Here is a 144,179-nt window from a genome sequence, read left to right on the forward strand (position 1 = left end):
ATTATTTACTACATGAAGGAAATCTGCCAAGCCGAACACTGCTGACCTTCTCTCCAGGGGCCTGATACCTGTTTGTGAAACAAACTTTCAGGTGTCTTCTCTCCCTGATAATGGTTCACTCTGGAGTCTGAGTTTTAGAACTCCACAGGCAAACGTTCAGGTAAGGTCTGATAACCAATCACAGAGCAGACTTTCAGGAAACAAAATTATCAGAAAGAAAAAGAAAAAAAAAACGGAGTAGAACAGCAGTAGGGCTGGCTCAAGCTGGGTACTTGCAAGGAGGTCTAACCCAACCACAGAAAACCATAGACTTTTATATCTCTACAGACCATTCATAGCATGATTCAGTCCAATAACAATATTTCACTTTGGGGTCTTCTTGCTTCTCGTTGGATCCTTTTCATTGATCTCATATATGCTTTTGTTTTGTTCAGCTGTAGATATTGTTTATAGTCCATAGCCTTGCAGGTGCTGTTTTGTCTGAATAAATCCTTTTCTTCTCAGCAAAGTGCAGGACAAGCTCCATTGCCCCATTTTGCAGATGTCTGTAGTGTCTTTGCATGAGCCTTGAAATACTTATTTTTCCCCAGTCAAATTTATTCTTCCCAGCAAAGTGTGAACTAGACCTTACCTTTCAAGTGCCCAGTGTAGCTTCTAGTTGCTTTTGGTACATATGACTATTATAGCTTGAGATTTCAGCAAATCCAGCTTACTAAGTAACATGAAGCAGAGAGTATATTAAAAATCACACAACTTTACCCTTCTAGATGATTAATTATATTTAGTATATATTTACTTAAGCTAAATGATTGATATGAAATGTAAACTGTTCTCCTCGACCGATCTGTGAATAGTAAAACCATCACTATACAGCCAGCTTGTTTAGCAGAGAGCTCACAGTAGCTCACCCAGGCTGTCGTGTTTGTGGAATAAAGTGGTTGACTCGTAGTCAAATTGCATACAGTGGGAAAGGTCTGCATGAGACTCCTTACATGCCCAAGTTATCAGTTTTCAGTTGCTGTTCTGCTTCCTTGTGGGTTTCCTAAAAGGAGTTCTTGGCATGGCTGCAGCTCAGGCCTTCACCTCCTCTGGAGCCTGGACCAAAATGCTCTGGTTTGGCTGGGGAGGGGGCAAGGGGGGATTGTCAAGTGCATCTGCCACACACCCTTTTCTCTAAATTGGAGAGGTATGGATTTGATGGGTGGACTGTTTGGTGGCTGAGGAACTGTCTGGATGATCACACCTAGAGAGTAGTGGTCAATGGCACAATGTCTGTTTGGGCACCAGTGACAAGTGGTGTCCCTCAGGGGTCTGTACTGGGACCAGTACTGTTTAGCATCTTCATCAATAACATAGACAATGGAATCTGTGCACCCTCAGCAAGCTCATGGATAACACCAAGTTGAGGGACAGAATGCCATCCAGACGGACCTGGACTAGTTGGAGAAGTGGGCCCATGTGAACATCATGAGGTTCAACAAGGCCAAGTGCAAGGTCCTGCCCCTGGGTCAGGGTAGTCACCGATATCAACACAAGGGGGTTGAAGGCTGAGCATGAAGGGATTGCGAGCAGCCCTGCGGAGGAGGACTTGGAAATACTGGGGGATGGAAGATTGGACATGAGCCAACAATGTGTGCTTGCAGCCCTGAAGACCAGATATCTCTTGGGTTGCACCAAAAGGAGCATGGCCAGCAGGTCAAGGGAGGTGATTCTGCCCCTCTGCTCCACTCTGGTGAGACCTCACCTGGAGTCCTGTGTCCAGCTCTGGAGCCCTCAGTGCAGGACAGACATGGACCTGTTGGAGAGGGGCCAGAGGAGCCACCAAGATGATCAGATGTTGGAACAGCTCTGCTGGGAGGACAGGCTGTGAGAGTTGGGGTTGTTCAGCCTGAAGAAGAGAAGGCTCCACAGAGACTTTATGGTAGCCTTATAGTACTGAAGAGGGGCCGATAAGAAATACGGGGACAGACATTTTTGTGGGGCCCTTTGCAACAGGACAAGAGGTAATGGTTTTAAACTAAAGGAGGGGAGATGCAGGCTAGACATGAGGAATAAAATTTTTTACAATGAGAGCAGTAAATCTCTGGAACGGGCTGCCCAGAATGGTAGTAAATGCCCCATCCCTGGAGACATCCCAGGCCAAACTGGACGGGGCTCTGAGCAACCTGATCTGGGTGAAGATGTCCTTGCTCATTGCTGGGAGGTTGGACTAGACGAGCTTTGAAGGTCACTTCCAACCCAAACTATTCCATGATTCTATGTTTTACAAAAATCAATGTCACAGTATGCGAGGGCTCACTAGAGTGTTACTATTTCTTTGCAGAGGGAGAGAGAAAAAAAATACCACCATCTTTGGTGGGGAGTCAGTCTTTTGAAGTGTAGAACAGCATGTGTCTTTCCAGCCTCTTCTGCATTTGCACTGTTCTTGCGGAGGTAGAAAAAAACAAAACTAGACCTATGAAGGATAAAACTAGATGTCTGAGAAAAGCTCTGAAGAGGCATGGTGAATGCAATGGAATGCAAATATAAGAAATATCTGTAAGCAAGATAAACACTTTTTTAAGAGGCACAGCCTAATTTCACTACTGTGTCTGGCTCTACAACAAAATCAGCAGGGCAAAACTGGACTCAAAGGGTTCTGAGACTAGAGGCTTTTGAAACGCATGCTCGTATTGGTCTCAATCACATGTAGAAAAGGAAAAATACGCGTAACACAATGACTTAACCTGATATCTATGTTATACTTCAAAATATCACCTTTTCCTTATCACTAGCCTCAATTCTACTACCCTTCCCTAGTCAGGAAAACGCAGAAATGCATGTTTAATTTCAGTGATGTGCTTAGATGCTTTGCTGGAATGCTATAGAACCTGAAGTCCCCAGCTGAAGCTGATCTTTGCAGGGACTACTGTGACATCCCGACATGGAGAAGCTGTCAGGGTTTTTCCTGCCAGCTTTTGCGGAGCTAGAAATTTGCTTCAGCAGCCCATAGGAATTGCTGAGTGTGTGAGGGATCAAACTAATCTCTTTAATAGAAAACAGGAGGTGAAATGTGGCTCTCTGATCATTTGGGTCCCAAGCTCTTCTAGAAGTGCAGCCTTCGGCTGTATCATCTCTGCTTTCCCCATGGCAAAGCATTAGAACTGTAAACATGTTGGGAATATTATGTTGCTGGACCTTGCAAATGATTCCCTGCCTGCTCTCTGGAGAAGGAATACCTGTTATAGAATCACAGAATCATAGAGTCATCTTGGCTGGAAGACACCCTGACGGTCATTGTGTCCAACCATTAACCTAATGCTGGCAATAAACCATGTCTCTATGCAATTCATCTTCATGTCTTCTAATCACCACCAGGGATGATGACTCCACGACTGCCCTGGGCAGCCTGTTCCAATATCTGACAACCCTTTCTGTGAAGAAATTTTTCCTAATGTCCAGCCTAAACCTCCCATGCCACAACTTGAGACCATTTCATCTTGTGTTATCACTAGCTACTTGGGAAAAGAGACTTATAAAAGAGGGTGAGCTTAAAGCTTTCACAAGACACAGTGAAGTGTCAGGAACTGCAATATATACTTTATTTAAGGATGTATTTGTACCAGGTTAGTTTTATTAACAAACTTAAGAAAGACAGGGTAGAGGTAAGAGTCCCTAGAGGACAACCATGTGTTATTTAAGTCTCACTCCTTCTTTCTGCATCAGTAACTTGCACTGACTTCCCAAAAGAGAATAAAGACCAGAAAATGGGTAGTCTTCAGCCTGTGCTTTTCCCCTAATTAAATAATATCTAAAGAGTACAGAGGCACTATATGATTTGTTTAAGAAATATGTGATCTCCTAATGTCTGTTATGTGTTTCTGAAACTTGTTTCCACTACAGGACACCACCTCCGTATATGTAACTTATAGAGCATCCCACTTCATCAGCAGGCAAAAACTTGGGAAGAGATATACCCTGAGCCTACTCTATCATTTACATATACCAGGTCAAGTTCTTCACAATGCTTTTTTTATTATTTATTTTTTTTATTAAAGATAGCATATAATTTTCCAGCTCAGTTTCTGTTACAGGTGCACAAGAAGCTCTCATCTAAAAAGACAAGATCTTCTCGCATTATTCAGTACAAAAAAGAAGTGCCCTCCCTGCCCAGTGCATAAAGCACTGAAGCTCCTGAAGGCACCATCCCGAGAAGCACAAGGCCTCGTAATCCTTGCTCAGCAGGTCCCACATGTGGACAAGTGTTCGCCATGATGTAAGAGGAGGGTCACAGCCTTTGAGACATGGCATGGCTCAAACAACGGGGACAATGTCTTTTGTGCAGAGGAAGTACATTTCCCGGAGGGGAACATGTATTGTGTTTCATGCCATGGAAGATGGAAGCTGTTACAAAACCTTGGCTGTAAAGTTGTTCATGTTTGCAGCTCTGGACACCCTCCATTCCTCAGCTCCGTAGCCGCTGGCCAAGGGAGGCTTGCTAATAAACAATTAAACAATATTGTTAGGGAGAAATTTTCCAGGAGTTATGTAAAACATTGTGGTCATCTGAAAACAAAACAAGGCCCGATCCCTGGCAGGAGATGTTCAGGACATTGGAGGATAGAGCCTGGGCTGAGCCAAAATAAATCCTGAGAAGCAACAATAAGTCAGCAACCTCCATGCTAAACAAGAATTTCCTTCAGTTTATCCACTTATCTAGTGTTACTCCTTTGGTATCCAGATCTTGAAAAAAAGTTTTCTCAGAGACTAGAGTTCAAAAAAGATTCTTCAAATGTAATAGACACCTCTTCACCGCTCACAGTGCTTAGGACCACACACTACTGCAAGTTGTGGGCACACCTCCAAAGAGGAAAGTTTTGGCAATGCTGTCAATTGCAAATTTTAAGGCTTTGCTGTTATTACCTTAAGAAAATACTAATAAATGCCTTATCTGCAAGCTGCAGAGTGTGGTTGCCCCAAGCCAGTACTTTAGGAGAACCCCCTTTGCTGCTCCATATCAAACCCCAGCAACACAAGAGCAAAGATAGTCTGTCCATAAACATGTCTGCAAAGGTATGATTTGGGTCAGGGAGATTCTTCTGTATGACTGAAGAACCACAGAGTTGCCACTGACTCATGAGAGTGCAATGAAACCAGTTTGAAAGAACAGATGGTTTTGAAAACCTGACTGCTTTGTGCTGTGCAGGCTACAGGGGATCTGAGTGAGTTGAGTGAGCAGGGATTATAGAATCACAGAATCACAGGATGTTAGGGATTGAAAGGGACCTCAAAAGATCATCTAGTCCGATTTCCCTGCCAGAGCAGGAACACCTAGATGAGGTTACACAGGAAGGTGTCCAGGTGGGTTTTGAATGTCTCCAGAGTAGGAGACTCTACAACCCCCCTGTGCAGCCTGTTCCAGGCTCTGGAACCCTCACTGAGAAGAAGTTTCTTCTCATATTTAAGTGGAACCTCCTGTGTTCCAGTTTGTACCCATTGCCCCTTGTCCTATCATTGGTTATCACCGAGAAGAGCCTGGCTCCATCCTCATGACACTCACCCTTTATATATTTGTAAACATTAATAAGGTCACCCCTCAGTCTCCTCTTCTCCAAGATAAAGAGACCCAGCTCCCTCAGCCTTTCCTCATGAGGGAGATGCTGCACTCCCTTCATCATCTTGTTGCCCTGTGCTGGACTCTCCAGCAGTTCCCTGTCCTTCTGGAACTGAGAGGCCCAGAACTGGACACAATATTCCAGATGTGGTCTCCCCAGGGCAGAGTAGAGGGAAAGGAGAACCTCTCTGACCTACTAACCACTCCCTTCTAATACAGCCCAGGATGCCATTGGCCTTCTTGGCCATAAGGGCACAGTGCTGGCTCATGGTCACCCTGCTGTCCACCAGGACCCCCATTTCCCCTACACTGCTCTCTAACATGTTGTTCCCCAACTTATACTGGAACCTGGGGTTGTTTTTGCCCAGATTCAAGACTCTACACTTTCCCTTGTTATATTTCATTAAATTTTTCCCCGCCCAGCTCCCCAGCCTGTCCAGGTCTCTGGATGGCAGCACAGCCTTCTGGTGTGTCAGTCACTTCTCCCAGCTTGGTGTCATCAGCAAACTTGCTGACAGTGCACTCTACTCCCTCATCCAAGTTGTTGATGAATATATTGAACAGTACTGTTCCCAGTACTGACCCCTGAGGCACTTCACTAGATACAGGCCTCCAACTGGACTCTGCCCCACTGACCACAACTCTCTGGCTTCTTTCCTTCAGCCAGTTCACAGTCCACCTCACTACTCAGTTGTCCAGACCACACTCCCTCAGTTTAGCTGTGAGGATGCTGTGGGAGGCTGCGTCAAATGTTTTACTGAAGTCAAGACAGATCACATCCACTGCTCTGCCATCATCTATCCACCTGGTTATGTCCTCATAAAAGTCAATGAGGTTGGTTAAGCACGACGTCCCTCTGGTGAAGCCATGCTGACTGCCCCAATGACTCTCTTATTCTTGATATACCTTGAGATGATGCCAAGAATAAGTTGTTCCGTCACCTTTCAAAGGATGGAGGTGAGGCTGCCAGGTCCTCCTTCTTGCCCTTTTTGAAAACTAGATTACTTGGGGTAGAGCACAGAGCAGGTGAGAAGGTAACACAGAGTAACCTCCCCATCTGGTTTCAAACACAAAGCTCCCAATTCATTTGATTTCAGATTACAAATTCAGCAAATTCTGGTGTTTGAAGTCTTAAAAGTTGGCATCTCATATATCCTTGCGATAAATTCTAGCATTTGTTCAAGTCCATACACGGGCTCTGCAACTTCCTGCAGCTGATAGGAAGATGTTGGAAAAATACTAGAATAACTGGAGGAGGGACAACCAGCCGGCAAAAGTACCCTCTAGTATTTCTAACTATTAATGGCTTTTAATGCAATGTCATGGCTTGTGGATGTTTGAATCTAGAACTAATGCTGAGCTTTGATACCACAGCAACGCATTAAATCCTGGGTCTTCCAAAAATATCGTAACAAGCATGGTCTTTGTTGCTCAGAGGCTACGTTCCCACATCAAACCTCTGACACTTAATCACAGATGCAGTTGCACACTGCAGGGTTTAAATGCTTAGTTCCACACCACAGATTTTTAATGTCTCCAAGTATTCCCTCACTTGGTTCTTTAACATCTCATGGTATGTTTATAAAGTTACACAATGATTCATTATACACACAGAGCCATGTCAGAGCAGACAGCAATATAAAATCACAAAATGCTGAAGAACGAGACTGCCAAAGATAAAAAAAAAAAAAAAAAGTTGACTTAACTACTCCGGGACAGAACAACAAAAGCACAGGAGTGCACATTTATTTTCCTGTCAGAGGATTAAGTGAATCAGATATAATAGTAAGCTCACGTCAAACTTTAATATGCTAAATGATTTTAAAAGAATCAAAGCCAACTTAAATTTCTGGGTTCGTGTTGAACAATTGTGTTAAAATGAAACAAAATATAAAAAGCAGCATGTATGAAAGAAATTGATATGGCTGCTGCAGAAAAACTTGGAGAGCTGAAACTTTGATCTTTCCAGAAATGTACAGAAATGACAATGCTTGACCCCTGGTGTGCGGGGGATTTCTGGCTTCATGCAAGCTAGGAATACAACTGAAAGCTACTCTTTTTGATTGTTTCATTTCATTTCATTTCATTTCATTTCATTTCATTTCATTTCATTTCATTTCATTTCATTTCACTTCACCAGTTTCTAGTTTAGCTGTATGCAAACCTAGAAAATTAAGGAAAAACAAAACCCCAAACCTGACTGTTTTTGATCCTGAAGGTAGTGCAGATCCGGAGAAGCTGCAAATATTGGTGCAGGGCAAGAAGAATCCTTGTTTCAACAAAAGGGACTGGTGCAGACCTCACTTTAAGGGCATTGGGCCCAATCCGGTTGCCTCGTATAAAGAGTCTTATCTTTGCCAAGTGCCAACAGGCAAATCCATGACAGGATGCTGAGATGGATCAAAAATAACAGGATACATTGTTGGTGAAAATGGAAAATGGTTTAAAGTCTGTGCACATGTGCAAACTAATATCTGCCTTTTCCCCTTCTCCATCTCTTGCCTAAGGCCAACATAACACAATGATCCATCTAACAAATGGATCCCTGCTCTGTCTTTCAGTGGCAAAAAGCACACACATCCATTATCCAGAAGGTCTGTCTTAAATGGTAGGGAGTCAGCAAAGCCAGCCAGGGACTGTTTTCGAAGACTGTGTTACAAAATAGTAAGATGAATGTATTAAGCAGCTTGGGAAACTTCACTATTGGCAAACTCCACACAGGAACTTACCACATGTTTTCCAAGCAAAAAAAACAACCCCAAAACAAACAACAAAAAAAAGACACCCACATATCTCCCCCACAATAGCCAGCAGCTTTATTGCTGCCTGGCTGCATTGCACCAAGCCTGCGTGGGAATGAGCCACAGGCATCATTCTGCAGCATCACTTTGCACTGCGCTTTCTGTGTGCAATGCAAAAATGAAATGAGGAAGGGAAAGTGAAATCCAGAGATAAAATCAAGAAGAGGCAAGATATATGAAATTAAGGGAACAGAAAGATGCTGGAAGGCCAAATGGCAAGGTTGTGGTGTTCCACCGGGTTCTGCAACATGGCAAATGGCTCAGAATCTCTGTTATTTTATTACAAGCAGATCACATGCAATGGCTGGATCATCCATCCTGGGCAGCCCAGTGCTTCTGACTCCTTGGCCTTGTCTGGAAAAGAGCTTTTTTTCTCCTCTTCACATTTCCTCTTGTTGCTTTTGCTGGTGTAGTTCAATTTCTGACAGCAAGAGAAAACATGTTAGCACATGGCATTTTACCATGGTGCCAGCTAGATCTCTACTCAAAAGATTGAGAAAGTGGTTTGTTGGCCAAATCCCAGCTTTCACAAGACATAAGTCACATCAGGCTGCATCATTTGCCTGCTGATTTGGATGCATTTGGATGGAGCAGCATATATGGGGAAGGAAGTAAGAGGAGAGAAGGCACTAACACTTCCAAGTTCTCCAAGCCCTGAAAAGCTTTACTGAGAAAAATCCAACTGGAAATAAAAAAGGCCATCAAAACTCAATATTAAAGTCAGAGGCCTCATGTATCCCCATGGTTTCCAGGTGCTGGTGCATTACAAAGCTGTGAAGACTGAAGCGTGACGTGTGCCTAGTTTGGGCTGGGGGGAGTGGGCAGGGGCAGTGTGAAGCCCGCATGCCAGAGCCTTGTTTTTCCAGGTCAGGAAGCACAGACTGCCCAGCTGCGGATCGCGAGTGACACGTAGTGGAGGGGTCTGTGAGCAGAGAGGGGATGAAAGGCAGGGTGAAGCTGGAAAAGAATACATCATGTCTCATGCTGAGTTTGACAAAAAAGATACTATGCAACTGCAAGACTGCTCCTCAGCAATGCCCACACCCAGTGCTCCTGGGCTTCCAGGAAAGGGACTGTAAACAAATAAAGAAGAGGAAATATAAGAGGAAAAAAACCCCAACACTTTCAGCAGGAGGAATTTTTAGCTGAGAAAAAGCAACATAACAAAGCAGGAGCTCCTTGCTTCAGCCTACAGTTAAACAGAAGACAAGTTGGAGGAAAATAAACCTTCCCTTTTGTGCTCTCCAAAGAGCCCCAAGCACACCTCTCCTCCCAAACCTCAGCCCCTGTGCCAGACTTTGCTATTAACTCCTCCCTTGCTGCAGTGGGTCTCTGAAGGTCCTCCCTGGCCAGCTGCATTCTTGTTGCTCTGGCGTGATAATTCAAGATGGTTAGTCCTTAAAAAGTTGTAGTGCACCCAGCTGTGTGTAGACAAAGATGGAAGCTAGTTTACCTCCAAACATCTCTTTATGAGCTTTCCACAGAGTGTTTTCTAATAATCTGAACTGATGTGCAGAAAATCTGATTTCCTAATTCCGTGCTGGGGTTTTTCCTAGCTTTATGAGCCAAGCTATTAAAACTACCTCATTGCTTTCTTTTATGCTTTTTCCTTCTGCAAAGATGGACAGGCTGCTCTTACTTTACTGCAGAGGAGTAACGGCATGGCAGGGTAGTTAGAGAGCAGATGCATTTTCCAGGGGCAGGGCAGGTGGTTTTGTCATCTGGAGAAGCGTGTATCTACTTCTGCCTCCGTGCCTGGCAGGCACAATGCCTCACCCATCCTGGCTCTGTGTTCTGCATTGCAACTGGCTGAAAACATCTCCTACTTGCTATCTCTCCATGAGTACGCAGCCAATTTTATCATTCATGGAAAAAAAGAAAATCCTCTTTTAGAATAACACAGGCTGTGAGATAGATTTTGCCTTCCTTGGTCAGTATAAATTGTACTTCCCTTGGAGAACAGGTCCTTTGAAACCAGTGGATCGTGCCTTGAGCTCCAAGTAAGCGATTTGTTGCTGCAAAACAGGGAGTTGAAGGTTCAGAAATTAAATATAGGTCATAGTTTTCACTGAGGCTTATATACAAGTAACTTACAAAAGGTTATTAATGAGTCACATCAATAGATCACAGTAGTGACTGACAACGTTTAAGGAGTCCAGAGGGCAATGAGTTTCCTCTAGCCATAAATTACTCCAGAATTACTAGAAATCCACCATGACACACATTAGGCATGAAACACTTAAAATCTTGCATTAACCTTTTCCAGCAGACTTCTCATACGAGTTACAACTGAAGCTGTTCTGCAGTGCATGGTGCCCTTTCTATCTGGATAGATGTTCGAAGTGTCCTGCAAAATGGACCTATGCCACTAGGATGATACAGAATAAGATGACTGGCCTCTCCTACCTTCTCCAGGGTAGTACCTCAGATTTGAGAAACTGAAGAGTGACTTTGATGAGACTGTGAAGAATTATAGGAATTTGTAGGAATTTGGGTTGCAGCCCTGCAGTGGTTTTTCACTAAAACTAATGGTAGTTATTACTAAACCTGCTAATGATTTCCTCAAGTTCTAATTTCAAGGCATGTGGCTGAAAGGAGTGATTTGGTATGGGGTCATTCTATTTTTTCCCCTTCTTTAGAGTCACTTTGGGAGCAATTTTTCATCCTTGTATATGGTTATATTGCTGCAATGTGATAAAATTCCCATACCAGTTGTTCTCTCAGTTGTTGTTTTTTTTTTTTTTTTTCTAGATAAAGGGCCCCGGTGACTAGCCAAAAATTCCTCCTAGAATAGTTGCCAGCTCAAAGAGTTTTGATTCATTAATCAGACTGCTGATAGGAAGCGGGCTGGGAATAGACTTGAATGAGTTTTATGGAGAAACCTCTAAACTTTTGATATTATTTGAACAGTCCCTGTGTGTACACAGTGACCTTTCTGCTGCCTGTGATGGCAGGAGTGACTCCACATCTTCAACAGGGACGAGCCGGGACTCCTCACCCAGGTGACACTTACCTGCTCATTCACTCCCACTAAAACCAGTACAACTGGCTGCCACTAACAACCAGGTCAAACAAGGCTGATAAACAGGGAGATACTTATATTACTATTTACACAGCTATTCTTCTGCTCCTGCTTCTCAGTTACTGGCATGCAGCTACAGAAGAGGAAAATGTATGAAACAGAAAAGGAAGAATTCTGATGTGCACAAACAAAATGAACAGAGCATTGTGAAAAAAGGGGAAAAAAATGGCCAGTAAATATATATCTATCATGTATCTTCTCAAACTCATGCTAACTGCTCCCCACAGTCCTGACTTTGTTTTTTCCAGCAAGATTGTTTCAAGTTGTGGAATTCAGAGCGCATCAGAAAACATCTTGCCTGAATCATATATTCACTGATCCAATAGACATTTTCATAATTGAATCAGTGTCCTTGGAGGAGTGATTGTATATTTGTCCAAAAGCATTTTAAAGGGCTTAGCAACAGACTGAGACAGAACTTCACATGCGACACTCCACACCACCAAGTATGTAGCTCATGAGTTTGGCATGCTAGCTCTCTGAGAGCAGACTTCTTCCCTTGATTTAACACGCAAGGATAAGCAGACCAGAGCCTTTGAGATATTTCTTTCTGTAGGGTGGGCTCATTTAGGAAAAAAAAAAAAAAAATTTTGCTGTGATCATTACACATGTGCAAAACTCCAAACATTCATTGCTTCCTGGTGGAAAATATCCTCAAAACATATCCCTTGACCCAAATTCAACAGGTCTAAATTTGCTGTGAAATTTTTCATGGTGCCCAGGGGCTCTCTGTGACGTTAGGACCTTATGCTGCTGGTGCTGCAGAAGCATGCAGGAAAGAGGATATTTTTCCCCCACAGCTATGACAATATGCAACAAATGGGGGAAACAAGAGGGAAGGGGGAGAGAGGAAAGAGCAAGATAGCAATACAGGGAGTTTTTCATGTAGACAAGTGCACCTAACTTGTTGTGAACAGCTATCGGAAGTCAATCTTCTGCAGGTGGCTTTCTTCCTAGATTGTGAAAGCTGCTTCTGCTCCTCTCCTGGATCTTGGATGCAAAGAGATGCTGAGAGTGGATATTCCTGTGGAATTTTAGTTGGGACATCCAGAGCAACAGTTAAGAGCTTCTTTCGCAAGACTGAGATGTGAGTTCAAATGAGTAGAAGTTCTGAAAGATATGAATATTGGATATTGTTTCATCTTCAGATCCTGCTCTTGCAGATGGTGGAATTCAGAAACAGAATAAATGTGCTGATGGAAAGAAACCTGGAGGAGCACTGGTCAAAGTGGGTAATGCAACGGGGAGCAGAACTGACTGGTAGAGCATACGCGAGTGAGGAAGCACGTGGGAGATGAAAACCATAGTCAAAGAAAGATGAGGAGAAGGTGAGGTGGAAAGGGAAGAGCTCTGTTATGTGGCAACAGAGCTGAAGCAATCAGCATCTGCAGCTGGTGGAAAATGAGGAATTCTCTGTTTTTGAAGAGGAATCTGCAATGTTCAAGCTACCTTTCAGCTGCCTTGAGTTTTTTTCCAGGCAGTTAGATTTTTCCAGATCACCTCTAGACTTTTATGACAGAAAAGGTCACTTACTAACACCCCTTCTTGCAAGAATCCATCCCACAATAATTTCCAATAACCCGTTGGCCATTGCATTGTTGAAATATGGATTTTCCAGCTGCAGGAGGAGAGTTGTTAATGTGCACAGTCCTAAATCCCAGGATAGCTTTTTACAGCACCACTCACGTGCCTATAGTGCTTTTCACAGTTTCCTCAGAAGCACATGTTTTGAATCCCTTTAAAATAATTTAGAAGATAGACTAGTTGATTAATCTGCTTTTTCTAGACACAGAGCTAAGATATGCACTGTTAATGGATTTCCAGATTCCTCTTTCACCACAGAGAGATGACATCTGTGGATGAATTGATCCTCCTGCACTGAAACACAAGATTTGGTCTGTTCCTCCCAGGGTCTGCAGTCCCAGGGGGCTGGCATTCAGGCACATTGCTTTGTACCCCTTTGGGGTGCAAGGACTTCTCAGTGGAACACAGTGACATTTTCTCCTTGCTGCATCGATGTTTCTTGTTTCCTCTCAGGTGGCTCAGGACAGATGCCTGCCTGTCTTTCCTCCTCTTTGGTCTGCTGGTAGCTCAGGTTTCAGCTGGAATTACAAACATTTCCTGACCACTGGTGTTTGGGTTGTGTCAGCACAGGAGTTAAAAGGTTTTTCCATCTCATAGTAGCTGATGAATGATCCTTTTAAAGAGGAAAGGAAAGGAAAGGAAAGGAAAGGAAAGGAAAGGAAAGGAAAGGAAAGGAAAGGAAAGGAAAGGAAAGGAAAGGAAAGGAAAGGAAAGGAAAGGAAAGGAAAGGAAAGGAAAGGAAAGGAAAGGAAAGGAAAGGAAAGGAAAGGAAAGGAAAGGAAAGGAAAGGAAAGGAAAGGAAAGGAAAGGAAAGGAAGAAAGGAAGAAAGGAAGAAAGGAAGAAAGAAAGAAAGAAAGAAAGAAAGAAAGAAAGAAAGAAAGAAAGAAAGAAAGAAAGAAAGAAAGAAAGAAAGAAAGAAAGGAAAGGAAAGGAAAGTCCAGCCCATGTCCTCACGGGGCCTCTCTTTGAGCAGAGGAATCAGCCCCCAAGGACACAACATTCAACCAACCGTACCACATCTCCTGCACTTCCACCCACAGGGGAACCAGGAGAACTGTGAACAGTGGCTGAAACACCTCCTAGAAATGCTACCTCTGGGTCACTCATGCTGATGTATGAGTCTCCCAGCTCTCCAAGGACTACTGGTTTTAACTGCCTTTTAGCCAGCAAAAGCTCTTTTTCCAACCAAACCTTGAGAAGTGGCATTCTGAAAAGGATTGCCATGTCAGAAAATATTAGAAAATACAGTGAATGAGACAATAAAACCCCAACCCAATTCTTCATGAAAAGTCAAATTGATCGCACAATAAGTACTGGCTGCTTTTTTCTTCCATTTTTCATATTTTTTTTTTAGTTTTCTCTAGCCTTTGCAAAATAATGTGCTCTTCACATGATCTCCTACAGGCAATGATCACATAATATTTTTCAAACTGGCTATGTGTGTGGATTTAACGTGAGTTATCATATCAGCTGACACTAACAACAAGATGTCTCCACACATCATTTGAGCTCAAGGAGTTCTGTCAAAACTTGGTACATCACCAAAGAATCAGCACTGACAGACCAGCAGGACAGGATTTGCCCAAAGATCAGCAAGATTTAGAAGTGATACATACCAAGTAGAGCAGCACAAGAGAGATGTGCAAGAAGTAGGAAGATGAATGATGGTATTCAGCAAACTGTGGAGGTATTAATTTTTGACATTGATTGGACCCCTCACGCGTGAAGGTGGTTCTGCCTATTTGCTCGTTTTCCAGTGGAATACTGGCTCTGGGCAGAATATTGAGGGAATGTGAGCTCCTCATTGCCAAACCAAGAGAGAATGGATAGCAATGGTAATTTAGTTGCTGTTTGGGTTTACATCGGTGAAATCCCGGCACTTGTGACTACCACTGAAGCCTACAGTCACAGCATGTCACTGGCTATAGCTACCCAGGGCATGGAAAATGGGAGTTTGAGAACTGTCCAGTGCGAGGTTAACTCTTTCTGAAGCCACTACAAATTTTAGCATCAGTTTCAAAGACGGGGTAATGCCAAGTGCTATGGAAAAAGACACCTCTGGAACCACAAAGAAGTTGTTTTAAACAGCCATGTGAGAGAGGCAACTACCTGGGTCCAAACAGTGTGTGCACTGGGTTGGAATACCCAAGGTGATAGTTCTAAAACCACTTTGTGATGACACCAGTCCCTGGATCAGACAGACTGAAAAACCCTCTGTGCAGGCACTGCTTGTAGTTTCCATCTCCTCTTTGCAGCCCCTGTGCTTCCTTTTTCCAACAATTTCTTCCTTCCTGTTCTTAACACCTCTCCATACTATGAATGTCATCATGCCATCCCTTTCCTAGTCATCACTCAGCTGATTTCTAGTCTTCCCACATCAGTACTCGTCCTCATTCACAAAATAATAGGAAATGCAGTCAGCGCTCTTACCATGTTTGTGCTAATGTATGATGGATTGTTTCTGGCAAGACTTCCAGCAGCCCATTCTCATTTAACTACGTTATTTCTGTTCACTCTGTCAGAGTTTGCTGTTTGTTGCTTCAGAGTTTGCTAAGGACAAGCAGTCATAGGGCGGCTCTGGCTCCTCAGCCCTCCTGCCGCAGCTGCAGATGGGAGAGGCACCTTCTGGGACTTGTGAGGGCTGGTGATACGCTGGGCCCTGCCTTGCAACTCCCAGAAATAATCCTTGGAGGTCAAAAATGCTAGGTATTTTCTAAAGGCAGCCCTGTCTTCATGCCTGGAGCTGCAAGCATTCCCCAGCTATTTAAGATCATCCCTTTTGGCCAATAAAGCATATGCCAAGAACGTCCCTCAGCTGATCTCCTATACGTTCCCTAAGCTTTCCACTCTCCTCACCATCTCATGACCTCTGTTTATGACAAACATCACAGCACAGTGAGGAATTTTGCATGAGGGAGTGAGTTACCCCTCAGCAGATGTACAAACTTTGCTAACACCTCCTGAGAACAACTCATCACAGAGCCAAATTGGAGGGTTTTTTCGAACAGATGAAGAAGGCACTTACAGGCCAAACACTGCACTTATATTTCTGGTTGTCCTCCTTTTCATTTTTCTTCTTGTACGTCAACTTATTTGCTGAAAAAAGAAATATTCTAAAGCAAATCACTTAGTTTACCAGTGTAAAACTTATTGTAGTTGGATATCCAGCTAAGTAGCAGGTGAAATCAGCCAATATCAAATTAAACGGTAATTAGTTTTATCCTCAGCTCTTCTTGTGTTCTGAGAAGAACCATGGATAGTGAGACACCATTGAAAAACTGAAAGGTAAATGCATTTCAGTAGTTAGCTTCCAGGAACATGAGGTCTTAAATGTCCACAACATTTAAGGAGCTGTGGGAAAGGGAGGGTTGCTCCACTCACTCTGAAACCTACATTTGACAATATGAACACACACCGTGTTTCTTTCCAAGGTTACCATCATGTTTCTGCCTCTCCAAGCATTCCCATTTCCTTCTCCAAGGAGGATAATGTGCCAGGGAACAAGCATTTCCTTCACTGGATGTGTATCATTAGCTGAATTCAGAGCTCCAGTTTTTCAGCAACCAGAAAAAATTCTTACTCCTCATTCTAAAAAGTCTCAGAAGTACATATATGACAGGAGTGGCACACAAATTTTAAAGCAGGTTTGTAGGAGATGGTGAAATTGAATAGGAATGGTTCTCTCAAACACATCTGCAGTGTCAGTTTAGAATTCTCACTGTTTGTGAACAGAATTTAATTTTTCTCCATCATTAGCACTAATTCTCTCTGAGATATTCAAAATAACTTGGAAAGCTTTTATTTGGAAATCTCAGCCATTGCATCAGAATGACTTCAAAATAAAAACTTCATCTTTACTTTAAAAAAATAAAAACCAAAAGTATTATAAGGAGAACAAGAAGGACAGTAGGAAGTCCAGATTCAAAGCCAATGCTCACCCAAGTATTATCAGAGTCCCACAGTCGCACTTGTAACCTTCTACTTGCTGTCACAGAAACAGCTTAGAGACTTAATACCGGTCCTCATCACAGGGAAACTTTGCCTTTGACCTGAATATTAGTATGGACTTTAGCCTTTGTTTTTATTTTCAAAAGTTTTGAGGGATTACATGTTGTCAAAGGCAAGTTAACTCCCAGTTGAAAAATAATTGAAGCAGTGCCCAGGTTTTGATCCTGGTTTTATACACGTACACCTGGAGTTGCTTTTCTGATTGCAATAGGATCAACTGGCATTTACAGAGAAATGAGACAAGATCATGATTGTGTGGATGACAGTAACACTACTTTCTGTATTTCATCTCATGTGGTTCTGAAAACAGCTTAAATGTTCTGCTTTAGTAAGAATTTAAAGCTGTTTACCTTCCACAACTGATTTTTTCCAGGGTATGGCACCTGCAAACCTGTGCAAACAAGTTAATGATCTTATTGCACAAGTTGTTCCCACCAGTGTATTGAACACTGCAGCAAACCTGATGGAGACTTCATGAAAGAGGAATGCTGTTTCCTAAGAAGGAAAGAAAGGCCTGTCTGCAGACCATTCATTTGCTCTAGTGGACAAATGGTTGGCATGATGCATTCCAGTTAAACCACTGGTGTGGTGCCTTCTTTTCTGCCTCCAAGGAGATATCCAAGGACTGAGTGGGTATTGGCATCCTGAACATCCTGAACATCTCACCCTGAGGTGTGCTGCTGGGCAGTGTGGGAAGCTCAGCACTGGCTTCAGTCCCTGGGACCACTGCTGAGACTCATGCTTCCCTCCATCGCAGGGACTTTCCCACCCAAACTTCTCTGAACTCATCAGCACTTCCTTTCCATCACCTTTAATGGTCTGGAAGAAGGCAGCAGATCCCTGAATTCAATGTTTTTCAAACAGCTTAAATGAGAAGCCTTGCATGTGCTTGGAGACCATTAGCATTTGTAATTTCAGTTAATCTGGAAACCAAGCCTTTCCAATGGCACCAACCTTGTCATGCTCGGATGCCATCTTCCCATTCAGTTATGTTTGCACTTGCAGGGGAAAAATCTATGCTGCCTTCCATTCTACTTCTACACAGAGACATGAGCACTCTGTTGCGAGGCTGATTTTGTGCCATGGAACTACCTTCCTTCAGCTTGTCTGAAATAAATTGTTACAACAAAATTCAGCAACAGAATGTCAGGCTGGCTGTTTCAGCAAAACATCGCTATGGCCATGGCCTTGGCTCTGGTGAGGGAAGCCAGGACCACATTTCCAACCATCACAAAGGGGAGGACAAAAATAAGCCAAACTAAACTCAACATAACAGGAAACAGAGGCTGGCAGCTAGACAGTTTGGGTCCATCTTGCACGAAGTGCAATGGAAACTAGCCCCAGTAAGGTGGCAGCTGGCCCACAGAAAGTCAGTTCCACATGGTTGCCAGAGCCCTTCTCCTCCCTGGATTACATATTTCATCTCAATATTTATGAATGAAATATCTTAACTGCCCCTATGGATGAGTCAGCTAGGAGAGGAGCACTGCTGGACCTCATCCTCACTAACAAGGAGGATCTGGTTGAAGTGGTAAAGGTTGAGGGCTGCCTTGGTTGCAGTGACCATGAAATGGTGGAGTTCAGGATCTCATGTGGCAGGAACAGAATACCAAGCAGAATCACAACCCTGGAATTCGGTTGGGCCAACTTTGGCCTTTTCAAGCAATTGCTAGGGGAAATCCTGTGGGAAAGGGTACTTGAAGATAAAGGGCCCCAAGATAGTTGGTTAGCATTCAGGGACTGCTTCTTCCAAGCTCAAGATCAGAGCATTCTGACATGTAGGAAGTCAAGGAAGGGAGTGAGGAGACCTCCATGGTTAAACAGGGAACTGCTGGGTAAGCTCAAGTGGAAGAGAAAAGTTTACAGATCATGGAAGGAGGGGCTGGCCACTTGGGAAGAATATAAGGCTATTGTCAGAGGATGTAGGAGAGCAACTAGGAAGGCTAAACACTCCTTAGAATTAAACCTGGTGAGAGGGGGTCAAGGACAACAGAAAGAGCTTCTTCAAATACATGGCAGATGCAACTAACACCAGAGGCAATGTAGGCCCACTGATGAATGAGATGGGTGCCCTGGTGACAGAAGATACAGAGAAGGCAGAGTTACTGAACGCCTTCTTTGTCTCTGTATACTCTGCCAGAAGCTGTCCTGAGGAGCCCTGTGCCGCTGAGGTCCCAGAGAAAGTTGGGACAATGGAGGAGTTTGCCTCGATTATGAGGACTGGGTTAGGGAGCAGTTAGGCGATCTGGACATCCATAAATCCATGGATCCGGATGGGATGCAGCCATGAGTGCTGAGGGAGCTGGCTGAGGTCATTGCTGGACCACTCTCCATCATCTTTGCCAAGTCTTGGGAAACGGGAGAGGTGCCTGAGGACTGGAGGAAAGCAAATGTCACTCCAGTCTTCAAAAAGGGCAAGAAGGAGGACCCGGGTAACTACAGACCAGTCAGCCTCACCTCTGTCCCTGGAAAGGTGATGAAACAACTTATCCTTGGTGCCATCTCAAGGTATATCAAGGATAAGAGGGTGTCAAGATTCAAGGCAAGGAGGCAATAAACCGTGGTAGTACTATTCAATATATTCATCAATTACTTGGGTGAGGGAATAGAGTGTGCTATCAGCAGGTTTGCTGATGACACGAAGCCGGGAGGAGTGGCTGACACACCAGAAGGCTGTGCTGCCATCCAGAGACCTGGACAGGCTGGAGAGTTGGGCAGGGAAAAATTCAATGAAATATAACAAGAGAAAGTGTAGAGTCTTGAACCTGGGCAAGAACAACCCCAGGTTCCTTTATAAGTTTGAGAACAACATGTTAGAGAGCAGTGCAGGGCAAAGGGTCCTGGGGGTCCTGGTGAACAGCAGGATGACCATGAGCCAGCACTGTGCCCTTGTGGCCAGGAAGGCCAATGGCATCCTGGGGAGTATTAGAAGCAGGATGGTTAGTAGGTCAGAGAGGTTCTCCTTCCCCTCTACTCCGCCCTGGTGAGACCACATCTGGAATATTGTGTCTAGTTCTGGCCCCTCAGTTCCAGAAGGACAGGGAACTACTGGAGAGAGTCCAGTGCAGGGCAACAAAGATGATGAAGGGAGTGGAGCATCTCCCTTATGAGGAAAGGCTGAGGGAGCTGGGTCTCTTTATCTTGGAGAAAAGGAGACTGAGGGGTGACCTTATTAATGTTTACAAATATATAAAGGGTGAGTGTCATGAGGATGGAGCCAGGCTCTTCTCTGTGACAACCAATGATAGGACAAGGGGCAATGGGTACAAACTGGAACACAGGAGGTTCCACTTAAATATGAGAAGAAACTTCTTTTCAGTGAGGGTGACAGAACACTGAAACAGGGTGCCCAGGGCGGTTGTGGAGTCTCCTACACTGGAGACATTCAAAACCCACCTGGACACATTCCTGTTGTAACCTCATCTGGGTGTTCCTGCTCCGGTGGGTGGATTGGACTGGACGATCTTTTGAGGTTCCTTCTAATTCCTACCATTTTGTGATTCTGTGATTCTGTGAATTACCATGCATGAAAGACCATAGAACCAGGAGAGACAACCAGGGAAAATGGCCAGGGAAAAGCCAGGTCATGTTTTTTCACAGGGTGTTGTGGATTCACACTCCCATCCAACAGCCATCTCATCTGCTAGTGAGTCTGATGCTGTAGATTCCAGCCAAGATCATCCATAATGGATCTCTTGTTGTCAAGTCAGGCTCCTCTAACAAATGCTGCTCTGTGCTGTAGCCGCTCCTTGTTTTTCAAGCAGAGCCTGCTCACTCCTCTCTCCTCCCAAGCATCACAGACTCACCTTTAACAGCATTCCACAGGTCCACATGGTCCCACTGATTTTCCGTAACTCTCCTCAGCAGCTGCAAGTGTCCTGGTTTGCTTAAATGATAAACATGATGACTATCTCAAGCCTTCCAGGCTTTCAGGAAATAGAGGCATTTCCTGCTGGACACTACTTCAGCATCCCACTTTTCAGCAGGTCCATTGATGGCTTCCTCATCTCCAGTCCTGCAGAAAATCAAGCCTTGCAGTGCCATTAGTGTTCTGGTTATGGTCCAGCGAAGCTGAACTCCAAGAGGTTTTTCAGCTTCACATTTAATCCATTACATTTACCTTTTCCTAGATTTGTCCTCTTGGTTTATCATCACTGAACACATATTTTGCCTTCTTCTTTCATTAGCAGTTTTTGGTGTCCAATTGCATTCTGAGGTAATTCCTTCTTTCTGCTTTCCTGTCCAAACTCTTCTCCAAGAATGAGGTAAGTACAGTGCTAGCCAGCTCACGCCAGAGCTGACAGTGAGTCAGCTGGGTGACTGAGTTGCTCAATGGAGACACTCCAGTGTCCTGCACCAGAAATGGCCTCATTTCCTAGTGGAAATGATCTGCCATGGAGATGTTCATTTTTTGCTCTGTGTTCTACAAAAACAGATTACAAAGAGGCATCCCCCATCCTATGCAATTCATAGTGGAAAGGGAGGAGAAGGAATAAACCTATTGCCTCTTAAAAAATTTCTGAGGGGAAATTGCATAGCCATATACAGCCTGTGGCAGAGACAGGCACTATTTCTGCCTCTGGAGTCTTGGCACAACATTTTACTGAGCTGGCTGTATTTTCCTCTTCATTTTGATGGTTCCTTGTATTTATTGACTGGGTATCTGGATTAGAGGCAGGACCAGAAGGGAAGATGCAGGATGGTAAAGTGATTGGACCGCTGCATCATATCACGCAGTGGCCTCATGAATGGGCACCAAGCCCCAGGAGAGTAGCATGAAGCGGGACCACAGCCACAGCCCTTCCCAGCAGATCATTCCACTGCTGGCTGCGGGGACAAATCCAGCTGCAAATGGGTAGAGGACAGTTGGGGGAGAGGGAGGAGGCAGAAGCCCACCCAGTCTGGTGGTGGCTCATGTAGCTTTATTGATGAACCATTCTTTGATGAATGACTGGATCTGCTTTGTTTTTCATTGCATGCTTGACTTGCACACAGTGTAAACTAATGAAATCATGGTTTTCTTTATTAAAATCACACGTATGTCACTGTTATTTCAGAGCAAACAACATGGCTTCATAGTAAATTTATACACTGGGTAATTTTTTTTCTACTCTTAATGAAAAACACACGGTTTTGTTTGGACCATCTCCAGACTTTTCAGTTATGGAGTTACTCACTGAAGGTGGAAGCATGTGGGAGGTTGCTTTAAGTACCATTACTAGCAAAGCCACTTACTCTGAATATTGGCTGCTCTTTTACTTTATTTGGATGAAGAGTAGTATTTTCAAAAGTGCCTGAGCTACTTAGCAGTCCATGGCCTACACCAGAAAATTTTCACTGGTGCATGCTGGACTGGATGTGATGTTTTTCCTTCAATAGCTGCACCTTCACACAGCAATACAAGGCACTGGAACAAAGGTGCCTTTTACTAGTGCAGTTTCTTTTGGTTCCTGAACCAGAATAACGTGGACTGGCACAGGCAATGGCAGACTAGTACAGATACACTGACGCAAGTGGAATTGTGTCTCTTCCTTTGTACTCAGCAAGATGAATGCAGCCACAATTGTGAGTGACCTAGGGCACTTAGAAAGAAAACTCCTTTTGACTTTCAGCCAAAGTATTCTACCAAAACTTCATGTTTCTTCAGCTATGTAAATGCTCTAAGGAAATGCTAGCCTTGCAAGTAAAGGCACAGAGCACAACATTAAAAAAAAATAAAAAATCTGTGCTACAAAGGCTTTCTTTTATACCACTCTGCACTGGAAAATAGGTAAAAAAAGCAGGCACTTGAATTTTGCATAGATGACTTGGATGTTTTTTTCTTATACCACTGTCTGGTGTCTGCTCACTAATGAAACACCTAGCTTGGCTACAGCTGTGCTGCAGGAAACTTACAAAACGCTGTTCCAATGCCAAAGAGAAAGAAAACCCCAAGCCCTGCTGCGACGTGTGGAATGCATGCATCCTGCTGATAGTATCTGCTGTGGGATGGATTCTCCTACCATAGCTCAACTTCCTGGTCAGACAGTGCAAGCCAGAAATGCCCAGTGACTGGGAGCCACTGGAGAGGCAGAGGGACCATCAGGTTGTCATTTTTCCACACTCCGAGGAGGACCCCCTCGTATCAACCAAATCATATATGTTCTTTGACATGTCCTTCTTAGCTCCACTGTAGCCATGGAGCACAAGTTAAAGCAGTGCTGAGGAGCCCATCTCAAGCTCATTGTGCAGCACTGTGATTGACATCTCCCGACAATAACCCTTAAAGCATCGGCCCAGACAAAATTTATATCCTTGCTCTCTGGGCCAGGTCTGCAATCATTATAATCTGCATTATGGGTTCATTATAGCCATATAATTCTTTTCAGCCCAATTTAGTGGTTTTCTGTTGCATTCCAACAGAGATTTCTCCTCTTTATAAGATGCTACAGGCAGGGAAGAGGCCAGTCCAGCCTGGCTCACATCACATCACTACTTGCAAACATTTCTTACGATTTCCCTCTTGCAATGTGGCCATGGGGCTCACCTATAGCTGCTGCTCCTAGCAAGGCTCCCCAGGCGCAGCTGCTCACCTGGGATGATTTCTCCCTGCTGGCGACACATGGGGGTACCCCCTCCCCTCCACAGCCCCTTTGGTCCCTGCCTCCCTCCGCACCGCTGCAGCCATGGTAGGGCAGAAACTGGGCAGTGGGGGCAAACAAAAACCTCCCCAACTGTATCACCTTCCCTGAGCTCACTGGGCATAGGTCAGACTCAGAAGCTGTTGAGAAGAATTTTCATGTGCAATCCTTCTGCAGCAGCTAGGTTTACATGGTTTGTTTAAAAAAGAAAACTTTCATCTATGGATGGTGATAAAAAAACAAAACCAAAAACAAAACTGCAACACATAATTTCTCCCTTTACAGTTGCTCTTTGTGCAACACTTACTCAGATTCAGGGTGAGTTCTGCTTAGAAAAAAAAATAAAGTAAGGCTGCCCCATGTCTGTCAGTTTTTTGTACAGAAATATAAAACTATAATGAAAAAATACACACTTCTAAGTGAAAGTCTTCTAATCCTGCAGGTTTTCATGGAGTTTGTCTAAGAAAAAGTGTTGCCTGTGTCACAATTGTGTTGTATTTCTGCACTTAGAATAAGTCGTTAAACATGACTGGTGTTCCCAGACCAAAATAGACATCACTGCACAGACACCAAGCATGTGTCCAGCTGACAAGAAAAGAGGTCTAGTAGTCAAGGGCCCCAGTTCCTGCATTACTTTCCTGTGCTTTCTCTCTGGCAGATCAGATGTAGATGACTCCTGCTTTTAAGCACGTGAACTGAAAAGCAGGATTTCCACTTCACAGGAAATTTACAGGTTGTGTTCTTATTTTTTTCTTTCTTTGGTCTGCCCTCTGTTTTTGAGGAATGATAATCCACCAGGAAGATGGGTGCTTCTGAACCACTGGCACCTGCTGTTTCCAGCTTGATCCCCTGCTGCCATGGGTCTGCAGGAGCTTGATGTGGTCATGCCCAGATGTCCCAGCCCAGCCATCCCTTCACCAGCACAAGGCTGCCCTCCCTTGCTGACATGTGCCAAATAGCTGCCAGCCCACCTGCACCAGCCTCTGTGACCTGGGAGTCTCAGAATCTTCTCCCAAAATGTGGAAGCTGTCTTTCTCCTGGCTGAGGGAAGAGAGAACGGGCACATTAGATTGCTCTTTCTTGGATTGATGCCATCACTGTCCCTGCTGGTGAGTGCAAGACCCTTTGGCCAGCAACACAAAAAGTCTCAGATTTCTGCTGGGCCCCTGTGTGCCTGGTGCTTTATACTCCCAGAGGGATGCTGCCACCTGGACATCTAAGGTAAGATATTAATAAGTGATATGGGAAGGGGAAAAGAGCCATGAGTAAAAGTAATGCCAAGAACCAGACTTCTGCAGATGTGCACAGGAACATGATTTCACTCTTCATTTCCTCGGGCACCAGCTGGAAACTGTTCTTCTCCTCTTCTTTTTCCTCCTCCTCCTTCTCTTCCTCCTCAGTGTGTTGGCCACCTCCAAAATGAGTGGTTGGCACTGCCCTGCTTGGGATCCAGGAGCCCACCCAGCACTGCTGACACCAGTGGGACAGTGCAAGCCTGTGCTGGCCAGAGCTGGACCGTTCCTGAGCCCTTTGACAGACCCTTTTCTCCTGTGCATGTCCCAAGTCCAGCACTCCTCGTGTCACCACTGTCACTGCTGGAGGGAGCAGGGCCACTGACTGGAGAGTGTGCAGCTCTGAACAGCAGGAGAAAGGACAGATGATCTGAAGACTAAACAACAGCTGACCCCTAAGCATGTTCATGCGAAGATGCAGGAACGATGTTTCAGAAATGAAAGAAAGGTCAGTCATTTTCAAATCATCAACCCAGTCCAGCTCTGGAAAGTCTGTTCGCCTGATGTGCCTCTTTAATAAATGCAACAGGGGCAGCCAGCTTGCCTGCAGCATATTGCATGAGCTGTAACGACGTATATATGATAATGGCACCTCTCCTGACACAAGAATTTCTAAACAAAATAATTGACACTTGCTCACATCTAGTTGTGCCTCAAAATCAGACCTCACTGTGAGCAAATAGGAGAGGGGGGTCTGGAAGGCAATGGCAGCTGGACTAGCTCAAACCAGGCACATTTTTGAGTAACTCCCTTGAACTAAGGAGTGTTTACATATTTTGAAAAAGCGAGATTGCAAAGAGACACTTGAGGACAAGAAAAATGTACAAACTTCAAAATCTGTGGCAGAACAAGCACTAAAATACCCAGATATCATGAACCCTGGAAAAACAGAGAAGTAAAAAAAAGAAAATAACCTATGTGAGTCCTTGAAGCATCTTTCAAATTTTTGGTGGTAAAACACCATTTATATAAAAAAGGTTTAATTTTGTGTAGAGTGTGGGTGGGAAATGGGAAGGCTTCTCCTTGTTTCAGTTGGCCTTTTGAGCTCTTAAATGAAACACACCTAAAACAACAAAGTCTTCCATCAGACAAAAAAAAAAAAGTAATGCCATGGAAAGAGCATTATTCTTTCAAGGAGAAAAAAACCCACAACCCAAAATCTTTTCCTGAACTTTCCAGAAAGCCTTTGAAAGGGTCATAAACCAAATCCTGCACAGAAGGTTCTCTCCCATGTTGTTCCTCCCTCTCTGTAATTTTTCACTTCCCTGTTCTCCACATATTGTATTTATTTATTTCCCACCTCATTCCACAGGGAATTACTAAGAAATTGCAGCTGTGGTGGAAAGAACCTGACATCTATCCTGCAGCTTAATTCAGAGACTGTTCACTACCTGGAGGAGGCACAGAGAAAAGCAACACAAATGAGGAACTGGAAGGGCTGTTTGGAGGGGTGGCAAGACAGTCTGGCAAGAGGTTGAGTGTGCAAAAACTAGAGGAGGAAGCAGCAGATCCATAGCCACATGAAAGTTAAGCAGTTAAGAAAAGGAAAGCTTTAAACTGGAACAGGCTGCCCAGAGAAGTTGTAGATGCCCCATCCCTGGCAGTGTTCAAGGCCAGGCTGGACGGGGCTTTGTGCAACCTGGTCTGGTGGAAGGTGTCCCTGAACATGGCAGGGTGCTTGGATCTAGATGATCTTTCAGGTCCCTTCCAACCCAAACCATTCTGTGGCTCTATGAAAACTGGAAGAGGCTGTTTTGCATGTGCTCTTGTTGGGAGCAGCTCATCTGCACTAGTATTGTCCTCCCAGTCACACCTGGCCTGAAGATGCAGATTTCAGAAGGCAGAGAGCAGGACGGGGGGGCTGGCCCATGTGATGCTCAGGAGTGTGCCACGGGCTCTGGGCATCGTCATCCCAAATCTGCCCTCCCAGCCCCTGCTCTGCACGCTGCCTACTGTGGGCTGGGGCTGCGTCCCGCATCGCTGCACGTGGTGTGTATTTAATGTTAACAGATCGCCATATAAACAGTCTGACTTTGCCAGCAAATGCTGATCCAGGGCTTAAAACAAAAAATCCCAGAGGCATTGCAGTGCATTTTCACAAGGCGTGATTTATTTAGCAATTGTGTATTTTGGCTTTCTGCTTGTTACGTCCAGCAATCAAACTCTATGGGGCTGCTTTACATTACACATGCCATGTCATAGAAAGCCCAGCACCAGGGCATTAGTCATGAATCACCAGGGTTTGGGGAAAGGGAAAAATAAAACTTTTCCTTTTTCATATTTTTGTACTTACTAATGCCTCAAATGATTAGTACTGTGCTTTTACCTTAGGAATGCCAACATTATTGTCTGTTATTTTGCTGAAGCAGACACTTGGTTTCTCTCGGTATGTAAGTGATTAGCTTCTCTAACAAAAGGGAGTTAATTAATCCTTTACCTAAGACCTCTAGTCTTCAAAATGTGAAATAGGACTTAGCATAAAAATAGAATCCTAAACCAACTACGCTCAAACAGCATTGAAATAATGTCTTTTCTTTTTTTTACCTGTTCTTCCTAAGCCTTTGCAAGGCTCTTTGTGGATACATTTGTTTCTACATATAAACTTATCAGCTTTGGTTTAGTCAATGTATGACATTCTATGGTTAAATCGAAACTGGGGACATATTCTAGGACAAACATGTCCATGCACTGTAAAAAAGGAAAGGAAGCAAAAGGGAAAAGGGAGAGGGGCAAAAGTAAAAGGAATAGGGAGAAACGAAATAGGAGAGAGACGGAAAAGAAGCAGAAGGTTTATTTTCTCTGTGCAGGAAAATGTTTCTGTGTAGCAACAAGAAGAGGCCTGAGGTTAAAAGGTGCAAATGGGAAGGAAGGTAGACAGGTAGGAATGAGGAACAGAGCTGATTATCAAGTGATTCACTTGAAATAACCCACCTGTGTTTCAGCACTATTATATCTCCTGGAACAGACCAGTTCATTCTTTCACATAGACACACTTTTTGAATAATTCCACTCCACATCTGAAGTAGCAGCTCTCCCCACAAAGGGTATTTCTTGCATACTCCATATTACACATGCTAAATACTTTATTGTACTAGATACAACCTCTAAATGTTTACAGTAAGTGCACTTAAAAGCAGAATTGTTTGCCAAACCTCACTGGCTCTCTCCATACTCGCCAGTTATAAACATGGTTTTGTTTAAACGGGAAAACAAATGATCAGATTCCTGAGTCTCCCACATACACTTCTGGTTATCAGAAGTTTATCACAGGCAAGTGGGAACATTTCATGGAGCCTCTTGTTAAAATGCTGGCAGCTTATCAGTGGGTGGGATTTCCATATACCACAGATGACAGTAACATTGTTTCATATCCTAGTTTTGTCTGTGTTTTTTTAAAAATTTTATTTATTTATTTATTTATTTATTTATTAATATCAACCTCTTCTTTTCTCCTTAATAGACTTGGAATACCGGAGCTGGGTGAATAACTTCTTGGAAAATCCTGTAAGTGAAGAAAATGGGAGGAAATGGCACTTTTTCTTGAGAAGGCATGGCCGGACAGGTGTGAGAGTTAATACTCTTTAAGCTATCCATCTGTTTGAAGAGGCCTTTGCAATCAAATGGTAAAGCCTGGGTGACTCAGCTGAGCAAATGGGACTGCTGTTGCACAGCCCCTCCATCCAGACATCAGCGTGCAGCACAGCCTGATTGCTAACAACCAAGAACTGACTGGAAAGGCCATAACAGGTAACCTTGCAGTTGCAAATTGCTCAACAGGAAAGCCCTTAAGAGAACCAGAAAGGAAAAGCCTGCATTTGAGTTATGTTACTTCTGCAGCAGGTGGAGAAGAGCCAGTCTGCTCTAGGCCGACCTCTGATAGCTCCTTTGGGAGTGACCCAAAGAAATGACAGATACAACCAGGACGGGGTCACAGCTCGGCATGTGGTGGCGACAATGTCCTGGAGAAATGCCTTTGCCACCTCTGTTTGCATCACCTTGATTCACAGTGATTGAAAGACAGACTATCGGTGTTTGCGTCAAAGCCTCTCCATCTGGTGATGTCATCTTTAATCTCACTTGTGGAGAACAATCTGCTGGGTGGGCTTTTATTTCTTTCACAGAAAAAGCAGTATGGTTTTAGTCCATGGACACCTACTGCAGTGAGGACAGAGGTGGTGGTGGCAGCATTGCAATCAGGAACACCAGGAACACTAGCTGGCTTTACAGTAGTTACGCCTGGTATCTGGTAGCATACTCCTGGGGCAACACAGAGGTCAGAAGAAGCTACAAAACCTGCCTCAGAAGCAGAGCCCACTTGAGTTTCCTGTAAGAGATTGCTCCTGGGACCCAGACTGGCCATGGCTCCCCTGCCGACCTCCACAGAGGTACACACAAAAAGACATACTCCTCTGAGTGACCAGAAAGGTTTCATCTCTGTGCAATGCCATAACAGGAGAAATTTATGCTGATACTGAAAAGCTACTTTGGACGGGAAGCAAAACTAAGGTACTGGATATATGTCTTTTCCTCTTTGACACCTGAGTTACCAAGGCTCAGTCTGCATCATGAACATAGCATGCCTGCCCTTTCTTTTTCACTAAGTGACCTACGCCAAGACTTCCCTGCCAGCTTCTTTAAGCAGTGCCACAGCTAGCTGGTAAAGACAGAGTTATAAAGACAATGGTGGATCTTGGGGCAACGATTTAAAAAACCTCATTGTTGGTGCACTATGGACAGTCACGTGTGCTTGTTTTTAGGAATCACTGAAAAAGATCTTAGCTGATCTACCCTTTCTCCTTATATAAGCAATCTGCCCAGCTTTGAGCATCCCAGTTAGCAGCCAGTCTGAAGCTACCACAAGATCTCAGAGAACATGGAGAAAAAAGGGGTTAACAAGAAATGTAACGCATGTTAAACACAGAATGAATTTTCAACTTCTCATGTAAGTGCTGTGATTAACAGCTCTGTGCCCCAATGGGTCACCCAGCCTCTTAAATATGGCAGCAACAGGGAGGTAAAACTCAATTTAATAATCCTTCATTCAAAGGCAATCTTTTCACTTAGTTTTCAGACTTGAGCTGTTACTGAAAAAGCAAAGTAGGAAATAAATTTTCTTTGGCCTGCAAATGTTTTCAACAACCATATACTTTTTAATGCACAACTCCCCACCACTACAGTTGTTGAAACAAACATCACTGCATTCGAACTTCACGAGGATTTACTTGGACCAGAGGCAGCCAGCAACAGAAGAATTTTAATGACTGTGGGAGGACCACTGGTATTTTAAGAAGTCTTCTAAAACCGTTTGAAGGATTTGAGATAAGTAAAAATAAGTGGAGCAATTTTTTTTACCTAAGTACTTTGCACCATGTTTTCACATAGCAGAAGTGAGTTCTACAACTGCACAATTCAGCTGGAAAATCTGAACAGAGAAGCAAAAGTTAAAAAAATCTAAGACAAAACCAAGTGGCATGGGAACAACTCTAAAGAAGAGAGCAAATGAATCCCTCTGTTCCATTATCTGCTTTTTATTCTCTTTGCTCACAGCAGCTTTAATTTTATTAGTTTGCAAAGAAACACTCAATCCACAGATCAGATTTCTCAAGGATATAGGGAGATCATGTCAACAACACAAAGCACTAATTAAATTTTTAAACAGCAGCCATATGCTTAGTGAGTTCCTCTAGCAGAACTGTACAAGGAACATTTGCCTCCTGTTACCTTTGATCTAAACCATCCCACTTCACCTTTTAGAAGAGAAACCCACCTGCTGCCAAAAGTGCTCTCAGATTAGTCTACCCCATGACTGAAATTTAACTGCTGTTAAGACTTCCCAAGGTCCAGCTTCTTGAATTGTCGAATGCTTCCTTTGAGAAGGGCTGATGGATGTACCTGGGCAGCAACTGTCACCTCTTGCTACTACAATGACAAAAGCATCCTTGGGCATCTATCTTCACAAGGGGCCTCTGGACTCACCTGTGTATCAGGAACGATCGCATCCCTAGTTTAAAATTATTCATTCATGGCTTCTTCAAAACCACCACATTTTGAGCATATTAAACTAGGGTGAAAGATTCACTGCTATTTCTTAACATCATCCTCTCACTCTATCCAGCAGAGATTCAATAAAGAGGACACAAACAGCAGTAAGAAGGACACTTGGAAAGGGCAATCCTCAAAAAAAATGGGGTGTCTATGATGTCCTTCTTTCATGGGGACACCGGGGACAGGAAAAGCTCTCCCTGGATCCAGGGAAGAAAACAACTCTGAGCATTCTTGACAAAAGGAAACTGTTTTTCAGTTAGGTGTCCCAGGTCTTTGGAGGCATGCTTATCCTCTCTTTTCTTCTGCTTACCTGCACTAGCTCAAACATTGCACGGGCACTAACAAGAATTTATGAGTAGATTGGCAAGCAGATGCTTTTAAATGACAAAGTTCATACAGCCTGTTCTCTTTCTCAGTCCAGTTATGTGGATAAAAACCAAGCCAACCTTTACATTCACTTGCTCTCAAACACAGTCAGAAAAAAGAGCTGTTTTGTCAAAGGCAAGTATGACATTCATTAGCTTGGTCAACTGGCAGATAATGTTGTGTTTATCGCCCCTGCCCATTCCATCTTCCACAATGTCCACACAACTTTGGCTTGACTGCATAGGTGAATTTCAGTTTTACTGAAAGCAGTGGCAAAGCTCTTTATTCAGTCGAGACAGGTTTTGGTCAGTTGCTGCTCTTCCCTCCCTCAGCAAGGAGCTGCCTTTTCCAAGCAATTTTATGCTTGGAAACATAAGACCCAAGCATCTTTTCCAACACTCTACTTTTTGCCAGGCTGACCCTCTCCCCTCCATTTCTTCCCTCCCCAAATGGGAGAATATTGTCCGTTATGTTACATTCCAGTATGGTACACTGAAAGACATTTTTTGTTGTTGTGGTTGCTTTTGTTGTTAGAGAGGCAAATTATGATGAGGAAAATGGCCCCATTTACTGTTGATATATTTTACATTGTTAGGAGAACACACAGTTTCCCAGAAAGAGGTCCCAAGATTTTTTATCAGCAAGATCCCACCTTTGGTCACATTTACCCCTATCAAGGAGTTTTGATTAATGTCACAAATTCTTGGTAATCAAGATTCACACAAGTGGCATTTCTCTTTGAAACAACCGTATATGAAAAGTCCATCTCTTAGCTTAGCTATTCATAACAATGTGTGTGTGTGTCTACTATATGCAGCACAGTACAGTCATTTGGAATAGGCAACTACCCATGTTCTCTTCATTTCAGAAAATAAAATTGTACCTTGTTTCTCAGTAACCCTCTGCTTTTGAAATGAAGGGTACATCACTTAAAAGATACACACAAATATTTCTCAGTGCAAAAATGCAGAAAGTATTTTCTTTTCAGTTACAAGAAAGGTTCCGTAAGAATGTATACTCTCTTTTTTCCCACATTAACAATCCTGTTGCTTTCTGCTGCAAACAAAAAAAACGCTTTCCAAAGCCTGTTTTTAAGTCTACCAACCTGACTTTAGCCCATTAAGAGCTTCAGGGATATGTCCTACTTTAAGAACTTGTCCATGAAAAAACTTGGGACCTACCACACATTACTGATTTATTTCATACTGGAGTTCAAAGAAGAATGTTAAATACCTTGTGACTAGAGTATTGTTTATTTCATAATCTAAACAAACACTAGAACACAGTCTATGCTTTTCTACTTTCCTGCAGACTTTACAATGAGCTTTTTTTTCCATAATTAAAACAATCTGCATACACACAGAACATGCATGCTTTCTAACATCAGTAATGAAGGTAAGAAGAGTCGGTTTCCATCATCTTCCTGTTGCCTGTATTAGAAAAAAATACTTTTGTTTTTATTGTAGTTATGGCAGTGTGGCTAAGGTTACAAAGACTAGAGCACAGTTTTACTCCCTGCACAGAAAATGTTCATCACAAGCATGCTGATGGTGATAAATATTACACATCTATTAAATGATAGGCATACTTTTATCCCCTTTACTCCCTTTTTAAAAAGACTAAGTGGCTACATGTAAATGCAGTGAAGCAGGTATAAGCTTAATTAATCAGTTTTTTCAGACTGGCACCAAGACGCAGCGAAGTCCAACAAAGTCCCAGCGAGGCCTTCCATGGGCCTCCGATGACCTTCACCACAAGGCATCTGCCTTCTACTTTTTGAAAGTAGAAATTGAAGGCCTTGCGGCATGGTCAGTTCTGCGGATGGGGCGGACCACACCGGTGCGTCGAGCCCTCCCTGGCAAAGAAGCGCTTGTAGTCCATTAGTGTTTGAGAAAACCTTGTGAGTGGGTTACCTCCCCTGGGGCCACATGCCCACCACACACTGCGGCGTTGCCCGCTGCTCTTTGTCAGCCAGGCGGCTGGCCGCGGCTCTTACACCACTGAGTGGTCGTTGCTGTGGACGCCGGCCAAGATGGTGTGGTTGAGCGAGGATGCCGAGCGGTCTGAGCCTTCGGTGGGGCCGTTGGCGCTCTCGCTGCGCTGGCAGCAGAGGATCTGCTTGAAGGTGGCGCTCATCTCCTTGTCCCGGTAGGAGTAGATAATGGGGTTCATGGCGGAGTTGAACTCTGCCAGGAGCAGGAAGAATTTTTCATAGGCCAGGACGTTGCACTGGGGACAGCAAACATCGAGGAGCAGCAAGACTAATCCTGGGGTCCAGCAGATTATGAAAGCACCTAGGAAGAGAAAGAGGGGAAAAAATACAACAAAACCCACTAATGCACCATTACTCTTCAAAACACTATGAGAACCATCCAACTGGAACCAGGAATGGTTAATTTTCCTCTTTCAAGACTATCGTTCCCACACTATTTCTTCACTGACCTGATGAGAGGGATGCCATTCAAAGATCTGTAAATGGTTATGGGCAGCACATCAAAAGAGCAAGGCATTCCCCCCCCACACTCACCATCTGAAACTCTGCTTGGCAAATACATTTGCATTTAAAGTTGATAATGGGGAACATTTTTTCCCTTCAGCTAGAGACCTCTGACTAATCAATCTCTTGATCAGGAGAAACAATGCTGCAATTTACTTCTCAAACTAATAACAACAAAGAAAACCTTTCTGTGAGTGCTGTGACTGAAGAATCAGCAATACAAAAAGAGTGGTGCAGACAGCAATTCTCAAGAAAAAGAAAGCCTGGGTCTTGTTAATCCATTTCAGCCCCATTATGTAATGGAAAGTCCTAAACATGCATCCTTCTTGCACTGAAATGCTGTCCTTCAACAGATCTACTTCTTTTCTTAGGGCTCTATTCAATAGAAATTCAGAGGCTCCTCAGGCTTCAATAGTGTAAATGCCAAAGAGCCTTACCCTGATTAAAATGCTTCCCCCTCCCTTCTCCGCTGTGCAAAGCTCTGAGGGGAATAAAGCCCAAAGCAAAATTCAGAGTTCAGTGCAGAAATTAAATCAAATGTCTTGCACTTTATTGGGAGTACTGAGCTAAGTGAAGATGCTGACTCCTTGCATGGTTAAAGAGGTTTTAAATATAAGCACTACTGGGGAAGCCCTCACACACTAATCATGTCAGAATGAAGATGGTGTTCCTGAGATTTTCCAGGCTGACGTGCTTGACTGAGGTGCAAACCAAGGTCTTATCATCAGTGGGCAGGTTTAGTGCAGGCAGCAGCAATAAGGGCTTGCCAGCACTACCTGGTGAGCGCTGTTCTCAAATAAGCTCTCCTGTCACTGTGCTATTTAGTTGTTAACATACTGCATCTGCTTTTTCTACAGTGATCATGGAATCATAGAGTAGTTTGGGTTGGAAGGGACCTTCAAAGCTCATCTAGCCCAAACCCCTGCCATGTGCAGGGACATCTTCAACTAGATCATGTTACTCAGAGCCCCGTCCAGCCTGGCCTTGAATGTCTCCAGGGATTGGGTATCCACAACCTCTCCGGGCAACCTGTGCCAGTGTTTCACCACCCTCAATACTGGTCTCTGTAGGTCCAGCAGCTGAGTACAGTCAGTCTCTACAGCATGCAGACGTTTTGCCACGCTTGCCAAGAAGGTGCCAGCTATTTTCAGCTTGCACAGTGGTGGCTGTAAGCTGTGTAGACACCTGTCTTTTTGGATACCAAACCCACCTAGCTCAAACAGAAGAACATTTTCTGAAGGACTTCGCAAACACGCAGGGTGTGCCAGTCTACAGACACTGGTTGCCAACCAGGGAACCACACACACGATTTCTACGTAGCCAGAATGCATCCCTAAACTGAGCTTGCTTGCAACTGATGGTGCCACAGTGCTACTCAATGCCTATCACTTTGCCAATCAACAAAGCTCGGAAGGGAAAGAAGCCGGGAGGCGAACTGCCAGCTTCCAGTACAAAGCACTGATGTCTTTGGCCAAATTACTTTGTCAGGGGCTGGCAGAAATTTTACAGTGTAGGGATGAAACTTTCCCACGCTGAGGTGGCATCAAACACATGAATCCACTTCACAGCTTTTGTCTGCAGCTCTTTCGGATTCCAGCAGCCCTAGAAAAGACTACTTGAAACCCATGCAAAGGACTATGGTCTTTTGTCCCTTCCTTTCACCTGTCCCAGAAGAGCAGAAAACTGCGTCTCTTTATTTGTCTGTGTTGATACAGAGAGGCTGCCCTCTGCACAGAACAGCTCTGCTGAGCTCGTTTCTGCAGAAAACAAGCCAGTCTTTCAAGTTGCTGAAACTGCGTGTGTTATGTTCAACCTCCTAGCTAGTGAAGCAGCAGTGGACTTTGTTCCAGCTTGAGCATGTATTTTCTTCATTACAATCTGTCTCGGGAGAACAACATCAGAGACGGGAACACTGCAAGTCATAGGATGTACAGTCGAGGAGAAAAGACGATGACAGCATCCTCACCAGGCCTGTAGCAGAAAAGTCCAATGTGGGAACAATGGAGCTGACAGGAAAGCTCTCATAGCGTTGTTCAAAGTCACAATTGAAAGCTTCCAATTTTTCCAACTTTTTTTTTTATTTTCCAATCTGTTGTTGAGAAACTAAATATGTCAAACAGAACATCCTGTTGCTATTACTTTTGGGTATGTTAAAAACAACAACAAGCATCAGGTAAGACAGGTTGGCATTTACCCCTGAGAAAGCCATGAAGTCTTTGACTAAAGTCCACACGCAGCCCACTGCACTGAATGCTGAACTTGGGTAGAGTTATTGAGCCTCTCTGGGCTCCCCAGTATGTCAGATAGGTCTAGTAACCTATATGCTCAGGCTTGATGTGGTTGCACTCAAGAAAATGTAGACTGCAATTGAGCAAGCAACTAAATGCTCTGTGCAGCTCATGCTACACACACACACACACACACAAAAAAAAAGATTAAAACAAAGAGTGGCCTTCCTACTCGCTCTGCAAAAGAATGGGAGTCATAACTCTGCAAGCTGTCACGCTGTTGCTCATGCCAGGCCTGGAGTGAAGTCAACGCCATGCTGGCAGCCAGGCTGCCGAGAGGAGGAGAAACACACACTGCCCAGCTCCAGACTCACTTGGGTAAGGTGGGCTTTTGGCTGCGCTGCCCCCAAGCTGCAGACCAGCCTGAATTTCAAGCCTGTTTCCTTCACACGGTAGTGATGGCTGCAGAAGAGCACCCAGGACCCCACCTTTGTGCAAACAGGGACAGCTTGAAGTTTCTGAACAGAGGGTTCATTTGTTACTGGGAAGTAACAGCCATTGATGCTAGTCTCATTCAATCTAGTGGGTTTTATTTTACTTCAGCCCCTGGGATTTTCCTAGCCAAACTTCCCACCATGCTAATGGCTCCTGTGGCTGATTAACTTAAGTGCTTGCAAATGGTGACACAAACAAAGCCTCGGGTTTTCTCACTTGTTATTTAACTGTCAGTACCCTGGAAAACACTGGAAAGCAACACTCACAGTGAGGGCATATTTGAGTTAGGTACAATGAAAGGAACATAAAAATGTCAGGCTCCTATTACTTTTGATTTCAGAAACATCATATGTAAAACATAGAATTCTTTCCTTGGAAGGAAAAAAAAAAAGCTTGACATTTATTTTTTCTGCTTCTTACTTGGAAAATCTGTCAACGTAAAGTGATTCTAAGCTAAAAGCAGAGCTTAAATTCTGCCCTTTCTAGAAATGCTGTGCATTGATTACACCAAGAATGAAGATCTAAAAATATCACATCCAACAAAACAAGATCCAAAAGCTTCCTGCTGCCATAGACTGAAAAGCCTTAATTATACACCAAAATCTTGATATATTTTCTGCTCAGGAATAGAACTGAGAGCTGCTCAAACTATAGCGTGAGTAACTTCCAAGTGCATTTTACAAACTCAGTCAAACCCATCTTACAATGACACACAAAGATCTATTGCATTCAGTGAATCAAATCGCTTGTCTTTGTGGATATGTCATTGCCATGCAATGGCACTATGGGAGTCCAACATGCAGGAATAAAATTGCAGATGGTATGCTCTTGGGTGGCTGAAGACCACTGTTGCCTGGACAGTTATCACCTTGGGGTGACACCTCCAATCCTGGCAGTCCTTAGAGGTGCTGGCACCACACAAAGCTGACCGAGGCATTCAATTGCAGCAGGAGGAACATCCCTGTGGTGCATGGCCAAGGTCTGTAGGTCTGGCATGAGAGGACTGGGGGAGGAAAAAATGCCCATCAGGCTGAGTGGCAAATGGCTGGCCATGAGACAGGAAAGTTGGAGGGAACTGGAGAAATGGCACTTCTTCTTTCAAAAAGATTAAAGGAGAAAAGAATGTTGCGAGTGTGTGCTTGCAGCCCAGAAGGCCAGTTGTATCCTGGGCTGCATCAAAAGGAGTGTGGACAGCAGGTCAAAGGAGGTGATTCTGCCCCTCTGCTCCACTCTGGTGAGACCCCACCTGGAGTCCTGTGTCCAGCTCTGGAGCCCTCAGTACAGGACACACATGGACCTGTTGGAGAGGGGCCAGAGGAGCCACCAAGATGAACAGAGAGATGGAACAGCTCTGCTGGGAGCACAGGCTGAGAAAATTGGGGTTGTTCAACCTGGAGAAGAGAAGGCTCCAGGGAGACCTTATAGCAGCCTTTCAGTACTTAAAAGGGTCTATAAGAACAATGGGGACAGACTTTTTAGCAGGGCCTGTTTCAATGGGACAAGGGGTAATGGTTTTAAACTAGAAGAGGGGAGAAATTTGTTACATTGAGGGTGGTGAAACACTGGCCCAGATTGCTCAGAGAGGTGGTAGATGCCCCATCCCTGGAGACATCTCAGGCCAGGCTGGGTGAAGATGACCCTGCTCATTGCAGCAGTTGGACTAGATGAGCTTTGAAAGTCCTTTCCAACCCAAACTATTCTATGATTCCATTAAGAGGGGAAGGGTCCCTATAGACTGAGAAGCACCTTTTATAGCAGGAAATCTGAGTTACAACAAAGCAGTCATGGCACTAACCTCATTTTCTGTTGCTGAGTGCTACCACTCACCCAGGGCTGAAACTCCAGCTCCTTGTGCACAGTCTGTCTTGTGGTACTGTGACAGAAGCTCACAGGGGACTTTCCAAAGATCACAATATAAGTGTCCTGAACCCTTGTCTGATGCACCAGTGCAGATTTTATTTTTATGATAGTTGGGTGCTTGGAAACTCCTGGGTAAGTGTGGCATGGCCTCACAGCCAGATTTGATTGCAAGACAGTAAAAACTATTGTGAGCACTATGCATATGAATCCAACCATGATAAATCACACAAAAAGGAGTGACCAAAAGAAAATGAGGAGAGGAGAGGAGAGGAGAGGAGAGGAGAGGAGAGGAGAGGAGAGGAGAGGAGAGGAGAGGAGAGGAGGGGAGGGGAGGGGAGGGGAGGGGAGGGGAGGGGAGGGGAGGGGAGGGGAGGGGAGAAAGAAAAGGAAAGAAAAGGAAAGAAAAGGAAAGAAAAGGAAAGAAAAGGAAAGAAAAGGAAAGAAAAGGAAAGAAAAGGAAAAGAAAAGAAAAGAAAAGAAAAGAAAAGAAAAGAAAAGAAAAGAAAAGAAAAGAAAAGAAAAGAAAAGAAAAGAAAAGAAAAGAAAAGAAAAGAAAAGAAAAGAAAAGAAAAGAAAGGAAAAGAAAAGAAAAGAGAAAAGAGAAAAGAAAAGAAAAGAATAGAAAAGAAAGAGAAAACTCAAAAAAACAGCAGCAGAAAAGAAACAAGCTAAATAAGAATAAACACTGACAAACTAGCCACTCATTAGTATGTCCCTGGTCCTCTCAGGAATGTTTGCAAAATCAACACAACAAACTGCAGACATTACAAAAAGATAAATTAGGAAAAAAGGATAAGATAGAAACAACTTCTTAGAAAACAGAAATATTGATTTAAGACTGCACTTGAATGACAGATCACCTCTGTGCTACTGCAGTCAAGTGTGCCCGCTGGTTTAGTTTATCACTATGCACCATTTGGGATGATGTTTTTTCCTGTTGATGGAGATTGTCCTAAATGCCTGTATTTACAAAATCCTGGTAAGAACCAAAGCAATTAAGAACCCCCATTCTGAGAAGACATATCCACAGGATCTGATGGAGTGGAAAAAAGATTGATGAGAGGGGAAAAATATTGTCAGTCTGTCTTGCAGAGCTTTGTTTAGTATTTCAAAGACAGACACTGCATAGATCCAGATCCACTCTCAGAGAACAGACTTGCAAGTGATTGTTCCTCTATATGCATGGCAAGAGCATTTGGTCCAGCTTTATCCTAGGGCTGCAGACTAAATAATTTTATTGCTGCTGCAGATGGAAAGAGAGCCTTGTTTTAGCAGGACATTGAGTAGCTGCAGTATATTTTCATGTTAGGCTTTACTCTGGGGAGGATGCAAGAATCTCACAAACAACGTGCTGAAGGCACGCTGGCACTCAGCTCCTGGGGACCACTTGGGGACAGACTTGGCAGGGGGTAGCATCCTGAGGCTCAGCAGCCCCCTGGGGCCATGGTGCCCCCATGCCACGCTGGGGCTAAGCAGCAGGTTAAAGATGAAATTCAGCCTCCAACAGCCAGCCTGGACATCAAGAACTTACACACGGCCACCTCCCAGTGACCAGACTAGACGGCTACTCATGAAACTTCTCCAGTTAGCAGAAGAAACGTTTCCTAAGCACCACTATTTTTTTCTTTTGCCTTTTGCCTTGGACAGCATAAATCTGCTTTTATTCCATGAACGTTTACTTTCCTTTAACTGACAACACAAAATAAAAGCAATGCCTCTGCTCCTGCCAAGTCACACACCACTGTCTCTCGGAGGCTCTGTCAGGATGCAGCTCTTGTCAATGTGTACCTATTCTGAAACACTTCTTTTCTCCTGCTTAACCATGTTCTGTCCCTTTTGTATGCCCTCTTCCACCAGTCTTGGGTGTTGACCCTGACTTCATTGTTTTCTGGCATGGCTTCACACTCACTCTGCAAATTCCTCATACAGAGAAGTCCATATGTAGGGGAAAAATATGGAAAGGGTCCTTTTTAGGGAGTGAAAGAAAGGGGAAAAAAGGTCTTGCTTATGTTTGCAGTTTTGTTAAGATTACAGAAAGAGGATAAGGCACCACCGTTTCAAAGACAGAAAAGACTCACTCCAGCTGAACGGCAGGGACATTTATGTTCTGCCACTGTTGCCCAGCTCCCCGTGTCCACCTGCTGTCCTCTCCAAATCTCCTCTGGTTGCCAGTGGCACTCGTGATGGGCAGCTACAGCACCTCTTCCACTGGGACAATGGTGATGGAGAGAGGAAAGAACACTAAGCATCATTGCCAGTTCCTAACAGGGAGAAGGGTCTAGCTGCACTTTCTGTAGGGTGAAAGCAGTGCTCTGGGAAGATTATTTGCTTTATTTAACAAAACTATAGCCAAAAAGGGCTAGATAAATGTATGGCATTTTCCACATCCCAATACAATCCCACCCTCAGCAGGGAAAGTCACTTGCTATACTAGCTGAGAAGCAACCTCATCAGCTGCAACACAACCACACTTCCTTCATCCCGTAGCTATCCATAAGCTGTATCAATAACCCTCCTTATCACACTGCAAATTATCTTGTGCATACCACGAACAGAGATAAGTACTGCATGAAATAGTACTTACTTGCAGCTCTGTATTGTTTTCTCCAGATATGAATTACTAGAGAATGAAATCTGAAATGAATGCTGAATTATATATGCAAAAGATCCACGAGGATCATTTATCACTCTGTAAATGTACAGAGTGCAGGAGTAATTCTTCTAATTGTAGTCTGACATCATTTTCCCTAATTTTGCCAAAACATTACTACAATACAGCTTTTAGTTCTTGGTGGAGGAAAACACAGTTGTTGCTGTTTTTTTTGTAGTTTCTGCTGGAAATAGTCATCATTGGGGCAAGGTTTGCTTCCACCCATGGAATTTTATGTGAAAAAATAAAATGTGACTACCACATATGGACCAGATTAAGAAATGTAAAATAATCCTATGTTCAACTGAGCAAATTCTTCAGAACTTTGGATATACAAGGCTTGCCTCTGCATCCACACACTCCAAAAGGCTCAGGGAGGATGACAGTGATAGACAGTCCTTGAAAAATACCCCAGGCAGGGAAAGCAGCATGCAGCATGCCAATAAGAATAGTCTTGTTGAAAAGAGTGCTATCACAACCTCTCCCTTTATTTAAGGTGTCTTTATTTAATGAAGGTGTATGAATTTTGAATGAATGAGAGTTCTGTAGAACATTCCTTCAGCAGTTTTTCACTGAGTGCAAAATGCTGCTTTCTGTGATACATATCTGGGAGACTTTGATGCAATGGCCCCCTTGGGTTTCAAGCCAAACATTTCTCTGGTGGGACTGTGTGAAAGAAAGGGGGATATCTCCAGAAGAGTGAATAGGAAATGAGAAACGAAGCAAAACTAAATAAAACCTACATCCATCAACAGTCTCTTACATGTACTTCTCACAAGATGATTTGGAGCAAGAAGACACAAGTAAGTAAGAGAAAATACATAACTAGGGAAAGGTATGAGCTATCAGCTTGTCTTTCACAGCACTATATGTGCCCCATCCCTCTGAACACCCATTCTAGTCTCCCATGAGCTGAACAGCTCTGAACATGCAGATTATAGATAAAATCTTGACCTCAGTTTTTCCTGGTTATCTGAACTTGTGCTATCTTAGCTGAAATCAAGTTAATTTTCTCTATGCAGTTAGAATATTTTCTTCTTATTAGCTAGCACAGCCTTTTGTTTCAGATCTAGTATGAGCATGATGTGATAAAGTGCTGGGATTCTCAGGCATCACCCGTGAAGAATTAACTTATTTCTTTCCAGTAGCTAAGTGTTTTGGACTTAAAAAGAATGTGAGAACACACTGATATCTTGGTTGTTACCACGGAGACCAAGGACTTCTTTCAACTTTCCAGCTGCAGCTGCAAAGCATCTGGGAGGGGGCACAGACAGGACAGAACCTAGATCGATATCCAGGTGGATCAATGAACTATGCCTTACTATTAGAGTCATGCTCCGTATATAACTGGAGTCAGCTTTCCTGGTTCATTAGTTCCATTGGAATTTGGCCTTCTGCTGTTTTGCAGTTAGCCTTCTGCCTGTTTGCCTTGTGCTTTTTTACTCTCTCACTGGGATCAGCTGTTCAGGACTGGGGTGCTCTCCTTTCCAGGACTGGCTGTTCACCATGAATGGAGCTCAGGAGTAATTGCTGGAATATAATTTATTTCATTTTACATATACATATATATATAAACATATTTTTATTATTTTTATCATCTTATTAAACTGTTTTTATCTCAGTCCATGAGTTTCTCCATTCATTTTGGGTCTCTTCTCCATCCCACTCAGGGGATGGGAGGCAATGAGTGAGCTGTTGTCGTGGTCTTAGTTGCTTGCTGGGGTTAAACCACAACAGAGCTCCACATGAAAAGCTGACAGGTTTGCCATATTTTTCAGTCTACTACATCCATGGTTTGGAAAGGAATTTAACAATAAATTGTTTCTGCTAGTACTGCATCCATTCAGTGATTTCCTATATCTGCCACATCTATACATATAAACACACTCCAACCTCTTCCTGAATCTTGTTTTGGGATTTTTGGTTGTTGAATTTGGTCAGACTTGGCACAAAATAATGGCTGAATCATGTAGGAACACAGAAAACATGTCTTGCTCCAAAACTTATTTCCCCTTCCCAGAAGGAATATACTATGTGTCTACTTCAAACATCTGTGTTCACCTTTGAGCTCCTGTGCACAGAATTAATACAGTGTTTAAGGTATCGGTTTCTTTGTCAAGAAATCACCCTATCTCTCCGGAACTTGGCTACTTCCCTCTTCAAGCATTTATCTGGTTTAAATTATGCTAATGAATTAATATGAAAGCTTCCTTCCAGTACTCTAGATGGGCTAGGAGGACCAGCACAACTTGCTCCCAAAGAGTGAAGTTCCAGTGTATGTTACCATCACCTTATTAGGAGCCTTAATATCTAGTATTTTACCTGTTCAGCCCTTTAATCTTCATCAGCTTATTTATTTTCAGAAAAAAAAAATACAGTAAAAAAACTCTTCTTAAATGGACATAGTCTTGACCACACTTGATACTTCTGCTGGCATAAAGACTCCTTTTCTACAGGCTGACCTCTGTTCTCCCTCCTCTCTTCCAATGCTCACATCACCACATTGCTCCTGACAATTTATCATTTATACACTCACTCTTACGAATTCCTCAGCGAAATCTTTAGATCTTTAGCCCTCCTCTTAAATTAGATGCACTTTTGCGTCTATACCTGCTGACTGCAGGGCCAACTGAAGATACACCTGATCCACTGTGGTATTTAAACATGGTGCTGACAACTATTAGCCAACAACCCCACCGGAACCACTAGCCACCTGTGCTCAGAGATGGAGCACCATCTCTGAGCATCATAAAGATGCTCAGACTGAAAACACCTGTGGTTGGTGGGGCTGCAACTACAGCCATCACGTTGTCACATTCCTCAGGGTGGCCAATGCCTTTAGTCTTCTCTTCTTTCTTTGGGTTGCAGGTCCAGACCAGAGGTAATGAAGAGTAGGTTTTTCTCAGTAGGACTTGCAAATGGCAGCTGTGGGAATCCTCATGAGCTTGCTCTCTGCAGCGCTTTGCCTCGCCGCCCCTGAGTGCTTGCTGCCAAGTGCTGGAGCCGTGTGCTGACATGGCCTCCTGCCTTTTCTTCTGGAGATCCTATCTGCTGGGTGTCTTCCCACTAGGACCCTGGGTGGCCTTTCCACAGAGCCTGGAACCAGCTGTGGATGTTTCAGATACCATGTGAGTCTCTAAGCTCTTGAGTATCTTTGTAATATCTGAAGCTTTTGAAGTTCGAAACACCAACAGGCAGAAAAGCCTGTGGAGGATTGATAACAAAACAAAACAAACTGAAAAGAAAATGAAACATTGTCAAGAGTAAGCTGTCAAAACTGACCGTTTTATTTCATGGGTGCTTAATGAACTCTAGCCCAGGTTAATTCTTGCTTGGTGTCATTCTCTGTCTGCTGTGTGCAGTCCTGCAAAGTGAGTTTGCTGGTCTCCGGCCAGCTGATCCAGCCACCCTCACATATTCCTTGGCTGACATCTTTGAAGGACAAATCAAGTGCTAATGCAAATGGAGGAGACCAGGACTGTTTTTCAACTGACACCTGCAAACCAAAGGTGTTAAAATACCTTATTTCTAACATAAGCTTGTCATGGTTTTAAAGGACAACTTGCAAAGACGGCATGTGCAATCCACTTTCCAAAAAGAAAAAACAAAAGCTTGAGCTCATGGCAATTTCTTGGCATCCATTTGAATCTCTCAAATCAAAAAGTGGTTAAGGAAAAGTGGAATTCACCTCTGATCTAGTGACTGCAGGAGAGAGACAGTACTTTCCCTACTGCCACCCACAAAATATGAAAGCAAGCATTTTAGCTATAAAAAGAATTTTAAACAAAAACAGGAAGTCATTAAATGCCAACAGTCAGGGTTCCAACTGATTTCTAAATTCATAAAGATATGTGAAGCTAATCTCTGAATAAAAGTCTGGCAGTTGCCAAAGCAATCTGAGTATTTATATCTGTGTAAAGACAAACAGTAGTCCCTATGGAGTTCTGCTGTTGCCAAAAATCAGGCACACAGAGGAAATTTTGGTGTCTTTTTCAACTTTCAGGCATTCTAGAGAAGCCTATACACTGTTTTATAGACACAAATGTTCCTACAGTTTCAAATCAGTGGTGGTAGCCTGACTGGAAAAGGAGCACAAAATCCCAGCTAACAAGAGACTCCTGAGGCTCATGGTACTGGTGTCCCTGGGTCGTGGTTAAAGAGGACAAAGAAGAGCAGGCAACAGATGTCTGCAGAAAATTAGAAGCAAGAAACCACCTTTCAGTCCATATCTGGCATCCTACTAGCATCCCCAAGTCCGAACTCAACCAGGATCCTCTTTTACGGGCTCTGATTGCTCATGGCCATAACTTGGGGTGCCGAGTGGGGGGGCAGAGCTGTCCCTGAATGGCAAGAGAACCCTGTCCTAGGGATCTGGGTGAGGCTTTAATGTCCCAGACGTGGGACAGCTGCAGGTGACCGGGTCTGGTGGCAATGAGGACATGTGGGGCAGCTGGTACCCTGCAGGCTAGGCTCACAAACTGGACTCTGTCCGATCTGCCTCCACAAGGTATATTTAGCATACTTGGGACCTGGGTGTTTCACTAGTACCTGTAGTTTTCAACCACAGTAAAACCACTTGCAGCCATGGTGAAAAACCTGTTTTGCCCACTATTCCTTTGGAAATCCATATACCCGCTGTGATATTCTGGTACTTTCCCAGGGATGGTCACAAAGCTACACTCAAACAATACATTTTGTTTAGCAGATTTCAAACAACTTTAGTCCAAGAGATTGTTTAATTGTATTTTCTTTTGTTGTTAAGGACATTAAGCGTTACTGGTGTTATGCCTGGATAAGCTCCAGTTGCAACACAAGTTTCCAAATGAAGCAGGGGTGGATGCAATTTCATACGTAAAGGTCTGCTTTAATTCTTACATAAGATGAAACTAGTAATATTAGAAAAAAATATTAGTCTGTATCTGCTTCCTTAATAGGAATGAAATTTGTTTCTCCCATGCTAGTGCCAAACTGTGAATTGGAGTGTTACAAAAAGGTAGAGCTACTTAAAATGACTACATTATATAACAGCTTTACCTAAACTGCAAGAGAATTGTGTGTGCTTTTATCTTTATATAGCCATACTGCAATTTGCCTGATTATAGCTAGCTGGCTAAGCTATGGTAGACACCCCTTGAGGCAATTGCTTGAAGTTCAGTTACAGAGACCAGTCTTAAGAGGTAGAATCCACCATGACAGATTTGCTTCTCTGGGAAAATGAAGACCAAGGGCTTCATACTGAAGTGGCAACAGGGGTAGAGTCCTCTTGGTAAAAGGGATGTTGCTCCAGAATAAATCTTCCTAGAACATCTGTCAGTGTTTTGGATATGTTAGGATAGCCTCCTTCCCAAAAAGACCTTCTACTCCTCATCTCAATGTTAACAAATGAATATACTGCCTTATACAGCCTTGGACAGACTGTACACGAACAATAATGCTATAGTAAGTCACCTCTACACCTCACCACCCAAGTAGTGGGTGCCCATGCTATCAGACTACCAGTGAGGTGTCTACAGCTAGCAATGACAAAACAGAGAAAGGATAAAGCCCCATGATAGCAGAGAGACACAGCATTGCACTTCACAACAGAAGCACTAAGTGAAGAACTGCCCAAATTTTGTTTGTGGTAAGTATATACTGACAACTTATCAGAAGGGTAAATTCTAGGTTTTAGTACATAATTCTATACATACTCATTTAAGCCAGTCTAGAAGAGGCTGATAACGAGCTGAAAATAGGGCTTTTGGTCTGTATTTCTACACTGAAGGTGAGACATTGTTTAAAGGGATGCAGCTACATCTTGGTAGCCTCTGATTTCCCTTGGAACATCTGATTTTCTCTATCTGGACAAGATGTCATTACACTGTAACTTACGTCTTAGGTGTAAGTGAGAATGAAAGATCAGTATTTTATCAACTTCTGTGAAGCTATTCTCTGGATTCATTAAAAATACTATCATGCAGAAAGAAGAACTGCAACAGTGTACAGTAGATAGATTTTTCCCTGCCAGAAGGGTGTTTTCCATGCTGCAGTATATAATTTTACTGCGGTAATGGCAGTATTTCCCATACTTAAAAAGGGAAATACAGTGAACAAGTCTGGAAATGGTTCATTGCTGGTGGTAAATATCTGGATGTCAGTGGCAGCTCCTCTGTGATTTCCTTTGTATTTACCATTACAGAATCTATATTGATTTTAAGTCTTCAGGTAAACACAGAAAACAGCATTAATAAAATTTAGCCTTTATTTCAACTCATAGCTTCAAGAATCACATTGCCAAACCATGCATTATAGTGGGGAAAAAAGGTGCATCTTCAGCTAGTCCTTTCTCTCACCAATACACAGCTGTTGAAAATCCTGGGAATGCAACTATTGGGGCAGCAATGCTATGCACAGTTCTGGTTTATATCATTAGGTCAGTAGAAGCAGACAAAAAACAAAGCTTGAGTTTGATTCAGCTTATTGAACAGATCCTGCTGTGTTTCAGTTGCTTTTCGGGAGCAGCGCTCTACTTTTGGCAGTGTGCTTTCCCATTCTAAATTTAACCCATGCTAAGCAAAGTATGGCACCTAAGCGTCCAAGAATAGCGCTTGCCTTTCAGCTACTGTGTTAATACCACACCCTGCGTCACTGTGGCTTAAAGACTTTAATATAAATAGCCTCTGAAACCACAAAAAAGAGTGTAATCATACTTTTCTGAAGGTTGCTCAATCTGCATGTTTCTGAGGATGTGACTTCTTTGACCTCTGGCATACTGTTTGCTCCACTGTCCCTACAAAAGACTGTAGATTTTGGCCATGATAAAATAATAATGAAGGAAATAAAAAAGCATTAAGTCTTCCCTTTCAGTTTATTTACTCCCTCCCACCTACTCATGAAAGAGCAATTGTACTGCAACAGAATATTGAAATACTTTCAACAACAAAACTGATTCCCAGCCACCTTCATCTCTTTCAAGGGTGTTACTGAGAAATGCCAGACAAAGGCCATTTAAATCCAGCCCCCCAACTACCAAGCAAGGAAGAGGCATTAACATTGCTGCTTTCTTTGTAGCATGCCTCGACTGCAGCTTGGCTTTGCCCTGGGTCTTCTGCTGCTGGGCATGAAAGAGCCACCTCTGTTCCGACTGAACTCTTGACCCCTCTAATGAGACTGCCAAAGATGACATTATTTATTTTCTACTGTCACCTGTCTTCAGACTAAGGTGAAGCCATCTGATCTCCTGCAGTGACATGGAGAAGTCAAGCCACTGCACGGGCAGAGCTCGTGGCTGTGCACACACAAGTGCTGCTGATGGACCTGCCAGGGACCATGCTACTTCTGCAGGGCCAGAGCTTGAGAATTATTTCCTTTTAGCACTCTGCTTGCCATGGACTACAGTCCTCAAGGGATAAGGGATTTACATGTAATTCAATGTAAAATCTTTGGCAACTGAAAACGAAACCATCTAGAAGCTTTCAGAAGATAAAAGACCACTAACAACAGTTCAATCAGACATGGCAGACCAGTTACGTGCAGTTCAGGCACACCATGGCTGCTAGAGGCAGAAGATACCTGTGAAAGCATTTGCTTCACACTTGGAAAGCCTGAGACTGCATGCAGAGAATGACAAAGGAACAGCATCCAAAAAGCAAGCCTAATTTGTTGTGCACGCTTTGACAGCACTGAGATCTGCCTAATCCCCTCCAGCTGATCCTACACACTGGGCCCACTGGCCACATCTGCACGGCACGCTGCTCTGGTCACTTGGTGGAAATGGGTTCTGGGTGCAGGGTTGGGATGTCTGGTAAAAGAAAGAGGACGGCAAATAAGCAGGGAGCCAGTCGTCAAAGAAATTGTAACTCTGCCGACTTCCAGAAGTGGCTGTAAAAACAAACAGTCGCAAATGGTGCAGCTGCATCGAAAGCAGGCTGTTAAAAGAAAAACAAAAGGCTCTTCCACACTCCTTCTGTGCAAAACCACAAGAAGCTTCTGCAAAGTTATCATTTCTCAGAATAATATCTTAGTAAGTCTAAGACATCTACTGTATTACATTCTTCTGCTTAAAATAATACAGGGTTGTGATCACGGATACAGGTTAAAAAATATAGAACCTAAATAGCGTAACATCAGCTATTGTTCCCTGATGCAAAAAGGAACTGAAGGACTAAGACTGCTACCAAACCATAAAGGCGATTTCCAGCTGGGTTACCTTCAGCAGCTGCACAGGTCTGCAGCTCAGCTATGGGGCTGATGAGACAGCGAGCTGACAGACCAGCAGAAGCGGTGAAACAAGACCATGACAATTAAAAAAGGCACCTCCTCAAATTCCTGCTGCCAGCTTCTGGATTGCTTCATGTTAGAAAAACCTACAGCACCAAGCAGACAGGCTGAGCCCACAAGTATTGCTCAATGGTACCAGCATGCGTTCCAGAGGTGGAACCCGGGGACACAGGAAATAGGTTTTATTGCAACGCCAGCTAATTAAATCACCTACACTGAGTACTCCTCCTTTAGCACACACCCAGAACTGTGCCTGCAGGATCATTCAGATGTTTTAATTCAGGATTGCTTATAGTAGTTTAAGTCAGAATATTTTGGGACAGACACACTGATGTATGAATTCACAAGATTTCTATAGTTGTTTTTTTTAGCAGATATTTGTGGGCTTGCACCTAAAGCAAATGGGAAGCTGCATGAGATAAACTGAGATCTCTGAGGCAAAAGGACTCCACTGAGGAATTTTTGGGTTAAAAAAAAAAGGCAAAAAAAGTAATTAGTGTACTGCAAGCACATTGCTTGCAAAATCCTTCTACTCAGCAAAGTAATTGCTTCTAAGAAGTAACTCTGCTGCTCTAAATGAAATACACAGCATTTTTTTCTTCTTCAGAAAGAAGAAAAATCCCTGAACATTCAGTAACAAACTGAAGGAAATGAGTGAGAGCTGACCTGAGTTTTCTTTCAAATGTTTTAACAATGACAGAAATATTGAGTCAATACTGAGGCAAACTCCAACACGGCAGCACGTAGGGGAGGTGCATAACGAAGGAGCCCTGATGCAAACTCAGATAAGCCTTTGCTGGACTTAATTTAAAGCTCCTGGTGATTCTTGCTGGCTTCTCACCATTTTTCTGCAGAGCTCAGAGCAGTGGCCGTAACAAAGCCGGTCTAGTGAAAACAGGAAGAAATGTGGCAAGGCAGAGAGGCCATTTCAATACTCTAGGAAAAGCCCATGTCTCCAGATGCTTGTCCTTCACAGGCAGGCTTTGTAGCCTGCGGATAGATCACAGCTGTGTCTCAAATCAGGAAGGCCCAAACCAACGAGCACCACAAGCTTCAGATCAGCTGGGTTTTGTTCTGCAAACTACGAAGGCAGAAGAAGGGCACACATTTTCCGTCTCAGGTACCTTTTTTGAGACACAGGCAACAAGGGATAAGTTCAGTTATTCCTCCTCCAATATTAGTTAGCACTTAGCTTCCTTAGTCACCTGGTGACACCACGAGCATTTTGACTGGCACCAGTGCTCTCCCTGTTGCATTGCCATCTGAACCTTGACATTGTAACTGTGTTCATTGAGGCTCCATCTATACATGTGAATATACATGGCTAGGAATAGGGTAATGGACAGGTTTTCCAGATGACCTCCTGCAAGGTTGATGATTCCATGGTATTTTCAGCACATATTTTTTTCTGAAAACACTTTTTATATCTATAATTGACTACACTCTTGCTGTAAATGGTATTTATCAGAGAATTTCAGTAGATCTCATGCTTTTAAAGATGCACTATACATTATATTCATAAAAGAAGAACGAAAAAATAGAAGAAAAAAAAGCGCCTGTAGCTTATCTGCAGCCTAGATGTTCACCATCTCCTCTTCCTTATTCTGCATCACAGAATAATACCTCTATTCATCTACTTTGGGCAGGAGTTCAAGTTGATGGTGAGGCCTTGAATCCTGTGTTCAGTTTTGGACCCTTCCCTACAAGAAAGACATTGACTAGACAGAGTTCAGAGAAGGGCAACAAAGCTGGTGAGGGGTTTGGAGTATAAATCTGATGAGGACCAGCAAAGGGAGATGGGGCTTTTCAGCCTGGCAAAAAGGAGGCTGAGGGGAGACCTTATCGCTGTCTACAACTGCCTGAAAGGAGGTTGGAGCATGGAGGATGTTGGTCTCTTGCCCAGGTAGCAAGTGATAGGACAAGAGGAAATGGCCTCAAGTTGTGCTAGGGCAGGTTCAGATTGGATATGAGGAAAATATTCTTCAAGAAAAGGTTATCAGGCATTGGAACAGGCTGCCCAGGGAAGTGGTAGAGTCACCATCCCTGGAGGTATTTAGAAGACACATAGATGAGGTTCTTAGGGACATGGTTTAGTACCAGAGTTAACCATGAATGGACTCGATGATCTTGAGGGTCTTTTCCAACCGAAACTATTCTATGATTCTATGACTGCCGAGATCTCCCAGAGTTCAGATGCGGCTGTCAAATACTCCTGCTAGCAGCAGGTCTGAGCTTGAATGTTGCTGCAATGCAAACATTTGAGTGGAAAGCTCAGTCATTCACAGTAGATAGTGCAGGGCACAGGTAAGAGGAGACATATCAAAAAGTAAGGAAATTACTCTGTTCGCAAAATGCAGTACAGAGTCAGGAGGATTTGAGATCAGCAGTGAGATGAGCACATACAGTACAAGGAGCACAGGGAATGGCAGAGGAATTATCCCAATGCCTGCAAGTGTGTTGCATATCACTGCAACAGACGCATGTGAACATTTACAAATGAAATTTAAAACTTAGTATTTTCCCCAGAAATATTCTATCAGGACACGTGTAAAAGAGATGAAAAGAGACAACCCCAAAAGTTGTTTACAGAAGAAGAAGGCCATACGTGACCTGTCACCTCTCCATCCTTCTCCCTAGCTGAGCTTTCTAAATTTTGTGACACTATGGAAAGTTGTTCCACTAAGCCGGCATCACAAGAGCATGAGCTGTCTCCTTCTTGTGTGGAATATCCAGCAGCACAAACTTGCTGACAAAACCCTTCCTTGCCACAATTCTTAGGTAATTTTTCTGGGAATATTCATATTTAAACCAATCTGCTACACACTAAGCAAGGAGAAGGAAAGGAGTGCATGTTAAGGAATGGAACTGATGTGTCTCTCTGGCTCATTTAGCATTGCTTGGCTTTTCAAAAGCGTGTTGTTATCATGGCTAGAAATTATTTAATGCCACTGTTGCATTGTGTTTGAGCTGCCTGCCTTTAAGGACTGTTTTGTTTTGTTTTGGTTTGTTTTTTTTTTTTGAGAAGTGGTGAAATCAAAGACAGTGGCACACCTCCGTGTCAAAGGAAGTGATGGGACTCTCTGGGGTTCCTTGCTGAGGGATGCCCTGGAAGGACCAGGAGAAGGAGCCAGAGCAGACACCACTTTTGGCTTTCTCAGAGAAAAGGGCTGAGCAGTGCACACTGATCGCCCAGGAAGAGTCATGGCCACACTCTGTAATGCTCCCTGTCATCATGGCATTGCCAGTGACCCAAAAACCTCACTCATGGGAGACAGTCCTGAGCCCCAACCCAAATTCACTGCCCCAGACATCTGTTGGGGTTCAGAGACAACTGCAATGACCAGAATTTGGGGGGTCATCTTCCCGGTGCAGACCCCCCAGCTACACTTTTTTTTGTTTGTTTTAAGCATTTATAATAACTCGGGGACATGACACAACCAGAGGAAACTCCTGCCAACGCATCACTTGCCGACCAAACGCACATTTATCCACTCTTGAATGCTCATGAACTCCAAAGCAAGTCCTGGAGCCAGAGCTGACACTGCCACAAAGAGGGCAGCTGTGGTCACAGCAACGAGGGATCCCCTGGAAAAACCTCATGCCAAGGGCACAAATTGCAACATAGGTACACAGCCTTTAATCTTAAATGATGAAAATAATCTAACACAAGTCCTCTCCATCTAAATTAAAGAGCAACTCATGCATGAAGTGAGCTACCAAATGATTAAATATTTCCAGATGTCTCTGTTACTGATATCTCTCATGCTGGTTCAGGAAGTTTCCGAACCTATCGCTAGCCTCAAACGCTTCTCTCACAGCTCTCTAAAATGCTGGCAACATGCCTGTCTCTTCCAAGCACTTTGCATTTTATTTTCCTGGGGCACAAAAGATAGAGGTGTTTAAACAAAGAAAATATACTTCTAAGCTTCCAGGCATGAGGATGTCTTTTTTTTTTTTTTTCTTTGTAAGTGGTTGATCCATGTCACAGAAGTAGAGGAGATGGTTTCAAGATGTGGTCACATACATCTTGTATTATCACATTTCAGCATACACAGAAATCCACAATATCACAGCGTTACAAAATGCTGCCCCCAAAATCGCATACGTGCAGCTTTACAGGCAATTATATCAGGATACTAGTGCCTTTTCTATGCACTGTACTACGAGTACTTTCTTAACAATAAAAAAAGTTAACTCTTTAAATATGTATCAGAAGCCTTCTGCTTGTGTTGACTTTTTGTATGTTGTGGTTTCTGCTTTCTTACATACATCTGAAGAGACGCTCAATGCAATTGCTGCATCTAACAGACATTTATCTTTGTTGCTTGAAAGCAACAGCAGTAAAAAGAGGCAAAGAAAATTAAAATAAGGATGTCAAAGCTTATCTAACAAAACCTCTGGCAAGTATAATGTTTTCTTTAGTAATTTTTGTTGTTTTTTGGGGAATCTGCGCTCAACAGTTCAATATGCAATGGAGCCATCCCATAATTGACAGTCTGCAAGATTCCCTCTACTGTATGAGTCAAGGGTAACTCTTGGTAGTCAGGGTGAGGGTGCACGAGACCACTCTTGAAACCTTTGGGAGAAAAGCATATTGTTTCAAAGTGAAATGTGCAAGGGAAAAAGCTCATGAATGTATTGTGCTCAGAGATTTTAATACATTTAATCACTGTTTTTTAAGGTCAAGTCAAGGTTTTAAAATCTGTTTCATGTTCCTGCTAATATTTCACCAACATTTGCAATGAAATCCTGGTGTTAATGCAGCCAAATGCAGAATTTGTGCTTCAGTCAGTTTTTGATCCAGCTCTCTCCATTCATTTTAAATGGCCAAGGAGATGTTAGAAATTTGGGGTACTGTCATACGCACTGTATCCTGGACAATTGCTACATCTGTGACTGAACATCCCTGCCAAAGGGAAATACTCAAACAAGCATAAATTTCTTTCTGGATCAAGCCTTGACCGGTAATTATCTCTGTGCAATCTACTTTTTCAATTACTGAGGCGCAATCAGGTCCTGAGCTTAGGAGCTGGAAGTATGTGACAACTAAGTTAAAAAAAAATAAAACAAAACAAAAATAAAATAAAACAAAAATAAAATAAAACAAAAATAAAATAAAATAAAATAAAATAAAATAAAATAAAATAAAATAAAATAAAATAAAATAAAATAAAATAAAATAAGGGAAGCTGGGAAGCAAACGCCTACAGGCAACGAGCCTACCCAGCTCCACAGGCAAGGTACTCGATACTCCTCCTGCTGCGGTAGCCCTGTCCTTCAGCCAGAGAGATAATCAACGGGAGGGCTCAATGGTGACTACTTGATTGTACTGTTTGCTAAACCTTCAAAGGAAAAAAAAAAAGGCTCCATAACTAAAATCAACATGTGATTTTCATTTATTTATTTATTTATTTTTAATTGTTAGCAACCCAGAGTTTCTAGGGATTCAGAATTTCTTCTGAATGGAAGCAACTTGCAATAGGGCTGCAGGGTACACAACCGGCAATTTCAGCAAAAGCAAAAGGAAAATCCCTGAAACGCACAAAAACCTGGAACAATCATTTAAACAATTTACCAAAAGCATAGTGAATTAGCAGCTCTCTCTTAATTAAATGATATGTGCTTGTAAAATCAACGTCTATATCCGTAAAAGAAACGTAAGAGGTTAAATCCTCAATGCATGTTACCAATTAAAAAATAGTTCATTTAGATCTACTCTTATGGTTTAAACACATCTATTTTTAGCGCACACTGGAAAAAACATGTTTTTACCACTGACAGGGTAAAAATGCAAAAAATGCTTCTTCCATTTCACAGCATGTTTCTAAAAACTCAGGAAAAAAATTATCTTTTTCCATGAGTAAATCATGATATGCTTGGATATTCGTGCCTATGAAAACAGTTTGCAGAAGGTGGTAACACATTGTTTCCTGGAAATAGGCCTGGAGTTGCTTTTCTGTGCCACCCCAGGAGTGCCCAGCAGCCCCATGCGGCTCAGAGACACCTGAGATGGGGCCACCGGCGCTGCTGGATGGGGTGGCCCCGTGACAGCCTCTCACAGCCCAGGCTCCATGTACTGTCTGGCTCTCAGAGGTGCTGCTCCTGCCCAGGAGCTGAACGGGGGCAAGGCCACCAAGATAAAGTTATAAATAACGAAAGGGAGTGGAGAGATGGGAACAGAGGGAGAGCAGAGCGAGGGCGGGTGAAGAATTAAAAAGAAAAAAAATAAAAGGAACATCTCATGGGAAACAGCATCAATCACTACTGTGTTCTCTGGAATGTGTTCTGAAGGTCACATTTCTTGAGTGCATTTGGCTTTATACACACCTCTCATGTAAGGAAAGCCTGTGCTGCCTGTGTGAAAGTTGTCTGCTCTTTAACGCCACCACAGAACAGCACACGGTGAATGGAGCACTAGGGCATTTGATGGATTAATAGACTGAAAGCTGGACTGTTCATCTAAAGAATGCTACGTTAATTATTTTCAGTTAATTAGTTTGCTTTGTTTGCTTATTTAAATTGACCCCTCCTCACTACAGAATGAATCAAGTCAAGCTTTTCTGCTGGACAGACGTAAACCAGCACAACTCATTTTATGCAGAACACTGGCTAAACAGCCAAGGATTGGATGCTGATTATTGTTAGTGAAGTACCATTTTTAATTCTCAGGGCCTACAGAAGCCATATATAGCCTATTAACCAATATGCATTCCCTTTCTTTTTTTTTTGGGTGTGTCAACAATTGGAAGCATGTTAAGCACACCCTGATATTGCTCTCTCCTTGTTGAAGAAGAGTAAATCCAAAATGCAACTGAAAGGCAAAGCCCATAGAGCGGGTTGAGCAACAGGCAGCAAGCAGCCAGCAAGCGATGATCCCTCAGTGCCCAGCACCCCTACACCTAATCCCACAACACTCCTTCTACCTGGGGCAAGGGCTTTCCGGGAAATGGGTTGCAAAACGCGAAAATCCACAACAGGGTTGTGCAGAGTAACGTGGAGAGGCTGAGCAGGAGAGGGAGGTTTTGCAGGTAACTGAGCACCCTCCCTGGGGATGGGAATGGTGTGGGCAGATGCCCCTGCTGAAACCTAGAGAGGAGGGACCAGAGCCAGCAGCCGGATTAACAGCTCTCTCGGGGAGTCTCCAACTTCTCGCCTCACCTGGGGCTGACAAGCTTTTTCAGCAGAGATCTCATTAAGCCCGTAGTGTGTCTGAGAAAGAAAAAGGAAAAAAATCCCAGATCTTCACATCTTCAGAGCTAAACCTTGCATATCACCCTACATTCTGGCACCAGAACAAAACCAGAGAGAAAATCCAATTTGCTTAATTTCCCATTTTCTTATGTTATGTAACACAGACATATACTGAAATAGTAACACAAAAATTGTGATTTCTTTAAGAAGCAATGACTACCTTCCACTGTTGTATATGACAAAGAATACTTCCAGAGACACATTTTTGAACTAAATTAATAAATTTCCATGCAGTGCTCTCACAAGTTCCAGAAACCGTGCCAAGCATTATCAGAAATGCCAGTTTCTTCTGTATTTCACAACACAGCCAGTGCATCAGCTTCAGGCACCAAGGTACTGCATCTCTTCCGCTCTCACCTGAGAGTTACCTTCTTTTCTATAATACAAATTTTGATTCACCAGCTCCAGAAGAAGAATTTTAGTCAGCACACTTTCTTGGGAAATGATTCTTCAGTTTCCTAAATGCTGCTTGGTATGAACCAGAACACAGGGGGAAAAAAATTGCATCTGTCTCTACGCAAACCTCTCTTTTTCCAACACTCACACCTACAACTGAGGTAACTCAATAGTTTTATGTGTAGATAGTGCAGTTACTACATGGAGATTGCACCTTTAATAGGACACTTGCTCAAGAGCCTACAGCAGAAGAGTAGCCGACCAAGCCAGCTGACAAACCACACATTTGAAGTGGGGCAGCAGGTACAAAATCAGAGGCTTAACTCCAAACTATCTAAAATGTGGACCATGATCTCTCCGTCTCCTTCACAGGTAGGAAAAATTGTAGAAATCTCTCAGTCTCACATGCAGGATGAGACTGGAACACCTGAGCATGTCAGCAGGACCACAAGATACTACGTTCACCTCTTGCCTGAAGGTAGAAGAATAGCTTGTGGTCTCCTCAGATGCATTCCTCTGCTCCTCCAGGGAGAAGGAAGGGCAAAGTTTTAAAGTTGCAAACTGTTAATATGTGTTTGGAAAGCTAAACACATGGTTCAAATGAGAACTCCAAGAAATACATAGCAGTTGCTTTTGTGTGCAGCAGCATGTAAACAAGAGAGCTGCTGGGGAGGGGAAACCAAATAACATCGGTAGGAAACCCAGACAGAGCAAAGGCTTTTGATTCAAAAATTAAAGAGCCAAGTCTCTCTTTGCATTAACATTACTTCAGAAATCAGTCATTGTAAACTAAAAAAACAATACTTTTTATAAGATGGAAGGGTACTCTCCCTCATACTCGTGGCTTCCCTGCAATCCTTACATTTTTTTTTCCTTGGACACCTGCATGGCAAAGGCAAGGTCTCCTGGAAAACGAACTGGTCAGCACTGAACTCCATTTCACTATTTGCCTCTGGAGAAGGAAGCAGAACATGGTGTGTGTGCCCTGCTGACATGACTTTGCACATCAAACACTAGCAGGCACGCTTTGCAGGTCTGCCAGCCCAAGACAATTTTTAAATTGTAAATTTATGTTTTGACCTGTGCAAGCAGGGGTTAGAAACACCCACACATCATTCCCACTCTGTTTTCTACAGCATGGTAGATGAGAGCTGCTATGTATTCCTATTTACAGAGAAGACATGACTTTAGTCCTTCAGCCTGTGCCTTTCCTCCTCACGAGGCTCTTCACAACCCAGAGTTAAGTGACTCTTTGTAGCCCCTCTGCCAATTAACTGAGAGCAATGGGTTGTTTTTTATGTCACTTAAAGTTGACGGTTTCTTATTAGGTATTGAAAGAAATATGTCTCACCATTAAACGCTTGTAACCTGAAAGTAGATACCTCACTGCCTAATGTACCCAAACTCATGGCTATGTTAGTAAAGTTTTAATTGTAACCTGCCAATATCAAAAGTAGACCTTGTAGCACCAGCTGCTGATTAAAAGACACAATGTAATGGACTTTTTAATACTGTTATGCACCAGACTCTTCACTCCTCACCCCGGCCTGTTTTGGGATGTTAATAAACTGCCCCAAGTTGTGAAGAGTGAGCAGTTTCCACTGTACCCTTTTGTCTTACATAAGCAGGATGCAGTTATGGTAGAAAATCTGTCATTAAATATGCTTATTTTCATAACTAATAAATGTAACCAACTTTAAAAAAAATCCAACACATTATTGAGGAAATCCGGTTACCAATCTAAACCCATTAAATATATTTTTAAAAAAATGTCCTTCAGTTTTCCTTTTTTGAACTACAATTTTCAATATTAGTTTAACAGAACAAAGTCACAACCATTCTACAAATATTCAGTAGATTTACACAGCTTTTTTTCCTTCTCGTTATAGACACAGCTTCTGCTTGGAAAATGCATTTCTACGTTACTCCTTGTACTTTTAGAAGAGTAAAAAGTGGGCACTTAAAAGCAACTTCAAACATGGAAAGATGAGAATTATCAATGCCATATGTCAGAGCAAGTTCCTTCTGAGGTTACATCAATACCAGAAGATAGGAAACAGCTCCCAAAACTGCTTTTGGGAGAACAAGGAAGGTAGTGAGTCCATGGTCAGAGGAAACGATTTCCATGAAAAGAAGATAAATGCAGGAACTTGGCAGCTTTTCCTGCTTTCAGCAGCTAAATTCCCTCCCTCTTCTTCAGGAGATGATGACTTCTTTCATGAAGGAAGATATTTCAAAAATATTAACTGTCCTTGCAAATCTATGCTATGGTTATTTTGGCAAATTTGTACTCAGATACCAAGTGCCTTATTAGAGCAAAAAGACCCAAGCAGATAGCTCCTACTTCAACACAAAGAAATGCAACAGGGTTGTGCTCACTCCCCTCAAACTTATATGAACTTTTTTTTTTTTCAAGTAGTCTCATAGGCTTTTAGCAATAACATCAAGAAATTACTATTTCAACCTTCTGCAACACACAAAGGCTGGTCTCCTAACATCAGCCTGCGGCAGCAGATGGGCCTCCCCACGATGGGTATGTCTGGCATAGTTTTACAGACTCAATTCTTACTTCCACAGTTGCAGAACTTAAAGTTGCCCTTCCCACAGACTTCAAAGCCCTCATTCCTGAATGTTCAACCACCTCCTGTTCGCTGGCGGGACTGGAAACCAAGCGTTTTCACTTATGGTAGCTCCCCTTGGTCCAGTACTTCATTGAGTAGAACAGACCGACAGACAACACTCAAGCACAGAAAATAAATGCTTCACTTAACAATTCATGTCATAGCTTCTGAAGCCTCCTGACCTTCCACACAAGCTCTGAGTCCTCTACCTGCTCTCCAGGTACGGACAGGAAAGGATGTGTGTTCGCCAGTGGACTTGCCACATACACTTGAATATGGTATCTGCGTTTCTTCATGTACACACAAGGAAAAAAAACTTCAGAGACTTTTTTAGCCTGAGCAAAGTGGAAGAGTGGCCCAAAGGTTTCCTGAATGAGAACTGCAGAATGCATGGGCATTTTCTTCTGCTGTTTTTGCTTTCAGCTTTAAAGAAGGGCATCATATGTGTAAGTATGTGACAGAAACTTACGTCATGAAGGAGCTGAAAAATAAAAAAAAAAAAAGAGAGTGAAGAAAGGAAGAAGGAGAGCAAGGAGAGAAAGGAGAGAAAGAAAAAAATAGGAAGATGATGAAGACCTTTGTCTGAAAGAAAACAGAAAAAAAGCAGTCTACCTGTAAGCTCAGCAACAGCATCTCCAGCTGTATGAAACAGGAAAATAGGAAGCTGTTCTGCTAATAAATCCAGAACCAGAGGAGCTCAGAATCACATTTTTCTTTCACATTCAGGTTCAAAATACACTTATTAAAAAAATGCACAAAAATACACCTTTTCCTTGAACACAGTTTTCATGGCAAGACTGGCAGGAGGGGGCACAAACACTGTTCGAAGGCTGTGACTCACTGCTGATCATCTGCCACCCCACTGCCCAGCTGCTGTACCTCAGGTATCCCAGCAAGCTCTTCCACCAGCAATAACTTTGTGTTTTGATGTTAGAGCCATAGTTTCATTGAAACTATAAAGGCAAAACTAATCCAGGGTTTTAAATTGTATTCTTCCATTTTCACAGGTTACCCCAGAAAAACAGAGCCCAAAATACTCACACTGCTCATGTGCAGTGCAGCGATGCACAATAAGAGGCACCACTTCTCCTCTGCCACAAAACAGTCTCTTGTTCTCAATGTTTTCCACTGGTGGAAACAAATTATTGTTTACTGCCTCACTGAATGCAGTTTTGCAATGGGATGAGTTAACAGCTGGCGTTTTTGTTCGTGTAGTTTCTCCAGCTGAGGTCTAGCTCTAAGTTTGGATTAGCATTTGAGTGTTTTCTGCTGAAACAGGGGAAGGACAAACAACATCTTGAAGATGAAAATACAAGCCTGTTGCTGGATGTGGAGAGTACCCCAGATCTTGCAGACTGCAGATGCTGTAACAGTTACCAAGGATGCAAAAAATTTAACTCAGAGAGTCAGTGAAGAAATTAAGCAAAACATTTAGAATCAAAACTCCTCATGCAATTCTGTCCTTTGCAGAGGACAAAAATGTTATCTTGCAAACAGGCATTTTGTAAAAGCATTATGGTTGCCTCTTCTAAAGGGTGGATTTGCTCTTTCTGTTCCAAAAAAAATTCAGCTCAAAAAGCCCAAGATCAGTAGGTCTTGGTCATGTGCTGACACTTCATACATAAGTCTTCCTGCACACGCTGATTTTCAAATTTCTTCCTCAGTAAGAATTTCTGCCTTGGGCTTTCAGCTTTTCTCAAAGTTTACCAAAACCTCTGGTTAGAGCAAGTGTCCCACAACACATTCCCATCTCCACTGTTTTGCAGAAGCCCAGGTTGTAGCACTGCTAAGTGGTAACAGATGGCAGAGCGAGATATGGTACTAATTCATTCTGGATTAGTGCAGATTTTCACCAAGTGAATTTTACTTCTTAACCAGCAGTTTGTTATTTCACCTGGATCTGAAAGAAGAGGTTGGATTCTATTGCTTGGGGGTAGTGGTGTGATTTCCAAATCCTATTATTCATAAAGAAAAACAGAAATTAATTCCTTTGGCCTTGTTGAGAACAATACCTACTTTTCCCATTGCAATTCACTTTTAGAAGCCTTTTGGAAACAAGAGACAACCTATGAAAACAATTATATAGATACTTATTTTTTTTTTTAATCAAATTCTGAACCTGAATACAAACTAAGAACTACTCAAGGTTTATCCTTCTCTGGCCATTCTTGGAAGAATGCAGAGAGCTTTCCTTTGCCCTTTAAATTTATTTCTTCCCTGAAAAGGTAATAAATTATACTGAAGCCAGGGACTTTTATTAAACAAGGCCTCATTTCCATTGTATATAAAGGAATGGATTTACTAGAGGGATTTTCCCCCTTCAAAAATGAAGTAAAATAAAACCACATTCCTGCCTTGGGAAAAGATGGACGTTCCTCAAAGCATAGTTTCAAAGGATCCTGAATGAAAATAAATAATACTTATTCTTAACTGAAGGGGGAAAGAAGGGGGAACTTCCAAATGGTTTCCCCAGGGTGAAGCGATGAATTACACAGGGATACCTGGAATATTTTAGAGAAGACAGTTACCGGGGACATATCGGCTTTGGCTGGGGATGCAATAAATTTATTTGGGAGCATCAGTGAAGAAATTAAGCAAAAAATTTAGAAGGACACTCCCAACACACTAGGGTCTGGGTTCAGAGAAAGGGTCACCTGGATCCAAGGCACCAATAACTTCTGCTTCAGCAAGGAGGGCTTGCATGGGCTTGTTTTGAAAAAGAAAACTAAATAAGCTTATCAAACAAAGAAACTGATCACAGTGTAATATCCAGATGCTGTACTTCCGTATTCTTTTTCCTTTCAATATCCTTGTCAGCCATGTAGTACTGGGAAGAGATTAAGTTTGGGGCTACTAGACAAAATTCAAAAAGATCAACTGAAATGCATTTGCAGGACTATAAATGGCAATAAAAATGATAATTGAGTCAAATTTAGAGAAACAGACTGTCAGAGAGCACATAGTATTGCTTTGACTAGCAGCATGAAAAAACCCAAGCAAGCAAAAAAATCCTATGCAAGTACAAAGGGTCTTAAATTTAAGACACACTATAAAGACTGCATAATTACGTGCAGATTACAGCTGTGATCCTTAGCAAATTCTCATGCCTCTGTCATTTTAACTGAAACCAGAAATCCATTTTGCTAATGAGATGTAGCTGATTTTTAGTAGTTTTTTTGTGAAAACTTGTCTTCTTTTTATAAAAGTGATGGATCTGTCTAATGTAGCAATCAAGCCACCTTTATCAAGAAAATAAGAATATGGACCTTTATATGTACAAACAAAAAATATTACTTGACTTGTTATGGATAACAGACATCATGGAAATTCTATTTTTGTTGTTAAATCTGAATGATTTCACAATGAAATCTTCTAAAAAAATATAAAGAAAAATATGAAGACTTTGATTCTGTTTCTCACACTTGCAAGCTGAATGTTTTTTTTAAGTCAATATCAAAATGGCATTAAGATGCAATGGGGAAAAAAAAAAGATAATAGATAATACTGTCACTAAGAAAAGGGAAAGAAATCCAAGCCATCAAAATTCCTGTAGAATAAGGTTTGCTATAAAAAAAAATCTTATAGAATAATTTTAATTAAGATTTCATTTCTTCATCCAAATATTTGATTATACAGCTTGAAAGTATTGCTGTGACAGTGCGACTCTGAAAGCACTTATTATAAACCTTCTCTCTCCATACAATGGTAATAAGAATTAATCTTCAAAAGTCTATGAGGAGCGCTCCATTTAGACTACAGTTATCAGCTACAATTTCCCAGTTTACTTGGCTGTGGGTTAAATTCACAGTTTATGCACTTTTAAAATATACTTATCTAAAAAACACTGGGACTGCACATAACTGCAGCCTGTGTGCTAGAACAGAAAGTCATTGATGCTCAGACTCCTATTGCCAGCGCCAGTTAAAGAGTTTATTGCCCTGTTTTTCCGTCAGGACTAAATCAACACACAAGTGACATTACTGTGATGCAGGGTCAGGCAGGGTTGGTGACTCTGAACGAGCTTTCCGTGCTGGCCACAGGGCAACCTGGTATTTATGGCTTTACACACCCTCACTTCGACAGAAGGAGCAGTGATCTCACTGCCCAGCCCAGCTCTCTAAGGAAAAGGTAACGATGTCGAGGAAGAAAACAAACAAACAAACAAACAAAACAAACAAACAAACAAACAAACAACTCAGTGCTGCTCTTTTCCTGATGGGACCCCCACTACTTGGCGGAAGGACATCTCCAAGCAAAGACAATATACACATTTTTAGTCATCTCAGGGAAAACAATGCTGGAAAGCTCGGCGCTCTTCGTGGCAGCAGGACTCCTCAGAGAGGAGGTGAATAGGTGAAGTTGTCTTCTTCCAGTCACGAGGCTCGGAGCTAAACTCCAAAAGAGCCTCTTACCGGTTGCACTGCACTACCAGGGTTGACATTTGCTTTGGTCCACCAGGGTAGTTTTCTATGGGTAGGGAAGGTCTGCTGAAGTTCAAGTGGTGCCATAACCAAGCTCTGTGTAGACAAGATCATCTTCATCTCACCCAGGACCACTTAGTTGGTAACTGGTGAAATACAGTTAATAAGGCTGAGGTAGGTCAAAGCCTTAAGATTCAGGGGCTGACAAAGACAGGCCATCCCAGGTAACCACCTGAACCTGCATAAGGGCTATGCTAATCAAGACATGTCTCTGGCAAAACACAGGGTGCTGTTTGTAGCACTACTCTATGGTCTTTTTATTTTCTACTGAAAACAAAGTGCTTTTACTGCATGAGGGGAGGAAGCAGGAGAAGATGCAGATTGCATACCAGAAGAGATAGTGTAGATATTGAAAACATCTTTTAAAAAATGTGATTCCATAGAACTTCAAGTTTTTGATCTTGGAATGAAATGCATACCAATCAATCAATCAATCAATCACCCATAAAGGTTAAAGTTATCAATAGTGCACTTTTAGTTGGTTTAACTGTCTGTCTAGAGCATATGTTGACACCCATATGTTACCACAGTTATTTGCTACTTTCCATCCTGGTTTGGTACCTAGTTGTGAAAGAAAAGCTAGGAAAGTATAAAAATAAGTCTCTTGTGCAATTCATAAATGTGGCAGAAAGAGAGGGCAGGAAAAAAACTGTTGCTGAGCATTCCACCCTTCCAGATGTTTATAGTAAGCTTCCAGATGTTTTCCTTGCATTCGCTGCTTTGTCGTAATAAGCAAGGAACCGTCTTCAAACACAGTGAGACTCCTTTAAATCAAAACAGTTTATACAAAAAGAACTTTCACCTTTTTATCTGTGCCCACATTAGTTTCCAAATCTTGCAGAATAAACCACATTCTACTAAAGAAAGTGGATGGCCTTACAGGTGGGAAAGGCCTACTTGTCTTTTTAGTTCCAGGAACACAAAGGCTAAGCAACTGTGAATTCATTGTTTGCTCTACAAATGCGGGCGTGTAAGAACCGGTAAAAGACACTAGTCTTTTGTTATGTACTCTAGATCATGGAAATCCAGAGCAGAGCTAGTTTTTATGGCCCTGATTAGTGCTTTCACTGTGTCTTAAGAGAGTAGTTATTGTAGTTCATTTTTGGGCCAAACCTGCACAGTTAGCATTCAGGCTAACTGTGACCTCCACCAGAAAAACAGCTGAGCTTTGTCCTTAAATGTAAGATAAGGTAATGGGGACGATGGATGAGAAGATGCCAATTTTCAGCTGTCATATCTGCGAGGTATCTGCCTGTTACCTTGATTGTTCATTTAAATGTAACACATGACGGTGGTGAAAGGCAAAGTGTCATTGAGCTGCAAGCCAAACCAGACCTGATTTTATGGCTCTGTGCAATACATAGATCAGTCCTGCCTTTGCCCCAGCACAAAAGGAAGGCATGCTCTAGAGAAAGAGCTTTATGTTCCTTGTTACTTTTGAAAGATTTCAAAAGCAGCCTTGTTAAAAGAAAAAAAGGGCTCAACTATGAAATCACTTCCTTCTGTTTAAAATATTTTACTCAAGGAAAAAAAAAAACAAAAAACAAAACACCACCACAAAATAAAACAACAAAAGGGCATTAAAAAAAAAAAAAAAAATCTGTTCTGTGCTTTTGACTTGTTCCTAGGATCGAGCATCCCACCAGCTCTGTGGGATGACGCAGTGTGCCAGATCCCGACCGCTCCAGCCTGCGCGTCAGGCGGCCGTACCCTCCCCGCACAATCAGCCCCTTGTCCGGGCGGCTGGCGCCTGCCCCGCACATGCTGACGGCATCGCTGCTGGGGCTGCTCCCCCTTCCAGCAGGCTCTTCTCCTCTCGGAGCAAGGCAGCAAGGCGCAAGGAGCGCAGGCGGTCTTGGGCAGCTAACAAACAAGAAGGTCTTGTGTTAATTCCCTCCCCCTCCCCTGCCCCATGAAACGTAGCATGGATGGGGACAGAGGAAAAGATGGATCTTCTGCTTGCAGCAGCAAGGATTTGCCTGGGAGTACAGCCGGCTGGAAGACTTCAGGAAGAGCCGTTTATGGAAGTTTAGAAGTCAAGCGAACAGTTCATTGCTGCCCAAATCACAAAGGAGTTACTTACGGCTGAGCAGCATTTTAACAAAGACCATGAGAGGACTGGTTTGCCTCCCTCTGCCAGTGCTCATAGGTTCACTCAGACTGCCTGGGTTCCTAAGGCACCCTTCCCTTCTCCAAAGTTAATTGCCTCCTCCTGGATAAGCGTGCTGACACACAAGAGCTCCCTTCCCCACTAAGGTGTGGGACAGGAGAGGTGGGAGAGCAATCTTCAAACTAAACTGAAAAGCTTCCTTTCCCCTCTCCACCTCCAGCAAAAAGTTAGTTTCTGCCTCAAACAGGAATGTATTACCTTGATTTGCAACCAATAAGAAAGGCAGGAGTTCTTTTCCGCTGTGTTATTGAAGTTCACTGATGCAGAAAAAGCCAGATCACATGAGATAAACATTCAGCAAGTTGCTCCAGGCAGCGTCAGATACCCACCTTTTCTGCCTTTCACATAGCTGAAGCAGATAAACTTGCAGTACTATGCATTGACCACCTTTGCAAGAAGGCACTCAGGAAGTATGACACTTGAAATTAAATTTTGTGCTTATGAAAAACTTTGAGCCAAACTTGCAAGCAGACCGCAAGCAGTGCCAGAGCACCAGGGCACACACCTGAACAACAGGCCGACCACACTGTCTACTCCAAACTGAGATACCACCCAACTGGAGCTCTGAATGCTTAGCTTTTTTTCATTAGAACCCCAAACAATCCTCCATTGGAAGTGCAAATTCAGTAACATGGGATGGCACTTGGCAGCTGATGGCAGCTAATGAACTCTTCTCCTTACTCAGCTAGCACTCTGCTTAACACGCTGATGTACAAACATTTAACCTCCCAAAAGTCTCTGTGGTTCTCCCATGCCTGTTTTGTGGCTTTAGTCTATTTAAAAAAAAATATTATTAAGACAAAACAGAACAAAAAAACCAACCCAAACAAAACAAAAAACCAAACACTCACCTCCCCAGCCCCTCTTCGAAACCCAAACAAAGAAAACCCAAACCAAACCAAAACCCACAGCTGTTTCCCAGCCAGTTTTATCTTGCAACTGTGTCTCACAGGTGATGTGAAAGTGTTGCTGCCTCTTTACACTATAGCCCTACGACTGATCTCCTCCCACAGAAGAAACCATGCTGCTGTGGAAGAAAAGACACCACCCTTTTCAAAATAATACTGAAGTGGGAGATTCCAAATACAGGATGAAGAGTGTCACAGCCTGGCAGTGCCTTTGTTTTCTTTAAGCAGATTTAGTAAAATAATACATTAACTCTCTCTGTAAATGGTGTTTTATGCAGATTGGAATAGGTGCTAGAACCGAGTGTGTGCGCTACGCTGAATGAATTTAACTGCATCCGTAACAATTAATGAGGTCCTGTTTGAATTTTGAAGAAAACTTCAACATGAGGAGGAGGGGCAGGCACCGAACTCTTCTGTCCAGTGACCTGTGACAGAACCCGAGGGAACAGCAGGAAGATGTGCCAGGGGAGGTTCAGGTTGGACATTAGGAAAAGGTTCTTCACCCAGAGGGTGCTGGACACTGGAACAGGCTCCCCATGGAGGTGTCACGGCCCCAAGCCTGACAGTGTTCAAGAAGAGATGGACAACACCCTCAGACACATGGTGTGAACTGTGGGGGTGTCCTGTGCAGGGACAGGAGTTGGACTTGGTGATCCTTGTCGGTCCCTTCCAACTCAGGACATCCTATGATTCTAGGTGGTACTGAAGTCCTGAAAAATTTTACTCAAAATAGCCACAATGAGGAATCAAAACATTACTGAACTACATCAGCAGCTAAACTTGAGTCACCTTCAGTTTGGCTAATTACCTGGAAAAAAATAAAGTACTTATTAAGGAAAATAAAGGGCTACTTTGTGTTCTGTGCACACCTCTACTGCTGTGGCCACACAGGGTGGCCTCTGTATCTTCCCTGTGAACTCTGCTCACAGAAGAATGGAGAAGGGTGCAGTCCCTTCCCAGCCTTCCAGCTGCACACATACTTCTAGTCACATACATGCTTGGGATTAGCTGCCATGTGCTGTTTGTTCAGTGACTGTTTATTTATTCCTACAACTCTGCATTGCACTGGTATAAGTGCTTACTATTTCCCGCCCACTTTAAGAAAAGTTTGAGCCAGTCTTTCACTTCAGAGGAAATGTTCCATTGCTCTACAGCCAGCAGTTCCTTCAGGAGGGAAAACAAGGATCTATTTCCTAAAAAGAAGACTGCTAAACTGAATATTTTTTTTGTGTTCTTAACCTCATCTTGCCTTCTGTAAGGAGGATCATGGAGGTGGGCAGGGATAGATTTCTAAACCATCACATAGTCAGGAGAGGCTTTACCTCTGGCACTACAGCCTCCCTTGAAAAACTGGTAACAGATTCTTTCCCTAAAGGAAAGAACAGGACACGGAGGAATGACCTGTCAATGGTTGAACAGGTTAGTCAACTACACAGATTACAAAGCCAATCACTAGGTCAGAGAGCAAAACAGACCTTCTTAAACTAACATGTGACTTGACACAGTGACTCACATCAAATCTCTGCAACTATTCTGCTGTGTTTGTTCAGGCAGTAACTGACAGAAAGCACAAGTCACAGTGTAAAGCCATGGAAATCAGGATGTCAAAGCAAGAACTTGATGCTAAGTTTTGGGCTTTGTAGACTATGTACAGTTGCATTTATGGACTACTAGGGCAACTTCATGATGCAACAAGGTACTAGGATCCCAGGAGGCCTGTGTGCTGTGCTGGATGACTTCATAGGTGCAAACACAGGTTGGGACAAGGAGACAAACAGCACCATCCCTGCCTGCCTGCAGCTCACTATGATCTGCAGAAACAGAAAGCAGAACAAACTGCCAAGAACATTGCTGGGGACAGATACGCTGTATCTAGGCCGTGCTTTTGCATAAGGAAACTGAAAGCCCCAGAAGAAAACCAAATACAGCCAGAAAGCTCCTGACCCATGTTTCCCTGTTTTCAAAGCCCTGAAGCTTAGGCAGTGTGCTGAAGGACACCAGTGCTTCACATGCTACTTTTCCATATTAGAAAACTGGCAGAAACTCAGATGTGCCAAACATTATAGAGCCGAGTGAACAGAACATACATGGAATCATGCTTAACACGCAAAATCTTTCCTTCAATAGCCTGTTGCTGGTTATTGTTCTCCAGACGTGGAAGTACTGCCTGAATACACGACACCTTTTGGCTGGCAAAAAAGAGACAAGAGGTACTTCAGTGGAAGATTGAGCCCTCCCTGTTCTATTTTAAGGTTGCAGCCATCTGGCATCTTCAAAGGCAAGAGGGAAAACACTGCACAGGACAGGCTGCTACAGCAGGTCTTAAACTTGCATTGCTGCAAAAAAAATACTACCTTATATCTTGAGGTCCTAGATTTTCATGTTATAAGGCTGAGTGACCAAGTCTCTTATACCCACTTCCATAAATAAGCTTGATAGTCCCAACACATTAATGAACACTGGGGGTAATTATTGCCCTCATCTCTTCTAGTGTGTTCCAAATGCCGCCGACCTCTCAGAAGCCAGACATGCATTACTGAAATCACCTGATAGGAAACAGAATGGGGAGAACAGATGAGGCAAAGTAAGCACTTACCAAGCACAATGACCACAGTCTTCAGGAGGCTCATCATGGTGTCCCGATTCCTGCGAGGTCCAGAACTATGTCTGGACATTCTCATAGTCCTTTGGCGGACGTACCCAAAGATATGAGCATATAGGACCACCATGACCACAAAAGTGACCAGGTTGAAAATAGCCCAGAAGACCAGGTAGGAGTCACTATAGAGTGGTGCCATGTTGGAGCAGTGAGTGATATCACAGATACAGTTCCATCCGACACTTGGTATGGCACCCATGACGATGGCCATAGTCCAGATAACAACAATTACGACCACCACTCGCCGGTTGCTCATCCGAGTATGTAGCTGCATTCGGAAAACTGTAATGTGCCGCTCAATAGCAATGGCCAACAAATTGGCTACTGAGGCTGTCAGGCTAGTGTCAATGAGACCCTGACGGAGGAGCCAGGTGCTTACAGTCAGTCTTCTAGTGTTGGGTCCTGTGTTGAACATTAAGTAAAAGTAGGCCAGCCCTGCAAAAAAGTCCGCAGCGGCTAAGTTTGCCATTAAGTAATAAATAGGAAAGTGGAATCGGCGGTTGACATAAATAGCCACCATAACCAAGAGGTTGGCCAGCATTATGAAGATGCAGACGGTAATCCCCAGTCCCATTACAAGCTTGCTGACAGTGTTCCATTCAGTGGCTAGATATTTTCCACTTCGGTTATAAAAGAAGGCAATGGTTTCATTGTAGTAGCACTGTGGTTCGCTCATGGCTGTGGACTGAAAGAAGTGGGGGAAAAAGAGAGACAAAAAAAGAATAACATCAGAACTGAAAACATATGATTGCCTCCATGGACAAGACATCCACAAAGAGTGGGGAAGGGCACAGGAAGGGAACATGCTTCAGAACAAATTTATTTCTTTTCAGACCAAATGGCATTCCACAACTCACAAACAATTGCTCTGAGGAGTCTAGTAACAGCAACCAGATTAGAAACAACCAGAAATGCTTCCATCTGCTCTGGGAGCTAGCGTGATTTCTGACGTAGTGTAAATTGCACAGTAAATGATCTTCTGGTCAAGCGGATCTGCTCAAAAATTCTCTTAAAGAGAAGGGCATGCAATTTGTAATTAGAAAAGTTAACTCTGTTATAGGACACCTTATTTACATTATCAGTGCATTAAACTGTTGCTTGGACCTAGTGGTGCTAAAAGAAGATCTCCTCAAAGAGAAGGAAAAGTAGGTTACATTTCCCAGCAGAATGCCCTCTGCCAGGGGCATTCCTTCTTGTCTGGTCTTAAAAACTGGGAAGAACACCTTAAATTAAGATAGTCAATATGCTCTAAAACTGTGAATTGCCAAGGCCACGGGCTCTGCCTGTCTGTAAAGTGTGAAGTGCATTTATAAACAATAAAATGAGCATGCCATTGTATTTCTGTGAGCGTTCTTCCTTTCCTATCAGCCGCATTTCTAAACAGGGTTTGAAATACACCACTCTTTTAAGTGTAACTCATCTGAACTGGCTTGCTCCAATTTGAAACAGAAGGAGTGAGACATCAGAAAAGCAATATTTGACTTAACTAGTGTTAAAAGTATCAAACCTTGTTTCTTGCATCAAGTATTGTTATGGCTATGTCAGGGAGTACATTATTAATTTTCATTACTCAGCTAAGCACAGATATCGGTGCAACAAACAAGCTCCATACTTCACCAGAATGTAGAAATTTTGCATAAAGCTGTTGGCTAACAAGAAAATACTTAATGAGTTTCCTTCCTCAGTTATAATCAGTTACTCAAGTGTAATTCCCCAAAAGGCAAACCTTAGAAAAAAAAGCCCATCTGAATAACATCCTGGTTCCTTGTTTAGCATAGCTTAACAATTAGGATGTAAAAATAATTATTAAAAACAAACAACACCAAAAAAACCCACAAAGCAAGAAACTCATGCCAAAACCATCTCTTTCTAAAGACATCCAGGAGACTTGACTTTGACACCCTCCCTGTTTTTATGGCTGTGAACTCTACTGACTAAACTTGAATTTTTATAAAAAAAAGGAGCAGTTTTAACAAGAAACTGAGTAATAAGCCAAATCAAAGAACAGATCAATAACACTAAAATATGAGAATTTCTTCCTGTTAAACATGCAAACAAACCCCAGTAGCTTGGACAGCTCCAGCCATTCTGCAGGAAATGCTACAGTTAACCTGACCTTCATGTTACAACCAAAAATGTGAAGAACTGGGAAACAGAGTTAGCAGTTGGACTCAAGTGAAAATAATATCTGATGAAGATTTCCTTAGAATTACCCAAAGGTACTTCTGTTTCCTTTCATGTCTCTCTGTCAACATAATTAAGCTAATTCCAATATAGTAATATACACAACTTTCCACCTATAACCTAAATGCTTTACATGACATTAGATTTATGCTAAAGAAAAAGGTCTTTCTAGAAGGATTTTACCTCCAACGGAAACATTGATCAGAAACATTTTGCAGACCCAGGAAAGTAAAAAGCTAGAGTAAATAGTATTTCTCACCACAGTGACTATAAAACTTTTATTGTTCCTCTAGGATACATAAACTCTTAGTTTAGAAACGTTTCAGCCTTAATTAAGAATTTTTAAAAGTTCTCATGTAAGATCCCTCTGTTGCATAAAAAAACCTATTTATAAAGGGTCCTTAACAAAGGGAGACCCAGCTATAAGACAGCTGGCTTTAATTCTTTGGTTAAAGACTGTGTGGTAATAACAGGTCAAGTATAAGAACCCTTGAGGGAGAGAGGAAGGCATATGAATGAATTAGTGGCCCTTATAAAAGCTTGCCAACATCTGTATTAATTATATGAATTCCCTGTTTTTTTTTTTTTTTTTCTCTCTGTAGGAATATCTGGATGTAGTCTTACAGTCTGAATTACAGAGGAGGTCGTGATTCCAGGACCTAGCGGACTTCTGTGATCCTGAATAAGTTCTGTCTTTGTCTATAGATTTGTTGACCTAAATTTTTCTTTCAGATGGCTGCTGTCCATATGTAATGATTCCTGCTCCACTGTTGGTCCTGTGGAGAGAGGTCAGCTATGCCTGGCAGAACATACTTTTAATTCAGAAATTTAAAATGTGGTAGATATAACTTTTTTTTTGGTGGTTTTCTTTTGCACATAGTCTTAGAACATGAATTATTCCCTGATTTTGTAATATCCTCCCTAGCCTTTTCATATGAAATCTGAAACCAGATATGACTAAAAAAAGCTCACAGTAACATGCACTGATAAGAGCTGTGCATTGGTCTTATTCGCAAAATTCCAATCAGCACTCAGTGTATGCAATGAACATAAGAATATGTAAAAAGCTACAGAGTCATTTAAAAGCATGACAGTACTTGACTAATCCCAGAGGAACAGCATGAGGCTCGCTGGCTCTTTCTCTCATTTTGAAGACACAGAAACAATATACACTGTTTGCATAAGGGATTTTGGAGAAGTTTTGCTTTTAGGGCATGCTAATCTAAAACCTAGGATCTCCTTTAAAAGCTATCTTTTCAATCCCAAGGGACAGAAGACCACAAGAAGAGACAGTTTGCTGACAAAACAGGAGAATTCCAGACGATCAGCCTTCTCGGATGCGAGTGTATATCTTACAGGAAGGTTTTGACCTTCCAGGTCATGAACATGCAAATCCCAAGACACCACATTTACCTGTGATGCTGTTATCTGACTGGAAAGGCTCAAGCAGGAGGGAAATATAACGTATCTCTGAGTACTGAAAGTGTTAACATAAAATAATGGCATATGGAAGCATGCAGACCCATCCCCTCCTCCTGCCCTTGCAAGAAAAGGGGCAGAGAAGTTTATATTTTAATTTCCTGACGTTTTCACTCAGTGTGTTTCATTGCCTGGGTAAGCCAGATGTGCAGTGCCCTGAGATTTACCTCATCCATTTAGTATATCTCAACAGAAGCTTAAAACAAACTAAGCAGCAAATTGCCCATGTTAACTAAACCTCTAGGACACATCTATGCAGAAAAAGCAAACATCTGAACTATAAACCAAGAAGACAGATAAAGCAAAATGGAGCAACAGCAGGCTAAAAGCAAAGCCTCCTGTAACCATGTGAGTTTTATTTAATATTCAAAGCACAGTTGTCCCAAACCAAAACACAAGAAAATCCTGAGTACATGGAGTTAAATCTCTTAAAATCATGCGATGTAGTTATAACCACAACACAGTCCACACAAACTAGGAAATTTGGCACCAAGACTTAATAAATAACACTCACTCTGCTTCTACAGTCAACACCTAGCCATTCTGTGGCCAGAACGTCACCTTGGCACGGGCTTTTCCAGCCACTGTCTGCTAGACTTGTCCTCTTGACTCTTCTGGTGGTACAGGACCATGGCACTGGGGCGGCAGTGTGGACACTGGGAAGAAGAGCACGTGTAAGCAACTTCCCAGTGTTTCCTGCTTGATCCATCTTTCTGCTGCTGCACCTCTCCATCGCAGCTTTGAGACTGGGGTGAGGATCTGGATCCAAGACATGGAGCAGGCTTGTCAATGGGATGTTCTTGGGTGAGCAGCCCATTACCCCCTTCTCCACTCAGGAAAGAGACGGGTGTTGAGAAGGCACTGGGTGCCTGGAGCAGGAAGGTTAGAGAGGAGCTCTGGATCCTGCCAGCTCAGTGGTGAGCGACAGCCCACCTGGTGAGGGCTCTGCATGGAGAGATGCTTCAGGTGGAAAACAAACACCAACAAATTTTCAAATACCGCTGATTGATACTGTCTAAACGAAGCATTAGTTAGCACAAAGTGCCTGAGGTGCAAATGATCAGTTTACAAAACCCACTGCAATCTGAGAGTTTGCAGAGTTCCTCAGTCCACCTAACAAAAAAAAAAAAAAGTAAAAGAAAAAGAAAATAAAAAAAAGGACCACCCCCCCACCAGGAATGGGTGCATTTAATTCTCACTGAGAGAAACAGAGCTGAACATTTTTAGAATACTAAGGTTTGACTTTTACAGAGCTTGGAAGCCACAAAAATGATTCCATATCCAAGAAAACTCTTAAAGATATTTTAACCCTTCAGTCTCCAAATACAGTCTGCTCCAATCTATTTTTCTCTTTACTGAATTAACCTTGACATACTGCTGTTTTCTTACCCAAAACACAAGAGAGGAGATGAAAAACGATTTATTTGGCAAGAAAGTCTGATGAAGATGACAATTCTGCATACAATGAAATGCCAAGTACAAGCCAGAGACTTCAGTTTTTCAGAAATCATGTAACTTGCATGCAGTCTCCTTGAAGTCTGTGAGTCTCAGAGGAAACTCATTCTATACAGGAGGAACTTTTAACTCTGAAGTAGCTACGTTTGGATCCCCAAACCAGTATTTATCTTTCTCAGTGCTGCCCAGAAAGCCAGAAAATATTTCAGAGGAAATGCAGATTTGGGAATGGTAGACTAGGACTCCAAAACAGCAATCGGTGTCTTAAAACTCTACATTTAGTGCAGAAGTGAATGGAAAAGCAGTAGCACTGCATTCAGTTTAGCTAAGGACTCTGAAGTTTACCAGCATACCAGGAAGGCTAAAGCTGAACAACTTTGGGGAACCACCAACTTCAAAATCCCCAGATAAGGATATCAATTAAGAATACCTTTAAAATAAGCACAAGCAAATGAGTATAGGAATAATTGAATTGGTATGTAAATACTTTCTCAACCCACAAGTGAAAACCCATGGGTTTTATGAAAATAAAGTTGTAACAGATAAGAAATAATTCCAATTTGTAAAAAAAATTTCTCTATTACCTAATGAAAAGCACAAACTACTGTCCAAACTGCAGAACGCAAAAGAAATAAGACCTTTAAAAATAAAGGGGAAAAGATGGTGTTTCCTTTAAAGGTAAGAGTAGAAGTTGAGGAGGCATTTACCCAAAATTTAAGTCAAAAAAATCAAAAAGTCTCAAGGCAAGGGTCCCAATTCATTATAGCCTTATGCCTACTATGCCTGATGTACAGATAAAATTTCATCTGCACAATGGAAGTGTGAAACTCTACCACCAACATACAACAGCTCCTCAAATACCCTTTTCAGAATTGCATCTTCCAAAGTAATTGCTTGACAAACTTAAAGAAAAACTCCAATGTTAAGATGTTCAGTCACAGCAGGCTATTTCTTCACTTCACTAGACTCATTCTACCCTTCACGTAGCTGACAAGACACGAGGAAATGACTCTCTTTGCAAGGGGATCCCTTTAACTCTGATATAACATGATGAAGCATAAAGTTACTTATGGGCCATGGTGCAATAGTGAGCATATTCACTAATTTTTAGCATGTTTTGTAGTAGACCATATTACTACAGAGTCTCGGAGCTAACAAATGTCCCAACTACTGGAAACTGAACTGAGAAGCTCTCTGCATCCTACAGTTTATACCCGAAAAGGGTAACCAAACATATCTATACACTCAGTGTACTGAAGAGATCTAGTCACCAGCAACACTGGAAAAAAAAAAAAAGGCAATTTTACTTCTGCTGAGGAAGGTATAATTCACAAGTGACACAGATCCTGTTGGAAACTATGATTACGACCTCCAGAGATTGACTACAAAACCAAGGAGGGTGTTGACCTCAGTGCTTATTCACTGTTGACTACTACAAAAGCAACTTCAAAAATAGCTTCAGTGGGCTAAAAAAGGAATGGGTGAGAGCAGGATGCCCAGCTAACTCTAAAAATGGTTTATTCTGGAAGATTGCAGTGTCACTAACTATCAGGTCTGAAATACCTCGATTGGGCCCTACAGCTTTTCAGAACAGATAAATCAGGAGCCTTGAAATTCACTGTTGAAACTCAAGCGCATTCATGATGAGCAGTGATGGTCAGGAGCACACTGAGCTGGCCCAACAGGCCCCTAGATGGCCAGGTCTGTAGTTTCAACTACTTGTGCTTCCTACTGCTGCAGAAAGGAGCTGCTGCACACACACGTGGAGCCCCTGTCACTGCAGAATTCTGCAAGCAAAAGGCTACTTAGGAAATTAAGCTAGAAGAACTGGCAAAAAATATCTAAAGAAAGAATGAACTCATTCCTCCAGCAACCTACCCAATAATTCAGGCACTGCTGTATTGCTTCTCCTTTTCCACAGATCCAGCATTTTCAGAAGAGCTGCATCCCCTACCTACACGTTCTGATGAATGATTTCCAGGTAAGGAGGAAATAAAGACTTTGAATCAGGGCATAGTTCCATATCATCACATCCTTCCTTACATTGCTAGGGTGAGTTCCTGCAGGATGCTGTGCAGGATGCTGTGTAGCACAAGACAGATCTTCCCCAAAGACTCCAGCTCAGCAAAGAGCTTTCTGGAGAGAGATGCAGCACACTTTAGAAGCCATCAGGGAGGAAGAAAACGGAGGAAAAAAAGAAAAACCTGCATCTCTGGCATCCCAAGTGTGTTTCCATGCACAATGAATTGCAACATGCATCCTTTGGGCCCAGTTTAGCGCTCAGTGAGCCAAGCTGGGAATTAATTCTTGGCTCCAACAACTAACAGACTGGCCTTTAATGCTGATAAAATGCTGTAGGCTGTCAGGGCTACTTCCATCTCCAGGGCACACCTTCCAACACCAAGCGAACCAGCAAAGTGAACACTTGGGAGAGTTTAGCCTACAAGCAAAATGCTTATTCAAAATTATGTTAATGAGCATAGCAAATTTCATTTTGGGCTGGAAATAGTGTTTTTATTTCCTTTTGGAAATCTCAATCCTGTGTTTACCATGGAAAATACATTTTTTTGCTTGAAATATACAGTTTGGGTTTCTTTTGCTTTGATGGACTGCTTGTGAAATATATAAACAGAATACAGAAAAATCTTTTTCAGGGCTCTGGCAACAACGGGTTCTCTATGAGTAACTTGTTCATACAGTACTGAGCAGCTGCTTATAAGGCAGTGTTGGTCCACTTTGAACAAAACAGAGATGTGTTTTGAATCTCTGGTATAAGAATAGCAATAATCTCTAGCATAAGAGTAAAAAAAAAAACATATTAGTATTTAACTTTACCCTATGATGCCTGTAACTGGGTGGATATATATCCCTAATAAGAAACTGTTTCTTCCAGTCCCACCATTTGCTTTTGTTCACTCATCTACCTTATTAACCACCACCAGATGTTTGTTTTGTTAAAGAGGTTAATTTGTTTACTCACCTAGAAGGGGAGAAAAAAAATCCACACATTTGTTGGCCGCACAAATTTGGGCACCAGATTCAAAATGCAAATCATGTTGGGCTTTGTTGGGGAAAGGGGTGACAACAGCTGTGCCATGCTACAGGAATCTGTTCTCAAGCATCACTATAAAGAGGAAAAAAGCTACTGAAGATGACCATTCTGTGGCAAGGACAATTTAAATCTCTTCAAAACCTAGTTCAAACAAAAAGAAGGGAAAATAGAGAACTATTCAATGGGAGAGAGTGGGAGCAGTGGTTTTTGGCTCTGGTAACTGCACAGCCATGAAAGGCCACTATAATGGAAACTGCTCTAGATTTCTCTTTGGAACAGCTGCAAAGCAGTTGTTTAAATGTACTAATTTACTTCTAGTATTTGGCTGGTAGGATGCACTGCTGGCAAAAGCAAAGAGAGAATGATGAATTTTTGTTGCTTTCTTCTTTTAAGCATTTCTGAAGCACTGTTGGAAGTCCCTGGTTCATTAAGCAACTGGAGCTCAAATAATTTCTTCAAAGCTTTTACTGCAGAATTCATCTCATGCCATTCACAAAGAGAGAAGATACTAATCACTCCACAGAGTACATTAATCAGTTTAGATCACCACTTGTTATGTCTCCTTTTCACAAACAGCAAAGCCCTCTGGGATGCTAAATGCTTCTTACAGATTTATTTAACTTTCTGCTTACTGCATTATTAGACTAATCAGGTTCCTATGGTATAATTTTGCTTATAAATAGCTGAGGTATGAAGTCATCGCATGTAGAACACAATACCCCCAATTTAAAAATATAAAAGTGCTGTTAGATTTTGTTTCTCTCTCTTTAGGAGCAGAATGGCTTATCTAATCTGAAATCACTAGATTCTGCTCTGCAATAAAACCCCATTGCCAAAACCTCAAAGCATATTCTCAAAATTTTTTCATTTCATTGACTTCTTTGACATACTGTGAATGGTGTCCCAGAACTATTTTCTATTACAGATTTCAGCTATGCATAACTAAACTACCATGAAACTTTACTTATCCTTCACATTTAAACACGATCAAAATGCCTTAAATCTGTGTTCTTAATCACCGCTCTGTACCTCTGCTAACAGGATTCTGGGGAGGGAAAGAAGATGGGAGCAGAGAGCTGCAGACAGGTCACTGCACAGGCAGGGTGAAAAGAGACATTACTGTGGAAAATGTAGAGAGTTGCAGAGAGCACCAAAAGCAGTTCCAATATTGACACACCAGCAATAAGAATATTTTAAAACAGTGCCAACAATTTCACACCTGGTATCAAGAAGTGACTTTCAAAAACTTCTCCAAAATGTGAATATTTTTTTTAGCTGACTCAGAAGACTAATCTTGAGAAAGACAGTGTTTGCAATTAAATTAGCAGGAACTCCATTCACTGTGGTGCCACCACGAGCATCTGTAGGATTCAAGTCCCAGCAAAAACCTGTCAGGGTAGGCTTTGGACTGCAAAATGTCCTGCTGAGATCTCCAGGATTCTCCCTTGTGGTAAATAAGGGTCTATTCTTGTTTGCTCTGTGCAGTTAAATGACTGATGACAGGTGGAAGAATATTTATTACTGAGACTATACACACACACATATATATATATATATGCACATATATATATATATATATGCAAGTGTATGAAATAGATAATATTTATTTCTAAGACTAAATTGACCAAATGTGAAGGAAATCAACTATTCTGGCAATGCTAAAGGAAAGTCTAAAGATAATAGATTAAAAAAATATTAAAAGACAGAGTAAGTTTAAAGTAAAGCAGCAAAACACTTCTTTTTGTAACCGAGATGCCATCTAGCTCATGCAGAAGGCATGCAAGGCTATTTCCAAGTTTTAAAAAAAACCATTCCTTAAAACATTACTCTCCAAATGTCTTCTGCAGCACACTACGGACTGCTCAGTCTAAAAGGTAAAATAATGTCCCCCAGAAAAAAGAATATTTTAATATAGTTTTCTAAACTGTATTCAAAATTCATTTGTATGTCAATACAAACATGAAAAGTCCCAGTCTGAAAAGTGCTTTACTTCAATACATCATGTGTCTCACTATGTCTTTGCTCGCTAAAAAAGCTCTTCCTTACCCTCAGAAAAGTACGCATGACTCTTTGGAGCTGTTATTCCTCTACATAGGACTGAAGCATTATATCAACCATCAGATCCACAATGGTTTACTCAAATCTGTGGGAATTCACGAATGCATGTAAAGCTGCCCATATGGATATCAAATTTGAGTCCATTTCTACAACATGAAGTTGAGATAATGACATTTTTCACCATAATCTACCACTTTTTCCTTTGCTTCCTGTTGCCGTTTCCTTTTGGCTCCCAAGTCAAATCTCATTGAAGCACAGTCTCTAAAACTCAAGTGTGGAGGGAGAGCTGTCTGGATTACCGGTCAATGACCAGAATCATTCATTTATCTCTAGTTTTTGGGCTGGCGATCCAAGTCCAGGGCAGGATTTATTCAACAGAAACTGTCTATGGACACAGGACACGTATGTTTATTCACCCATGTATACAACAGAACAGTGACCATGCAGATCATCGAGTCCTTTACAAGTGCTAGCTTTTCTTCCACTCATTGTTGCATCACAGTTGACCTTATTTTCCCTTTGAGAAGGCATCTATCCCAAACAGCAGTCCTTAGATACACAAATTTCTCATACATAAAGATGGGTCTGAAGAGAGAACCTATGGAGACAGGGCTGCAAGTGCCTTTCAGAGCATGTGAGGAGATGGCCTGGGGAAGCCTTTCTCCAGAAAGGGCAAAGAGTCCAGCAGCGGCTGGGATGCAAGCACACAGCATCCACCTCTGCCAGGCATTCTGTCCTGCTGTAAAGATGTTAAATCTTTCTCTGACCATAAGAGGGACAGAGAGTTGAAAAGCAACAAAAATACTTTAAAAATATACTACTTCTCCATTTGAGAGAACACAGGAGGAAGAGGAGCACAAAGAAATTTCTCCAAAGCAGATTTTAGATTGGGGTAATTTCACATCACCACCATGCTTTTTCTAACTTCACAGGGTCCAGGGTTCTCTGAACTACTGCACTTCTCAGTGCATATTCCTAGGAGATGTAGTCTTCTGAGCCAAAGAACCTCCAGCAAACAAACAAAGAAACAAAGAAACAACCCCCCCCCCCCCCCATCTCTAATTTTCGGACATATGCCTTAATCAATCACGGTGCCGTCTTCAGTAAAATACACATCTGTAAATGTTTTAAGTTGCAACAGACCCTTGGGTCTCTATGAAATCAAAGAGACTTTGAAAATGCTTCTCTGAAATGAAATCTTGACTAACATCTCCTTTTCTATCTGCATTGTTTTCTTCACCAGAAAACACAAGTACTTGGTGTTCAGTACATGGAGCTAAATACTTAGGTATTTATAAATATCAAGTCTGAAATGCACACTTTGATTCATGAAAGCAAGATTAGTGTGTTAGTAATTTTAAGTATATTATTAATTTTCTTGCTGGTTTTGGTTTAAAACTTTACCTTTTCTGATAAGAACACTGAACCTGAAACTTTCTGTGGTATTATTCCAACTGAACCACACTATGACCTTCTTCTACTTCGTATTCATTAGGCACAGTAAGCATCAAACCATAGTGCATGGACCACCAACACGGTGTCAATAAAGATCGTATTTTGCCATATATTTTCTTCTACAAAAGGTAGTATAACATACCAGTGTCACATTTCAAAGATTAAGAACATCTCTATCAAATGATAAGTGTATTTAATACAACATTTCAGGAAAAATTCCCTCAACGACTCAGAAGTAAGACAGGAGAAAAAGCTAGGATTCAATGAGGGAATAAGAAAGAGGTTCTGTCAGTTCGGCTGCTGGAGTTTCATCGTGGTCTACTCACCTCAATGATTTCAGGTTGGGACATCATGGAGGACGGCACCAAATCAGTGGGGATATCCATGGCAGTTCAAAGTCCCCCTGCTGTCCTTGCACCCTTCTTCTGCAGCCACAAATCCTTGGTAGGAACACAGGACCACTTCCTCAGATCCTAGTCATGCTGGCATTTGATCCTAGTAGGAAGGAAAAAACAATAGTTGAGAATAACAAGAGAACTGGGTATGCAGTCAACACCCAAGCCCCTTGGCTGCTGCAAAACCAGCCTCTGAGTTTGCACAACCCGACTGGCTTACATGACCATTCTCAACAGATTTGCAGGAAAAGTTTCAAAAGGCACACTGGAATTCAGTCCAGAACAGCAAAACAATTAACTTGACCACGGAAAACAGAATTCACACAAACCGAATACAGCAAGAAGGCTAATGTATGGACTAAATACATATTTGCAAGGAAAGATGGTCACCTACAGAGCATTGGAGTCATGTTAATGTGTGGGGGGGTTGTTTGTATGTTTGTTTGTTGTTGTTTCCCTCCCCCACACACACATCAAGAGAAAAAACAACACCACCAACAAAAAAAAACACAACAGCAACCAACCAACCAACAAAACCCCCTAAACTCCCAAAACATTACAGAAGAGTACTCATAGAATAACTTTCTAGAATTTAGGATACATTTATTTTCTCAGCTTTATTTTACAGTTCAGTGATCACATGAGCTTTTGTGTAAAGAAAAATAACAAACATTATGACATCATTATCTTTGACTTATTATAACCATACTTTTTATTATTTTTTTTTTAATTTATTTTTATTTTCTTCCAGAAAGGCATGGATTAGCTGTAGGTGAATATATTGAATTGACATGTCAAGTCTGATCAGATGACCCAATAGAATGAAATTATTTCCATAACCATCTCCTCTGTCAAGGTTAGATCAGCTTCTGCATGTTTCTATTCTTTCATGCAAAGAAAACCAAACAAAGGGGAGAAAACTGTAAATGTCCAAGAAATTAAGCCCATTTAAAAATTACAGACAAAGACTACTGCAGTTTTTTTCCCCGTTCAGGCAAGAAATACACAACAAAACCCACAAAGCAGCCACAACAGAAAGGATTTGGGAGAGACACCTATTACCTACCACTTCCTATTCTGTAAGTCACAGAGGAAAACTACTCATGCTAAGTGTAGTCAGCATCCAACAAATATAGAAAAAATAACCCCAAACCTAAGTGGTACTTTTCAAACTGAGGCCATGGTGTGGTGATACAGACAATGCTGTAACTTTCCTGGCCTCTGGTTCATTTTTTCACAGGCAACATTTACTTAGCAAGCCAAGAAATAACAGATAAGTGATGTAGGAAAGTTGCACTCCACATGCTTTTCTGAGTCACTTACGTCTTTTTTATTTTTTATTTTTTTTCCTTTTCAAGTTGCTCATTTAAACTCAGCCTTTGCACGCCACTGTGGAAATTATTCCTCCTTCTTAAAAAGCATCATCTTGAAATGCCTGCTCCGCATTTCAACACATCTCTGCATGCCTTACATCACATGTAGCCATCTCATCTTCCAAGCTCTTGGATCACTTTTTCCATCTTTATATAGCTTTCCAGTGACCCCTATTTTTTCCTACTCATTTCTTGCTAGTAACCTTTCATTCTTTCCACTCCTTGCTCCAAAGTTCTACTACTATACTCACAGAGAAGACAGAAAATGGAGATTTAGCATTCCTCCAAGAAAGCCTTCACTGGAAGTCAAAGAAGATACACATCTTTCAGGCTTCCTATTTTCTTTTCAAAAACAGAGTTTTGCCTGTTTTCTGAAATTCACTATTTTTTCCACTGTGCATGGCAGATGATGGAAACTTGAAACTACTGCTTTTTTGACTTAGGGAAGCTTTGCTATTTTACTGAGAGTGATTTCAGTAAAACTCTATCAACAGCCTCAAGATCCTCAATCAGCACTTTTCACCACTGTCTTGTGAGCTGTCACAAATGTAACTTCAATGAGATCTCATAAGACCTTTGTTTCTGTTCTTCTCAAAACACACTTAAGAGCAGCAGTGTCACTTCACCTACAGAAGCTCATTTTTGGTTTATTTCACAATTTATTTTCTTCTCTGAATCCTGAAATGCTGTCACTCTTGGATCACGAAGATGTGGAAAAGATTAGAGATGAAGCAGACTTCAGAGAAGACTAGACGAAAAACAGAGGTATGCTTAGAATCCTGTTTGCCACATATAAAAAAAGGAAAGAAAATGATCGTTTTTACTAGGATGCATCACAGAGCAGAAGACAAAACCTAAGGAAAATTAAAGTCTGTCTGGCCTTTAGCTAGCTCTGGGTACATGTGTAAAAATGTCAGAAAAAGCTTCATCCCATAAAACCCAAAAAATGCAGATGAGAGAAGAAATATGCCTGTATTCATTTCTCACCATCTCCCCAGGAAATAAGAAACACAGGATTAGTGAAAAATTCCCAAGCTTATGACCATTTCACATTTCCCCTTCTGCACCTAGCTACATTTTTGTTGCTTGTATTTGGTGAGGGAAAGGAAAGCTCTTCTGCATATATCTTGCTTCTCAACCTCCTGAGCACCACGTACAAGATGATCAAGACTCTCTGCCAACTGGTTAGGCTCCTAGAAGCATCCCAGCTGAAAATAGGTTGGACTACATGAAAGGACTCTTCCTTCGCTCTCAACCCGCCTCATCTCATTCAGCAATCATGAAGTGCAAAGGGGACAGTGCTCTCACAGCTGTGCAAAAGCAGGTTGGCCCCATCCAAGTGGACAATGGTGGCTCCTCACTTAATACCCGTGTGAGTTCGGGGTGCAGTCCCGTGTTTTTCAAGAACTGGAAATAAAAGGATCCTCGAACTTTGCGAAAGGGCAGTATGACAGAAAATGTAATCTCTCTTAAAAAGAAAGTCTGAAACACAAAAGCAAAGGAGTGGCTTCTTACTAGTGAGATTTTGATGGCTTGCTGCACTACAAAGCATTGAAAAAGTACCCAAATTTTGAAGCAGATTCACACCACATATCATTTCCAAACACTGAAATTGTGGTTGTCGTAGATGAATACTACTCTACATGCTCTCCTCTTTACAGACATCACTGTCTTTACTGAGTACATCTGGGGAACTACAAATGGGGAAACACATTCGATTTGTGTCTAAAATTAGTAAAATGAAGATTATAGAATTTCTTATCCTCTGTGGAGGTGACTTATCTCTAAGAAGTGATATTTCACCATGAACTGCAACATTTAGAAAGTAATTTATGGTAACACATTGAGTTTCTGGTTAACTGAGAGGGAAAAAAAAAAATCAGCTGGTGCTGGGCAGAGTAGTGTACATCTAACATACAGCACAGGAACACATCCTCACCAAAACATAGAAACATAGTGCTCTCTGACATGCTGTGATTAAGCATCATGATTTCTGGATCAGCTGTCTGAGACCACAGAAAAGAGGAACCATGCAGTTTTGTCATTACTTGGGGTAGTTAGGAGAAATGCAATCACATATCACAAACATCCTGAAGGAACTGCTTCCAGAAAATCCACTACAACAACAAAAACTGTTACCCTTAATCCCACTCAGTTTCTTGCACAGTAGAAGTGATCTGCAATTTCAGAGTGATACAGCAATGCCAACAACTTCTGCATCCCTGCATATCTCATCTGGGCCCACAAACACACACTACCTCCACTAGAGTAAGGTTCTGGGACTGAAAGGCAAATTGGGTTTTCACGATCTGTGGCTGTCTCCTGTGTCAGAGAATTTCATGTGCCCTGCATTGTTGCTGTCCTTCAGCTTTTGTTTCCTGCATCCCTATCGGAGCATCTTTTGGTACCACAGCTTGACTTCGCAGACTTCAAGTTTCTCAATAACATGACTTCTAAGATCCTGATCTGGTACGACCCTGAATGTTTTAAATGTGACTTAGCTAAGCAAAGCTACCCTCCCTGCACACGTCTAGTGAAGAGAAGCCTAACTTGCAGTTTCTCAGAGGACAATTTTAAGTCCTAATTGATCCCAGATTAATAGGACCTGTAAACCTGTCATGACAAAAATAACCCCAACATTGACCAACATGTAAAAAAGCAAGAAAGTAAGAAAAAAGATCACACATAATGTCCCACTTCCAGATGCCTCTTCACAGGCATTACAAATTTCATGTAGCATCTGAAGCCTTGCCATCTGAAAGCAATCATTTGGCATCACTCACCTCAGCAGCTTCCTTCACCAACCAGCTACTGCTTGTAAGCGTTAGTTTGTTCAACACACAAATGAAAGCATGACCCCATCACAGCAGCCTTACAAGGCAAAAAAGCAAATGAACATCATCCAAGGAGGATAACAGCAATGATGTGACCTGTCTGTGGCTTCATTTTACCACTTTTTAAAGTGATAGTTGATAACATGAATTTTTAATTACCTACTATGGACTCATGGAAGTGTTTTTCCACTCTCCAATAACCACTTGGTTAATAAAAGAGCAACTAGGGATACACTTTCTAGCATATAAGAAAATAAACATGAAAGGCAGAAAAATTGACTTCAATTTCATGTTGCTAAGAAAAGAGAAGAGGCCTTCCTGTTACTCCTTCCTTTATTATAGTGACTGCTAGGAACTATTGCAAAAATTTGGCTATTTTTTTTTTTTTTTTTTTTTAGAGCATTAGATCTTCTTTCTAGCAGAAACATATTACCTCTTTCGAGTCTTTATATTACCTTAGGTAAACCCTTCACCACCATCGATGTCACTTTGAATAGTAGAAGTACAGACTCAGTTACACAAATGCAATTGACTAGCTTAAAACTGTTCTAAAAAACCTCATTTAATAGCCACTCCTCAAACACTGAAACTTCTCTTGACAGCTGCTTTAAAGCAATTAATAAAAAAATTCTAAAACCCCCACAACGTGTCAACGTGATTTTGGAGGTGAGTAGAGGTACCCACAACTGTGAACAACAATCTCAGCAGACTGGCAATGGGCAAACCACACCACAGAAATACGAATAAAAAGCTCTTAGTCTCCTTGAAACAGCAAGGCAATAAAAACTCTGATGTTAGTACTGACTTCTCTGAAACAGCGTCTTCAGCAAACCTTTGCATAAACACAACACTCCATATTTCTTGCACTGCTGGGTTTACTGCTGGTTAAAATGAGGGGGAAAGCCTTGTAACACCTCCCTGTCCCAGCAGCCTCAGGACTTTCCTCCTCTTTCCTCGCATGGCAATATCTGCAGTTGTGTTTTTAGCAAACGTCTTGTTTTGTATCAGGGACCAGACTGCTGAATCTTGAAGCAAGTTTGGTACATGGTGTACTGCGACAAAGAAACGTGCACAATGAGCTGCGTAAGGCATGTGAAACTTTACTGGATGACCCGCCAAAGCATAAGGACAAGCTGAACTAATTTAAGCAGTTATGATCTCTACAATCCTTATTTCCTTCCAGTTCTGTCCCATCTCTCTCTTCCAGGGTGTGTTCTGCCTGCAAATGAAGATAACCTCCTGTGCCCTGCGTTAACTTGCTCAGCAATTAAAAGAGCTGCAATAAGTCAATAGCTGTGGTTCAGTATTAAGCAAAAGACACAGAAAAGATATAAAAGAGACTTCTAGGCAGATGGTACAGCCCATGGTGTTCCCTTAAAGTTCTCCTGAGCAACAGCAACAAGTCTTTTTCCACTTAATGAAACTCTCTCCCTACCAGCATGAAAGATAATTATCTATTTCTGATGTCACTGACTGGGCTGTACCGCTGGTCATATACATCCTTGTAGAAGGAAGTGGTTGCAACTATTCAGCATGCCTTCAGACCAACTACCAACAAATTGCACAGGTTACACCTGTTATTACAGTGCCCACAACACTACCATCTATTGTCTCAGTGAAGACCAGTTATACAAACGTCTCCCCACAAAGCCTTCCTGTCTGTTGCTGCTAGTCACCACACAGACTGCTTTAAAGAGTTATGGAGCTATAGCATCTCACACATTTGGAAGCTCTCCATGAAAGTGAACAAATTCACCATAAAAATGGATTTGTGAGGTTTTACTGGGAGGTTGTGGAAGTCTGGGAGGGGAGTGCCAGAGGAAAGGGAGAACATCGCTCTGTTCCCTGTGCTGGCTGTACCATCAGCCCCCTGGAAACAGCCTCTGCTAGTAAAGCCAGATACTTCCTGAGTCCACCTTCACTGTCTAGAAGAATAGATTTTACTGGAATTTGGAAAGCTTTAGACACAAGAATAGGAATCTTTACCTTGTAAACACTGAAAAAACACAAACCAAACCAAAACCCAGAGTAAAGCATACCTGACGGTCTACGTGCCTTCCCACTAGCAAGAACGAGCATCACAAAACTTAAAATCACTCCACAGCGTGGCCAGATTTTTCAGTCTGACAGGAAAGACCAATGGCAGCCTGAAGATGCAACAAAACGAAGCTATTCATTCACTTCTGTAGAAGAAATTGAGATCCTCACGGGAAAACAGGTGAATTTTCCATGCTGCTGTTACGCTAGCACATCACATAGGGGCAAACCCCATTTTTCACATGCACCAAGACACACAATAACTACACAGAGTAAACTATGCTTATGTAAATAATACTTCATCCCCAAAACACAGATGTGCCCAAAGTGCAACTGGAAATCAATGCATATCCAAAAAGATTTTTCCAGCAAATCCCTGTCACTTTGGAGAAATGACCTAGTCACTTATTTGCAATAATCAATACTTAACTCAATTTGACATTAAATGTCAGTTCTTCGCAGATGTTGAGAGATGAGACCTTTTCTTATGCAGGCTAAATGGGTTAATCCATCAGCATTAATTTCTATCCAGGTAATTTCTGCCCACAGAACTTCTGTTATTCGTGAAGTAATGCACTATTTGAGCACAAACATTTCCAGAGCAATTATTTTGAAAAAAAAAAAGGGATAATTTTCCAACCTGACACAGTAGATAAACAACAAAGAAGCCATCCAAACAAAATATCATTAAGGCTTAAAAGGGAAGGAATGAGGAAGGGAGGGAGACATGCAACAAGAATAATGCAGTATTTTGAAAGGTTTGTTGTCATCAACAAATGACTTGTTAACAATAAATAAACTGGCAATTGAGCTGGTTGTCCCAAAACCCAGAACGGTTTGGTATTATACTAACCATTCTTTCCTGCCATCACTGTTTTGCTGTACAGCAGCACAATGAGATTTTGTATTATAAAATTCCATCCAACGTGCTGGGGCTCACGTCCCAATGCACGGAGCTGCAGTAGCGCTAGGAGAGCTCCATTTACACAACATTTCATGCGACGGCGAAGGGCTGGCAGCACGGTTACCTGGGACAGCCGCCTGCCTAAGTGCCGAGAGAGAAAAGAGCCTCCAGCAAGACCTCTGGGCAGCAAGTGCCATCCCCACCTGCCATCGGATCTCCAGCCTGCTGCCTAAACACCTCTGGGGAGACCAGGGTAAAGGAACATGAGCACCCAGCAGATTAGATCACAAGAGAGGAGATCCCTCCTCTGGCTGTTAGAAAACATCCTCTTTTTACCTCGTGTGCATCATCTGCTTTCTGTTTTTTTTTTCTTCGACAATCAAAAAAGCAGAAGGATAAAAACGCTTCTGAGTTCAGATCTAACCCAGGCAATGAACATGTCAGTGCAGGTACTTGTCTGCACTACTCCTGCTCCAACTTCAGAGTGACAATGTCCTAAACAATTGTCTTGGAAGTGATTCAGTCTCACAAATATACACCGCAGAATCAGGGATTTTATTATTGCTATGGTCCCACATAAGTAACACATCTGTTTCTGTGTTTGTGTGATGCCTGCTTTGATTGCACTTTGTCAGCCAAAGCAGACATTTCTCACAATATATAACACAACCACCTCTTAGCCACTAAGAACATAAAAAACAGGACAGCAGCACATTTAACTGTGTATCACCTTGCACATCACTTTAGAGAAGCCAGCAACACCTGGCCAGAGCATTCAGTTTTTACATAAGCCAAACCAAACCAAAACAATAACAAACAACACCTTGGGAAATTTAACCTAAACTTGCCCAGCCATCTGAAAGTCATCTTAAAAAAATAAAGTCAGGAGTAACGGAACTAATTTAATGAGATCACATAAAAATGCAGCAGTCTAAAGGCATATTACTAAAGCAAAACCAAAGTAGGTCATATTTTCCACTTTTCCTCTTCCTTCAGCCAACTCACACCTGTATACCCCAATGAGATTTTAAAAAGGTGCTCCAGGGGAGTTTGCAACTTCCTGAAGCTATAAGAGACTTACAGTTTCCAGTGCCTCAGTCTGTGCTTTCAGCAGCACAATACAGCTGTTGGTCTTCCTTAGGTAAGGAAAAAAGATTAAATTTTCAGTGGTAATCCACGGCTAGAAAGAAGATTATTTCAACACAAATTTAAAAACTTGCCCTCTCATTCAGTGGGTCTCTTCCACAACACAATAATCAACAGAGGATCTCACATCTGTCATTTGCATTCACAGAACAGTCTCTGCTTCAAAGAAAATGACATCAGTCAACCTTTTTGAATAGGATCTCTGTGGCTAATCAGGGAAAGATCATTGTTCTGGCCTCAATAATTAATAATATGAGTACTACAAGACTGCTGCTAAATCTTCCCATGACAGAATACAGCCCACAAAGACTTCAGCAGAGATGTGGCAGGTGGAGCCTCCTTACAAGCTAAACAGCTCCATGAACTCTGCAGAGGCAGCGTTGTATGAAACTGTCCCCTCTTCCTCACTGAGAGATTAAGGAGACAATTGGTCACCTTATTCATCTGCCATGCACTGAACAACAACGAAACAGGCAGTCCCTCTGAGAAATCATCTGCTCTCACACGGAGCACAAGGGTCAGGAGAGACATCTTCCCAGTCATCCCATTGGGGCAAGATGAGAGGCCCTGACAGGCCCTCTCCCCCGTGAAAAAACCCCAGAACAACAATCTGACTATATAACAGAAAAACTATCTATTCACAGAATTTTCAGTGCAAAAAGCAGATAGTACACTGTTCTGAAGCATTTTTTCTTGCAGGGAAATCTTTTCCATATGACACTGTACTTTGCCTGCCACCATGCCTCATACCCCTTTTGAGGATGATAAAAGCAGTGTGACCATAGTTATGCACTAAGTTCCATCAAAGGACAGACATTTCAAAAGTCTGTAATTAAACTATGCATGTTTGCCTTTCTCCTTTACCTGCTCTGATGTTCATCCCCAGAAGGGACCTTCAAATGTTTTGCTGTGGCCACTGTGAAGCTTCTTCAGTAAGCAGATTATTCCCCAAATCACAAACCGTTAATTTGTTCTGGAATTATTTTTGTCTTGGGGTTGTGCTTTTTTTGTTTTGTATTGTTTCTGTTTGGTTGGGCTTTTTTTTGTTTGTTTTGCTTCATTTGTTTATTCTGGCAAACCAAGGGTCTGATGCTGTGCCCACAAAGTTCAAATGCATTTTGTTGATGACCTCAATGGCAGGCAAGGAAGGCGGGAGGACTCCCACTTCCCCAAGGATGTGCCACAAGTTCAGCCCTGCTGAAGTCAGACCTGCAATGTGGACCCACACAACTTCCTTTTGTGTGTTACTCATGGCAAAAGGTATTTGAAGAGACGACATTACAGCATTGATGGGAGCAGAACGGATGCTCATTTGGCTCATTGTGACACTTCTTTTCAGGTTAATGGAAATGACCAAGCACATCTTGTGGTAGCAAGATGCTCACTTAAAAGGTCTTTTTGAAGGCACATAAACATCCCATCATGAAAGCAGGAAACTAAACACTGCTGTATCTGATTAAAAATAAAAAAGATTTTTCTTAGCCTTTCTAGTCTTCTGTGTCCAAAACAATTAACTCCTTTCCCTCAGGATATTCTAGGGGATTTTTATGTTTACTATTTGGACTTCTGCAACCAGAATAAAATGCCACATTTTACTAAGAAACAGAAAACACATTTTGAAAGGACAAGCCCATAGTATTTGTCATTGTAACATATTAAATCATGAGTACACTCACCCTAACCCACATCAGTTATAGTACAAATTAGACTCACGTCAGCAGCAGGCTAATCCACAAGGCATGCAGCAGCACACACATTTATCTGCATACTGCTCAGAAGAAATTAAAAAAAAACCATACCTATATATGTATATACATAAAAAGAGGCACTCATAATTTTCTATTCACATATGAACATTTTTGCTAAAAATGCCACCACCATGCTGGCGCCAAATGAATCACATTCATTTTCCCTGTTCAACACAGGATACCTTTTTTTTCTCTCTCTATCTCTGCTATACATTGAGGGACTTGACAGCTTATTTACCATTGGACAAAATTTCGATTTAATTTGTGTAGTTGTCCTTTTTGAGAATCCTTTCTCTACTTCCCTGACCTAGACCAGTTTGCACCATCCAGTGCAAGCCTCTCACTTGCTCAGCCTCCTTTTCTGATTACTTCCATATTGTATCTATTCCACACCCATCTCTTGGGCAGAATTTTCGTGCTCTTTTTAAAATCCAAACTGATACTTCATCTTCTATTGAAGGTTCCACCTCCACTGAAAATCTTCTTCCAAGCTTTGTCTAAAAAGTCCAAAATATTCTGCATAGCTTCCTCAGTTTTCTCATTTTCGTGCACTTCCTCCTTTAAAGCAAACATGTCAGGTTGTCTTCCCATTACCATCCAGAACCTCTAGACTTATTTCAGCTATTATCTATCAGGAATGCAGCTTCTCCTAATGATGTCCGTTAATGCTTGCTTGTTAAGGATTGCTGAGAGATGATGATTGCTTTGCCACTCAGCAAGGCTGGAGAAGTTCTTCCCACTCTCACTTGGGGAAATGAATGAGCACCTGGCTTAGTGAACGGGGTGCTGGCTGGTACATGCATGTTTCTCCAGAGGTATTAGGAGCTTCTTCAACAGGATGATCAGATAAAATAACCAAACACACATATAAAAATTACTTTAAAGCATCTGCACTAACCACAGTACCAGCTTCAAGAAACAACTGCAGCAGCAGCTCCACTGTGTTTTGGTGGTTTGTGCTTTTTGTCATTGTTGTTGTTGTAATGTTTTTTTTGTTTGTTTGTTTGTTTTTGTTTGTTTGTTTGTTTGGTTTTTTTTAATTTGTTTTCTTTTTTGTATGTGTTGTGGTGGTGTGTGGTTCCACCCCCCCCCCCCCCTAGTCAGTGCTGGAACAATAAGATATCCTTGAAAGCTAATTTCTAATTTCTGTTTCAAGTAAAAGCAACGTGAACTAGGAAGACTACAGAGTAATAGTTGATGCCATAATGTAATATCAATATTATCTCACTACTCTAAACTTCAAGAAAGAATCACCAGAAAATTGAGGAAAAACACAGGCTAGCCACTGACCACTGGAAAATAATGCTAATCTGCTCAGGCTTGTGTAAACAAGTCACTACAATGTGGATGGTCTCTCATAACACAACCACAAGGAAGCTGCTGTCATATGACAATGTTTTCATAATCTGCACTTTCATCGTAATGACTTCTAAAGTAAAGTATACTTTTAAAATAAGTCATTTCCAAACAGTTTTTGAAATGCTTTTAAAATGGTTTATTTCTACTGACAGACATTAAATTTGAAGAAGTTAGCTATCAGGGACAAAAGTTCAAAGTCACCATGGATAGCTCATCATTTAAGATGCATCATTAACTGTTGCCAGCATCGTGCGTGCATGTATGTGTGTAAAATAAGCATGTGCATGCTTTTGTCCTCCTCCACTGTAAACAAAAAAACAAGCAAAGAACTGCTCATTAAAATTATTCTGAACACTGGGATTAAAAGACCCTGTTTTCACAACACAGAGCCAAGATGCGAGCATTGCCTCACATTGGTAGTTGACAGAATTTAACCTGTAGTGCATTCTCATCACCATTTTGCTTACTAAACAATATTAAAGAAGACAGTAGTAGGTAAAGTCACTTGTATCAAGGTATAAATAACCATATAAGATATCAACATGCTTGTCTCCAGCTTTCGCTCCTTAGCAGGAAAAGCAGCAAGAACTTATCTTCTCAATAACTTACAAGCAGACATTTAATAGTTATTTCCAAGAAGAAAAAACAAAGTGATACAACTCAACACTTCCATGGATCAGCAGCAGAAGCTCCATTTGCTAACCCTACCTGACATGATCCACCTTTTGTTTAAAACCCAGAAAAGCAGTAGTATGCTGGCATCCTTCTGAAACAAGTTTGTATTTAAACATTCAGGCAACACCCTTTTCACTAGATAAAAAACATCTGAATGATAACAGAATGTCACAATTCTCTAAACAGCTTTGAGGGGGACCAGCATTAAAACAAATACTTCTTTTTCCCCTGCATCCAAAAAACAGATGTTCAATCTTCAGGCAGAATGAACCACCACAAAATACAATAATGTGGAAATGCTGAAGCCAAGGAAGTCCACAATTAAGCATGCCAGACCTCAAACCCCAAATTACAAGTGTACCATCCTAATATAGATCTACATAGACCCTCATCAGTGGTGCACAAACAGCTGTTTAATCATCTGAAACAGAAATTTGCCAACCACCCCCCTCAAAAAAAAAAATACATTAAAGACTGCAAGGCATTAGTTTAACATGGTTCAGGTCAGCACTAATGCAGACACAGTGACTGTTTATCGGCCCCTCAAACTAGAAATAACAGTCATGCTGCTTCAGAAATATTTTTGTAACATCTGAATCAGTTCAACTGACTGTTCTGCAGGCCATTTCTGCAGTGCTGTATTTCACATAGTTAAGCTGAATGAAGTTTGAAAGAATTTAGAATTGACAATAAGAAAGAATTATCTTAATGACAGGGTTTAAATTCCCTATTCTCACGTCAGTGCTTTTTCCCAAGGCTACAAACAAACTTATCTGATGGACAGCAGTGACCCAGAAATCAGATCTTACCTTTGATCTTGCCATGATGGAAGGGGAGCAAACCCAGTAGCTCAAGACAACAAAAATCCTAATGTTGACAAATGAAAGGTAATTACTTCTTGCCCACCACGTGAGTCTCTGGTGTGCTTGGGACAACACACCCAGAATTTATGAGTCCATGCTGTAAAATCATGTCTGGTTACTAGTTTCTTGGCAGAGATCGAAAGGGCTTCCTTATCCCCATAGTCTGCACCACATTCCCCACTGTCTACAGCATCCCCACTCAAACAGGTCGTGTTCTTGAGGAACAACTTTTAGGACTGATGAGGAAGTAACACATTCCCCAAAATATCCCATGAGCAGCAAGAGCTGTCACACATGCTTAGTGGAGAGCTGCAGCAGCATACTGGGCTTTGGCCTCAGGTAGCTCATGCTGATCGTTCCATGAATTCATGATTTATAAATTCAAAGCAGTTCTGAATTATGTCCTGAAAGGAGACAGATAAAGAAAACACCAAGATTTCATCACCTTTCCCTCTGACCCCTCCCTCTCAATTATCGGGTGAGGCTTAATGCAACTGTCTGAATAAGCAGGTAAACATGGAGGATTAGCATGCAGCTCAACTAATTCACTTTGAGAACTGACTTGGATTAACTTGGAGTTGTGTTTAGCAGACAAGCTTTTAGTGCATACAAGAGGTCACATGAATTAAGTAGGCTGTTGTAAATTCGCACCATACTTCAGTGATTACTCAACTTCTCTGACTAGGAACTCAGCGTACACACTGCTCAACAGAAACAACAAATATTTCTATCAGAATACCTAGAAGATACTGAGAATTCAAGAGGAAAATGAAAAGCCAGGAGGCAGAATGCAGTCAATATAAAAACATAACAACAAAAAATCTTCTAACACATACAATGACAGAAAAGTTTATGTTTAAGCACTATCTAGCCTGTCTCAGTATTTTTCAGATACACCTCACTTACACATCTTTTAAAGAGTAAGAAAGGAGAAAAAGCAATCCTATCGGAGAAAAGAGCAACTGAGTAGCGATGGATTATTCTTAAAGAAACAAGAAAAACAAAACTAATTAGTAGTTTGCTTCAAACTCTCTCCTTGGAACGCTGTGCACATTAACATGCGTACAAACATTAAACCCATACACACTTCAAAGCCTCCTCAAGACAGCTTGTAACAAAAGCATAAACCATAAAACATTACTTGGGAACCGCTAAGACTTTTTTTTTAAACTACACAAATAAACTAAGAAGTCCAAGGGATCCAGGCCACAAAAGGAGAACATACTGAAATCCACCCAAAACCCAGATTTTTCACGCATCCCGCAATCATGACCCACCAGCTGCGTCCACAACACCAAAGCTAAAGGCCCATGCAGAGCTCCTCTGACCCCTGACAAAGCCCACTAGGGCATGCTGGGTCTGATTTTCAGTCTCTCCTGCTGCTGAGCAGCCTCTCTTAGGTTGGCCAACCTTATATAATACAAACATGCATCATGGCACACTGGTAGAACTGGCACTGCTTTGGGGGAGATCCAATGCCTTCTCAGTCAGCTGCTGCATAAAACCACCACTGGGTCCCGCAGCAGCCTCCTTCCAAGGATGCTCCACTGAACCAAACAGGCAACACTGCCAGCCCCGAAGAGTAAAGCAATTTAACCGAATCCTCTAAGTTTCCCAGTACAGCTATACTGGCACCCCCCTCTAGTGGAGACGTTGCTTATACCACCAACAGTCCCCACTGCAGGGTCTCGGTGGGGAAGTCCATCAAATCATAAGTGGAATGGGCAGAGGGAGATACTGGGCATGGAATGCCTTCTGGCACAATTACAGGAGGCAGATGCACGGCGGTTTCATGTTCAAGTTTCCTGCTAACTGAGAAACGTCACCTCATCTTGGTAGCTCCAAGGAAAGCCATTATTTTCTCTCCTTCCTTTTCCACATGCCTGCCGATGCCGAAGCACACAGCAGCAGGGTGTGGCTTCAATGCCAAAGACTTTTTTTGCCCACAATTTTGTACCACTCTCCTATAGGAAAAAAGCAACTGTTATGAGAGTCCCTTCACAGAGTCTTCATGGCATACTAAGAAACAATTTAGAGAGGAGAACTGAAAAAGTGGTAAACAAGTCTCTCAACCAAAACTTTGTCATTAAAATCTGAGTTACTGGCTTCTGTTCATAAGAAAGTTCATGGAGGAAATGCTGGGGATGCAAATATGCAGAACCACAGGAGAAGTGTTTGTTCAGGCATATGAGTTTTAAGGCATTTATGCATTCTACAATCATGTAATTCCCTCCTGTCATCGGGTTGTCATCAGCTTGCACATCTCTCCCTCCATTTTTTTCTCTAGGCTGAACCTCTTCTTAGGATGCTTTTGCATGTGTAATGTAAGAAACCCAAAACATGGAACATAAACATACTGTACTTCTTTGAGAACCAGGCACTAAGCTATGGTATTTTTGTCAACCGTTTCCAAAACTGCAATATTTCTAGAATCACTTCAATCACGTGGTAACACCCTGAAGTCTCAGTCAGCTTCCAGTCTTGCTTGCATGGGCTATTTGGAACAGGACACTGAAACTGCTCTGAACAAGAAGCTGAAAGACTAGGGGAGCAAACATGGTGAATTTGGAAAGGTTTTCTCTAGTTTGCAAGGTTTCCACATGGGGAAATGCAGTGCTCTGAGGTGAAGTTCTCATCAGTTCATCCAGAACTTGAGGCGGAGCAAAATGAACCTGATGCGCTGGCAGCCACAAGAGGACAGGTCTCAAAGCCCTTCAAAGAAACCATGCTCAGGGCAGGTCCAAGGGCACCCCGGCTCATGTCCACAGCATTGCTCTCCATGTCTGCCACATTTTGGGAGGGACAGCAATCAAAAGCTAAGACCACTAAACTCAATAGCCATTTGTAATGGTATCTTTCAAGTACAACACATCTCTTTCAAGATGTTATTCTTTGAACACTGGGTACCTATCCAGACATCAATTTTCCTTAAGTTGGTTACTCCACCGCAATATATCAGGAAAACAACCAGTCATTCCTTGACAGGAGGAATGTGGGAGCAGTCACCCTGTTGGAGCACTGGCCTTGTGTCTGCAAGAGCAGAGCAGTAAGTGTGGGGGACATGTGGATAGACACAGCTGAATGTCCCAAACAATCCTTCACCAAAAGCCAAGACTTCACCCCTCAACCAAATCTAAGGATTATAGGGATAGTAACCACATGCTCAAATGCGACTCCTTGCAGGTCCTAGGTGTTACAATGGCAGATAGGAAAACACGCTCTTAGTACCTTGGTTTCCTCCTGACAGACAAGACTGCTCAGGGACATTCTCGGCTTGAACCCAGGGAACATTCAAATTATTCTCCTGTACCAATAATTTGCCAGTCAGACACCTCAGCAGAGCCGTGTACATATTTGCAAAGACATCTTCCAAGCCAATTACATGTAATGCAGTATTAATACAGAACTGACTGTGTGGCAGTCTCCTTTGGGATTTACAGGCTTACTGTCATCAGTCTGAATCTATTCTGGTCTATTGCATATTCCCCTACTAATTTCCCAAATGCTGTTTTACTTCAATAGCTAATTTTATGTGTTCAAAGCTAGCAGACAGCTATAGAAAGGTACTACAAAGATTAATCCTGTAAGCACAACCTGAAGAAAAGAAGCCAAATTGACCCTTTACATCTCACATTACAGCTTCATTTACCATATCAAAGCAACACCTTTCCATTGCAGCTCATCTGAAGGCTCTACCTATCTTGTAAAACTACAGACCAAATCTCTACATGGAATCACTGAAAACATACCTGTCACAATAGGCATGGAAGCAGAAACTACACCAAAATTGCATAAGTTACTTCTACTAGCTGGAATGTCAATGGAAGTGCTCAGAAATGTCTGGATAGAAAAGCAAACAGACACACAGATACATCCAGCCCCGTCAGTCTTTGCTACTACTTCATCTTTGGTTACAAGTTAGTAAAATAACAATGAAATCTTAAAGGTGCTAGGATCCAGAAGTGATATCACACCTGCACAGTGAAGGACTGGAAAAAAATACAGGAACCAAAAGTAAACGGGTCCCACCAAGAAAGCCAACGAGCACCTGATGCAAGCACAGGAACCGAAGGAATATGGTGTCTTGACCACAATAACTACCTCTATGGTCCCTTTCTGTGCAAGGCAACTTCCGCTAGGGGCAAGCTGACCTCCTCCTAGCACAGCCATTGGCCCGAGATGTTAATTCCCCATCTTCCACCAAGGTCTCCTGCCTTCAGCCAGTCAGTCAAGGGCCCATAGCTGCAGCTGGCATGGCTGCTCAACAATTTGGTTCTCCTTACCCCAAGGAAGCAGGAGAGAAGAGGTGCTCATCATCCACTGGGCTGCTGCACTAAGAGCTCGAGGAACAGCAACTGCTGTACCCACAGTGTCCCCGGGGCAAGGATCAGTCCTCCCACCTTGCTCGCTGACAGCAAAGATGATTCAGAAATGAGCAGCAAACAAACTTGGGCTTTCTTCTGCACCAGGACCCTGGTGACACAGACAGCCTGGCTGGGGATGGAAAGGAGAGGGCACATTGCCATTCACACAGTGAAGGTGCCTAACACCGCCCCAGGTCCCTCACTCCATTGTCAGTAGCAGATCAAGCCTCCAGGGCACCATCCTGCAGGTCTGACATCCACAACTGGTCAAATGGGGATTGCACTATCCATGACTAAACATTTAGTGAAATGCAGTGGGTATGGACCCTTTTCCAATGTCCCATTGCAACAGACAAATCACCACTTACAGTGTTTGCAAAGTATGTAGCTGTTTCTTCCTGTGAAGTCAGTACTCATTCTCCCTTTCTGCAAACACCAACCTGAAGTTTAACCACCTAACAAATAGATGTGACCTGTACGGCATCTCCTTGGCTTCTCAAATACCAGGAAGTCTTGGCTGGGGTCGTGTTAAGCTCAGCGCTCTTAAATAAAAATCCATCCATCCATCCATCCATCCATCCATCCATCCAAAGAAGACGCAAATTTCTCTATGCAGTAAACATTCAATACACATCCAACACTTTTTTTTTTTTTTAAATTTGAACAGAGCTGCAGTCTACTTCCTCACAATAAAACAGGGATACTATCTAGTTATACATACATTTTTCCATCCAGGATTTAAACAATCATGCCCAAATGGCCAAAGAATTTCTAATAAAAGTCTCCACAAACTGCTCCATAAATGATGTACTGGCACCATTTCATATTTGACACACCTGCCCTAAAGAGAGGGGGATGAGGGAGGGAAAGTGGCTTACAATGAAAAACAGTATGCATTTCCTTTGTCAGATTTTACCACTCTTAAAATCTCCAGCATTTTGTACAGAAAGACCTTGCCTTTGATGTCAATCCAATGCTTTTTTTGCTTGCTCCTGCAAGCACTGTAGTATGCAATACATTTTCTAGCTGGCAAAGAAATGGATGTACTGTCTAGAGAGTGCCTGTGAAATTCACCCTACTCAGAAGGTCACTGTGGCATGTAAATTCCTGAAGAAAAGGCTAAATGGTGTATAGGTCTTGTGCTGGCATACTACAGAGAGTTGAAGTTCATAATGTACAACTATCAAACTCATCAGTACTAATTCCAGAAGCTTAAAAAGTCCACTTCAGAAGATGTGTGCCTGTTATTCACACTCAGAAGCAAAAGCAGAAAGATAATATTAGGCTTGCATACTTGGCACCTTTGTATTTTTAAATAGAAGGCGAAAGCACCTTCAAATTTTATCTAGTATGCCACATGAAGCCAAAAAAAATAAGCAGTTCCAATGCCTCTCGGGTTAAAGTAATTTAAAACAAAAATAATCCAGCTGGCACAAAACCGTAGTGCAGTTCTCACCAATACAGTACCTGTGCCCTCCAAACACGCTTCCTCCTAAAAGAGATGCAGCCTTCCCACTTCTGCAGCTGGAAGCATTTCTCATGCCACTGACCCATGCAATTTACCACCACTCCAGCAGCAGACCACACTGGTGAGGAATGGCGAGGGGCAACGCTTACCCACCGTTTCCTCAGCAGGAATGGCAGCCAGGACATCATTCAGCTCCACTGGCAAAACACTCTCCACACACCTCAGACTCTCCATCTCAGGAGTGGCCTGAGGAGGAGGGACATGGTCCCCATCCCTGGCAGTGCTGCTGGCAGGGGCACACATGTCTTACCCAGACTCCTTGAACCAGAGCAGCCACATGAATCGGCAGCTGTTTTCATCTGCCAGAAGCAGAGGAAGAAAGTTTCCTTTCTTTTTAAGAAGATATGCTTCCTTACACTGGGGTAAATGTGCTGGCACTCACCTATTTATGTGCACTAACATAACTGACTACATCAAGTGGGTCAAGAAGGAGCCAGATCCAGTATGAAATAGATGTAGTAATAAGAAAAATGTGTTTGGCAAACTACTCCAGGCTGTACCTATCAGGAAATTCTGGAGATGTTGCACGGATGCAAGCAAGCCTCTATACAGATATGCAATGCCTTAACCACTTCAAAAGGTCCTCTTCAAGAGCTCATTCGGGAAATGCAATGATCACAGAGTGGCCCTGTGGGATAGGAAACATATATATTATCCAAACTGGCACTAAATAGGCTATTTTCCCTACCAGTGCTAAATGTTGCACAAATGGAAACTATGTTTTTAAGAATAAGAGGCACGAGTTATGAAAAAATGAAAACTGATCCTAGAGTGCAATCTTCAGCCAAACAATGGCCAAGACTTTGCAAGCCACGTGTGCTGTTAATCACCTTGGGTGTGGGGGAGGAGTGTCAGGCAGTCAAGAAACAGCAGCTGATAACAGGAAAAGATCTGGATATACAAAGGTGGGCACTTCTCAGAATTCTCATCTAGCTTCATTAAAAACTAAAACAAGGCACCAGACCTGCTTCAGATGTTATCAATTGGTTCAGTATGGCAACAAAGGTACAAGAATGCATATCACAGAATCACAGAATGTTAGGGATATGCAATGCTTCTACTTATTTTAAAGCAACCAAGCTTGAAAGATAAATGAAGGAAACCAAAATCCAAGTCACCTGAAATGTAAACAGAACAGCAGCTCTTATTCTCTAAACAGAGCTTTCCTCTTCCCTGGAGACAATTTTGTATTTCTGTCAAAGCAACACAGCAGCCTTGCAGCTGACCCAAAGCCGTTCAATGCCAATATGGATTTTGCCATTGGCATCTGTGGGCCATGGATGGAGCCTAAAGCTTCCGAGTTAGCTGTGAAGGAATCTCAGGGAAAACACAAAATGTGTTGAGTTCAATCCTAATGCTGCACTGCTAAGGAGTGTCACTTTTCTACGGTATTGTCTTGCAAGGTGTGGAAAGTCAAAACACACGTGAGTTCCTACATAATCGCTACCAGTTCAAACCATTACTATGCTGAGTCCTCCATGACCAGATTTTTCTGCAGAGCAGTGGGCAGTGCTCTTCCTTCAAATTATCATTAAATCCTAGGACTTCAAATGGGGACTTTCCACTAAGGGAAAGTGACCTTAAGAGGAGAAAGGAAGAAAGAAAAAAAAAAAAGGAAAAAAATGAAAACAGTTCTTTTCGACTATTAGTATTGCCTTTTGATACCTCTTGTGTTTTCGTTTCTTTTTACAACCACACTCTTTACCTTTAAAAAAGTTTTTTCCTTTTCAGACTACTAACCTGTTAAAAAAAGGGAAAAACCCATTGTGAAGGAAGAAACAGTGAAGTACACTATATATAAAAAAAACTAATTCAAAAAACTAAAGATGCAGAAGGGATCAAATATTGTTTGCTTTGTCCTCCTTTCAGTAAAATGTTGTATATTTTTCCCCCTAACATTACTTGTAGCAGTTGCAGTTCAAGTAACCCATTCAAATGGATTTTAACTGAATTAAAGTGTCCCTTAAATTACATGAAGTTTTCTTTATGAAAGGGAGGAAATCCAATGAAGCTAGTAAATTCATATTTTGGTGGGCAGGAAATAATAAGGCAAAGGACAACAGCCTCACAGTACAACCTGTTCCTGTTCTCGGATTCTTCTAGGTCCCCTTGGACCATCATCAAGACCACGAGAAAGGGCTGCGAGAGCTCCCCATCCAGCCCTCTTGGCAACAGGGCTGCACCCACACAATGAAGAAGGCAGATCCACAGCAAACAGCAGGGTAACGGTGCTCAGCAAGTGGTGGCACGTCACCACCGAGAGGTGCTCCAAGCCAGGACTTCAGAGGGCTCACCTCTGAGAGCCATCACAGGAAACTGCTGGGTAGCCAAAGGTGAGATGCTGGTGGTCTCCCAAAGACAAAAGCTAGGCAGAAGAAACACTTGCCCTTCAGTTTAAATCTCAGAATATCAGACAATGCGAGATCAATATGGAGAGGCTATTGAGAAACAATTAACTATTCATTAAGGTGTTATTAATGGTTCATCACAGCAACATAAAAGCCAACCCTATATAAGTCCTACCTAAGTTTCAGGTCCAGAGCAAAACACTTTCTTCAGCACTTCCTCCTGGATTCCCCACATGGTTTCACTGTGTGAAACTTACTACAAGACCGAGTTAAAGACAGATTTTTACTTTCTCTGATTTCCTAGCAGAGAAGGAATCTCCCAGAGTGTCTGATGAAAACCATACAGCCATAAGTATCTTTGCACACAATGATAAGATTGTCTGTTACTTGTTAAGTTCACATACTAAAGCTGGGTGAACAGTGTAGCATTACTTCAATTTTGCATTTCCCATCTTTTGTCTCAAAAGCTGTTTAACCTTTCTATCCTCAATATTTGTTTGGAAAAGGGGAGGAAAAGAAAGCAGACACCAGTCAGTATTTTCCTCTCTCGAACCAACACCAATACTGTTAACTTCTCAGAACAAAGTCTAGTTAGTGCAACCTACAACAGGGAGTGATGAGGACAACACCATACAGAGCATGAAACAGTGCTTCCCAGTATTCCTAAACAAGATTTCCCTAGTTATTTGCAGCTGAAAAGACAGAACCACAATTCTTGTACAACTGCACAGATGAGACAGTGTCAATCTTTTCTGGAGAAAACCAGCATTTCATTTAGTGTGGTTAATATTTAATAAAAACAACAGTAAAACACAGGCCTATCAAAGTGCTTTGTGATCCATGCACATATCAGTTAAGGAGAAACATACGGCACGCCTACAGCCAGGATTAGTGAGCTGCAGGACAGAACTTCACTTATGCCTCTACACACAGAGTCCCGCTTCAGTCCATTGCTGGAATTGCCATAACCTATTATTTTAGTACTACAGTATACCCCATCCTCACACAAGAGTAACAGGCTGCATGGCATGCAGTCCTGGCTGCCAAATTGAAACACGACTCTCAGACCTGAGAGTGACTCATTTTAGACCAAATGGTTCAACACACGGATCCTGACTTACCACGCAAGAGACTTTCACTGAAAAGCTGAGAGGCGCAGCAGCTTTTAGTACTAAAAGACTGCAGCCACCCACTGCAGCTTCGGGACCACAGGTTGCCTACAGAGGCCCCTGCAAGATATTTTGCCGCGTATCTTCAAAAAAATGCAGCAAAAAAAAAAAAAAAAAAAGGAGGGGATTTGAGTATTTGAGTAGCTTCTGATTTATTCACAGACAAGTGAAATCAGAAAGCTGTGAGCTTGTTTCATAGAGAAATCCACAAGGTAAAAAAGCTTAGACATTCCAATGCTTTTCTGATAAAGGGCTCTACAGAAAACTTTTCACACATTTTCATAGGAAGAGTTTTTTTTGGGGGGGCGGGGGAGGGGTGTAAGATGGAGGGAGTCCCATTGTGGAGGTATTTAAAAAGAACATGCAGAAAGGAGAGAGATGAAAAACCCGGTCCCTCTGGTTCCACCTCCCTCTTCTCACTTCAGTTGGGTACGGGCTTTTGTCCTAAACCTTCTGTCCTGCTCCCCACCCTCCTGGTCTTTCCATAATGCCCTGTACCCTTGTGCTTGTCATTCATCCTTTCCCGACCCTTTACCTTTGTAAATACCACGGACACAGCTCTCATCTGACTTCAGCGGGCTCTTCGTCTGAAGGACTGAGGAAGTCAGGAGAGGGAGATGGCAACCATTTTTTTAGCCAGGACTTTTTCCACTGCCTTAGTTTGGAATAAATAAATCCAAAGAGACTTCATGGAATAATAAAAAAAAAAATAAAAATCAGGACAGTAAGTGAACAATGGCAGTACTGTTAGTGTCCCTTAATCAAACAAGTGTCCGTTACTTATTGCAGGCCAACCTCAGAGATGTTAGTCCAGCAAAAGCAGCAGCCTGACGCGACTCCAGCAGCCCACTAAAGCCCATCCCTGACGAGTCCTCCGCCGGACCCTGCCGCTGGCAAACGCGCGCCTCCCCCTTACACTACTTCAGGCCCGCGAAAGTTAGCACCACTTTCAGAAATTCTAAAGAAAACACTTAAAAAGAGGAGGAAAAAAAAAAGGCGCCACGGACGCGGAGTCCCCGGGGAAAGGGAAGCGGCATCTCTTCCCGGACGGGGATGGCGAGGCGCCCCGCTCCGCTCCGCGGGGCTCTTACCTGCGGGGGCTGCGCGGGGCTGCGCGGGCGCGGCTGGAAGGAGCGCGGCGCCGCCGCCGGCGCGCACAGAGGGAGGGGATGGGGGCAGGGAGGGAGGGACGGGGAGGGACGCGCTCCCGACGGGCTCCCTCCGCCCCCGCTCCGCCCGCCTCTGCCGGGCGGGGGCCCAGGTGCGCCCCGCTCCGCCCCGCCGGACCCCGCTCCTGCCCCGGCGGCGGCCTCCGGCGGGGAAGGCGGGAGCCGGGCGGTGCGCCCGGACCCGCGGCATCCCCGCTCTCCTCCCGGCTGCCCGCTCCTCACAGCAGAGCGTGGCCGGTGCCGAAAGCTGCCTGGGAAAAGGGCTGTGGCGTTTGGGAGCACAGGCTGCGTGGCGGTGGTGTGCAGATGTTTCTGGAGCAACCGAACTTCTGCAAAAGTGTTCAGACCTCCTGACGATGTCGGCAAGAGCCGTTTCAGAGCCTCAGCTACAGGGAGAATCGATCTGTAGGTTCACCAAACCCTTATGGTTGGAAAAGGGCAGGGTTGCACAACGGATACTTTTCCAGGCTTAGAAGAGTTATTTTATTATACAAAACCAGGTTCAGATTACTTCTTCTCCCCTCCCCGCCAAACAGATTATACTGTGGAATAGTCTGATTTAGTGGATTGCAGTAGCATCTAGAGGCCACTTTTGCATGTGCATGCGTCAAGTGAAAAGACGGCGTACACTGCACAGCATTTGGCTGAAATGGCTACGCGTTTCTAACCGCTGTGGAGAGATTTCTAGAGAGATTACTTACAGCTATACAAGCCAGCAATGCCTCCAACAGTACAAAAGCCCATAATGAAAGACCAAGACAATTAAAGTACTCCTTATGTTTCCCAAGGAACCAGAAAGCAGCAGAGATATTTCTCCTCAAGTCACATCTTTCCTTTTACCATGAATAGTGATGACACTGGCTTCCATAGCTGCTGACAGTAGCTGCTGTACCACAGGTATTGTTACTGGAAAAGCTTCCAGCATCAGTGTGAGCAGATCACTTGCTGTCATGGCTGGTTAGTGGTTCTTTTCCTTTAGGAAGCAGTCAAATGCTTTTTTTTTTTTTTTTTTTTTTGTGTGTGTGTGTGTGTGTGTGTATCAAGAATGAGTATGTATTTGTATATGTATATGCATGTGTATTTCAAGAAAAGAGTTATTTTGTCCCCACGCAACACCAGGCCTTGTTTTTGCACTCAGCATTGTGATTTAGCACACAGGATGGGTTTCAACGTGCTGAAAAGTCGTGCTAAGCATTCAGGAGGCCATTGACTTCAGAAAATGCTTCATTTCATCTTCTACCTGTTTTCAAAGCAAGCTACCAACTATTTGCAAGGGCTGACCAAGAAACATGTTCTGTTATAAGCTCTAATACCTGGTTCAGCACTCATACAATCAAGTGCAGTGATAGGTCTTAATAGTTTCCCATCTGTGCACAGGCTCCATCCAGTCTGGACCACTGCAGGCTGGAAACAGTGTGCTCAAACTCCACATTTGTCTTGCCCTGGTGGTAGAAATGGAGTGAGTTGCATGAGCCACTGTTTGAAAAGCATGTCTTCAGAGTATAAGTGTCCTATGGCAGTATGTTTTGGTTTTTTTTTTTAATATAGTTTTATTATAAAAAGGATTTTACTCAGCTTTTTGGGACATGAGCAACATGTACCTGTCTACAATGTCGTGTGCTTAGACAGTTGCCCAGATACCACTACAACAACCATGATTAAGTTAAAAATAATCAAAGGATGAGCTTACATCTCTGCAGCAAGACCTGCCACCCCAAGCATGCAAGAACCTGTTTCAGTGTAACAGTGCAGGTACATTAAGATGCATGATGGAAAGAGTTTTCCATCAGAAAACTGGGAATTACCACTCCCTAACCTCCATTAAAAAAGTCTCACTTAGTCCAGTTACTCAGATTTGGTAGTTAGGACCTTCTCAATAGTGACTCTAGTTCCTGACACTTGAAGGAAAACAGCAGTCCTGTGCTCATGGGAAAAGGCTGATCCATGCATGGGATGGAATTATATGAAGGCAAAATGATGACACATTAAAATAAAAAGTATTTCTGAGACTACCTTCAGTTAAGTGAAGTAGCTAAAGCAGCAATGTTTCTTCAGTTGCTTTGATTTCTGTTAGTGACTTCAGACTGCTCAGCCCTGAAACAGTGACTTGTCATTTATTCAAGGCTTACACAATTAATTCTCAGTCTTCCACTCTTGCTTTAACTAGAAAATATAGGGAATCTTCAGTAAATCTTAGAGACAGGCAAATATTGAAGGTCCAGGGGAGATCACGTGGTCTGACAAAGTTTAATGAATGTAACTTCTATGAGACTTGGCTGTGCTGCTCCGCGGTCTGAAACGCGTTTGTGTAATCTCACACAGATGTACTGAATCGCATTAGATAGGAAAGTCGTTTTCACATCCTTCAGTCTGGAAAAGCGTCTGCTTCTAGAACAAACCACCTAAGTTCCATGTGTTCGATTTTGTGAATTGATTCAAATCATAAGCATGCTTAACATGTACACACATTGATGTATTTATATTCAATTTTCAGCATTCATACAGTTTCAACTGAGTGTCTGCAAGATTAGTCACACAGACCCAGGAAAGTTAGACATCTAATTCCTCTTCAGTATGGGCCTGGAAAGTACCTCTGGTGTTTTTAATTAAAAAAATAAAAATTCCGGGTATTTACAGTTAAGATGTTTCTTCACTCTGTCACTTCTCTATGCAGCATACTGTGGTGTGCTTTTAACAATGGATAATTTCATTTTGTATTGGAAATGAGCTGAATGTTGTGGCACAGTGGGTGCTTTCAAGGAAGTTTTAGATGTGACCACAATTAATAGTATCTTAGTGGGGAAAAAAAAAGGCAAACTTCAGCATTATTTGAGGCAGAAATAATTTGAGAACTTTGAAGATATTTTCAATGTACAAATTTTATTGATTGGCTTTTAAGTATGTTCCAATTTCCTAAAAAACGACCATCTGTAGTGCATTGCTAGTGTGCACGCTATATCATGAAGAACAGCTCCAGCAACGCACACAGAATAAAGCACTCTCTGGAGTTTGACTTTTCCCTCTCATTTTTTATATACAGACTATCAGAAGCCCAGTGATCACATGTAGGGGATTAGTTCAGAACAGGATGCAGAGGAATCTGAGCAAATAACAACCTTACCCACAGTTGGAAAACATGATGTTCTCCAGAGCATCTTCAGACACATCAGAAGCCCCACAGAAAAAAAGAAGCCCTATCCATAAAACCACAGCATCTTTGTTCCATCTTCTGCCCTCCTTCAGTCTCCTCTGGCCTCCTGTATGTATTTGCAGCAGTAGCACACCACGTCCCACGAACCATTAACTCCTGCAAAACCTGGAAGGATCTCAAGGCAGAAAGCAGGTTTTTTCCATGCAGAATCTCTCTCTCCCTGGCTGAGCGTCATGCTGCTCGGACCCGAGCTCATCCTGATCCTGCAGTGTTACTGGTTGCTAAAAAGCTGACACTACCATAGTGCTCCTGCAAGGCAAACTTTGGCTTTTCATGGCTTTCTGTCCACAGCCAACCCCTAACAGCAGGACCGCAAGGCTGTGATTGAAGGAAAAGTGAGTGCCCATGGGTGCCTGAGCATATCAACAGTTAGGGAAGCACCCACAAAACAGAGGAGATGGTTGTTCCCAATAGTCTCTTTGGCAAGATCTGGGTCAGGTCAGGTATGTTTAGAGCAGCCTAATGCCAGAAAGCAAAGAGTGTTTGTCCTGGCGCTTGCACCATCCATGTTGCCCTGAGATTGTTGCACCAGGGTTTGTAAGGTGCTTCAGGCAAGTTAATATTAGAGGTGCAAAGGAGTTCAGTGCCTTAGTGGCAAATCCAGTAATAACTCATACAGGACAATAAGCCTCAGCTTTACTGTTTACTAATCTTATAAGCCACATAGCATCAAGGGCTGAAGCACACAAGAGTCACTGGTTGTTTGAAGGGTACAGTGCTGGTTTGGGATGGGGGACAGGAGCAGGAGGGTGCCTTTTGGGAGGGGAGGCCTGGAAGCTGACTGTTACAGCTTCCCCAGCGCGAGGGAGGCAGGGCAGGGACGGGTAGCTATAAGTCCTGCGGTAAGGACAGTGATGGCTGCAGGTTCCATGCACGGAAAGTGGTGGGGTGAGGCTGGTGACCTGCGCTTCCTGTGGGAGGGCAGCAGCTTTGAACAGCCTCACATGGCATCTGTCCTTCAGCTCTGGGGTGTGCCAGGGCTGGAGCCTGAGGCTGGGTCACCACCACTGTTTTGGGGAACCTGTGTGTTTGTGCAAGATTCCTGAAAGCTCGTATAGCTGCTGGGACACTGCTATTTGGTCAGCATTTTGTTTTCCAGGTTCTCTAAGAAATAGCGTTTGCTTGTAGGATGTTGAGGGAAGACTGGGTGGTGAGTGTCATTCTGATTTTTCTCTTCATCAAGTATAAGGCCCCAGCCTGTTCTGAAAGGACTGAAATCCCCCTTCTCATGAGGATACAGGGGAGCTTTACCCCAGCAAGGGCAGCTGCAGCTGGTGTGTGCGCTGCTTTAACCCACCTCTCCAGCACCCATCCCTTTGGCTCTGGGTGCGAGGTGCAGCAAATGTAAAATCCTGCCTCAACAGGATCATTAGCTAACAGGTAGCATCTAAAATACATAATTTATCCTGTCTGGGCCCTTTCTTCTGGAATGGATTGATATTTTTCTCCCAATAAATTGAATGCCATGCTCCTTTACAGGAAAAAAAAAAAAAAAAAGCTCAGAAAAGGTCTGATGGATACCACTGTACTTTATGCATCAGTTTGGTCTGTTTAAATATCAAATCTTTGAAGAGTGGCTGGAGATATCCCTTGAAAAAATTAAATAGCAGCAAATTAAAACCTCAGTCCTACATTAGAATTGTATTTTATTTGAGAGACAGTATTTATCATTAGTGTCTAAGTGTCATTATTTTCACTGAAATACAGTTTGCACCTTCTCTCTCTTCCAGAGCTTTGGCAGCATGAACCACCGAATCTTTTCTGAGAGGTGCAGTGTCCACAGTGGTGACTTGCCAAAGGAGAAGTGGTGCAGGAATGAAGATTTAACTGAATAAAAACTGAGAAAAAAAAGACCCTTCCAAAACACAGAATAGGACTCATACTATTAGCTGAATGTTAATGAATTTGGATATATTTAGTTAACTAAAGCTCTTGCTTGAAGGGACGATTGGGTCATTTATGTCTGCACAATAAGAGCCCCAGTACAGAACATACGAATGCCAGATGGCTGGAACTGTTCCATTAATGAACTGATGTTTTCATTGTTCTGAATTTGATTTTGTAGCTTTTTGCTTATAATTATTTGATTGCACCATTAAAAACCTTCAATAACCTCCTGATAAATTATTCAGTCCTCAGAATGTGAAAGAGGAGATGCCTCTCAGCCTCTACTTTCCACTGGCCTTAAATGGGACTTGCAGGTGTGCAACACCTCTGCCAGTCAGGCTGATGAATACATTTCATGCTGTTTTCTTAGTGCTGCTATTTAAATAATGTATGCAGGACCCAAGCACAATATATTCTTCTAAGGCACAGGAAAATTCCTTCCAGGTGACACTCTGTTACAGTCAGTGGGGTTATCCAGTCGCAAATATGCAGAACAAAAAAACCAAACCAAAACAAAAAAACCCCAAAAACAACAACAAAAACATAGGGAAATTCTTTCCAGATATGTGAAGATACAGGAGCAATGTCAGGCACTGGGAGATACACTCTTCCCCCAGAGCACACGACTCCTACATTAAACATAATGCCTATTACAATAATCTTCCTGGTCTCCAGGTTTAATTAATGAGCAGTCTAGGAATCTGCTTCTTGTGTACATTCATTTTTCTGGCTTACACACCACCTCTGTGAATTCGCTCTCAGCTCCAACACTGGCTGCATCTCCACAGTGGCTCTGCAGCCACCCTTTGTCACCAGGCTCACCTGGTATAGTCAGGTGACAAACATATCTCTGATTCCCACATCTGAACAGAGCTTATGGACTGGGAATGTGGAAAAAGACAAAAAAAAAAAAAAAAATCCTAAATGTTAGGTTAGCAACAAGAAAAAGCTTCCTACCAAAGCTGGGATTTTGCTGTACACCTATCTTTCAGACGCTGCAGGGGCTTCAATCCCTAGTGCCAGAAGTCAAACCAGATCTCTAATTTCTTCTTTTACTTCCATTTCAGTTCTTTTAAGGTTGTACTTATTAAACAAGCTAGTAACAAAATGAAATGAAAAAAAAAAAAAGAGGAAAAAAGAAAGTGGAGGAGTGTAGAAGCAGATCACTCACAAGACCATTGGAGGCATGCTCTGCTTTCTTCTGTTCCCTGGGCTCTCTTTTTTTCACCTGGCTCACACAAACCTCCCCTGGTGTTGGTAGTGATTAGTTATCTCTGATACAGCTTTTTGGGGCAGAGCCGCACTGAAAAAGAAGCAGAGGTCAGGTGGTAGAGGGAGATTTTGGCATCCACTCTCCTTAACATAAAGGCAGGAATGTTATACAAAGGCATGCAGGGTACCAGGTTGTGGAGCTGGCAACCCTTTTTTCCTAGGCACCCCTTTTCCCTCAGCAGAACACCGGTCTGCACGATTTGTTCCTCCTGGATTTCAGTGTTGTGTCTCAGGGTTACTAAAGGCAAGGGCTGACCTCCAGTCCAGGAACCAGGCTCTAAGTATGGAGTTCACCCCACCAACTCATTCCTTGTTCCACCTTGGACACTGTGGGATATCTAAGACCCAGTCCACAGGCACTGGGTGCACAGGGGAGCTGTGGGAAACACTCCTGTGTCTTCCTGGAAAATTGGGAGAGGACACTCTGGAGCATCCCAGATGGAAAAAGACATGTGGGTTTGGATCCGGTTCCCTGCCAAGGGAAAGTGAGGGTGATGGAAATATCTCAAGGTTTTCCCCACCTCCACAGCAGCAAATCCCATGTAATCCAGAAGCCCAGCTGCTGCAGTCTTATGGGTGCTCTGCTGACTGTCTGCCTCAACAGTGTTTTCCCACCAGGCTGGTGCTGTACACTGAGTGAAATGTCCCCTCTGCACCTCACACAAGCATGGAGGAAAGATCTGGGGTCAGTTCAGCCTTGTTAGTTAATAATTGAAGTCCTGGTTGCCTGCTACTATCTGTGGCCATTTAGGGTTGAATTGCTGCTTGTGTTTACAAACCCACATTTGCAGCATTTGTTTGCAAATGTTCTTGTAGCTCCTTTGTGCTGCATTCACAGGGCAGGCAGAGTAAGGGCAACAATAAAAATCAAGTAGAAAACAATTTGTTCAATGCCAGTGGAATGGGGCAGCAGATCCCTTGACCTCACCTACTAAAGCCATTTTAAACCTGATAAAAGTCTAACTCCGTATTTTTAACAGATGACTACACCTTCTCTAATGTCACATCAGCTTTTCTGAGAAGCTGCCAGAAGTTGGCTGGCTCGAGCTGTGGTTTTCAAAGATTTCTGAATGCCCAGTTCTCGATCCTTTTAGTAGAAAGAAAGTGTCCGAAGTGCAGAGGGACGTGTGGTAATTTCCATGGTAACTCTTTGGAGAGATGCTTGCCAGGGTGGAGACCTCCTCTGCACCAAGGAAAAACAGAAACATCTCCACTTCTGGCTTTTGAGCTGTGCCACAATACAAACGTGAGGCCACATCAGATTTTGGGTTTTAATTTTTGCTTTCAGGAGCAAATAGCCTCTCAGGCAGGGCAGAGCAAAGAGTTGCCTGAGCAGGGGCAGGGAGGAGGCTCAGGGGGGTGTACAGCTCTAAGGGGACAGCGGCCCATGCAGGACCCCATGCCAGGACAGAGGAATCAGAAATGAAAAGAGCAAATGTAAAGAAACAACCATGCCTCAACCCAGTCGCCAGTGCCACCCACTGTGTCACCAAAGGGGAGGAGTGTGGCAAAGAGAGCAGGAAGACAGGAGAGGTGTAAGGAGCAAAGCTGCGATGTTTCTCCTAGTGTTTGTTTCTCCTAGTGTTTCTCAATACCAGAATCAGTAACTAGAAGCTTGTTAATTGGCAATAAATCAAATTGATTGAAATTTCCTGACACAAAGGAGTGGGTTTTGGCCAGCAACAGAAAGAAGCTGCCTGGTAAAGCAGAAGAATATGCATTGCTTATTCCTGTAGTTTTGCTGATGGAAGTAATGGATGTCGGTTGTTCAGGACTAGAGATACCTGAATTGAAATCTTTGCTCTACCATGGCCTAAGATCTTCAAGTTAAGAGTATGCAAATGTTCTTACAGAAAACATGCTTTATCAGTTGTCAACTTTGCACACAAAGGACAAGTATCCAAGGCAACATCTGTGGCAGCTTTTACACTTAAGGTCAGACTTAATTATTTTTCTCTGAGCCTCCAAATACGTAAGTTGAATGAAAAGGGGCAGCCTAATTCGGCATCAGCCTGGGCAAGAATTATCCTGCCTTCCAGAAAGCACTAACTGTGTTAAATGGAAGGGAAGAAAGTGTGCTGCATTAGAGGAGTGAGGCGCTGACCTTTCCAGAGGTTAACAGGCAATGCACAGAGTGGAGATTTTTTGTTCATTAGGAGGAAACATGAGAGTGTAATTAGAAACAGGCCTTGCTGTATGGTTTTGCCTACTACTACTATTCAACACAGTAGAATAGAGGAAGGTATCCGCTAGGCTGGGAACTGAATTTACAGTTGGAAATTTAACAGTGAGTGAATAAAATAGGCACTATTATTTTTTTTTTTCCCCCATAGAATCTGGGAGACCAAACTGCAATTGAGTGTTTGAGGCAAAAATCAGTTGAATACGGTATTATTATTTGATAGTGTAGGTAATGAAGAGGAATGTACAGCATTCAAATGTATCATAAGATGGATGCAACAATAACAGGCAGTACGAAAACTATAAGCATACTACCTGAAATGGATCTATTCACGTTGTCTTGGAACCTGTTCATAGAAGACCCTGAGCCAAAATTCAGTTGCCATCTCACCAGCTGTGCATGAAGACTGGAAACAAAGACTTTTTCTTTCTTTCAGGTAGGCCCCTGCAGCCTGTGAAGGTTAATGGGAACTGCAGGAGCATTTGCCCTACAGGAAGGTGGAATTAGAAAAAACACATGATTAAAATGTTTGACTAGAGGTTTGGTCTTTAGCACCTACAACCTACATGGATACATTGAAACTAATTGTTTGTTTGTTTCTTTGTTTTTTCCATCACAGAAAAAACTCTCATGAATGTTGTGAAATGTTGAAGTTGAGCAGGAAGAAGGTGGTCAAGATGCAAGGCTGTTCAACACTCTATACTGGGAATCTTGTTGTTGAATTGCTCATGCTCACTGCCACATACTTAAGCTACTTAGATGCTTTAAAAACCTGATCTGAATGGGCTGTAAGAACGTTGTAAGCCAGGGGTTTGACACAATCTCTTGGTCATAGAAATGACTCCTGACTCAGGTGGTGTAATGCTTGAATCACTGGAAACAGAAGTGTCATCATGTCTCTTTCCATTCAGCTGGCATCTACAGGACAAGCTTCATAGCCTGAAAAAGACCAGAAATCCACTGCCTTTTCAGACAAAATCTTCTGGGTACTGTTTTGAGACATGTGCTTTATAGTCACAGATCTGTCATTCCAGCAGTGTATCATATTTTCTGACACACATCAAAAAATGTGTTTTAAAATACCAGACTGCAAGCACAAGGAAGGATTCCCCCTATATGAATGCTAAGAATAATTTTTTCTTCTTCATGGCACATTTGAGGGTTTTGAACAGGTGGATGACCCAAGTTAAATCCACTTCTCACCCTGGGTTCTTCCCTGTTAAGGGTAAACACAGGTGCATGGTAGCAAATCTTCTTGCAACTCAGATAAGGTGAATTTACATGGTACCGTAAGAACTGAGTAAGTTAAGCTACCTATTGTGTGAGAAAACTGAAAAATCCTGAGGTAAAAAGCTTAAAAAAATCTATTTATAGGAGAAGTGGTGTAATGTATAGTCTCTACATTTTAAATAACAATGTGTATAATGTGCTAAGTAAGCCTCTCAAATACCATGATTTATTATACCTTCACAAACTTTGTGAGGATAGCTTTTACATTTGTTGCATTGGAGGATATATTCTCAGCCAAACGTTTCTGGACCCTGTTGATCTGAATTGACTTTTGAACTGTGACTTGTTCTTTGTTCCTAGTGTGATTCCTCCAAGCTTTTATTTACTGCAGTATGTGAAAGGTTACATTTTGTGGAGACCTAATGCCCAATAAGAAGAACTCTATGAAGCCATTCACACAGTAACACATGTATCTTCTGTGAATACCAGAAATCAGTTCCTGCCTCTACAGGTTATGTAGGCAATCATGAGTTAATGGTCAAGGTCAAAATCAAGTCCTCAGTGTCAGGAAAGGGCTAACGTTAGTTAAGTGGCTCTACATGAAGTGGTCCACACTGCTGTCTGCATGCCTAGGTATCTTGGCCTGTGACTTCCATTAGCACTTGAAAGGACACCAACAAATCCTTCATTTTCAAAATAGGAGTATACACTCATATTTTAGCACATTCCTGGGAAGTCTGGAGCAATGCACTCCTTGTGACTCGGGGCGAGTTGTTTCCAGATGCTCTTTTCGTCAGTCAGTCAAGCAGGGTTTGTGCACAGAGCTGCTCCTCAAATTGCAACCCTCCTCATGAGCTCATTCAGCAGAACAAATACCCGTGCTCCCTGGGTTGGAGTTTAAGAATAAAAGGCAGCAGGACTTCCCCATTCTGCTTCCTACTGAGTCAGCAGCTTGGGCTTTGTTAAGCCAAAGATTTAGTGGCTTTATATTGCTGAAAGTACAAAAAGACTCTGGGTACAAGATACAGCAGATTTTCTCTTGGAGTAAGGATGCTCCCTGTACAGAGTAGGAAGAGTTCCTTTCAGCATCCTTGGCATGATGAGAATATGGCTGTCTCCCACCTCAGTCTAGTTTTCACTCTACCTCCCAGAGTCTACCAAGAACAATAAATCTGCTTCTCTTCTACCCATGCATGGATTTTGTCTGGAGGAGGATCATCTTCAGGCGGATGATGAGGTCTTCTAAAAAGTCGCCATATTTTGAAACTCTTATCAACTAGGTTGATGGAGGTAAGGCTGGAGGGAGAAGTGCAGAAGGATGGTGGCATGTGCCACCGTAGTCCATCCATGAGCTGGGCACCTTCTGCAATCCAGATCAGCTCCCAGGATTTCTGGAGGAGCTCAGTCAGATGTTCCAGGGAGGCTGAAATTGAGAACAGAATCCCTCAGGTTTGGGGGTACAGAGGGCAGCTTTGCAAATCTCTGGAATTAATCTCCGCAGTCAAAAAATATATAATGATTTTACTCTCCTTTTAAATGCTACATTCAAAAGCATCAATGCAAAACTTGTTGAAAGCAACAGGAGCGATTATAAAATCTTTTGGGCAGAGACTGGATTTTGACAGTCTCTACCAGAGTGAAACATTATCTTTGAGCAGAACACACAAGTGTTATAGTTAAAAGAAAATGACAAAAATGCAGTTGATACACTGCCACCTTGTATGTCTTCGACTGCTGGAAGTCTGTGACTCCTGGGTTTGAGTTTCAAATGGCATAAAAAGTACATTGGCATTGAGTATAATTACTATTAACCGCATGCCTTGCTACCCACTCTTATTGATGCAGACATTGTCCTGGTTTCACTTAAGCTCTGTGTAAACTTGCATTTTGCTGCCATAATGTCACAGACATGAATTAGAGCTCCTTGGTGACATCATAGCCATGAGACTTGCCTCACTTTGCTAACTGGCAGTGGAAATGTCATGCCTGATTTTCAGGGATGCAGAAGGTCCAGAGGCAAAGAACAAGGGGCTGAAATAGAGGCCTCTGTGCCAAAAAGAGGCCAATCTCCAACAACAAAGTGAAGCCCTTGCCGGGATTTTAAAATGATCATGTCACAGCTTGGAGCCGCTCTGTAAAAGATCCACCCGCCGCTGTGCAATGGCAGACTTGAGGGCTCGCAGGCGGCAGAACTGTAAAAAGCCAGGAAACCATCAAATAAGCACAGCTGTAACCCATAAAGTCCCCCTTTTACCCTGCAGCAAATCTGAAAACAGCCTAACTTTAAACATCCCTCTTCCTCGTGTCCACAAAGCGTGTGAGATGCAGAAAGCTTGGGACTGAGGACTGGGAGCACCAAAGACGCAAACCCAGTTATCAAACTTGCTTCTAACTCCACCATTGTTAATTTCACTGCTGCCATTCAGAAAAAACTGTGCTAATGAGATGTATTTTATTGAAACACACAGAACAGAAAGACTGGTCATAGAACAGAAATCTTGGAAGGCTGTGTAAGGTGCTGAGGTTATAAAGCAGAAAATGATAAAAACACAGGAAGAAAACTGAATTTTGCAACCCCAAATATCTAGCACAATAAAATAACAGTAAAAAGCCTTTTGTCTGCGACATCATCCGATGGGATTCATTGTTTCCTCTTGCAAACAACCTTATCTGGATAACAGATAAAATTTCCTTTTAGTCCAAGGACTGTAGCTGGCTCCATTTTACAGTCATCTATATGCTACAGGGGTAAGTGAGCAGCACAGATTAGTTTTACTTTTTTGTGGTTTTTTCAAGTTTTTTCTGTATCTGAAAACCTCTCCTAAGATGACTGTCTTAAAAGCAAGTATATTTCTCTTTCATTTTTGTAAAGACCAGAGTTGTCAATGATGTCATAAATTTGGAAAGAACCTCCAATCTCTCTTGCCAGAAGTAAAAGACATGTTTTGTGCCATAGCCATCACTGATTTCAGATTTCACGTTAAGATTTGACCTGCACATGATCAGTGTATCTGATAATTTCAGTGAAAAAAGGCGGACTGTCATTCAAAGGCTGAGGTGACTGATTGGAGTAGAAGTGTACACACACTAGGACACACATTTCTCCCCATTCAGGTCTCTTCCTTTCAAAGTACATATAGTCACTGACCTCTTTGGCTCTTCATCTGTGTCTGCTAAGTCTGATAAACATCTCTGTCACACTGAATATTGTGTGTAATAAGTTCTTCAGGGTGATTTACAGAAAAGATCACCTTGTTTTGGCTTCTAGAGGTGTGCACAGGACAGAAGCAACTAATATTGACCTTGCCAGAATGGAGCATCGATAGCACGGTTGTGAAAGGTGTTATTTCTTTACAACAAATAAATGCATAAATAAAAACCAAGCCATAGCAGTGTTAACGGGTTTGTGTCTAGGTTTAAAAAACCATCAGGAAGTAATTACACGTGTCTACTTTTGTGTTTAATCTTAAACTGTGTAGCACTTGTCCTGTGCTGGATTGAACGACAGGTTTCATGAAAACTCTTGTGACTCATGACTACTGAAGTGCTCGTTGCTTGCTCACCTGCTTTCTTACTCTTCACTGCACCCTAGTCCTCTGCTGGTGGATATGGAAATGATTTCTACTGCAGCAGCACCTCTTATTCTCTCTCTTGCCTGCCAGAATCCACCCAAGGGGATCAGGACTGTATTGTGCCAAATATATATATTCTAGAGCAGAAATTCATAGTCTCTGTGGCTTGCAATCTAAATAAGCAAGACCTGCAGAGAGCAGGAGGGAAGGAAGAGTTATGCTTCCCACTAAGAAGTTAGGGATTTAGTGATTTGCTCAAAGCTGTGCATGTAATTGCTGTCAGAGCTAAGAATTGAAAGTAGGAGTCTAGAGCTCCCAAGTGCCAGAATGAAGAAACTAGACTTGTACATAATTTGCTCTGCTCTAATTAAAGGAAATAAAAATATACCTTAAAAAAGAAATCCAAAAGTTTTATGTTTGATAAGTATTGAAACATGCACAAGTAAAATCCCTCCTTTCTCAAACCCGGATACTGTGTACAGACACACATGAAGATGAATTCAGAGCTTAAGTGGGTGAAGTTTGGTTTATTCCCCTGGAACTGTGCCTGTGTTTACATATATCTGAACTAGAGGTATGATGTCTTTGACAAAATACTCCATTAATATTTTTGTATGTATGCATCTGCACTACAATCTCCAACTGTTGTCTATTAGTCTGCTTTCAGTTGTTTAAACTTTTCACCTTCCTCCTGTGTTCCTAATGGAACAGATTCCTAATGCTCTGTTTTCTGGTGTGGTTGTATTTTTATTTATATATATATATATATATATATATATATATATATATATTTTAAGTTTGGATAGATCGTCCAGCACTTTAAGTAAAAACTTCAGGGATAAATATATAACAGTGGGACTGATCCTTTTGCTCTTCCTCATTCTGAGGTTCCTCTTTTGGTTTCAAGAGCAGAATCTTCCAAGCAAGACACTACTCAGCACAAATAAAGTTGGCAGGAGGAGCCATTAAGCAGAAACAGAACTCCTGTCCTTCAGCCAGAAGACATTATAATTTCTGTGACAAAGAAGATCATGTTGCACTCTTGTTCCTACAATCACAATAAGAGGAACAGTCAGTTCTCAGAAATATGTGATTTGATTTTATTAATAAGCAGTTTTGCATCGTAGAGAGAATTGAGCTAGTACTGCAGCTAGGCTCCTGCAAACAAAAAGAAAAGACCTTGAAGGTCAGATACTCTTGACTCTTTTTGTCTTTAAAAATACAACTGGAGGGGGCTGGGAGTAGTACACTAGCCAGCTGTGACTGTGTGAGGATTGCACCCGCACAGATCAGTCTGAAATTAACCTCCAAAAATGTCTCCACAGGACACAGCCATGGAAAATCAGATGTTTTAAGTATTAGCTTTGTGCAAAAGGAATTGCGTTTTTTGCATTGTTGAAATTTGCTATTTGATATTGGAATACATTCTTAAATAAATGTGGTTATCTTATATAGAATTTTAATGCACTTCTCTTTTTTTTTTTTTTTTCCTACCGACTTATTACTAACTGTTTATTCTCTATATATTTTAGACTATGGAAATGATGTTAGAGAAAAAGCAAATGTGAGTGATTTTCTTATTCAAGTTCAAAATGGGTCATAAAGCAGCAGACACAACTCATATCATTAACGCACTAGGCCCAGGAACTGCTAATGAATATTCAGTGCAGTGGTTGGTCAAGAAGTTTTACAAAGGAGAGAAGAGCTTTGAAGCTGAGGAGCATAGTGGCCAGGCATCAGGAGGTGACAGTGACCAACTGAGAGCAATCATTGAACGTGATCCTCTTACAACTACACCAGAAATTGCTGAAGAACTCAACGTCGAGCATTCTACAGTCATTTGGCACTTGAAGCAAATTGAAAAAGTGAAAAAGTTCGATAAGTGTGTGCCTCATCAGCTGACTGAAAATCAAAAAAAAGTCACATTGAAGTGTCGTCTTCTCTTATTCTGTGCAGCAACGATGAACCATTTCTCCATTGGATTGTGATGTGTGATGACAAGTGGATTTTATATGGCAACCAGTGATGACCACCTCAGTGGTTGGACTGAGAAGAACCTCCAAAGCACTTCACAAAGCCAAACTTGCACCACAAAAAGTTTATGGTCACTGTTCAGTAGTCTGCTGCTGGTCTGATCTGCTGCAGCTTTTTGAATCCCAGTGAAGTGATTCCATCTGAGAAGGTTGCTCAGCAAATCAATGAGCTGCATGAGAAACTGCAAGCCTGAAGGCTGATAGAAAGGACCCAGTTCTTCTCCACAACAATGCTTGACTGCAAGTTTTGCCTCATCCACTTTATTCACTTGACCTCTCACGAACCGACTACCACTTCTTCAAGCATTTTGGCAACTATTTACAGGGAAAACACTTGCACAACCAGCAGGATGCAGAAAATGATTTCCAAGAGTTTGTCAAATTCCAAAGCATTGATTTTTATGCTACAGGAATAAACAAACTTAATTCTCATTGGCAAAACTCTGTTGATTGTGGTAGTTCCTATTTTGATTGATAAAGATGTGTTTGAGCCTCATTATGATGATTTAAAATTAATGGTCCAAAACCACAATTACTTTTGCACTGAGCTAATATCAACATTCAGTTTTATTCTAACTCGTGCCTTCTTGTTCCTACAATGTAAAGGACAGTTAACTCAGCCTGCTTGGCAGAGTGACAAAGAAGGTGTCAGTAGATCTGTGCTGCGCTAGTCACCTCGTTAGACTGAATGTCTATTTATCACATATTTATCACCCCAACCTTTTTTCTAAAACAGTATCTAAACCTTTAGAGACCAGCGGGAAACACTGTTGAAAATGCAGAACAGATGCAGTAACAGAAGGCAGAGCATAGAATCATAGAATAGTTTGGGTTGGAAGGGACCTTCAAAGCACATCTAGTCCAAACCTCTTGCCATGAGCAGGGACATCTTCAGCCAGATCAGGTTGCTCAGAGCCCCATACAGCCTGGCCTTGAATGTCTCCAGGGATGGAGCATCTACCACCTCTCTAGGCAACCTGGGCCAGTGTTTCACCACCCTTGTGAAAAATTTCTTCCTCGTGTACAGCCTGAATCTCCCCTCTTTTAGTTTAAAACCATTACCCCTTGTCCTATTGCAACAGGCCCTGCTAAAAAACATGTACTGGAAAAGAAAGACACTACTGTGAGAAGCTCCTGCTTTACTGAGGGATGGATTTGAGAGGAAGGAGAAAAGGGCACACTGGGAGAATGATTAACATTGTGCAGAGAAAACACAATTTCAGCTGCATGTGGAACAACTGGATACACACCCAGTGAGCCAAGAGCTGGAGAAGCTGAGAGACGTAGGAAACTTCTCAGGAAAGGAAAGCACCACAATGAAAACTCCTGGAAAGCTCACTGAAAAACTTGACGTGGCGGGGTGAGGGGGAGAAGTGCCCAAGGAAGCAGTTGGAGTAGGGAAAAAGAACGCAAAAAAGGCAAGTGAAGACCTAATGATTGAAGCAGAAGCTGCAGTAAAGTGGGGAAACGCAGAGCCTTCTGCCAAGTGACAATCTGCAAAAGAAGAAATGGGCCAATTGAAAGCAAAGGTGGAAAATATCCTCAGATCTAGGCAGAACAACATGGAAAAGATAAAAAACATAAAAGGCACAGGACTTTCAGACAGAATTAGTTCCACCTTAATACAACAACCAATGAAATACGCAAACTTAGCCAAGATATCGTTTATATCACTCAAATAGAAATGTCAGAACTACAAGCTGCAACCGAGGAGATGAAAAACAGTAGAACAGCAGTCAAAAATTCCTAGCATTAATGCTAAAGATATGTGACACCCACCACTTAAAAGAAACCACGGCAGAGCTCAGCAGCAGCGCCTGAGAAAGAAAAGAGATCCCTCCAGCACACTGGAAACACAAAATCATTGTCAAAATGCCCCAAAATGGGTTGGGAGGAACCATGATATCTGGAAATGAGTTATGAATTGTATTTAATCTGAAAGCTTTCTGCAAGTGCTGGACCCCATGGGGTAAAAGGAGCCATGGATGGAAAGTTTTGGGAAAAGTCTGTGTATAGGCTCACCACTGTGTAGACTAGATATTATACATCCACTTAACCCATCGTAGATGTATGCAAACCGAATCACTGGCTTTCAAAGCTCCCAAAACAGCTTGAAGAAATCTTTGTTATGGAGAGTCTTTTGGTCTTAAGCTTGGCTGCTGTTACTAGTCACAATAAGGAAGAGAACAGTGAAGTGCTGTGTGAGAGGAAGAGTGAACAGGCATTTGGCATGAACATTGGTTTGCCAATAGTTGTGGATTGACAATAGTTGCTGAGATGACCCAGACTTCATTGCTGATGTGCTACTGAACAGCAGATCCAAGGAGAGATGAAGAAAAGCAGAGCACCTGAAAAAGTAAAAACAAGTCAAGCAAAGCTCAGATTCAATTATGCCAAAGAGATCATGCTTAAAAACTGGCTTCTCAGTAGACAACAATAAGAAGATTAATTTTTTTTCCTGAGTAGTACAGTAAAGCTAACAGAAACCACAAGAAAGATACAAAATTAAGAACAAGAAAGAGATATCCACTATTCACGCAGCTTAACATAGCAGTCTCTCAGAGCCAAAAGGAAAGGAGAGTATGTAGGAGAAACCTTTAAGGGAATTTTTCCCAGGGAAGACAGATACCTGACCTCACCTTCAGAAGAGACAGAAAGAATTAGTGGTTACAGAAAAAGCAAAGCCAAAGGGACAAGTTTCCATACTGAGCACCAATATTATTTATGAGAAGACGAATGTCCCTCATTAGAGCTTATTATCACAACATGTCGCTGTGTCCAAGTGCTCATGAGTTCTCAGCAAAAGAAAGGAAGGGTAGATGTTTGCATGGTTGTTTAGAGTACATGCACCCTACACAGATTGTTCTTCAGAAGATATAATAATAACTGTACTAAATTTTTCAACCTTTCTGGACAGGTGATGGGACACAGTTGTTATGTTATGGCTGTGATGTGCGATCACACCTATTTCAAGTGCTCTGCATTATCTAGTAGTTCCATGAAGGGTGTAGACCACTGTACAGCCTCAAGTTGACAGCACCACACATGTGCAGAACTAAATTCCTGAATGCTTTGAGATGCTTCTGGAAAGAGCTGGGGGCAGACCACAACCAGAATAACACATGCAAGTTACTCCTTGCTGTTCTCTTTTTCTCTATGCACCTGACTGCAGGCTGGGTACGTTTATCTCATGGCAGCAGCACACTCCATGGTGCTATCTTTGTGGGGATGCCTGTAATTCCTCCTTATTCACATGGCAGACTCATTTTCTGGTTATGAAACATTTCCAGATCCAAATGACACTTAAACTGCAACTATTGTTAGCTGACTGTTGTCCATGTTGCTCCATCAGAAACAATGGGAATCTGCTTCTTCTCCTGGAGGACACTCTCATAAACACACTTCCCTGATTTCTTCACCACAAGAGAGGTGAGCTGCCATACCTTCATGCTGGCTTTTCAGTGTCTCCTTCACTGCTTCTCAGCCAGCTCGGTTACAGAGCATTACTGTCATTGATGTACTCCTTTTGTATCCATTTCACTTCTTTTCTCATCCATTTTACAACAGGGCATTTTTGAGTGATTTTTTTGATAGTTCCCCAGATCAAGTTTGTGATGTGATGCTCAGCATCTAATAGTCAGTTTTGCAATAATTTCAGCGCACCAGGGTATTTAAGTCATATCAACACACTGACATTTGTAACAAGGTCCATAGTTTGGGGAGGTTTATCTCAATCCTTCTGCTGGTGCTGCTTACCACTGGGGGTCTAAGTTAGTAGCAAGTTGAGATTCTGGCAGAGTTTGCAGTTTGACTCAAGGATGCGAGACTCCACTGCCTCCTCCAATATGGACAGGAAACATTTACAGATGCTCCCAGTAGAGTCTTCAAAGGGTGAGGCAGGAAAACACGTGGTCCACATGTGGACTTGGGTGGGGGTGGTTCTGCTGGGTGGATATTTTTCCTCTGTCAGCTCGTTGTGATACAGACAACAGTCCCTGAGGGAGCAGCGGGGCTGTGCCTAGGAGTGCAGGCTCTGCTTGTGCTGTAGCAACAGGCAAAGCTGCCATTTCAACTGTCCACATTGCTAACAGCCATAAGCCACAGCTTGGCCTTAGTGGGTCAAACATGGTATCACAAGGAAAGGCGGGCAAGTGTCCTGATGAACATTTTCTTGGCCCTGATTTTTGGCACTTTGTGGAAGCTTACGCAGTAGAGAGAGAAAGAAAGGGAACTCCTCCTGCTTTGCTTCACTGGTTTTTGCCAGGGGCTAATTATCACTTATACATTGCAGTTGTATAACTGTTTGTCCCAAAGTTAATTAAATTCTTGCAGTCGTTAGAACCCCAAGCAGTTGGTTTACTATATTTAACCATTGTATTTAATCAGCCAGTTGCGGAAGGAAACTCTTGTTTAGAACAGAATATGTTCTGAATCACTCACTCAGCCTGTCCTTGTATCTTTCAATACCGAAGTAAAAACTTATTCCAGTTTGCAAGCAGAAGTCATGTAAAGGTCCCTTTTGCTTGGCCTTCATGCAAACACCACAGGAGCCTACACCGTTTGCCGTTCATGACTCTCTACTGAACATAATGCATACACAGAATTATTTTGTGTCTGTGGCCCATCCCATGCTTGAAGAAGCAAGCTGTTCCTTTCTTTCTTCCTTGATATTCGGCTCAAAGAGCAAGGCTTTGCCTATTGTATGTGTACAGAACTATTTCTTATGTACTCACATGACCCTTGCTTCTTCTGCACAACAGTTCCACAAGGAAACTTTGTCACATGACTAAGTTGAAACAAGATTCCAAGACACCAAGAAAATGTGAAAACTGCCCAAGTGCCTTAGCAATATTTTCTATGCTCAGTCAAAAACTGGGAGAGTTAGAAAGAGGTTAGAGTTACTAGGATGAGGAACTATTGTACACAGCAGAGCACTGCATGTCCTTTATGGCATGTGTCATTTTCCTCCAGCAAAGAAGCCATCCCTTTTTCTTCCTTTCATCAGCTAAGAATGATAGCATTTTAAAGAGCATGTGCATTAGCCAAAATTGTCTCAGTATTCTCAGAAGTGAGAAGAGGAAAACAAGACCAATTTTTTCATGCACAAAAAAGTTAGAAGTCTGTTTCTCTGGACATTGTTTGTCTCAATGATGCAGTCACTTTGGTATGAATCTGATTGATTTTATGAGCAAAATAACAAAATGTTGGCTAATGTACACTACTTCTATTGTGCAGCAAAGCAGAGAAAATAATTGTAAGATGGCTGCTTCTCAGTTGCCCAGGATGGATCTTGAGTGTTGACTAGAATGAAACCTGATGAAAAATAATAATTTTTTCCTAAAGCATCCAGATATGACTCCAAGTTCAGACCAGGAACAGAAGAGGAAGGAGTGGGAGTGACACATTTTTCATGTTCCAGAGTAAAGCCACCCTCCAAGTGAAGAAAGGATGGGATAAGCTTCAGACTTAGTTCCATGGTAGGGGATAAAATGTCTTGTAGGAACTGTGATATTCTGATATTTTGCATCTGGTCCAGAACATTTTTGACATACTGGGAAAATCAGAGAGGCAAGCAAGGGAAACACAAAGTGAAGAAGACTTGTGCCACATGGGAGGGTCATGAGTAAGAATGAGCTGTATGCCTTCAGTACTGAATTATGAGCAGGTCAGAGGTAACAAGTGTGACAAATCACAGTTCCACAAGTGCTTTTCATGCTATTTAACGTCTCACTGCTGCATAGTTCAGTGAGGACATGGAGTAATTGAACAAGTGAATGCAGCAGGCTTCCCTTTAACTTCAGCACAGATTTATGTGTGGCATGGAGAAATCTGTAGCCTCAACACATTTGAATTGTGTTTGAAAAAAACACTAAAGCATTTGAGTGCTTAATGGATCCTCTAAGTCTATGGAATTGGGGTGTGGATGAGACATCCAAATCCTTCCTTGTTGAGCTTTTCTATAAGGTTAATTTGACTGGAAGCACAAATTGCTCCTACCTGACAGAAAGAACTCCTTTCTTCTTTTCCATATCACCATCTTGAAGTTACTCAAAATATCTGGAAAACCCTCGGAGAATTCAATATTTCCAGCATAAGAGTTCTCTTCTTTGAGACCTTCTTTAATTTCTTCTTCCTATTAGAAGGCCAAATCCCTCTTTACTTCCCTGTGCCCTCTTCCTCCAAAGATAAAGTCTTTCAGAGTCTGAGAAACATGAGGGGCAAGTAATTGTAGCCGCTATCTAGAAAATATTTCAGAGACAGAGTGTTGAGAAAACTATTAGTATGCAAATAACAACTTCACCAATATACAAACTCACAGTCCCCAACTGAGCAGCTTCATGACTAACATATTCTGGAATCTTTCTTTGCTCCTCATTTATACTTGAAGGTTTATAGCCAGAGTTCCAGTCATATCAGATGCCTTTGCAAAAACTCATGCCAAAACCAAGTTGGTTTATTTTTAGAAAATAACTGTTCCATTCAAATTCCCTTACCCGGCATGTATGGAACCAACCTTTTCAACAGAAATAGCTTCTACAAAGACAACACCCCTTTGGACTAGTCTGAACTCAAGTGGATAGAGGAACAAACTGTAAATTGGAAATATGGCCCCTCTGTCCTAATCTCTAGATGGAAGTTTTCCCTCAATGCCAAAAAAAAATTACTCTGAAGATCCAACTCACATTCCCCCTGCAGTCAAGAGAAAAATAATTTTCAACAACAAAATCAAAATTGTGCCAAATAAATGCATTAGATCAAGAGAAGGGGGTTAGTTTAATGATGCTGATGTTGATAAGGGGTTAAAACTTCCACTCTTTTTCTGGAGTGAAACAGTGAAAGCAGGGGCTTCAGGAGTTAAAATTCTGGGGGGTTAACCTCCTGTGTTACATAGGAAGGGACAAAATTGCTTGAGGAGTTGTTGAGACTATATAAATCCAGTAGAAAGTTAAGTTCTGTGCATGTTTGATACCAGTGCTTTCAAGAAGGATCACAATACGTTGTTGCAGTCACCCTACAGTGAAGAGGTTGGGAAACTAGTACAAAAGGAATGCAAAGCCTACACCAGAACTTTTGTGTCAAAATAGAAGGCTGTATGAAAGGTGATATGCTGGAATCTGTGGCCTGTCCAGGCTTCCCTCAATTTAAAGATGAGGATACCAGTAATCTTCACTCATATAAACCATAAAGATAAATGATGAATCTCTAAGTGTTCCCATCCTCTAGTATACCTACAACAACTATACCTAATGTTAGAGATATCTTGGTTTTCCTTTAATTTTGCTTGTAAAAATAAAAGGGTTGGCTTTCAGAGAGGTACATAGGAGCTTCTATGTCTTAGCTAAATGTAAAGGCAAGGTAACTTTTTGCTGTCACAGATTGACAGAGAAGCAACTGTAAGCATTTTGCTCTGAAATTGCATGCAGACACATCATAGCAATCTTAATCATTTTTGCTTTGGAGCAGGAAGACAGCTTTAGGAAATGTAAAGTAAATACTAGAGCCAGGTCTTTTGGGATTTTTGCACTTTTTTTCTGTAATGAAGGTGTGTAGCCTTTTCCACTATTAAATATGTACTTCAGGGCAAGTTTTGTCATTGTGGAGTTAGGTACCACCATCCCTTCAACTGCAGTTTAAAAGCACTGCTTCAAGTCCTGGAGAAACTGTGTGGGAGTTATTTAGGGGGAGCATGTACTGTGTCCATGGGGTACTCCACAGCTTTCCATGCATCCCAGACATACTTTTAAAAATATCATTTTGCTGCTCCGTGAGTTTTCACTTTCCTGGATCCCCCATGGCAAGGAGCTCATTCTCAGACATAAATACACCATCCTGGAAGCTGCCGCAGCTTAATCTTGTGGTTTTCTTTGAATACCTTCTTTAAGTTTTTATAACTCAAATGGAAACTCAAATTCAAACCTACAATACCAAGAAACAACTTACTCTAAATGCAACTTGAGGACTAGTCAAGAAAATGAGTTAGGCAGAGTAATTTCTGCTCAATAGATCCCTTTTATCTCTTATTCCAAACCCTTAACCAAAGGGTGTACCTTCCCGTTATATCCTCACTGTCATTATTCTGCTTGTGCTTTAATGTACATGGAATATTCCTAATCTGAGATTTAGCTCAATGATACCCAGTGGAATTTGTATTTCTGTTTCTTGGAAGCTAAAACCTACTGTCCTGAATTAACTGCTTGTTCTTCGTTGCTGCCATGACTCTTTAGATCCCACTGTACTAAATAAAAAAAATTAATCCCAAACTCAGTATTGCATGGCTTGAAACGATACCCTTCAGAATAAAGTTTCTAACTGTCTTACTTGAAGGACCTTTAGGCCAAAGATTTACATTTACTGTGGCCTACACTCACAAATGCCATTCATAATTTTTTCTGTAGAGTTTAGACTTCTGTTTTATTGCACTCTCACTCCAACCCTATCCTTGGGTCAGGAGTAGATTGAGGAATCTTGTGGAGAAGGCTCTCCTAATCTTGTCATTGAGAAATCCAGTGGCTATTGTCCCCTTCCTAAATCAATCTGGAGTCCTCTTTTCCCTGGCAAACATTTCTCCAGGATGAACTCAAACCCTAACACCTAGTTTAGGCTCAGACTTGCCTCAGTGACATTCCAAATTTTATCACCAACAAAGCAAACAGCTTTTGACCAAAATTTATGCAAGGCAACTCAGAGTACCACAATGAATATACTCAGCTTCACTGAACATAATCCTTGTCTTAACTCTTAGCCATATTCACAGACAGAAAACTATGAGAAGTTTCTCAGAAACTCTAGGAAATAAATCTACTTTGTTAAATTTTTGGGGGTGAGGCTTGGAGGCATCTCAGAATGCCATTGTTACTATTTGTCTTCAACTTTTGCTTTAAGGAACAGGTTTTCTCAGCCCAGTCTTACTAGTTACCAGAGTGAGACTTAGCATTATTCGTAGGAATGCACTTCTATCATGGAAAAATATCTCTACTTATTTCCTGTTGGTGTTCCAGCTACATTCAGTAGGTTTTAATATAGCAAGAACTTAAACCTAAAGTAGGGTTAAGATAAGAATTTGAGGAATATGCTACCAGCTCAGGCCAGTGGTTCACCTAGCACAATTTTTTGGTCTTGAACAGGGACATAACTGAGGAAAGCATGCAAGCCTGGCCCCACTTTGCAGTTCATTCCTTTTGTACTACTCCCACAGCAAACCTACTTGTGTTGGGAATGTCTGAAAGAAATTATCTATGCCTTATAGAGCCCACTGGCAGACCTGCCATCCATGAACTTGCCCCAGTCCCTTTTTCAAAATTTGCCATTGTTCTCATTTAAGGAACCTTTCAGTTTTTTAGATGCTTATGTTAATATTTTCCTTTTGAAACCTCCTAAACTTCAATGGACTGTGAACTATGAAGAGCCTCATCTGCTTTGTTCTCTTTTTGAGCTGTGGCACACGATTTGTTTTGGCTTCCAACACAGTATTTTTTAGAAGCTCCCTGGCTCTTCTAGAATTCTTACTTCTTTCTGCCCGAGACATTTTCATTTGCTTTGCATTTTGTTTCATTTTCTGCAGTTCCTTTCTTGAAATTGGTCAGCTTTGAACTGCATTTATTTGGCACACTCTCTTCTTCTGTAACGTTAAACTTAATACTGAACTTTTCAAATGAAGTTTCTACTCTAGTTCCTAATTTTGTTATTGTAAGGCTGAAGAGTTACTCTCTTGTGCTCATTCTGTGTGTTCTCTTGCCTGTCATGCTGATTGCTGCTTCCCGGACCCTGTTTCTAAATTTATGGTTGTTCTGGAGCCAGGGAAACAGTAGGGAACAAAATTTGTAATTTTTTTCATTGCAAAATGTAGTGACTGCTCTCATAAACTTAATGTGGACCTGCTTTGCAGTGCCACACTTACTGTTGCTCTACAGCCATGACCTTTGCAAGCTGCAAACTAATCTTAATTTCAGCCATACCCTAAGTAATGCCACCCTCATTATTTCACTGAGAAATCTAATGTCACCTGTCCCAAAAATACTCTGATTCACTTCTGAATAATTGATTTTGAGATATTGTTACTGGAAAAAATAATTGGGGGACACAACAGAATTATTAAAGGAAATATGATTTTATATACAGAAGGAAAAGAATCTTAGTAATTAAGAAAAGAATCTTAGTAATTAAATTCCTTCAAGTTTTTAAATGTTAAGAAAGTTCATTAGTCTTCCAACAGCTGTATCTTTCCCTTTTGCTGAAAGTAAACAGGGGTCTCCGTGTACCTGCTGGTGAGAAGCTCAGCACACAGTAAGCCTGAGGACAGAAGAAACTTTTTCCAGATGAGAGGACGTTTTTCATTGTCTAATCACTATTATTGATTTGTGTTATCACAAGTGGATGTACTTACATTGTTACTCCTTTTTATATATATATATATAATTTTTTTTATTTTTTTTTTTTTTTTTCCTTAGGAAGAATGTGTCTATGTTTACCCCAATTTCTGTGTTTGTTCTGTGGTCAGTTGTAGCAGGCAAGATCTTCTCATTCTTGTGTCTCCAAGCTCCCTATGTCTTTAGTGCTATCTACATACCTTGTGGAACAATAATCATAATTTTCTCCTCGAGTAACCTCATGGATACTGTCCTCAGTACACCTGAAGTCTTTTATCCAATTGCAGTCTAATTCTCACTGTATAGCTTCTACTTTACTAAGCTGCAAATGCTTTGTCCGTAAACACTGGTCTTGTGGAGATAACTCACGGAACAGGTTCTCTACATTTTCTTGTTAACACTTGCAGGGATTACTATGACTAAAACTACATTAGGATTTTCTTTCTAGCTGTCCCCTTACTTTGGTCCAGACCTGCTGTATTTTGGTTATGTTGTTCTCATGGCTGATGGCGATTTCTGTTGTGACTGTCACTTCTTTGCATTTTCACTCTTACCGCACCTCACCATCTAGTGGTTTTATTCTACTCTCATGAGATCCTACACTGCTGTGTTGAGACTTGAGCCCCTTTCCCATGGCTACAGAGTAAATTTTTACCAGAGCAAGTAGTTTTTCTCTGTTGTCTAGATGCTTCCTGTCTTGGACAAATGAACTCCTTTAAGGGACAGGCAGCAGAAGGAACTCTGGCAGTACTGTGACCTGCAGCTTTGTGAAGGAAGAGGCACAGAGGAAGGACCCTAAAGGAGCAACTTCTCCACATAATTTTGCTGCTCGTTACCCAGTTCTCTCATTTGGCAGCCTACCCATTAATGGCTGCAGAAGCCAGTTCTGCAGTCAGCTCCCCGCACCCAGTGGATAGTTGTCATGAGCTTTGCAAAGATACTTTTGGAGCTGCCTTCATTTGATGGTCTCACTTGGTACCAGCTTGCTATGGCTAAAATCAACACTTTCGAGTGGTGAAAGCTTAAAATGCATTTGTCTCTGCTCTTTTTAGAAGTGGTTGGTGTTCTTTTTAACATAGCAATTTAACTACTGAGGTAGACTGTTATCTTGACCAAAACATTACCAATGTGGGAAACAGAAAACTATGTGGTCACAGAATCACAGAATGTTAGGGATTGGAAGGGGCCTCAAAAGATCATGTAGTCCAATCCCCCTGCTGGAGCAGGAACACTTAGATGAGGTCGCACAGGAACATGTCCAGGCGGGTTTTGAATGTCTCCAGAGTAGGAGACTCCACAACCCCCCTGGGCAGCCTGTTCCAGTGTCTGTCACCCTCACTGAGAAGAAGTTTTTTCTCAAATTTAAGTGAAATCTCTTGTGTTCCAGTTTGAACCCATTACCTCTTGTCCTACTGCTGGTCATCATCAAGAAGAGCCTGGCTCCATTCTCCTGACACTCACCCTTTATATATTTGTAAACATTAATAAGGTCACCCGTCAGTCTCCTCTTCTCCAAGCTAAAGAGCCCCAGCTCCCTCAGCCTTTCCTCATAAGGGAGATGCTCCACTCTCTTCATCATCTTTGTTGCCCTGCACTGGACTCTCTCCAGCAGTTCCCTGTCCTTCTGGAACTGAGGGGCCAGAACTGGACACAATATTCCAGGTGTGATCTCCCCAGGGCAGAGTAGAGAGGAAGGAGAACCTCTCTCCACCTACTAACCATCCCGCTTCTAATCCACCCCAGGATGCCATTGGCCTTCTTGGCCACAAGGGCACCATGCTGGCTCATGGTCATTCTGCTGTCCACCAGGACCCCCAGGTCCCTTTCTCTGCTCTTTAACAGGTCATTCCCCAGCTTATACCGGAACCTGGGGTTGTTCCTACCCAGATGTAATATTCTACACTTTCTCTTGTTATATTTCATTAAATTTTTCCCTGCCCAACTCTCCAGCCTGTCCAGGTCTTGCTGGATGGCAGCACAGCCTTCTGATGTGTCAGCCACTCCTCCCAGCTTGGTGTCATCAGCAAACTTGCTGAGAGTGCACTCTATTCCCTCATTCAAATAATTGGTGAATATATTGAATAATACCGGCCCCAGTATTGACCCTTGAGGCACTGCACTAGATAAAGGGCTCCAACTAGACTTTGACCCATTGACCACAACTCTCTGGCTTCTTTCCTTCAGCCAGTTTGCAGTCCACCTCACTACCCAATTGTCCAGACTGCACTTCCTCAGTTTAGCAGTAAGGATGCTGTGGGAGACTGTGTCAGATGCTTTACTGTAGTCAAGGTAGACCACATCCATTGCTCTGCCATCATCTATCCACCTCGTTATGTCCTCATAAAAGGCGATGAGGTTGGTAAAGCACGACTTCCCCTTGGTAAAGCCATGTTGACTGACCCTTCCATGATGTAGGTGAGCACTTGGTCCATATGCAGTCCACTTGTCATCTTCTGTAGGTGCTGCATGGAGCCTCAGGACTACTGCAACAGCATGCAGCAACCGAGCAACTGTCAGATCAGGTTTTAGTGCAGTGGCCAAATCTGAGATGGGAGGGGGTGGTACTTGAAAAAGTGTCGAAGGCTTGGTAGATATTTCTTTCTTTCTTCTTCTTTCCAGGTACATGCATGAGGTAAGAAAGAGCTGGATGCTGGCAAGGCTAACTTTGGAGGCAGAAGAGGAGCTCATTGCAATTCAAGACCAGCAAAAACCCCTTAAACCTGTTTACCTTTTTTTTTTTTTTTTTTTTGTTTCACAAAACATTGGACTACTGAAGGGATGCATGAACTAAGTTTCCTCCTGCAATGTTCTTTTTCTCCTGGTACAGTTTCAAGATATTCTTCACAATAAAATGCTTAAGAACAATTCAATATCTTTCTAAACAGCTAGATAGCAGCCAGAGGCAAAGCCCCGTATAGTGCAACTCCAGTGTGAGCTTTCAGACTGAGCCTGCTCTTCACCCTGAAGCTCTGGGTTCCTCTAGAGTAATGACTGGAATATTCCGAATTCATTTAGAAAACAAGAGTGTTCAGCCCCTAACAAGCAGGCCATACCATATTTATACAGTCAGATGCAACAGGCATGATCGAAAGGCTGAAAACCCCTACAGTGAGGGACCTGGCTGGTGCTTTCAACACATTATTTAAAAACAATTTTTGCTGGTTTTGTAGCTTTTGGGTACATAGGCAAAACACAGACAGTTAAAAAAATAATATAAAATAAAATCGGAAAAATGTCTGGTGGGGTTTAGGCTCTTTCCCTTCCATGCAGTACTCCTGGCTAACAGGATTAACTCACGAAGCATTTGATACCCTTGCTGCTCTGGACACCACGAGCTGTTCCGATGTCAAACTGTTCCTGGGGGTTTTTCTAGGTCTCCTGACATATCGCCACAGATTTCTGCTAATGCAATGAGCCTAATTTGTTCCAAGCTGGGATCTTCCTCTTAATCCTATTAATTTACTTTCCACTTCTCTTCTTGTCATTACTGTACTCAGAAACCTTCAGGTTTGCAATAGTAGGGTAATTTTCCTCAGTATATCCTATAATTTCTTTGGCCACATGCAACATAAATATTATTTCATCTGTCTCCATCAGTATAACAAATACTGCTCAAATCCTGTGGTAACCCTGCAAGAAGCCCTGTTAAAACAGAAAAAGAAAGATATTAAATAAACAAATGTCTGTTATAGGATCCAATAAATGATCAGAGTAAGTGCCTAGTCCAGCCGTTACCTTCCACTGGCTGTTTGGTTGAGAGGCGTAAATACATTTACACAGCCAGAAAAAAACCCCAAACCCAAAAGCAACAACAATACCAACAACAAACAAAAACAAACAAAAAAGCACACAAAAAACCCCAAACCAAACAAACAAAAAGCAAAAGCACCCCCGCCCCGAAAAAAAAAAAAAACAACAAACCCAAGCCACACAAAAACACATAGATTAAGCACAAAACCATTCTGTGGTTGGTTTTGTCTGTTCCATCAGGTGTTATCTGGTAGGTCCTATATTGCATCTTTTTTTTTTTTTTTTTTTTTTTTTGTTAATGCTGTGAGGCACATCAATGAACCGTTGCTCTGCAGAGCTGTTCTGTCAGTTTATACTCCTGTAAATATCTCTCCGAAATGGTGGAGAGCTAGCTAAAATTAAAATCATATGTCTTTCCAGTTGTAGTCAGTAAATGAGGAAAAAGGCATTCCTGAATCCCATTAGAGGATCTCTGTGGTATTTCAGACATCTTGAGGTTGCTGTCATCAAACCTGTCCCTACTAAAGATTACTCCAGCACTGTAAGAAGCTCACCCTTACAACTGTCATTACTGCAGTATTAATTGTTTTAGGAGATGGGCAGTCACAATTAAAATGAATGCTCTCTTTTGCCCCTGCAACCCTGAAATAACAGGCTGCTCTCCTGTAAATAAACTGTGTTGCCAGAGTCCTAGAGCCAGGGAGGCAGCCCATGGGTGTAGGGGCAAACCCCAGTGGACTCCCTGCCCAGGTGGAAGCTGTCAGGGACTCAGACCCATGTGGAGGAGAAAGTCCAGAGGACAGCTGAAATCTATCAGCAGGGAAAAAGAAGCAACTCAAGTGTCTATTTTGGACAGACCGGTTTGGCACATGGTGTGAACCAGGGAAGTAAGGATGCAGAGGATATCAAGCACATATAACCTGATATAACCTAATCTATTAGCAGTCAGTACAAGAGGAAGTAAGGCTTTGAGTCCAGTAGGCAGAGATACATCTCATGTAACTCCCTCCTTTACTCACATCCAGTGAATTTTGTACATTTTCTCAGACTCTAACAGCTATTTCAGCTTTCCAAATGTGCTAGCATCATCTGGTAAGTCACCTGCCATCTCATTTACTTACTAGCACCAGACAACAAAAATGGCTTTCACTTGCAAAATGATCCACGTCCGAGCAATTACTTAAGGTTATTGCAAGGCCACTGTGGACTTCCCACACACAGAGCTGCGCTGCAGTGTGAGACCTTGCACTACACAAGGCAGCTTTGTGTCTCTGAGCTCTCAAGGGCTCGGGTCATGTCAGTTATTGGTTCCTGTATCAGGGCTGCTTCTGGGGTGCCTCCTCTCAGGACATGCGTACACACAGCTGCAACCTTGAGCCCTTGCTCTCCGCCGTGCAGAGCAGCAGAATAAAAAAGACTGGTCGATGTGGGTGAAGTGTTCTTCCCCACTCACCTCTAACTGCTTGACCTGCTGGGAGGAGAAGCAGTTTTCTTGGTAAAGCTGGATGCTGTAGTCACTGAGAGTTATAAGCTGTGGGTAAGGATGGAGGGTGTGTGGTGTGAGGGAGCAGTGCCTTCCCTGCCTCTCCGTGCACAACCCTTTCCAAAAGGCAGCTGTTCCCAGGGACACAGGTCTGCAAAATATTTAAGAGGAGGCAGTCTTCATCCTCCACCCCACTACCAATCAACCTTCTCAGAAATCATAGGATCATAGAATAGTTTGGGTTGGAAGGGACCTTCAAAGGTCATCCAGTCCAACCCCACTGCAATGAGCATGGACGTCTTCACCCAGATGGGGTTGCTCAGAGCCCCATCCAGCCTGGTCTGGGATGTCTCCGGGGATGGGGCATTCACCACTTCTCTGGGCAACCTGGGCCAGTGTTTCACTACCCTCATTGTAAAACATTCCTTCCTCATGTCCAGCCTGAATCTCCCCTCCTTTAGTTTAAAACAATTACCCCTAGTCCTGTTGTAACAGGCCCTGCTAAAAATTCTGTTGCCATCTTTCTTTTAGGCCCCTTTTAAATACTGAAAGGCCACAATAAGGTCCCTCTGGAGTCATGTCTTCTCCAGGCTGAAAAATAAGCTTTGGCTGTAGAAACACAACTGAAGGACAACTTCTGTCCCAGTCTTCCTTCCAAGGTGTCTTGTTGAATCACAGTTCCCCTCTTCATATGTGACACTAATAGCTGCCATTGATAGTGAGTAGCTTGTGTGCATGCAAGCAACAAAAGCTATTGCAAATATAAAAAAATAAAAATTTTTATTGAAGGGTGTGATGCTTCCTCCTAATTTCCCCCAAAGAATCCAGTATACATTCTGGAACAGAAATGGAACAGAAAAATGTTCATTTCTTTCAAATTTTAGACACTAAACTACAATTTAGGTATTTTTTCTTCTTCCTGGCTGAAGGCGTTTTCTTGCCTCAGCTGCTAGAAGTATTCAGCTAATGATTTTCTCATTAGCCACCATTATGAGAGTTAAATACATTCAGTAAAGACTTTCACCAAATTAAAGTTGCAAAATACATGTATTGGTTAGTCTTTCATCCCATATTTTGCTAAGCTTAAACAAGAGAGTGTACTTATGAAAGGAAGCCTGCAAGGCTGGGGTCACAGGGAATGTAAAACCAAGGGCCACAAGGACTCTAGGTTACACACAACATCAAGAACAACAACCAAACTTTTAGAAAATGATGATAATCTTTAGGAACATAAATTACTTGTGGAATCATGCTTCTTGAGGTAATACTTACATGTTTCCTTTTGTATGTATTTTTCAACCAGATTATAGTGACAGTGTTCTTCAGGGAAGAGGGTGAGTGAATTGTCTACCATATGAGGATCTTAGCCCTCTCTGAGGCTATGACCATCTTCTGTGCACCTTTTTAATTTTTCTGGTGCAAGGTTGACAGGCTCAGCACCAGTAGACAGGAGAAGGTTGCGAAGACACATGGCAAAAATGTTCCATGGGAAAAGGAGAGGAAGAAGAGAGGTTTCAAAATGCATCTCCTTCCTAACCTAGAGTCCCTCACATGTGTATTATAACTTCACTTTCTGGGAGGTATAGTTTGCATGAAAAATGTTTGTGCTGTGTATCACCTGCTTTGCACAGACACTATTTTCCGAAGTGTAACTCTTCATTTCCTGAGTCTTGACACGATCTAGATACTGTCAGTACCATAGTCCTCAGAGACATCGTTGAACAGTATGCCATGCAGACCATATAATGGAATTATGTCTAAGAAATTGAAAGTTCATCAAACATAATGAGAAGTGTCCTTTTAAAAAGAATGGCTTTTCACATCTCTGGAAACAAGAAACTGTACAGCTGAGAGAGGTTTGAATGACAGGAGCAAATTCAAGCTTAGACCCCAGTATCTCTACAGGCTGGTGGTATTTGGATGAAGAATTTTCCATTAGAGCATTGCTACGGCAGCGAACTCGGAATTTAGCTTCATATACAGCACCGAACACTCTCAAATCTCCTTTGGATGCAGAAACTTGCTCTGGGTCCACCTCTGTTGAGCGGTTCTGGCAAAACCTAAGTACATTGAACTAGTGCTTAGTGAACCTCATGTCAATTTCTGCCCTCTACTGGAAAAGAACCCAGTGGCACCCACACATTGACAGCAAACCGGAATGGCAGATGCTGCCAGAAAAACATTTCCGCGCACACACATGTGGGTGACACCACTTATTTTTTGCCTTTGTGACTGCTGAACAGTTTCACCTGTAAAACCACTATTTTAAGTGACAACACGGGAACTGAAATAATCAGTGAAACTGTAAGTCTGAAGCACTCTTTCAAGTACATATTTCCTCATATCATGAGGAAAGAATAGAAAACATCACATAGTGTCATTTTTGTGTTCTGTTGTACAGTGTAAATTTTTTACTTCTGACCCAAAATAAGAGGTGAGGCAGTCACATGTGGGTCACTGAAGCAAGTACCTATCCTTTCCTACTGAGGTGACATTCAGGAGACATATATCACAGGCTTCCCGGTGATTGCCGGAGTTCTTCTAAGTTATGTTTATCGTTATGTGACTATAATGCTTGCAAATGGGAGAAAGTGCTTTGTTTGAGAGGTTTGAGAAAAAGGGAAGTAAATGTGATCAGGAAAAAAATAACAGTGAGAATGCAGAAGAAACTATGAATGGTGCTGTAAAGTTAGATAACACAAGTGAATAGGGTTGTTATGAAGAGAAGAAACTTCTAGCAAAGTCCTTCAGAGGCACTACTACCCCAGGATGAGCAGATCATCTGTAGATGCAAAACTGCAGGTGCCATGAGCTGCCTGTAACTCTCTCCCTCACCTTGTCCTATTTGTGGGGGGTTTTGCAGTGTCGTGTCTTGATACACAGGCAGAACTGGACATAGGGATATTAATGCAAGTGAAAGAAGGTACTAAAATGCTATGACAGTGGTAGATGGCTCATTTAGCGGTATTAAAGAGCACAGTACGATGGACTGAAGCATATTCTCTAACGAAGGACAGCAAGGTATTGTATAGTGCAATACATACTGATAGCCTAGTCAACTGAAGTGAGAATCTCAGTACTTTTCAAGATCTCCCTGAAGAGAGAAAATAGGCTGCTGAGGTAGCTTGTGTAAAAACTTCAAGCCCAACAGAAACCTGCAGCATATTTTACAAAAGCAAAACCCCAACAAAACCAATCTGGCTTCACGATCTGACCTTTCTTCCTCTGCAGTTATCATGAAATGCAGGGGAGAAGGTGACTGTCTACCACTGCCTGCAGAGCTGTCCTGCACCCCTTATGATGGTGATGGGGAGGAGACACGGGTCTGAGTCATGTTCTGAGTTATGTTCTGAGTTGTCTGCAGTACCAAGCTGTGGTTCAGGGGGAGCCTTGTGCATCACAGCGCCACTTCAAGCGACATGGCCCCTTCTTTTGTAGTTGTATCAAATCCCTTGTAAGGGCTGTATTTTTCCCCCTGTTCTCAGGCAGACAAGGAATGTGATGATACTGCTACACCCAGACACAGCTTCAGCACCTCTAATGAATGCCAATGAGAGGTCAGCCATAGTTTACACGAAACACCAGGGCACTTTCTCTCTGTCTCCCCACTTTAGGGCACATGCATGTTTCACAGACCTTTGCTCAAACCACTGGTCATCAGTCACTCCCCTTCTCCCCAAAATGCGTAGCATTTCTATCTTATGCTCCCCCCACTCCAGCTGCTGCTCCACCAGTCCAGTGTTGACGCAAGTGTCAGCTTTTCCTTGAAGAGGTGACACTGACTTGTTTAACTTCAAAATGTTTCACTTTATCTAGAACAAGATTTTCCTTGCCAGATTTTTTTTTTCTTTCCCTCTCTCTCCACTCTTCAACCCATCCCAAAAAGGATTGGAGAGAGATTCATTTCCAGCTGTGCGGGAAAGGAAAGAGAGAAAAACAATTCACAGTGTAGCCAAATTTTAACTGAAAGATGACATTGCATTTATTGAGCTGTAAATGCAGATGAAATGCTGCTCTTTTAGTAAGGAAAGGGAAAGCTTAACTCTGTCAATGCAGGTAAAGACAGCTGCAATAATACGAATTAAACAACATTTTGCATTATAGTATGGAGAATGCTTTGTCCAGAAGACAAAAGAGCTAAAGCAGGAGAATATTGCTTCCATTTCTGGGCAAGAACTTGTTTTCATTTGGGTTAGAAGAAATCCAGTCTTGCACAGATGGGACTGACATGACCATGAACTGGGAAACAGCATTGCCAAAACAAAAGAGAGCTAGTGGAAAGGTGTATGCTATTGGTCAAAAAGAGGTGGGGCAACACTGGGGAAAACTGATCTGCACTTACAGCTGCAATTTTGCCCTGAACAAATGTATACCCTATTTAATTCTGATTTATACTGAGCTCTGCCTCACCTAAAACCAGTCACTTTTTCTCTTTTTCCAAGTTTTAAACAATGAAAGCATCAGGAAAATCAGAGTAAAGCCAGCCTTCATCTCATCCAGGTCTTTTTCTCCACTCTTTGGTTAGGATCTACCTTAGCAGAGGATGTGCTTGGCTCAGGATTTATGTGCCAAGTCAGTTTTTGACCACCATTTTTTGCTCAGTTCCCAGTCTGAAATTCAAGGCAATCTACAGGATGTGGGGTGATATTGCACCAAGTTCTTTGCAGGGACCGCCTTGGTCAGCTGTGTGAGATGTCTCTGTAACCCTGAAGCAAGAAGTATTAATCACTTTCTCATGCAGAGGCCCGTGTGTGAGTGCAGGCAGACCCGAATGATGGTGGCTTGACCAAGTGTGCAGGAGCCAGCGGATGGCCATGCCACACCAGCTCTGAAGGCCACCCTGCCTTTGGGCAGGAATCCCTCCTGCCTATGAAGATGGATTTACAGCTCTGCTCCCAGACCGACTTCCTCGTCTGTAAAACAGCATCAGTTCCCAGAAAACTGCACGTGGCTGTGGCTGGAATACCGAGAGTGTGATTCTGTCTCAGGGATTTGCTGCCTTCACACTGCGCTCCAGCTGTGCTTTCATGGCAGATGACATCAGCAGCACTCCCCAAGCTCAGCATATAATATTCTCAAAGCAATACAGCAACTAATAAATTCCAAGTGTGCTCCTAATTTCCTGACACAGCTTGTATCTGCCTTTACTTTTGCACATGCAGGAACTAAGCCTTCTTCTTTCTCCTCATTCTGAGTGGTCTTGAAGTAAGGAACATTAAATAAACATGGAGGTTGTATATATTCCCTACAGACGGCATGGGGTTTTTGCAATGTGGATCTCATTAAGATCAAATGGTCTAAGGGAATAGCAAACCTGACACTGAGTAATAAAATAATCATGATAGTCCTTGTGTAAGCCAAAGCTTTCAGAGGAATTTATCAGCAAATTCAGCATTCCAAGAAGTGTCCCTTAATTTTGCACGTGCAACTGAATATATGCTGAATACAAACCAATAGGGGCACCAAAAATCATGACACATCAATCTCATGCCAGTCCTGCAACTATTTGATCAAAACTCAAGTCAATAAGTAGTCTTCTTAGAAAACTCTGCAGTTTCTAGATCACATCCTAAAAAAGAATCCTAACCAAGAACTGGATTTAGATCCAAATTCATTTGAACCGCTTTAAGAAAAGTTACGTGTCTCACAAGGGTGTAATACCTGTTTTAACACAATAAGAAATGGATTTGATTAAATTGCTGTAATTTCTCCAGATGTACACTGTGGTACTATAACTCTAAGCCAATTGTCCATTGTCAAAAAAGTCAAGTTTGCCACCTTTTCTGGAGCACAATACTCAGCTGTGAGCCCCTTTCTGCCTGTGAAGTTGTTTTTTGAACTCCACAGATACCTTGAACACAAGACCATGTGCCGCTGCTACCACTACAGTGTTTATAATGACATGCAACGGTGGGCCAAAGTGGTTAATAATTTTTCCCTAAAAATCAGGTTGACAATTGAAAAAGAAACATCAATTTGACATTATGTTTTTTTCCTGTGTGTTTTTTTTTCTTTTTCATCAAATAGTTGTATTTCTTTTGCTTATCCTGTGTCTCATTCAGCTGTTTGCTTGAGGCTACAGTGAATGAATGAACATGAATGAAGGTCCAGGAAATGCATTTTTGCAGAGTTTCTACTGTTGGTAGTGGCGGAAAAAAAGTTTTAAAATAGGAGTAAAGTGGGTTAGTAACTGTAAAATAAAGACAACTGTAGAATAAAGAGAAAGGAAGCCACTACATAGTACCAAAAGTTATTCAGAGTGTTTTCTCCTAAGCTGAATTCCACCATCCTGAGGCTCTCACTTATGATTTTGGGGTGTATTGGAATGATGACTACTGCAGCAGGCTGGATAGGATGACTTTGACACTTCAAAAACCTGGGTAGACCAAAGGAACACATGATATCTGCTTGACATTATTACCTTCTATGTTGTTTTGCCTACCATATTGTGTCCTTGCCTGTAGTCACTCACAGCTAAGAAGGTCCTTTCCCTGAGGCTACAGCACATTCCTGTACAGTTCACTCTGCAGCATATGCTTTTTGGGGGTTTGGTTGGCAAAGATGCTTTAATTTACATCATGCAGCCCAAGGCCTGGATTTTCTCCCGCAATTTTGAGGGGTTCCTGATGTCATGATCTGGGCTTACTCTGTACCATATAGTATTGATGCAGCCTTCTACACAAATCATACTGTTAAAGATTCCTTTACAGCTTTTGAGTTCAAACACAGATTTTCCATCCTCTACAATAATAACGCCTCCAGGCCAGCTGTGAATTAGGTGAATTACCTCAAGCTATTAGCTGCAGCACATCTCCTTCCAAGTAATTAATAGGGAGGAGGGAAGAGATGTTTTCCAGACTCTTGGTGTGAGGTAAGAGTTGGCTCTTCCCCGTTTCAGCACAGAAATGGCCAGAGAGGTACCCGCCCACACGAGCCTTGGCCAAGTGATGTGAGATGAGGGCTCTGAGCTGAGGGATCAGACTTCTGCACAATCTACCCCATACCACTTGAGTACCCATGAAAGAAAACCAGGGGTGGTGAGACTATGTGAGGCTGCAACCACACTGCCACCAGGAAAGGCATCATGTCTTTTTGGCAGCCAGAGGCTTTTACAGGAGAAGGTATGTGACTGACAACCCCATCATCCAGTACCGGGCTCTAGTCAGAGGCATCAGCTTTTAGGAAACTGTTGCAACTCTTAATTGCACTTTTTTTTAAAGCTCATTCCCAGGGTTTTGTGTCAGGATGGACCACATAATTTGCCAGGTGTTCATTCCATGTCCATCTCTGTTTGTGGGTACTCCCAAGCTGTGGTTTTCCTTTGGTCATGATGCAAAAATGCCTTTGCATCAAGCACCAACCACAGGGAGGTCTGATCCCATGACTGGGACTATTGCTCACTAGAAAGATAAACAGTAATCCCAGACACACCAAAAGCTTCTGTGTGAGGTAGAGATGAAAGTCTCTGTCCGTTTCACTAGATTTAATGATACACTTGTAAAAGACACTGGCAGATGTTTTAACTACAGGCCAAAATCAAATCCCTCATATTCAGGTAGGTGCTATAACACCTGCTGGCTTCAGAAAGGTTATAAGCCAGCCCTGAGGAGGACCACCACCCCATTATCCATTTATGAAACGATGCATCCAAAGGGGTGATGTGCAGGACAAGTGAGAGCTGTCACCTGTAGATCTGAAAGTGTGACCTCTTTGCTGATCACAAGGAAGTC

At 42.3% G+C, this 144,179-nt stretch overlaps 1 protein-coding gene and 1 pseudogene across 12 annotated transcripts; one reads left to right on the forward strand and one right to left on the reverse strand.

Annotated features, from left to right (window-relative positions):
* Positions 1-30,493: 30,493 nt before the first annotated feature.
* Positions 30,494-105,827, reverse strand: LPAR1 (lysophosphatidic acid receptor 1). 12 transcript variants are annotated; one of them, XM_071801786.1, is made up of 6 exons: positions 105,810-105,827; positions 104,829-104,978; positions 81,877-82,045; positions 69,805-70,552; positions 47,812-47,901; positions 30,494-33,686 (listed from the first exon to the last, which is right to left on the reverse strand). In XM_071801786.1, exons 3-6 carry the CDS (start codon positions 81,934-81,936, stop codon positions 33,385-33,387), a joined length of 1,200 nt encoding a protein of 399 aa, XP_071657887.1. In that variant the 5' UTR covers positions 81,937-82,045; positions 104,829-104,978; positions 105,810-105,827; the 3' UTR covers positions 30,494-33,384. The 12 variants fall into 12 exon arrangements, 11 of the variants coding, with proteins under 11 accessions (XP_071657887.1, XP_071657885.1, XP_071657886.1 ...); XM_071801784.1 differs by lacking the exon at positions 105,810-105,827 and adding an exon at positions 105,385-105,486; XM_071801785.1 differs by lacking the exon at positions 105,810-105,827 and adding an exon at positions 105,089-105,363.
* A 14,524-nt stretch (positions 105,828-120,351) lies between these two features.
* LOC139826403 (histone-lysine N-methyltransferase SETMAR-like) lies at positions 120,352-121,324 on the forward strand (annotated as a pseudogene).
* The last annotated feature ends 22,855 nt before the right edge of the window (positions 121,325-144,179 follow it).

The sequence above is a fragment of the Patagioenas fasciata genome, chromosome Z (genome assembly GCF_037038585.1).
Source record: "Patagioenas fasciata isolate bPatFas1 chromosome Z, bPatFas1.hap1, whole genome shotgun sequence".
Lineage (NCBI taxonomy): Eukaryota > Metazoa > Chordata > Aves > Columbiformes > Columbidae > Patagioenas > Patagioenas fasciata.

What these genes read in the sequence shown, in the direction of transcription:
- LPAR1 (XM_071801782.1), bottom strand. Translation starts at nt 74,263, where the DNA reads ATGGAGAGGTGCAGCAGCAGAAAGATGGATCAAGCAGGAAACACTGGG. An exon ending in GACTGTGGTCATTGTGCTTG is followed by an intron (nt 47,902 to 69,804) that starts GTAAGTGCTTAC and finishes CAAAATCTACAG; the next exon opens with TCTTTTGTAGGGACAGTGGA. An exon ending in ATTGAGCAACCTTCAGAAAA is followed by an intron (nt 33,687 to 47,811) that starts GTATGATTACAC and finishes TTCTCTTCCTAG; the next exon opens with GTGCTTTCATAATCTGCTGG.